This window comes from Gambusia affinis, linkage group LG21 (genome assembly GCF_019740435.1).
Source record: "Gambusia affinis linkage group LG21, SWU_Gaff_1.0, whole genome shotgun sequence".
NCBI lineage: Eukaryota > Metazoa > Chordata > Actinopteri > Cyprinodontiformes > Poeciliidae > Gambusia > Gambusia affinis.
This window is the reverse complement of record NC_057888.1, coordinates 21,681,455-21,825,633: the sequence shown is the minus strand read 5'-3', so window position 1 is coordinate 21,825,633 and position 144,179 is coordinate 21,681,455. Positions and strand designations below refer to the sequence as shown.

Below are 144,179 nucleotides of genomic sequence, written 5' to 3'. Positions count from 1 at the left end.
AACAGGCTGCTGTGAAGGGTTCTGTAACTGTTCTTGTTGGTTGGTTTGACGCAGTCCAGCGAAAGGAAATGACAGAAGCTGAAAATGTAACAAATGTTGCAACTTTAGTTCCCCATTGAGCCAAGTGTACAAGACTATGAGATGTGAAAACTCCCTTAAAGGTAATTCTACCAAATACTAATGCAATGTGTATAAACCCTGCATTTGATATTGAAAAAACATCCCTAAAAATTTATGTTATTACTTTGGTAATATGAAATTACCAAAAACTAGGGATGCACATGTAAAAAAAATACTGCAACAAATCTTCTTTCAAATGGTTTTCAAATGGTTCAGAAAGTGCAATTAGTGATTCTAAATAACATATAATAATAATAATAATAATAATAATAATAATAATAATAATAATAATAATAATAATAATAATAATAATAATAATAATAATAATAATAATAATAATAATAAAGCATGACACTGCTTTATTATTATTTTTAAAGAATTAAACCAATGGTCTAATTCTTTAACTAGACCATTGGGTAAGGTTGAAGACAGCTGGTAGAGCTCAAACCTTGTCCATGCAGCAGAACGGCTTTTAAAGGTGTAGTGCACCAGTTTGCATCATCCATACTAATTCACCTCACTCCCACTCAGCTACAGTAACTGTTGAATAACATCCTCAGTGGAATACTGTATGACGCAGATATAAGCTATACGGAACATCCGCCCACCCACCCACAGTTGTGTCCACTATATAGTGACTCAGCCACAGCAGTGCAAGAGCTCCCAACTCTGTACTAAAGCTCTAAATAAACATCAGAACATTCCTCAGTACATGCCTGATACTGCAAATATATGCTAAAAGTCAATGTCAATGTCAAATTTATTTATATAGCACTTTAAAAACAAGTTTAAAACTGCACCAAAATGCTGTACAAAAACAATAACAAAATAAGTTGATGACAAGAAAAAGAGAAATATTACAAAAAAAGTAGAAAATTAAACATAAATATTGGCTTTCTTATGTGGTATTTCCTGAGACACCTGAGATTTAGACCTCTACTGCCTGACCTTAAGGTAAAAAACAACTGTGATTCATATTAGGCTACTTATTAAAACCAATGACTTACTCTCATCAGATTTTTTTTTTTTTTTTTTTTTTTTTTTTTTTCATGTTTGTCACATTGGAGCCTGGTTATAGGTCAATAGTTACAGATTTAACTCTCTGTGTTTTTTTGGGGGGGAGAATATATGTAAAATATCTGAATGAAAATGCAGCTTGGTAAGCTGAAATGAGAACTGACACATTATTGGCTGGTGTTGGCTAAGTAGCCAATCCAGGAGCCTCATTCGAGTGCTTAAAGTTTATCACTTAAATGTCCTTTAATTTGGCGGGGGAGAGGCATTCATTCCTCTTCAGACAAATAATTTTACAGATATCCCACACAAGGAGAAGAGGGATTTGTGTTCTGTTGTCCATCCCTGTGCTTCCCTGCTGTTGTTCCTGGACCGAAGTGGCTTCCACTCAAATTATGTGCAGGTGCGCCCATACAGTCCTACTGCCAACGCTGAGTCAGCTCTGCTCTGGTGGCAACCTAATTCCTCAGCTCAGTCCTCTATTGGAGATTGTGTTGCTTTTTATTGCGCTTGAATGTCTTCAAGCCTTCTTCACTGCAACTGATCAGGAAACATCTCCTGGAACATTCTTACTATTTTTTGTGACAATAAATTGTCTCTTTTTAGACCGAGAAAGCTTTTTGGAATAAACTCACATGGGTCTGATCACTATGCAACATTTCTTTAAAATCAACAAAGCATCTGTCACTACAAAATGTCTTACCCTACTGTTAACCAATCACAGTCTGGACTACAAAACCTGAAGAAGCAGCATTAAAATCATCAGCTCTTTTTTTGTTTTCTATGACCTGTTTCGTTCAGCGTTCAGTGTTTTATTTTTTGGTGTTTTTTTTGGGGGTTGGCTTAGTAGCAATTACATTCTCAAAGAAGAAGTTAAAAAGCACCACCTGTTTCCTCCCTAATTCAGTGCCAGAGTAGAGCAGAGAGGAGAGCAAACTGTCCCAGTAGCCCATGTGCTTTTGACTCCAGGGATTTCTGCACATGGACAGAGGCTTTACTCTGACTCTTTAATGTGGTCTTAAATTTGTTCTTCTGTATGTTTTTCTACTTCCACAGAGACACCAGCCTTCTCACTGCAATATTATCAACTGTGTGGAATGTGGCAAGAGACAAAAATGCAGCACATGCTTTATAGGAAGCACTTGTCGAAGAGTTTAATTATTTGCCTGCTAAATGCACCTACATGATGTGTAGAAACTTGCCTGTGTTAAAGTGTGTATCCTGTACTGTTCAGTGTGCTGTTTGTATTCATCACCCCTCTGTCCACTGTATAGTAACACATTCCACACACCTCACCTTGGGATAATGTGTTCAGGTTGATATTCTGTGTTTGTTTTTCCCCACATGGGGCAAAATGTTTCATTTTCTTCTCATGTGATCAGAACATGATCTCCACATATTTTCTCAACTTCTTTGGTTTTTCTTTCAGTAATAGTTTTCTTCTCTTCAACAGTGATAGCCTGTTAGATGAGGTGGCTAACAGTCTGTTAGCCACCTCACAAATGGAAGGATCATAAAAATGATACTTCCATTTTTATACGGAATTTTATTTGGGTAAATCAGATTAAAGGGGACTGACTACATTTGTAAAGCAAGTTGTAAACCATAAATCATTTTCCTTCCACTTTACTATAAATATATATAATAATTCTAGCCCATCTTTTGCCTTCCTACGCTATGCTGGTTGATTCAAATCTCACTTCAAAAAACAGTCTGGGCTTTCTCCTATTGACATGGATTCCCTCCAGCAGAATTTCTACTTGCCCAATTAGCAAACAGAAGGAGGAGTGGTTAACAATGATGTTGATTTTCTGCTCTGCTTTATAAATTGTAGTCTGCCTTTAGTTTTATCAATGCCAGCGGAGGAAGTGAAGGACACCATTCAGTCCACATTGGTCACATTTCCAAATATTGAATTAACATTAACATCCATCTGTTTGGCTCTGCTCTTGTCTCTTTACAGTGGAGGATGGTTGTTTTCATAGCATCAAACTATCACATTACATATGTAACACCCAAATGTTAGCAATTAGGTAAAATTTTAAATGTCAGCATAGACCATGTCTCCAGGAAGCTTCTTGATAACAGAGGGTCCAGACCCTCTGGACAAAGTGAAGTATAGAACAAGGAGCAGGTTTTTCACAAGGTTGCCATAATTCACTACTTTTTTATGCTATCCATAATATCTACAAAAGAAAAAAAAGTAGAAATTTGTGTTTATGCCAAAAAGTGAAAAGGTTCAATAAGGGTAGGATTACTTTTACAAGGCACTGTAGAACATTACTGGCTTATTATGGGAACTTGCCATCATAGTTTAAGATTACAGTACAGAATGACAAAGTGAAAATAGTCTGTCTTCACAGTCTGCTTTTGTAAATACCAACTTCTCCGGTTAGAATATATTGTTTCCCTAAATAAAGATGTGGCACATTCATTGCAAAGTCGAGAGTGGAGGCAGCTGGAGTTGGGCGAGCTACAAACCCTATTATTATTATTTCTTTCACTGTGAGCTTTAAGCGACAATCTGGAAGTGGAATCACAAATAGCACAAGGGGGGGAAAGAGAAACAACACTCAAAAACAATTGTCTTTGAAATAATTACCAAACTAGAAGTGCTATGGCAAATTTAGGAATCATTTCTTCCATCTTGAAAGGAAAACAGACATCAAACCAGGCCGCCATTTGCTGTGCCTTATAAGAGAGCACTTGGAGGGCATGTAATTAATTTCATTTTCCAAGCAGCAATAAACTTACTGTTGAAGAAAAATAAATCTGGAAGCCATTGTGATAAATGCAAGTTATTGGTGGAGGACAAAAAGTAAACTACGCTACTGCTGCGTTTGTTTACATGTAGTTGCTGTAGGACCTATTTCAGTTAAAGATTGAATCCTTGATTTTCAGTTAAAACCAAGCTTTTGGATAAGGTATAGAGTTACAAGATCTCAGCTCTCAAGATCGACACTTTGCAGCTATATAGGGCTTTAGATAGTCAAACATAACAGAAAACAGATTAAAAGAATAAAAGTGGAAACAGACACACTGGGTATTTTAAGAAGAAAATAATATTACCTCACCACACAAAGTCTCTTAATATAGCCTTCAGTTCTCCATTATCAAGTCTCACTCTATTGTCTGGTTTGGTTCTAACCCAGTCGGGTGTTTCCCCATTGGCAGTGTGTTCCTTACTAAGTGGCCATGAGGAGTAGGAACGTGGATGGCATGTGACTACAGGAATTGTAGTCGAAGTTCTGATGATGCCATGTTAAAAGTTCTTCATTTACCACAATCTGAATGGATGGAGTGAGCAGGTTTGAAGAGTTAGTTGGGCACCAAGCCCAGTTTCTTCTCCACCAGGAAAGCCACCATTCACCTGTTAGTGTGGCTGCCACTCTTTGTGCCAGCCAGATTGATTGGTTGTACCAACTCTAAACCTAATCAGCCCAATGTCACATGCAAAATAGTTCCATGTGAACATAGTTTCTCACTGAGAAGTTCACTGTGTGACAGTGAGTATGGATAAAAAGCTATAAAATAGTAAGTGTGTGGACGGGTCCGACTGATGTCTGCCTTGAGTCCGCTTTGAGTATATGTGGACGTCCGTGGAGTGATAAATGGCTATCCATGTGGTGGTCTTTAGCCAACCAGTTTTACTGTAGATTTGTTCACTGCAGTTTGCCCCATCCAGTTGACACTGTATATGCTCTTCAACCACAAAAAAGATTTGGACCTCAATGACTGACCATGAAATTTTCAATGTGAAGCATGCCAACTACAAGCCTGCCCATTGCCCTCCTGTGACATCTTGCTCCATTAAAATATTGCTTCCCAGCAAGGTCTGGGCTTTTTTTCTATTGGCCAGGATTTCTCTGGTAGAATTTCTATCAGGCTAATCAGTGAACAAAAAGAAAATTTTCAAACACTAACTTTGATTTTCTGCGTTGTTTTAGAATTGTTGCCTGTAGTTTTAGCAACAGAAGGGGACAAAGTGAACAAAGCTGTTCAGTTTGTTGGTGGTTTGTTGGTGCTTTTAGATTATCCGAAAAGCAACCATTTCCCACCAGCCAAGGGTCCAGATTCTCTGTATGAAGCAAAGCGTAGAACAAGGGCTTGCTTTTTATCAGTCAAGTGGAGAAGGGGCTTCAGAGAGAATACTGTCTGGTCATTAGCTTTCAAAAACACTTAAAGAACAAATGCTTTACAAGGTGCGTGTTATGCACCTGAGGTAAGCAGGCTGTAACTTGCATTATAACTTGCTTTCCCTCCTAAATACAGGAGTCAAGTTTTCCTATATTTGGTTAAGTGTCTCCATCTCTGGGGAGCACATATAGATATTTGTTTGGTCCAGAATCTGCCCAGAAAATCTGAACAGGTTTAGTGAGGCCAATCAGACTATGTCCTCCATTCTAGCTGTCTTTCACATATTGAGTCACTATATATACAAGCCAGAGGAGGTGTCTCGTTTTTCATTTTGACTTGCCATTTTCAGGATTGAGCTTATTTTCTCCACAGACGGGTCATGCAGGTGTCTGACTGATTTTTATTGTTCGAGCTCTGCTGTCTATCAATGTACAGTTGCAGCTGTGCAGCCTGAGCAAGTATCAGTGAACGCTGCTTGAAGCATTGCCAATATAAGGAATTATTCATGTTCCAGCTGCCCCCTTTGCTCTCTGCAACCATCACTGCCTCGCCTCTCTGCTGCTACTGGAGAGAAGGAGTTGTCTTTTCAAGTCAAATTTCAAGACTGGCCTGAATAAACACTGAGGCTGATGAGAGGTGATAACAGCCCAAACTGTGGTTATGACATTTCTGATTCAAAATCTACAGAAAAATGACATTTGTGCAGTGGTGCTGGATCCACGTGTGGCTGCTCTCTTTCCACCTCTTGATGACATCTCTGACCCAGGTACTGACCCACTGTGACAGTTGTCATCATTTTAATCTTCTTCACTTGTGTTTGTGGTCCTTGGCAGCTGGTTTCAAGTTATTTGGTCTTTTTTCCCCTCTAAGGCAGCTGGCTTTTGATGGATGGTATTTGTCATTCTGATGTTCAGCCAATGTCAGTCAGTAGCAAGAACCAATCTCTGTCACACAGAAACTAAAACATGCAGCATGCATATCTTTAAAGGGGGAAAGAAATTAAGTTGGCTGGTGGAAACCCATGGTAGCACAATAGAACATCCAGATTCTAAAATGTGAAGCTAGAAGTAAACTTGAAGCAAAGAAGTAACTTGCTGTGAGACAGCAGGGCTACTGCTTCCTGAGGATAATCACAAAGAATTCCACTGGATGTTTATAGCTGTGTTTTCATTACAAATGAGTGCAAAACTGTCAGTATTCTGCTAATGTAAAAAAATATAAATAAATAAAATTAGCAAATGCAAAGTTTCCATTAAATAACAAGATCACATGTTCATGCAATAAGTCATTAAACACATGCCATCCCATGTTCCTCCAACTACATAATGTCTTTTACCAAAAAATGGCAAAACTAAATTTAGGTTTGTAGAAATTAATTCAACTCATTGGGAACCCAACTGTAATGCCAGATAAATACAGCTCTAGTATACAATGAACCAACAAAACAAGAACTCCTTTTTGTTTTGGGATTCTTACTAAAGACATAATTATCTGTATGACGGAAACATCCAGGCTTGTACTAACCAACAAATAAAAATTGTGTGCAAAAAAAGTAAGAACATGTTTGTTGCTCTGGAAGCATAATGAGTGGTGAATTGTCTAGAAGAAGTTCACTGATGTAAGAAGAAGAAGATGTACATTTAGGTTATTACAATACCAAGAAGGAGAGCCATCAGCCATAATCTTTAAACATATATTTCCTGGCAATTTGGGAAGGGTTGTAACGCCATTTTTCGAACTATTTGAAGTCGTTCTAAATCATTCTACACTAAGAGATTAATAACTATTGGGAAGTGTTTGTGTCAGTCAATCTTCCCTGGATTTCATATTTCAGTAAATTAACCCAGAGGTCAGGATGAACGATGCAAAAAGAAACAAGAGCTCCACCTCAGACCATCTCAGCCTGTTAGCTAATCGAGGCTAACAGGCCTCAATTAGCATGTTAAATGATAAATCTGACAGCCCAACTAGAAGATTACAAGAAGTCCTCTTCTTTCTAATAAGGAATATGGCTGCATAACCTATAGTACATATTTAAATGGAATAAAGTGGTTTGTGACATGTTCGGCTCTATGTTCTCCACATGCAGACTCAACAAGTCCAAGTCTAGAAAAAGGGATTTATTAACAAAAGATTGAACAACAATGACAGGTCCACATAGTGTCTCTGGATAATGGCAGTGATACATGAATGGCAGCACCTGGAACAGAGCTGTGTTATTGGTGGTTGTTGGTGAGTTGATCTAGATGCAAATAGAAACCGCTTACTTGTATGACGGTATGAACTGTGGTGGGTAGGTTGTCCTGGAACCCATGTGGAGTTCCAGTTTGATGGGTGGGGATGGACCGAACTGCATAAGGGAGCAGTGCTAACTTCTCAACCAAAGATTACTGAAGTTTTACGAAGGTGTCGATATGATTTCAGGAAAGGATGATGGGGGGGAAAAAAAACATGACGTCAATAAACACGGTTGACTTCAAAAGCTGCCGTAAGTTAAAGCACGTCAGGGAACAAAATTTTAACAATTCTTCAAGAATTCACATACGGTACTGCTGTGTGAATATCTGTTCATGGGAAATAAAGTTTTCACATTTATTTTTTTTATCTTTTACTTTTCCCTTCAGCCATCTAATATGTTTCTGTCTTGTTATATATATTTGTCTATTTTAATAACGTGTTCTGTTTATTCAGTCAATCTTTAATACAGGTGACACAAAATGTTAACATTACTAATTTATTTTAATTCAGCATATTATGAATTATGAAAAATGTATTTTTTTATGCTATGGAAAGACCGTTGCCTGTCTTGATAGAGGAGAGACCCCTGGTTTTTAAGAAAATTACTACTTAACAATTAATTGATAGTTGATATATGAGATCAGTCAACTTGCACCCCTAACAATGAGTAACAATGTGGATTTTGGATTTGTTAGGAACTTTTTGACCTAAGTCAACTAAATAAAAAAATATTCACGTTTACTAAGTTTGGTTTTAAGGCTGAAGTTTTTTTGAATGTATGAAATGAGAATTTTCTGGTTTTAAAAACAGAATATTTCTTTATGAGCGGTCCTTATTGCAAAGGGACGCAAAGGATTTTTACATTGTCGAGTTTCTGGCCACTTTTACAGCAATGTTAGCTGCTCCATCTATCTTTGTCGCAGGACTGGACTTGATGCACACTTCCTTCTCAAATACAGCCGTTCCATTTTTATATCTTTATCATAAAGCATTCTCCGCTGAGGCTGTGTTTGTCCTGTCCATGTCTGATGTGTGTTTAGACTGGTCTGTTCTCGACACTGAGATCTTCATGATGCTCACGCAAGCCATTCCCCGTTCTACCTAGGCTCAGTTGGTCACCACAACGCTCTCTGTTTCTCTCTCCCGTTCAGTCCCTTCCCACTTGTCAGATTTCATTTGCTGCTATTGGCTGCCTAAATGTCAATCACCATGGAAGTAAGGGACAACACACCAATTAGTAATAATTTTAAGAAAAGCATCTAATCCGTTTCCAATTGCTTCTTTCTTTAAATTTGCAGCTTGTGCAAGGATGCTAAGCCACATCAGTCTGCCCCCACTGCACTCCAAGTCACTCCAAGGCCGTCAAGGATACAGGACCTAATTTCTCATTACCTGTCCTCCTGTAACATCATCCCTGAATTGGCCATCCTTCACCAGGAACTTTGAGATCACTCCTTTGTTAACTTCTGTATTACTCATCAATCACAGAAAAACAGTTATTCTGGATATGTAATAAGTAATGGATCTGTAATAGGCACACACAGCTATGCCTCTCATTTTCCCTTACATAAATTGGTCGCTTAAAAGCTAAGTAGGCTTAGACGTTTCTCAGGTACTTGTCAAACTACTGTCACAAAGTCTAAATGTCTGGAAGACTGAAACAAATCAAATTTTTTCACATGAACCAATCCCACATTAATTAGAATTTTCCCTATCCTTGTATTTAGCACATCACTTCTCCCATTTGTCACTGAAACAGCAAATGTTCTTTTTCTTTACTTTTTAAACCTCTTCCTACATTGGTGGGAAAATGCTTACTGTTCTCAAGAGCTGAATGTAATTAACCAAACTGCTGTAGCAGCTCCCATTTAAGATTTGCTCATAAACTGCGAGAGGTCTCAGAAGTACTATATGTTTCCACCGCTGATACAAAAATGCAAACAAAAGTGCCTCTTGTTCACTAGCAAGTTTCAGAGGGAAGTCCTGTTGCATTAAAGTCAGATACAACATATCTGTAGTGGTCTTCTAAAGTGATCCAGTAAATGTGCTTGGTTATAATTTAGAATTGAACTGACCATAATTAGACATTCCTAGAGGCTCTGAGCAATCTAAAAAACATGAAAAATATATTCAATAAATGCCTATGTTTCTTTTAAAAGGATCATATAGTGTAAAACTTTTTTTTTCTGACTGAATAAATATACAAGATGAAGTGCAAAATTAGAGCAGTTAAGGGTTTGTTTAAGAATTTTTCCACAGCTTGGCCAGTGGTGACAACAAATTTTCCCATGTGTGTAAAGCTGCAGAGAAATGGTTGACTGAAGGATGTGATTTATTGCTTTGTTTTATATTTAACAGCTTGTCTTTCACTCAGGAAAAGACAGGTTTAATGTTTAAGTGTTGCTCAATGTCTTACTTCCTTACAATCCAGAAGGGAAATTCAGCAGATGCCTGAATCAAGCCTGGCAGTGTGTTTGGGGGGAAAATGGGGCTAACAGGTTCAGTAAAATGTGAATTGAAATAGTTCACATTACCTTCTTTTTAATGTTTTGTGTCCCAGTTTGACATGCGGAACAAAAGCAGTACATAACCATTCACACTTCTTATGTTTGAAACCACTATTCTGTCCTTGCATGGGTGTGCTGGAACATGCTAAACAGATAAGGTGACAAAAAAGACTTATAGCATTGAAAGCATTTGCATGTTTTATGTAAAACTGAAACGTAAACAACAAAGCAACAAGCAAGATATGCATCAACATTTTGCACACCTTACATGTATATTTATTCTTTAAAATAAACACAAGAATTGAAGAACAATGTGTGAGCCTGGCCAAAAAAGCATATTGCGGTTTTAACCAATTTCTATTCACAAAAACACCTACAGAAGCTTATTAGCAAACTGTATTTTAGCTAATGCATTAGCTTGCATGGATGGCGGTTAAGGCTAGAAACACATTAAGCTGGTTACAGCTAACACGCAAACATTATTAATAGCAGACATAAACTTAATTATTTGTCATCAAAATAATGTTCGGACAAATAATATTAGCTAACTTAGGGACAAAGATGTTCCAAGGCTAAAAAATGCTGATGGCAGCATCTCTGCCATGCTGTGTGGGACCGTGCTTGGCTTTTTGACAAAAAAACAAAACCTAGTTCAAATCCAGCCACAAGGGGGTAGAAAGTCAACAGAATACAAAGACAGGCTTTTCTATATGAACAATTCACAGTATTACAGTACCAACACAATGCAATGTGTAAATTATAACCTGTCGAGTGCATTTAGGATTTAGGAGATGTAAACTTGAAGAAGGAGTTCTGGTCAGAGTAGATACATGGCGCATCACCCTGAACACATATTTTCATGGTGAACCATGGTGGTAGTAGAGGAAGTCTTCAACAGGCATAGAGAAGCTGGTCAAAGTTGACTGGATGATGGGTGAAGCTAAATAAAGAAAGTACTTGGAAAAAGGGCTGTTACTCGAGAGTGAGGCAAAGGTTCACCTTCTAGCAACATAGAAACCCTAAACATACTGGCCTGGTTTAAATCAAAGCATTATCATTTGTTTGAATGATCTAGTCAAAGGACCAACCAGGGATAACCACAACTTTAAAAGTTGTCCCGCAGGCATGCTGTGGTGGCGTAGGGGATACCGCGACCCACATTTGGAGGCCTCGAGCCCTCGACACGGCCCCCACCTCTCTCTCCCTCTTTCCTGTCAGCCTACTGTCCTAAAAGGGACACTAGAGCCCACAAAAAGACCGCCTGGAGGGGAGGAAAGAAAAAAGTCTTTAAAAAAAAAAAAGAAAAAAAAGTTGTCCCACTGCCGTATAATCAATTCTGTCAACTTATTGAAGTTAAATATTATAAATAAATCTTCCTACTTTCATTTCCTGTGTCCCTCTGTTAATTTTGCAGGTCTGGAAAAATACCCTCGGACATTACATTGCATGCATCATATTGTCTGTAACTGAAAAAGTAGCCAACTATATAAATAATTATGGTGTAGTTATCAGAACAACGTGAAAGTGATCTCCAGTGAGTAATTATACGTCTCCTGCGTCTGTGTTGTTTTTCCCCCCTAAGACATGCAGGTTGGGTCCTTTTGAAAGCGACCATAGGCGTAGATGTTAGTGTGATTGTTTGTCTAGATGTGTTAACCCACATCTATCAACTATCTATCAGACTATCAACCTGTCTGGGGTCATATGTATGGGCAGGTGTGTGTGGATGGATAGTCCTTCTGTAAGGCTGTGCAGAATCATTCATTAAAAATTAATAGTTTAATCATTGGATAGGCTGTATTTTGTAGACAAAACAAATGTTCATTGGGTGTTCGGTTCAGAAGCTTATTTCTCAAAGCCACAATAATCCACAGCGGTACAGCGCAGAGATGCCTCGAGTGAAAATGAGTTTTTTATTTATAGGTTCACTCTGCGCAAAGTTATTATGACTACAACTAATGTTAGGTATGTAATGATTAAAAATATCAATGTATTAATTAATCATTAAATGCTGCAGAGGGCTGAGTACATGGCGTATAAAATGGGATGAAGACACAACTTAGCAGTCACTTTGAAATCCTGAAATGCTTTTCAAGGTATGATGTCAAAGGTCGCTTAATGTTTGGGTAACTTTGTTGGGCCGTTTCTTGTTTTTTCGCTGACAGTTTTAAAGAACCAAAACTGTTTTGGTCTGGTTTTAGGAAGATGTCTATTGGGTTTTAATTACTTTCCCACTGTTTTTCTGACAGATTTGTCATTTTACATGAAGAAAAGAAAGTCTCAGTAGCTATACCTCTTAGACCAACCATCGGAGGAACAAAAAGTACAGCGAACTAAAGACATGGGTAAAAATTACAGCACTCCATGCTCTTCCTGGTGGCTACACTAACCTAGTCTGCAAAATGGCAACAGCAAAAGTTGAGTGAAAAAAACAGAGCCAAATAGTTATTTAGTAATGACTGAAAAAGAATTTTTGATAAGGAAATTTTCTGTTGAGTATTTTATTTTGATTACACATTAATATATGTATAATCACAATAAGATACTTTGACCTTTATATAACCAGTTCCCAAGGACTTAAATATATATAATATAATTATATAAGTAGAAATATGAAAAAGCTAAAACTGCTACTATAACTAATAAAAACTGAATTAAAACAAACAATCAAAAAAATTAACTTACCATATTTTCCGGACTTCAGAGCACACCTCACTATAAGTTCTATCTACGAAGTTAAAAAAAAAAAAAAAAAAAAAAAACTAAACTGGAAATGTACATATATATGCTGCACTGGGTTACAAGTCGGTGGTATCTTGGCAGGTCTTGGCTTAATAAATCTGCTTTTAATGACGCAGCCCTCCATCTCCAATGACGAACCATAGACTTGTTCACTCTGAGCTTATGTGTAACTGTACTACCAAATTGATAGCCCTCAACAGAAAAGCTGCATCATATGACCTTCTTTGTATTGTTTCCATGATGTGCTGAAGAAATTTATCTGTCGTGCCTGCTGCTAGCACGTGCTTGATCTAATTGAAAATTAGCACTTTCTTCTTTGATTTTCAATTTTGACTTCCAATGATTTGCTTCTTGCTAAAGAGCCCCTTGGTGGTTGAAGAAAAATCCACTGAAAAGCCACACCAGGATATAAGCCATCTGGTACGTGTAGGAAAAAAAGTAGTCAAAAAAATACGGTATAAAACTAATAAAAACTGCCAAACACACTCTAAAAACTAATTAAACATACCTCAACAGGATTGAAATATTTCACTAAAACCTTAAGATAGATCTGCAGAAACAGAAAGCCACAATCAATACAATGAAGTGATGGTGTAGCATGGGCAATAATGTTTTTTCAATAAAAAATAAAAAGACAGCTGCTTCAAGTGATAGGTGCTCAGCAAGACTTTGCAAGCCACTGAATGATAAAATCTACTTCCTGTCAATTTTTCTGTGAGTACATTTAGCTATTGTACCTTTCTTTTTCCCATGACTGCTGTCTCTCATACTGCCTTTCTGAAAGAACCTGTGTTGTGAAAGTTCCCCACCAAAATAATAAAAAGAAACAAAAACTACTAAAACTAGCATGGTTTTCACATTCACATAATGTGAATCTCGTTTTTACTGTTGTAAAACTTTTGACTTAAAGTCAAAGACAGAGTAAAAGGCATGAATCTCAGATCCACTCTGAATAATCTAAGTTCAGAAACACGTACTCCATCAAGAATGAACGTAAGATCTTAAAATGGTTGTCCTTGACCCTAAAGTTTTCCATGTTCTCCAGAAATGTGGCTTGAGACTTGAATCATCATAATCTTATTTCCTGGGCAGTAAATGTTTGACAGGTTTAAGACGTTATACACTGGGGAATCAGGTCCATCAAAATACCTTTATTCATGCTGCAGATGACATTTTCCTTGGTAGGAAATCAAAGGGTGGCAGCAACAGAGAGGCTAACACTTGGTGTAATGAGTCTGTCCCAGATATGGCTCTGAGGATGCCCCCGAGTTAACAATATTTTGTGTTAATTAAAATGTTAATTAGACTACACCAATGGCGAGACCAAGAATGATTGCTCTCTTTTTTTCCGGTCACTCCATCTGACCTCGCCTCACCGTCACAAATGTCATGAAACAGCAGGGGGGAGGCTTTGAAGTCATCTCAAATTTAGAGATTCCAGTTTAAGCCATCACTGAGGAAACATGGCCATGCTCGGTTTTAAATATTCACAAGGAATCTGGTCCTTAGGAGGGGAGATGAAGCTGCACATATAGCTGTCATAAAAATACTGGATTTATGTCCAATATAATTTGCTGTATGTCATAGTTATTGTAAATAGTGTGTTTATTCATGACATCTATTCAAAATGCAGACAGATAAAACTAAGGCACGAAGGATTGGTGCCGTCTCCACTGGACCGCTGTCAGAGTTAACAGTTTATGGCCCTGCATGACTGTGTCTGTGGAGATGCTACACGTCAACACATGTTTAGAAGTTGCTGACCAATCATAGCCAAATAAATTATGACCATCAATGATGCTGTAATATTTGCAAATACTGTTTGTGGCATATTGTTGTGAATAGCATGTGAGTAGCACACATCTGAGTAGCACTCATAAAATCTGCTGTTTGTTTTATTTATTGCCTCTTCTGTGCAGAAATCGTGAGTCTGTCACATGGAATGACGCAAAAATCAGGTAAAATGCAAAGCGACTTGTCACAGGCAAGCAGCAGCATGTAAGGATGGAGGAGTGTCTTGCCCAAAGATACACTGAACCAGCAGGGATCGAACCAGCAACCCACCAATTATGGGACAAACTCCTACCACTATTATGCATATGTTAGTGCTGTCATTGGACCAAGGCGACAGTTGGTCACCAGCCTAGTGACAATCAGAATTAGTACAGGTGAAATTTTCAGCTCATACAACGCAACACAAGAAAGTTGAAAAATGTTAAACTTTTATTGCTTTGTTGTCTGCTGTCACAGAAAACGTTTGTCTCTTGTGTCCATCCCATAACCTGCTTCTACGAACTCAGTAACTCTTTACAGGAAAGAGGCTTTAGGTCACAACAGTTAGATTAATCTCCAGGTAATATTGACGCATAAAATGTTTCAGATTAATTCCATGCGTTACAGTCAGCAGAAATATAAAATCTCAAAAAGTATCGCCATTTTTCCTCCCTGCTCACACTTCCTTCTGTTGACTCAAAACTACATCTACAAATGTCCCTATAACTGGATCAAACACACTCATGTTAAAATTCCAATATACATGGAAAATCTGTATCTTTAAATATTGCAGAACTGAAGCCAACAGAGATAAGCGTAAGCAGAATAAGGCGGATTCAGGTGCAAAACTATATTACTGTCCTTTTCAGCCGAGCCATTCTGCCTGTCCTCCAGTCAGCTGGATGACATCCATTACAATGCCAGTTGATGAGAGCTGCAGAATGGCAATGGAAAGTTCCCCTAATGTCAGCTCTCCTCTCTGAAATGAAGTCAGTGATTAAAAGGAATGAAGACAAGAAGCAGGAGGCCATGCTGGAGGTGACAGACAGCCTGGAAGTGAGAGGGAGTTCTTCAAGTAGCCATTTGCCGCGCGACCACAAGATGATGGCCTCAATTACATGGCAGCAGGCTGTGTGCAGAGACAGCTCTGCAAAGCAGCACAGGGAGACGGATCCTCCTTGTTCTGCTGTAATTAAGTGTTACTAAGACATTTAGAGCTTTAACATCCAATCTGACATTTATCTGCTAAAAGCTTAGACTCTTTTGTGTCCCCTTCCTATTTTTGCTTGAAAAATGCTCCCCTTTTGTTCTTGGGAACTTGTTCTTTACAGTCAGATCACTGCTTTGTACAATTCCTCAGTGAGTTGGAGCTTGTTTGTTTAACCTGTTAAACACAGTGCATGCATGTGTTTTTTCCACATGCATTTTTAGTATGAGTAAGTTATTAAAACTTTCATGGCCCATTTTCTTATTTTTTTTTTCCACCTAGTTAGACTCTTGTTTGAAATAAAGTTATTGGGGGAAAATAGAAAGGCTGTGAGGACAGGAATCAGAACTGCTGTGTGAATAGTCCTCACCAAGGACTAAAGACCAATAACCAAAACTTCAATTCAACTACTTTTACTCAACTAAAAGTTTACAATGTAAAATAGCTCTTTAGAATTTATCTGAAAAGATGAAGTTAGGGCAAGCTAAGTTTACCAAATGTTTGAAAGTCGGCAACAAAAGATTTCATGGAAAGTGTGTTGGTAATACCAGGAGAACTGGTACATCACATGTAAACCTGCTGCTGTGCATAAAGGTGTGACTGTTTACTTCACAGACTGAACTACTGTGGAAAAGGCTTCATATGTTGTTTGTCTCCCAATCCTCAAGTTATGCAATAAGTTGGATGTCAGACTGTGCTGCTGATTTATATTATACACAATATTAACAGTTGTCTGCACCAGGAAATGCCCCCTTCACCTGCAGTGACACATCTCTAACCAATTACTATATAAAATAATTTTTATTTACTAAAGGAGTCCTGGTGAGTTTTCTAGTTAGATAAATATCTACTGTGTCGTAATGCTACCGGAAGTCTGTGTCAATATTCAGCAGTCCAGTTGAGAAGATAAAATATTTCCTAACAACTGCCAACTGGTAGTCTAGAATCTGATTTCATTTTTCCTCCCCAGCATGTGATTCAAGTTTATTTCTGAGGATTGAACACACATTTTTTTGAAGCAAAGTTTATGACAACTAAAACATTCCATCTGTTTTGTTTGTATTGATTAATGTTTCTTTCTATTGTTTCCATGCATTATATGGTAAGATTGAAAATTCCACACTGGGCTGAGAATACATCAAAGACATCATTCTTTTTATTGACTTAAATTGGGCAACACTTTTGTCTTTTGTGTTTTGGTGCATTTTCCTTACAGAGCTTTGGATTTAATTGTGAAATATTGACATGAAATATGAAATATTTTCCACATAATATTAACATAATCAACATCAATGAAACAAGGAATATTGCTGGTGTGTTTTGGATAAGTCTCCTATGGGAAAACCAAATCCAGTTGAACTGAAGAGTCATGACTTTGAGGTGACAGTCGAACAGAGAGCAGACTGCATGGTTCCGTCACCTGAAGCAGCAAAGATGGCTTCATCCTGTTTGTTCCACTGGTAGTATATTGTTTTGTTTTTGTTTTAATTTTATAAAAATGCAACACCATCCATAATATAATATTCCACTTCTGTTTTGCCAGTTCACAGAGTATTTTCTTAAGTCTTGGGCAGGTGAGGTTTGAGATACTTTTTTTATGACCTCTTGAATGGGGAGGTCATGGAAAGCTATTTCAGCATCTTACAAATGTCTCTGTTACTCTTCCCAATGACTTTGCTTTTGGTCTTTTCTTGAGTTTCTTTAAATAGGAGCCTGACATATTGGAAATTCATTATTTATATATATATAATTTTTTATCTGTATGCCAGAAGGCCTGTTTGCAACCCACATCAATAATATTTAGCTAAATATAATAATTTTGTAAAAATAAACTAGTCTAGCTGCCCTCAGTCTAATAATGACTCTCAGAGCCTCCATGTTGTTCAGACTTCGGTGAGGAGGAGGGGCCGGATCTGCGCCCTCTAACTATCAAATTATGGGCAAGTAGAATATATATATATATATATATATATATATATATAAATATATATATATATATATATATATATATATATATATATATATATATATATATATATATATATATATATATATATATATATATATATATATATATATATATATATATATATATATATATATATATCTATATATATACCATATTTGTGAATAAAAGCGTAGGTCTGATGTTGACGTTAGAAAAACTGTTTCTATTTCTATTTTTATAATCGTCTTAGTAATAGCGGGAAAAAAACCGCCTCACCCCTAAACACAGAAATGCTTCAGCTGCAGAGAAAACGTCTTTAGAGGGTTTTCTTTGTAGTATTGTTTTTTGGTTTTTTTTAAAGTAACTTTTGAGTTATCTTGTACTACAGGGTTTATTTTGAAGACCATTCCATTATGTTGATGAGTTTGTAAACTAGATTAATATTTTTGTTTTTGTTTAGACTTTGATTTTTTTTTTTGGGGGGGGGGTTTCCTGTTTAATTGTAGCTTGGTGCACTTGTGCAGGTATGTTGCCAATTCGCTTTTAAAACAGTGTTTTTGGAAGTTCAAGGGAGAGCGGTGGGTTGTCAGAGAGTTAAAAACCAAATAAAATTCAGAAACTAGTGGCTGGTGCTGTTTGTTTTCGTTCAACTTGTGGATCCTTGACCACACTATCTTACATTCTGATCTAAACCAAGATTTAGATTTTTACACTTTGCTCTTTACAGAGCATCACAAAAAAGAAGAGGGAATCTTTAATTTTTTTTTGCATGTTTCAACCACAGACCTCCATTTTATTGACCAATACAAAGACAGCATGTATCTGAAGTGGAAAGAAAATCCAATATAATTTTCAATGATCTTCACAAATGTAAATCTGAAAAGTGTGGCTTTGCATTCAGCCCACCATAATTTAATACCACAAAATAAGATGTAGTGGACTAAGTAGAAGTCACCTAATCTGCACACAAACGGCTCGCCCTGGCTTTAGTTGCACTTTACAGGGTATTGACTGAATATGAATGAACAGATTTTAAATATTTTATATAATATATCCATGTTTTAAAATAGAAATTGGCATAAATCACAACCTATTTAATGTAAAATACGTTGCGGTTTTGACAAAATGTGTAAAAATTACAGGTGTGTTCATACTTTTCCAAGGTACTTTGAATGCATGCTTGTTACAGATGCTTGTTTTTTATCAGGCTAATTAGATGTCATAGTAAATTGTGATTATTTGGTCTTATCTTCCTCCTCTGTTGATTTCTGGTGCTGCACCAATAAAAACACGGCTTTTATCAACTGCATCTTGTTTAATGTGAGCCAGTAAACTGCAGCAGCAGCTGGGATCCTGCTGTAACATTTTCAGAGCAAACCCACAAACAAGATAAGACTAAGATAATAAGTGCATATAGATTCACCTTGATATTGTTAGCCAAGCCCAACAATAGAACCATATTGTTATGCAGCTCACATATAAATAGTACTATGCATTAAATTTGTATATTTTTGTCTCCTATAATTTGCTCCTGAAGTGAACATTGTGTGTTTCTAGGAGGTTTGTCCTTGAAGTTAATCCTCAGCACCTCATTATGTTCTGCTGTTGCTGTAGGGAGCAGCAGAGATGAATAACGTTCCAGTTTGATTCCACCAAGTGAAACTAACTAAGGCAACCCATCCTGCTGCACCGAAGCCCCCCTTACTACTGGTCACTGCATGTCTTTACTTAAGTAAAGGATGCCCACAGGATTAATCCTTTGCTACCATCATATTTCCAACTCCAATTCCGCTTAAGCAGGGATGGAGCCAGAGGGAAGACAGGAGGTGGCATCTCATTGGATGCCCTTGCAGCCATGTGATTGGTTGTTCTTATGGAGTGGTAACTGTCAACAGAGCACCTTATGGAACAAGAAGTTCCCCTACAAAACAGTTGGTGGCAGCAGTGGTATATTGTATGATTACACAACATCCATCCATCTGTTATCATACAACCTATGTAACATGAACTACATCCCTAGTAGGGTCGCGAGAGATGCTGGTGTCTAACGCCAGAGGTAAATGGGCAAGAGGGGGTAGCAAAGTAACGCAGCTGGTGGCACTGCTACCTTGCAGCAAGAAGATACTGGGTTTGATTCCCGGCCCAGGGTTTTTCTGCATGGAGTGTGCGTGTTCTCCCTGTGCATGCGTGGGTTCTCTCCGGGTTCTCCGGCTTCCTCCCACAGTCCAAAAACATGACTGTTAGGTTAATTGGTTTCTCTAAATTCTCCCTATGTGTGTGTGTTTTTTTGTTTGTTTGCCCTTTGTCTGTCTCTGTTGGCCTGTGACAGACTGGTGACCTGTCCAGGGTGTACCCTGCCTTTCACCCGGAACGTTTGCTGGAGATAGGCACCAGCACCCCTCCCGACCCCACTAGGAACAATGGTCTTAGACAGTGGATGGATAGATGGATTATTGCTGAGGGGCACAAGCAGGCCTTCTGACATCTAGATTTAAAAAAAAAAAAAACATTGAAAAAAACATTTTTTGAAAAAAAAAATCAAAAAGGGTGCGGGCATCAAGGATAAAAGGGGTTCGCTGCATCACTGTGTGTAGATGCTCATGTTAATTTTTCTCCATCAGGTTATTGAGAGGTTCATAGGTGAGGGAAAAGCTAAGATGTTATACAAGGGTTAGCAAACAAAGCAGCAGAAATGTGGACGTTCATTCAACATTTAGCACTTTGTGGCTCTTGAGTAATTGAAAATATCTTTATGTTTAATTTGTTTGACGCAGCGTCATTAATCACTACCTCACTGAATAATGCTGTGTTCTGTAGACTGTAACCAGATTGGAAAGTGGCCTCTTTTTTCCTCAGGTTTTTCTGCTTTACTAAAATGAAACTATTTGACTGAGACTGTCCCGCAGTAAATGCAGACTGAAACTTCCAAAGGGATGTTATAGGCTGCAGATGCAATATCTCAGACCCACAAAATACCCTGCAGACAAAACATAGCAGACATATTTTACGGCGCTAAACCTATTTGAAAATAGGTACGTTGCATTACAATTGAAAAAAAGCCAATCAATTACAAATGCCCAGAGAACCTGGTAATTATTTGTGTCACTTTAGAGGTGCTTTATGGCTTGTTTGTAGCTTTAATTCTACCTGGCAAGCAATTTCCCTTCAGCCGGAGGCTATTCCTCCTGATAGTGATTATCAATGTGAAAATGGTGAAGTGCTGGGCCAGTTTGACTGAAAAGAGTCATGATGGAATTGCAACTGCTGAAAAAAAAAAAAAAGAAAAAAAAAAAAAAAGAAAAACAGTAAACAGTAAAAACTCAGTTTTACCAACTTGGTAAGTTGAAGCCATAAACAAACTGAGTAAACACTCTTCCAGAAGAATAAGGACTGTTATTCAAAGCACAACACAAAGTTTGTTGTTCATCAGGAAACATTGTTTGATTCCCTAAAGCTAAAGCATTGAATAAAACGGGAACAACAAAAACAAACACATCAAACTGCATATAAGAGTACCGGTAACTGTAGTTGGTACTACCAAGGCAGATTTGTGCTTGTCAAACTGGATATCTTGAGTTTTTTAGTTCTTAAGCTTCCTTTTTATAACCCACACACTTTATATGTTTGTGGAAAAAACGTTCCTTCATGGAGCAACCCACTCTTTGTTTTTATTGCGTTGGAAAGTGCAATAATGTGAGCATTTGGTGTCTCGCTGAAGCAGAGAGAGAAAAGGTAATAAATGAATAGAAGGTCACTTCTGGCCTCTGTCACTGAGATTGCTTCTATTTTTGTTGCTTGTGATACACTTTTTCATGTGCTTGAAGAGCTTACTATGCAAAAAAGCTGTTTTTCACAGTAATGTAAATAATTGTTTCTTTTCTGTTATTTTGGGTCATTTTTTTATCTGAATGTGTTAGACTGAAGCCTGTATGGTTGCAGAGGAGAAACATGCTGGGTGTTTTTGGTACCTTGCTACGTTTAACAGATACCAGGATGAAACTTGAGGAACAGGTGGAACAGCTAAAGGCGACGTCCACCAATGGCAGCACAGTTGGACCACTGCCTACTAACTATCTGGAATTTATCAAAGACCTTATCTAAAATGTCAGCTTGAAAGCTAAAAAACCTAGCCCAGTACTGGTTACTCTATTGGCCTGTGTTTGCAAAGCAACCAATCCAGGAAAGCTGTTTGTTCTCATTAGCCATGATTTGTTGAACCCCCGAGAGCAGGGCTGAAAGAGACTGAAGATATTCTTTTGTGGTAGCAATAATTTGACTTTCCCTGTAAAGTATATTCGGTGTTTAAACTATTAAAATTGGCAATTGCAGTTATTCTTAGATGGGTTCTCAAATATTTGTGGGCAGCTATCGTTCCCAATATCTATGAGTAAAGCATCCCAACCCACAATGCCACCTGAAAAAAAAAAAAGAAAAGATGAGAAAACAGGAATATACAACCAGTCACAAAGTCACTGTCTGGATCATCTCCAAGAGCGTGGTCAGGGTGGATCCAGATTCACATGGCAGTTTCACATTTGTTTTCCAACACATAAATGTGTTAGAAGTTCAGTAGAACAATTTTGCAACTTTATTTGAAATAAACTTTTACTTCCTTTTTTCAGCATCATTTCAGTAAGTAGTGGAACTTCTCCCCTGTTTTGGTTCTACTTACTGTAGTGTTTTCCAGCTCTGCGTGTGCTCTGTGGTATTGTCAGGGTATCAAAATGACACACTGCCTTCAGATAAAAAAACAAAAAAAAACAAATAAACAATAAGTAAGTAAGTAAGTAAGTAAGTAAGTAAGTAAGTAAGTAAGTAAGTAAGTAAGTAAGTAAGTAAGTAAGTAAGTAAATAAATAAATACATAAATAAATGGTCAAATGTGTAAATTATTCCATTACTGTGACCCCTGGTTGAGCATCAGATGAACTGAGCAAATAGACTAATTGTGTTAAGGTTTGGGTTTTATAAAAGCAGAAGCTGCTCTAGAGAAGAGTCTCCACCTGATTACTTCTCTTCTCTCTGATCCACCAACACTGAGTTCAGTTCATCTTTTAATCAACACGCCCATTCACTCACATCCCCATGTTGTTATGTTTCCCTAATAGAGCTTCATGTGTCTCATATGTTGGATTAAACTAAGAGCTTTGTGTGCTGCTGCTCTGAGGTGACACCACCATTGTTGTGTTCAGGTGAAACCACCCAAACCTGATGCGGTTTCTGTCTGAATGGCGTGCCAGTGTGAATTTCCCTCAGAGCCTTTGGGGTTCCTAAATCCTTCAGCTGGGAGCAACACTGAGCCCTGATTGGTACACAGTGACTCATTTTTATTCCTCAGGCTGGAGCCAAACAATCCGGCAGCGATAGAACGTCACGGCGAACATTACGGTGACAGGTTCAATAAAGGCCTTTACATCAATGCCACGTTCAATTGACTGGTTTTAATGAGCGGCAATAAATAATGCAGGAACATTAGCACAGGGTCGTAAAAAGCTGCATGCACACGTTCACGTCTCCTGAAGCTTAGCAAAGTTTTCACCTTCCATTTGCTTTGATTCTTAAAATGTCTTTGAGCAGAACTGCTCTGTAGTAGTTCACATTTTATTTTATAAATACAAAACACAGACAGGGTAAAGATGATCAATATACCCTCATATGAACACACCGCTTTGTAATAAGAGGAGTAAACGAGGCCAACTGATTCCAAAATTAATACAAAATTTGTTTCGGTTTATTACAAGGCATTCTGTTGGTTGAATGCACAGGATCCAGAACAGTATGGCTGGCCAGCAATGCTGCAGCAAATGATTGGATTTCTAAATGTTGTGTGAATGTGAGCAAAGAATTCCTCCATTCTGTCTGCTGCAGCCCCTTTGCTCTGTCTGTGTGCTTCTGGTTGGTTCAGTCCTGTAAAGCGGCCATTGTTTATCCACCTAGCATGGAGGGAATAGATGCATGGAAAACGTATAGGCTGACTTTCAGACTTCTGATTGTCAGGAAAAGTAAATATGACAAATAAAACAAGCTGCAGATAACAAGTAACAAGGAAGCTGCAAATACGTCTCAAAAATTTGAATATTGCAGAAATAGTTCCTTTTTTTTGTCAGGAAGTGAAACTCATAAACTCTATAGGTCCATTATACAGAGAGTGAAATACACTAAGCACCAATTTCTTTGTAATTTTGAAAGTTACAACTGAGAGAGGAAGAATACTAAACCAAAATTCAATATGTCAGAAAGTGTCAATGAAGTGCATCACCTCCAAGTTCCACCAGTCCTGGTTCTGATTCCACTTCCAAACTCACTTCTATACAGAAGCTGCAGTCAATCCACCACTAAACATTGTTGCTATTGTTGGGCTTTATTTTTTTATTCTTCCGTCTGGTTATGATCTCGTGACAATGCCATCTGCTCCCAACTAGATCCATCTGTTATTACTTAGGTAAATAGAGCGCTGCTATGTGACATCTACGTTGTTCTTCTGAATATGGGTTCCTTTGGAGTCATAAACCAGTCACACGGAAATCTGATTGCGTTCACTTTTAATTAATGGTGTGAACAGCCATGCAAAAAGATCAAACTTCTCAACTGAAAAAGTCAGATGCTTCACACTTGCTGTGTGAAGCATCTGACAAAGGTGCTTAAAGTATTGAGCAAACACTGTGAACACTTTTGTATGTGAGATTTCATTTTGTTTGTTTTGGTTTTAATTTTATCAATTTGCACTAATCTTAGACAACCAGTTCTTAGCAAATTCTAGATATCAATAATGCTTTGCCTTACCCTAAACTGCCTTGTTTTAGACACTCAGCCGAGCTGCAAAATTCTAGTTTGGTCAAAAGTTTTCTGGCAAAAGTCGCCATGTTTGTTCTTGGACAAAAGACACAGGTAGTAAAAAAGAGAAAAAGTGTATTTTAGAATGTTTTTTTTTTTTTCTAAAGTGCCATCAAACATCCTTAAGCCTTGGTTTGTTGTCGAGTCTTGCAGAGATGTTCAAAGATTGAACAACATGTTTAGTTCTCCACTTCTCTTTCAAAGAGATCTCTGAGGAAATCCACGTCTCCAACCTTTAGGCCGTTGCTTCCCCACTGTTCTGCCTTCCCTCTTACATTCATGTCGGATGTTGTGCTGGAGGCATGAGGAAGACGCCGATGAGAGCGCACCGGGGTTCACTGTGCAGCGCCACCAGCAGGGTGCTTTGCATCCATGGCTGGAGTCACCGTTCCTTCCGTCGCAGCATGGATCCGGTTGCTACTGTGTATGCATGTTTATTTCATGAGCACAAGAAAATGTTAACCTAAAAAGAAAGACACATGCACATTATTCAGGAAATTTCTGTGGAAGCAGAAAAAATGGAAGATCTTGGCAGTGTGTGATTTATCAGCAAGGAACACAATATTCTTCAGTATGCAAAACCAAGACAGAGATGGAAATACAACAAATTCTACTCGTTACTTTGGTATGCAGCTATAAAACTGGTTCTCGTGATTAAATTGCCAGAGGCTTACTCTCAGTTTGCCTCCTCATAAATAAATGTGTCATTGCTTGGTGAATTAAGAAACACAGGAAGGAGAGTTAATTTTATATTGTTGCTCGTCTTCCTCTCTTGCCTTCACTCAGTTCTGTTGCTTCGCCTGCTTTGCCTTCTTCGCTGATTAAGTAAAACTGATTAGCTCCACCACTGCCGCCAAATTCCCCTCTCAGTTTCAAAGTGGATCTCTTGCTCTTTGTCTCAACCCATTTCCATTTCTTCCATCTTGCCTTTCAAGCAGATGAGTGGCTGATGAGATATGACAGGCCAATTTTACCAACAGGAAGGTCGTTTCCTGTTTTTTAGGTGGATTTCGCTGACATGTGCTGCCGCGACGGGAAAAGCTGGTGTAATGCTGACAAATTGCTGCTCATTTTCCACCTCTGACCTCTATTAGCAGGTTACCTGGGACTCACCCAGGCTATTTTGTTTGTTGGAACTGAGAGTTTAAAGGTTTCATAGTTACAGTACTGTAATTCTTTCCCAATTTGTATTTACTGTTTGAGGAGATCTGAAGCAGCCATATCCCATGGTTCCCTTCTGTTGATACCACCAGAATATTGGGGGTGAGAGGGTGGTGTCAACAACATTTATGGGATTGGTTGTCTTCCATCAGCAGCTTCACACATACATACATGAACATGTGCTGATACAGAACCAAGGTCTAGGTAAGAAAAGCGGTATTGGTATTGGTATTAATATTGGTGATACTGGCCCTGTATTTACTTTGTGCCAGATTAATACCATAAATTGTAGTACTGCACATCTTTACTATGTGCACCATCAGGGATATAGTGCTAGACACATAGCAGATGAACAAAGCATCAGTCTGATCATGAAGAGAACGAGCGACAGCAAAGATCCACATTTCCAAATAATAAAAGCAGCATCGTTACAATGTTTTGGTGATGAATCAGTGCATACTTTTCTTGCAATACTTCTGTTTTTTCTCCTGTCTTGAGCAGATCATTTATAAACCATCACATTATCAGGATTCGTGAGAGCTGCACCAGTCTGCTAACTACAATAAAACCTAGTCTACCGGTCCTTCCTGCTGGGACCGTTAGTAATGGATCGAGACAGAAAGAACAAGATCTGTTTTGGGTGCTTAACTGTTTTTGTTAGTAATTGCATTTGTAAATTAAAATTTTGCTAAATTTCAATTCAATTACCATATTAGTTGGGTAAATCCAATGAAATTGAAACAACTTTTCTTCTAGTTACTTCATTCTCCTTAACAAATGCCAGGATGTGAGGTTTATTTCAGCCTGAATCAACCTATTTAAATTCATGATTCAAGAAGAATGCCCTCCCAACAGGTTTAGTTGGAGTTTATTGGGACTGTTATTTGTTTCTCAGCAGAGCAATGAGCCGGGATGCAGCTCCAGGCTCTCTTCAGGCTGCTTGATCAACAGTCATACTGATGGAGTGCTGCTTCACATAACCTGCCCTATGGAATTACCAGACCCAACTGAGGCGGCTTGGCGGGAGCTTCAGCCTCTGAGGTGTAAGGAGCCAATAAATGCTCACCATATGCGACAAGTCTTCGACTTTTGGAAAGCTGTAAAGTCCGAAACACAAAGAAGCAGTCAGCCACCGATAAAACTGCTAATAAAGAAACAACAGACGCAGATGAACTGTAACAGTTTTACAGTTAATTTAGATCACCAGACACATTTTAATATTAGACAAAAATACAGATTTTCAATAATGATTTCATTTATTAAAGGGAGAAAACTATCTGAATCTCCTAGCTTTATATGAAAAAGAATATTTGAAATATTTGAACTAGTAAACTGTTGTTGATCACATTTCTTTTTTTCATTTTCACTGGCCACATCTTATCGCTCCTTCTGAAGAATCGATAATAGACTTTAACAGTGCATGTCTGACAACATGAAGTAGGCTTAAAGATATCAAAAAGCAACGAGTCATGTTCAAATTGAAGTAATTTCAAGAACAGAAACCAACACAATGTTTATGAAAATCATTTTTCTGGTCTTGGATCTACAGGAACCCCTCAATTCTCTCTAAAGCAAACATAAAGAGAGCTCCAAAGAAAAATCTAAAGCAGCGCTGGCCAGATGTTAATGTCAAAGATTAAATAACTACTGACCAATATGAACACAAAGCTCTTACATTTGGAGAGAAAATGAACTTTATCACTAGTGTTCGGATAGTCAGACATGGTACTGGTAAACAGCAATCCACCCATAGACCTGGAAGACTTGCGGTAGTTAATGAAACAGTAACATTTCCATCAGTGTTTTTTATGTGCATTTGGCATAAGAAAGAGTTGTTGGAAACAGCTAAAGTTGACACAACTTCTTCATGTTTTTTAAAAAAAATCTTTAACAATTGCTTCAGGAGGTTTTTGGCTTTTCTGAATAAGACTTAATGCTCTAAAGGAGAAATGGGGACACAATAAGCTCTGACTTAGCGAATCCATCCCACTGATGGGTTTGTGCCTTATCAGAGGCATGAAGCTAAATAAATAAATTGCAAACCTCTTTCTTGGAGGGCAGGACTGTCAGAGGCCCTACAGGGGATGGGAGTGATGCTACCCTAACCCGAACCCTGACATCATCTGATGCCTTACTATCTTATTTTTCAGAGATGTGTGGTTCATACTAGGTTTCAACAAGTACCTCCTGTTTATTACAGTTAAACATAATGTTAACATGTGACAAAATTATGCTTTGCGTAGCCTGGATGATTTGCTTCAACCCAGTAGATGGAAACATACCTAATTTTCATTTTCTTTCTTTTTCCGTTTTTGCTGGCATTTTAAAAGTTTGCTCAAAATTTGCATGACAATCAGACAGAAACATAGCTAGTCATTTCTGCTCTGCATTACAAAATATTTCTCTGCAAGTTGCTCAAAGGCACTTTGGGTTAACCCCAACCCGAATTATCCCAACCACACCAGCAAGTTCACCTCAGAATGACTGGAAGAACTCCACCTGAAAGTTTTGGCTTCATCTTATCACCCAGCCTGCTGACATGTTGCAGCCTGACTCTGATTAGGCTGGAGTTACAGAGATGTAACCGACTCATTAGCAGTTCCAGCAAACTCTACATGACAGTTGTTGCCGCTAAGGCAGCAACCAGTTATTAGGCTGATAATCTGAAATGCTGAATGTTAAAAAAAAATCAAAAAGAGGAGAAATCTGTAAACAGATTCATTGTTCACAACACTGCTTTCTGCCAGCAGCTCATAAAGCCTTGTTTATAGATTGCAATTATAGTGAAAGTGTATTCTCATACACAAGACTTACTTGTTCTTGCATGTTGATCTGTGAATACACAATAGCAGATCCCTAATTAATCATTTACACATGAAATCATTGTTTACACCACGGCTAAGCAGACATTTTCCATCAAAGTGCAATTATGCCAGAGGGGAAAGTGAGACACTGAGAAAGAAAACTGTTTCATCTGGTGTCAGTTCTAGAGCGAGAAGTCAAATGAAATAGCATTAAAACATTCAGAGCAGTTGGGATCAAAACAGCCTTAAAAAGGTAAAGAAGAACTGAGAACTAGTTAGGATGCAAAAGACAAGATCAAGGCTGCTATCGAACCCAGTTTGTTTACATCCAGATCAAACACCATTGAAGGTGAATGAGTTAAGAATTAATTAATTTAATTAACATTTCTCACTTTTAAGATCTTATTGTGAGGGGGGATAATTCATACATAAAATTCTACTTAAAGTCATAAATCGGCAACTGCCATTTAAGCCTGTCTGAAAGGCTTAGATGGCTGCACAGTGATGCAGCACTGTTGCCTAGCATCAAGGAGGTCCTGGGTTCAAATCCAAGCCTGGGGTATTCTGCATTGAGCTTACATGTGCTCCCTGTGCATTTGCATTGATAATGTAAATCTCTGAAAATACAGAAATCTGACCACCTGATCCAAATCTGATCACATGATCCTCCAGCATCTCTTTAGGCTGAGTTTGGACTTTGAATGAACTATTGGTCTGAGTGTACCATTGCTAAACAGAACCCATTTATTATGCAAATGTTCTGCAACTTTTTGAAGTTTTATTAAGTCAAATCATTCTTTTCTGAGTCATCTGATGGTTTATGTGATCTGTCTGATATATTTTTTCAGAAGAGCGGTGACAGCACAATTGCTATTGTCGATGACACTACAACATAGAGTCAGCCTGGTGGCTCAGTTACGGGTTCATCCACCACTGTTGTTGTGTAGCTTACCACCAATGATGAGTGAATGTGTGAATGACTGAATAGGGTGAAGTGCTGTGGAGTCCTCTGACTTGATATACAAGAGCAGGTCATATGCATGTGAAAGGTTGAAATATTTCCTTTCTTGTTTACAATGAATCCAGAAAGAATAGATAAAGATCTGACGTCATTAATGTGCACATGTTAAAAATGATTGCTTTGTGCAAATCTTTGTGATAGCTATACAGCTCGTCTCACGTATAATTTTGTATATTATGTAAGAATATCACTGAAGGATTCAAGTGATAAACTTCAACATGAAAGAATGAAATTGATATTTATATTTTTTGTGTGTTTTTAGCTTCAGAATGATCTCAGAAGTGAAGTGAGTTAGTCCTCCTGCCCATTTTTAAAAGGCAAACTTTTACTTTCAGTATCTGCCACTTATCCAGTATTACTGTTGGTTATTGACAGCACAATAATAGCTAAAAGGGCAAAAGGAAAAAAAAAAGATGTTAAAAAATACTCAAACCAAATCTCATATGTGCTGATTCAGTGGTAAAAAAAGATTTAAAAATCTTTACAAACATCGTCTAAATGAGCCAATCAAAATTCTAGACTTTTCAGCTAGTTTATGGTAAGCTATGTAAACTCACAATGTTCAGATGGTAAACTATGAACATGAATGAATTCACTACAATCTGAACACACTGAATATAAAAGCTCTTGTTAAGAATGATGTAACACAGACCAAATGTTCCAGAAGCCCAACTGGTATCCTTGTCTTAAAGGCCTTTAGTGCCTTTAAGACAAGGGTACCAGTCTCTACACTACACCCAATGTCTTTCTTTGTATCTTTTGTGATAACCTTTCTCAGTAAAGATTATTTTTTTCTAAATATCAACCAACCAGTACACATTTAGAAATAGTAGTTTAATAGGAAGTTGAAACCTTTCTTACACAGTGACTCTCTATGATTGGTTGAAGCACATGGTTTACTAGTGGTTGGAAAAGTTTCTGACCTCTAGATTCAATATGGCTGCCCTGGTGTAGCTACTGCTAAGTAACAGCTACTTTGTTTTTGTGATAGTTTGTATGTAGAAATTAGTTCATTGCCTGATTTTACACCATTTTGTGGAGAGACAGCATCATCAGACTTCAGGTCATCAAGGATTAGGATTCTGGGGAACAGATGGTCTCATGTTGGAGTTATGTCTTACCTCCTCTAGGGTGCCACCTGGATACATTCCTCATAGCAAGATATATTCCCTTGCATCATCTTGAAATCAAACAGGAGTGAAAATTCCGCCAAGTCAACCCTAATCATATGGATCTGATGGGTCACTTCCACCAGTTGTGGGCTGACTCATGCTAGCACTCCCAGCCTGTTTTTTGTCCCAAGGGGGTTCCACATCATACAGAGATATAACGAGCTGCGTGCTCGCATTGGCAACTGATATCAGCTTAGTAACTATGGTGATGATTGCAGTCACATGAACCATATAATCACTTTTTCTTTCTAGTACTATATCTGTGTGCCTAACTGATTTTGTGTGTACTTTGAAACACTGTTTGAGTTGCTCTTTCTCTCCCTGTGCTCAGGGTTTCCATCCTCCGTCTATCGATCTGTTGACCAAGTCGGAAAGCGGGACTCGTTGTTTCAGCACTGTCAGCAGCCTCCCCCAGCCTATTTACTGCATCGCCGAGTGTGCAAACAGACGGGATCCCTTAGTGTTTGAATTTCATCTGTGAAAATGATTTATTTAAATATTATTCTGATACTGTCATTATAATACAAACGGTTGCAATGTTTCATTACAGAAGCCTCACACAATACCAAAGAAAAAGAGAACCAGAGTTCTTCAGAGTTCTGACAGCTTAACAGACAGACAGGACCGCATCAAAGATGGAGATACATTATTAGAAGAAACAAACACATTTAGAGTGGATGAAGAGCATGGCTTCAGAAGGATCATTGAGCTATATGTCTGAGAGAACATCCCTGGAAGAAGGACCTGCCGCCGGAGCGTGAGCTGGTAGAGACTGAGAAGCTAATCCACCTTTCCAGTAATGATACAATTTCAGTCAAAGCTCCAGTCTCTCCTTCTTTATTATTCAATGTTAAGTGGGGGGGCACCATCAAGCTAACCCCGCTAGATTAGGATAGAACCATGGAGATGTTTTTGATATATCTATTTATATATATATATAAATATACATGGATATAGAATCTTCTTTTTCTTCAAAAACACATTTTATGTAAGTTCATTTTCAAGAGATGGAAAATCCGCTTCGGACTTCTTAACACGTGAATATGAATACATGGTACTATTGTTACAAATACAGCACATCACTGGCCTCTGCCTTTTCAAATGGCTCTGAAAAAACTCCAACAGAAAATAAAACGTTAACATGCTTCTTAATTCATTTACAAGTTATACAGATCTTTAACGTTTTTTGTTAGTTTTTTTACACGGTGGTCTGGACAAACTGCCCACTCGGACTGTGCACACTCTCCAAAAGCATTCAGACAAACTTTCAGTGGAATCAGCATCACAATCCCATTCTCATCTCTAGAAAATAAATTGCCCTCCTATTATTATTATTATTATTATTATTATTATTATTATTATTATTATTATTATTATTATTTTTGTTTTTCTTCTTGCAAAATAAACTTTCTGAAGTATATTATGTAACAGGTTTCATTTAAAAACAATCAGTGCCCAGTCACGGCAGAATGGCGAAAATGAGACAGTGATGGTAGATTAGCTGTCCAAATGTGCCCTGCAGCGGTTTGGAATTAGGGGGATTAGAGCGGGTTGACCCTTCCCGCCCTGCGCGGAGCGGTGCAGTGCTGCACGGTGTGCCGTGTCTTGCTGGAACGTCTCGGGGTCTTGGGAAGCACGCTGTGCTCCATCAGCCTGTGGACCTCGCTGCTGAATCAACAAGTTCCCCCTAAACTGTTCTTTGGCAACGTGATAAACTATACAAGAGAGGGGATTCGGCTTCGTCTGTAAAGTGAAACACGAGTTTAAAGTGAGGTTTTGCATTTCGAGAACACACAGCAGAGGGATTATTGCATGTTGAGTTGTTTTGTTGCCTATGAGTTCTTAGCTTATGCCATACCACAAATATAGGGCTACATAGTCATGCTAATTTTGTTTGGCCACCTCATAGTTTGGGGTTTTGAATAAGCAAAAAAAAGATGTGCTATTGATCAGCATGTATTTATACAAACTGCTGATCTCTTTCATAGGATAACTGCGGCGCTATGGCAACACGGTACTCATGGAGGATAACTTTTACATATCTGCTGCTGTGTCATTCATAGCTGTTTTTGTTTGAATTAGAATCTAAGTTTCTGCTGGATGGTGCTGAAAAGTCAACAATAACAGATTCATTTTAGTTTCCGGATCATGTTAAAGATCTTGAAATCGCTGTGAAAGCCAGCCGCTGCTCTTTCAGTGTTCATGTCAGATTGTCAAAGCGTTTCATTCATAAATCCTTGGTGCACATTAAAAATATCCTGGGAAACATGAGCTTTATGTAAAGCTGTAAAATAAATATAGCAGTGTGAGATCCAAGAAAAGAAATTTCAACAAAACCAATACTCTTCTTTTGAAGGTTGTTGTGTATAATTCTGTCTAACTAGCTGTTATTTCATCACAGTCTTGCATATCTGTGAGAAATGTACAAATACAGCAAATCTAAAAACTCAACACAACCTTATTATAGTGCCTGCTCAGTGGTGTAGAAGATGAAGTTTTCCACATTCATACATCTATTGTCCTCCCGTTTTCTCTGCCAAAGATTGATGTATGATTAAGTTACATGCAGGAACTACCATAACTAAGACTATGTTCACACAGCAGCTCAATTCCAATTTTTTTTCTGAAATCCAATTTTTATTATTCTTTTGCATGAACGTTCCTCCTACTGAATGGGGTGATTGGTCTTCTGTGTAAATGGTTGACGACCCCAAAGTGACCTGAAAGCGCAGAAGAAAAATCTCGACATCACATAACAGTGATGTTTACTGAATTAATGATGCACACAGCTGTCTACTGATTTACAGTTTATTCAACAATGGGAGCTGGTGCGAGGTCACAAGATGAAGGCAGCTAACAAAAAAAAAAAAGCCCAGCTAATAGCAACAGCCCTTAGTGGAGCATTAAAAGCAACTTTTCTCCTGCTAGCGCTAGACAAGCATGTTTGTTTTGGTTGTTTTTAGTCCACTTCCTGCTTTTGGAGCAGTCTCTGGTCTGCCTGGTGTTCAGATAGTCATTCAAACCGCACCAGACTTGACTTCAGCTGAACTGAGACCGAGGTTATTCAGTGGACCAGAGTTCACTTTTTTTAAGTCCTCATGAGTGTTTGATTACACATCCACAAACAAAGGTGTGGAGGTGTGGATTTGCAAATCAACACAAATGTAGATTTGCCTAAATTTGACTTTCTAGGCAAATGTACTGGAGTTTGATAGAAGTGGACTAAACAGGGTGGAGTCAATGCACCATAGTGTATGTATTATACTTTGGAATACATCATGGCATTTCTCCTGCCCAATACTATTTCTTGTTTGCAGTCTGCTAATGATGGCCGTTTGTTTTGCAGTTAGACACTGTAGAATATGTCCCATTTAACATGGAAAAAGATTTCTATGTGTTTCATGATTTACCTTGTTTTCATTATACAACATTAGGAATACCTGGCATTTAAGCAAGTGTGTGTTCAGGGTTTTGATCCTCCATGTTTCTGCGTTGGCATTCCTCATCTACCGTTCATTAAATCCCCCCTTTGTGATTAGCCACTGAAATTTTTCTGAGAAGATTAATGCTAGTCAGAATCAATCATCCAGTTGTGAGGTATCAGGATTTACAATAACTCATAGTGACTTTCTGTTTTTTTTTTTTTTATTCCTACTAAGGATGCATTACAAATTAAAATGACAAGGGGACATTATTTTCACACCAAAGCTAGCACAGAAAAAGAAACTGCGGTTCAAAACATTGGAACATTAAACTCCAAATGTTGGCTCATGTAGGTCAGATATTTTCCTCATCTTCAAAACCTCCAGAACAAGCATGCACTTCTCATGATGAATCACCAACAGGATGTAAAATTATGCACACCTGAAATTTGGATGGATAATACGGCTGAAAGAGAAATGAAAAGAATGACCCTTTTAACTTAAAGGTTAACATCAATCGTCTAATTTAACACAGACTTATATTAGATTTATCTCATCTGGAGAAGGCTAGAGTGCCTATTCACAATGATCAATGGCCAATATCAGCAGCAGCTATGTATACAGCACATACATTAGTTCTGTGTTTCAAATAAAACAGACATATATCTAGGATCAAATATACTACACAAATATAGATTCTTCGATATTCTCGTTTACTTATGAGCAATGAACACAGAAACGTCAACAGCTAAACTTTAAGAAAGTCATTCTTCCATGAGCGTTATCCAACAAGATAGAGTCCAGGTGTTAGGCGGCGTCTCTGCTGGCGTCGACCAGGCATCTGTAGAAAAGGTGCTCCTTCTGCTGCCGTTGTGACTGGTGTTTATAGTGGCTAGTAATAATGTGCTAAGTGCAAGAGCAGAAGTGGCGAGAAAATGAGGAGCAAACTGTGCTGTCCGCATGGTGGAGTTCAGGGTTGTGGTAAGTGGGTGGCGAAGGGAGTAAAACAGGCAATTTTCTTTTTTCTTTTTACCTTTTTTTTTATCCTTTGTTTGCTTTTGAAGCACACAGTTGGACCAACATCTGGGAGCAAATCACGACTGTTCTTTAAATTATAACAAGGCATCCCTCACCAGGCCACACGCCAGAAGCAGGACAGCAAGTCCAGAGCTGGACAATATTCTTGTACCTGCAAAGAGACAAACAGAGGACAGAGGCAATCATTAACTGTGAGGTTAAACAGTAGCTAAAGCAACCTGTATTTTTATAAATAAGGATTCTGTAATAAATAGAGTTAAAAGTGTTACTCCAATAAAGAAGCAAATATAACCTTAGAAACCATGTCTTCATTTCATGTGTGTTTCCCAGCTAGGTGCTGTTACTTTAAGTAACATGACTCATATAAAACTCCTTGGATCTGTTGCTTCTTACATTCTGGAACTGTTTGTTGAGACGTTTGCCATGTGACAGCCAACATGACCGGCATGTTTTTAATGAGTGTGCCTTTAAATATATGAAAGAAATTAGTAGGACTCTGATCCCATACTTGATGGTTGGGATTTTACCCAGATAACTGTGTGTGCCAATAAGTAGTGTTCGTCAGAGTGGACAGATGTCACATGTGGTGTTTATTCCAGGGTTTAATCCTGGGACCCTCCTATTTCATATCTACATGTTCTGCCAGATGTTTTAAACCAACCATGTATCAATTCATACCCAATCATGAAGAGGCCTAATTGTCTATGTTTTGTTATCTACATGAGTAAAACCACCAAAACTGGCTCAAGCCCACATACTTTTAAACCCCTCATCCATCTATCAGACCTCTGTTTATTTAATTATGTATGCTCATTCAAGAATATTGATTATAACTTCATTGGATGAGTGAATTTGACTTTTATGTATTCTTTTTAAAACATGTTGTTGACCTGGACTTTAACTTAACTGCATTCTGTCTTTTTCAGATGCATCTGACCCCTTCGGTCTCTCTATATTCACATAAAGGAAGCGTGAGTAACTCTGATGGCACCACGCAATATTTGACAGTCTTGATCAAATAAGCACGGAAGATAAAAAAATATTGTTAAAATTATGTTTTATGTTTTTCTCTGGCACCCCAGTTGCTCTTAAGTTGACAATTGTGCTCCCCATGGTAAAAAGTCGATGGAATGTATAATAAATGGTCATAAATATGTAGATTTTTCTTCTCTCCGACTTAATTTTGCAGCTTCATCCTACATTGTATTCCAGGACAACACCTGAAGCTACATAATACTCAATCCAAATGTTCTGAACTATCTTGTTCTTTTGGTTATGTGAGAATATCCTCAACATAAAAACTCTACAGGAACCACTGGTGAATAATTGATGCTTTTTGCTGTTTCACCAAACAGACTGGTGCAGCTCTGTGTGTCATTCTTTTTTGGATTCAAATTTTTACACTAAAGTCTAGTCATTTCTAAAGATGTTGGATAAACAACACAAGCAGGCAGTCATGGTTTCATATGATTTTCTCCTTTGATCCAATAAGTACCTCTCAAGTACTTCACTGATGGCTCTATCTAGGGAGGTGACAAAACACCAGAGAAGTTCTTTTATTTTTCAAATAGAATGAAATTCTCAAAAGTTTTAAACAGTATTTTCAAGAATCTTTAATCTGAGTCAAATTATTTAGTCCAGGTATGATCCATCTATACACTGCAACTTTCATGCTTGTCTCGTTCATAGGAGGTCCTTATGCTAAAATATTTAAAAGCATTTTATTTGTGTTTCCATTGGTAATTTTTTCTAATTTATTCATGTAAATTTTGCCTATTAGCATTTTTTTTTTCTTAGATCATTTCTTAAATATTCAAAAGAAAATGCAGCTTGTAAAGCCAAGATATCTAGTCACAATGCTACTTGATACACTATTGGTTGGTCTTTGAAAAGCACCCAATCAAGGAGCACCATTTATTTGGTTGATATTAGCCTCTGTGGTATATCTATGATGGCTACTTGTATGCATTGATGTGTAGGGTATAATTAGTGTTTGATTTAATAAAATAAACAATTTTAAGCATTTGTTGAGGCAATTTGAAGAATTTGTGAGTTTCAGCCATTCACAGACAGTTGAGCTCCCTGACATTTAGAGTTTGAACCAGGGAAAGTCAAATGCAGTTGAGAGTTCCTTAAAAAAATATTAAAGGCCTTACTTGTATGTACCAACAGGAAGCTGCAAAGCAGATGCTAATTTGCAGTTAGCCAGTTGTGGTAGTCCTACTGGCGTTCCAGTCAATTTATTTTACTTTTAGTACTGAAAAACTTTCAGATAAATTATTCAATAAGTGGTTAAAGTCCTGATGTACTAGTAGCTACCCAAACTAGTAGTCTTGATTTTAGCTGTGAACAAGTCGAATTGGAAACAATACAACTTTCTTCCTTACTTCAAAATAAGGAATGATGAGAAAAATATTATCATGGTACTTGCTTGAGCAGAGAATCTGAGACAGCAAAGTAGTCCCATATCATCACAATGCCACCAACAATGCCAGAGTTGGTGGCATTAAAATAAACAATTTTAAGCATTTGTAAAGCTGTTCTAGCTGTTCCCTGTGCGTGTATTGGATGTCACCTATAAGTACGATGAAAACTTGTAACTACCTGGAAGTATCCAGGAAGTACCCCAACTATTTCCAATAACTACTTCAAACGAACCCTAAAAGGTTACTTTCAGAATATTCTGGAAGTATCCTGTGAGTAGCTCATGGCTACCCTAGTTATTCTGAACGTACCCTGTAAGGGTACTCGTGTGTATTATGGATTACACTGTTTTTAAGGATGTATGGTGAACATTTCTACATTATACCTGTAAAACCTTGAAAGTATTTTTTCTAGAAACCTGTCTCGGCTTTTTCTAATTTTTTCATTAAAAGCTTTTTCACATAATAGATGGGAAGAAGTCTGTTGCGTAACAACAGGGGTACTCATGTATTCTCTGAGTTGAAATTAACAGAGAGTGAGTGAACATTTAATACTTAATGTGTGTAATGACTGCAGCCGCACAGAGGTCCAAGGGTCAGCCATCCCGGGCCTGTTCCACTTGACTTGATTAAAGCGGCTGTTAACATGTTAGAGCATGAATCAGCTGACTATAAAGAGATGCAAAAATATCCAGGGGGGATTAGGACGGTCAACAGTACCAAGAAAGACAACTGACCCTCGAACAGACATAAAGAGCTCTAAATATATTCAAAGAGAGGCAACAGAACAAACTAAAGAGACATTCCAACAAGATTGTGACTTTAGATCCAGAATAGAACTGTTGTTTAATAATTTTCATCTGTTCTAATAGTTTGGTGTGGTCATAGACCTGCTGCTTCTACCTCAACACAACGCAAACAGTCCTGACTAAACTTTCTCACCAGGAGACTGCTCACATGGGCCAGAACAGTCTTAGAAAGGAAAGAGAGCAAAGATAAAAAGTGCATTTAGAACAAAGAACAAAAAGCATGTTGTGTCATTCCAGATAGGATCTTAAAAAAGAAGACATTTAATATTTATGAAAGTCATCTAGACATTTGCAACATTTCTGGGCAGTTGTTTTAAGAGGACGTCCATGGGGACACATTTCTCTCCGTGTTCCAGCTTTGGATTGTCTGGATTTGGGAAAAAAAGGAGTGGGGGGAGAAAGGAGGAGTGAAGTTCCTACAGAGACAGAAGGCTTTAATAGCATATTCCTCAAAATCACATCTCATTTGGTTTGAGGGGATCCAAGGAGCAGCAGCACCATGCTGGAGAGCCAGCTGGTCGACCAAACATAGCCTAACATCACATTTAGCTGTGAATCTGAGGACAGCAAAGAACAAACCCTAAATCTAAATTTGGGTTTCCTACAGTCAGTGGCAGTTTTTCAATGTATGACTCTGGATAAGCCCCTCCTTCTGCATAGTCAGCCATCAAAACATGACATTAGACTAAACAAATATAGATTTATATTTGTATAAATGTTCAGAGTGCTTGTGGCAACTTGCTAAGCTAAGGAACCCTGGGTGATCTGCTTTGTGTCATTAAAATCTTTGCTAAATGTTAATAATTATTCTTTGGAAGTCTACAGATATCTCATTATGTTCAAAGGGCAAAGCCTGATTGCTTGGAGCTATGTTCTTTGTCTCAGATCTCTATAACCTAAGTTGATATCGATCAGACTGTTAAAAACTGGAGTTTCCCTTCCACCTCTCAGAGCTTCTTCTGACACATAAATGCATGTAGATCTATTATCTATCTGTTCAGTATTATCAACTTTACTAGGAGAAAGCTGATAATACTTTCTCCTTGTATTATCAACTAGGAGAAAGATGAAGTCTTAGCACTTTAAAGTAAATTGACAAAATGTTACATCTAATCACTGTGTCACTGACTGAGAATGAAAGTGCAAGCTAACATGGTAAATAATGTAGCAGTGTGTGCTTTAGTTAAAATTTTTCAATCTATTTTTGATTACATAAATTTTAAGATTAACATTTTTGATATATATATATATATATATATATATATATATATATATATATATATATATATATATATATATATTTATTTAACTAAAATGACACTTTATGCATCTTAGCAGAATATTATGCATAATAGCAGATTATGGTTAGGAGATTAAGGTGGACCATAATCTGCAGCTCAATATCTGTGTTCGTCTACATGGAGCCTGAGAGTCTAAAGATGAAGTAAATAGGAAAGAGACTTCCATTGGATAAAAACTTCAACTGGCAACAAGTTATTTATCCCCGACTTCTCATTGGAAAGAGCCAACCTGTGCCATGGAGAAGATGTTAGTCTGTTTAAGAAGGGTCAACTTATCTGAATGCTTTAATCAAAGAAAACATCTGAGGAGAGTTCAGATTTACCCTCTTACAGAGTGATGCATCAAGGTGAGAAGAAAGAAAGATGAAGTGATGCACCCATGCTGGGAAGTGTCTACTGTATAAACCTGTAGGAGCAGTCATATGATCTGGGGTCAGTTGGTCAGTTTCAGCTTCAGCAACACTATGAGTCCAAAGCATCAAGTCAGCAGACTTCCTGAATGGCGTGAACGACCAGGTTATTCCATCAGTGTATTTTGTGTGTCCAGATCAGCCATATTCCAAAATAACAAAGCCAGAAATCCTTGAATTGGGCCAGAGTGCTTCAGAAAATTTGACTTCATTTTCATGCATGGGTCGCCCACAACACAGGGTCCGGGCTCTGTGCCTAATAAGACATTTTAGAATGTGGATAATAGTGTGGAGAGCATTATAACTGTACCATACTTTGAAGAAAAATTAATACTACTTTGGCAGGAAATGAATAAGCAAAAACCTTATTGAGACAATGTCACAGTGAATACATCCCATAGTCAAAGTCAAAGACAGGCCAGCAAAATATTGGAGTGTGTGAGTTTCTTGGCACAGACAGTGTAGCACAATCAAATACATCTTAGTGAGATACAATTAACACAATCGGTAATCTTTCATTTTGTAAGCCACACAGTCTACTATCAAACACTGTGCAAGATGTACAACCAATTAAGAGTCTTGGTATGACTGACAGTACACCACTTTTCTCCCCTCTCCTGATTAATTCACCAGAAGCTTTATCAACAGCTATAGAAGCAGAACAAAGATCTTTCATTCTGTTTTGCAGTGCTGTGAAGGGTCCTTATGGCCAATGGAATCTCTTTCAGCTTTCTTTTTGACTTTGCAGTCTTGGTTGTTATTCTTTCATCTTGACCTCCATGCCTCTGGCTCACTACTTTTACCAAACATTTTCAGAACTCAGCATTCTCTCTCAGAGAAAAGTTTGTTGCAGTTTAGAGCCTTGCATTTCCATAGACTTTCTGTCCATCGGCCAGCTCCTTTTAAGAATCTCTATGCTTTGAGAAGCACGTCCCAAAGCAATTTGGAATTATAAGCGGACTCTCTAAAGCACAAGCAGCTCCATTCTGTCAGTTTTTCAGCCTTTCCAGTTATGCTGTCCATATATTTTCCCAAAAGAAATGTCCTCCTTTTGTGAACTAAAGCACCTACCATAGACTGTGTTTCTGTAACAGAGGAACCAAATGATATATGTAAAATGGAAGGGCTTCTTGTCTTCAATCTCCAGTATTTCTAGAAATTCAGGAGAACTTTAGATCTTCTTTCCTACTTCATTCTTCCTTGTTGGTATTAAATATAAAAGCCAAAATCTTTAATTGAACTCGTACATTTTGTGTTGCAGTATTTACATTATTTTCTACTTTTGACCTGTAAAGGTAATGGCAGGCTTATTTGATCACAGTCACAGTCGTATCAATCAGAGTGATGGCATTGTTGTGTTTTTGTGATTTGTCCACATATTCATTCACAACACAGTGGAGTTCACTTCAACCAAACTGAGACCTATTTGTAGACGTACCAGAGCTTGCGGTTTTGATCAGCATCAGAGCTTAAATGAGTACAGAAATCAAAACTGCAATAACAATTCCAAGAGTGTGACATACCAGAGAAGTACGAGTTCTAATGTATATTGATAAATATGACAATCTGCTTTATTTATTTTTAATGATCATTTCTTTGACTTGCTAGTGACAAAAAATATATTGTGTTCCTGTGGACTTGTATTTAGCTTTGTACATCAGTTGATTATGTTGCAGTGATTGTTATTGATTCCTAAAGGTGGTCTGACTAAGTAATTAAAAATGCATTCTGATTTCTTCCAGCATGTACATTTGTTGGATAATTGTAAGAATGAATTCCATTTTTTTATGTACATTTACATGTTTAACAGGAAAAAAAAGAACAAGGAAATATTACTATTGTAGTTTTAGTTTTCCCTCAAAACACAAACAATCTACTAGTGATGCCATATTACAAGATTTCTATATAAAAATCATTTTCACATCCACTCTTGCAAAAACAGAATTACCTACCAGTGCACAAATCAATACTGGGTTGTATCAAGCCATGTTTCCATTTTGCTTTCCATGTCTCCTCTGGTGTGTTTTTCCTGTCAGTCTTCTAGCACGCTCCAAGGAACTGATCCTGCTGCCAATTACTCTGCAAATTTCTGCCTCATCAGACCTCTCTCTGTGTGTCTCTGCTGAAAATCTGCTCTGCTCTTCTCTCCACCAATTTCCAGGGTGTCTGTCACATGAAGATGCATGACTGTAAAGCATTTTTGTTTTAGTCCCTTCAAAATAAAAGCTCAGTTGTCAAGGGTTCTCTGGCCGAATGGGACGGCCGGGATGTCTAGAGAGTGATGCCGAACTGGTAGTGTCTTTACCTTGAAGCTTTTAAATTGTTTAAAATGGCTTCCCATACGTCCTTGCATCACAGTCCAAAGTGAAGATGTGTGACAGATAGAAGGTGTTTTCTCTCACAAGGTCAGTCATTGCTTTTCCTCAAGGCAAATTTACGAGTTCACTAAAAAGGTCATGAATGACTGTGAAAAAACAAAACATCCTCAGGATGAAAAAGAAAGCTCATGTCTCCCACATGCCTTTTGGCAAAATGTGATCTGACTTTTCTTCAACAGTGGTTTTCTCAATGCCTCTCTCCCATAAAGTTCTGACTGGTGAAGAACCGGCAGTTGTCATCTGCAGAGTCTCTCCATCTCAGCTGCTGAAGTATGGAACTCCTTTAGTGTAGTCATGGTAACATGGTGACCTCTTTCATTAGTCTCCTTCTTGTACAGGTTGTGAGGATGCCCTCATTTAGTCAGATTTACACAAGGACCACACTCCTCCCATGTCTTTATGGTGGTTTAACTCAACTCCATGAATGCTCAGAGCCTTAGAGAAGTTTTGTCTCCATGTCCTGACTGATACTTTTCAGTTACCTTTTATCTTATTGGTTGGAGTATTTCATCTTCATAATGATATTCAGGAATACTGATGAACCAATGAATGGACCCTCCAGACACCACTGTCTTTATAGAATCACTTGACACACAGTCAGTGCACTCTGGCCAAATTTAATTGATCATGAATACTTTTTGTAGACAGCATAAAATAATCCTTCATTGTGGAACCAAAGGCACAAAATGTGTCACCTTACATTTTTCTGTCAGGGGCAAACACAAAAATAAATAGTTTGCCTGGAACAATGAGTTGCTCCTCTGCAATTAACCCATTTAGCAACAAGTATACTAGAACTAAGCCCCTCCTCCTGGTTCTGATTGGTTATTCTTGGTCAGGAGTGGTGCATTTCTTCAGACAGCATCAGGGACAAGGTGGAAGAGATCAATCTTTTCACAGACTTATAAGAAGCCGTCATGACATGGTGACAGTTTTAACAAATAGATTAAATACATATTTTTAAATAAAAGTTGCATAATGCAACTTGTAGGCTCCCAAATTCAAGTGTAAAGAGAATTGCAGATGAAGGGAAGTCAAGTTACAAAGGTTCCAAAGGCAGATATGGAAAGAATACAAGTTAGATTGATTGATTGAACAGATTCATTGCCTAGAAATACATAAAAACACATAACAAAACAGTGTGTACTCAGACAAGTAGCCTATAACAAACAATAAAAATGGGAACAAACAAAACGCTCAACAGGTAAAAATAGAACCTGAGATTTATATCATGTTGGCAGGTGGTTCTTTATTACACTTATAAAAGAAGAAATCTAAAGAGCAACCATTCCTGGTCGGTTCTGTCTGTCCTCTGGGCTGTGGACTCCCCTCAGTATAATTACTTCTGGCTTTCCTCATCACTGTTTGGGGGAAAGTCTGAATGTTTTGCTGGTTTGGTTTAATTGCTTACAGAGCAATGAGTAGATTTCACTGTTAACTCAAACTCTTAGTTCATCTGCTGGTTGCGTTTAGATTCTTGTCTTCTCTCTGATCCTCCAGACATGTTAGGAAACAAAACCTTTAAAAATCAAATCCCGTTCTGGATTTGTTTGTCCTTTGCATGAGCTGTTTCTCATCTCCAAACAAACCGAACCAGTGATCATGCCCAAAAGGTAAAACTCCAGCTCCAAAACTATTTTTGGAAGAATATTAATGAGTTATTGTTGCACTTTGGTACACTGCTGTGCATTTTAATTAGAGAGCATGTGGAGGGGGAAAAAGGCAAGAGTAGTCCAGGAACACAGCCGTCAAAAAGCAAAAACTCCGTCTGAAGAGAGGTTTTTTTGTCCATTTGTCATTTATCCATAACAGCAGCTGAAAGCCTCCTCCTCCCACTCGTTCTCACAGTTTATTTGACAAGGTCACTCTCTTCAGAAGCCGTGGAAGAAATTCACGGCTCATTGTCAAAGAACCTGACAGGAAGCCGAACCCTGAAACGTTTCGCTTTTAAAAGACGCCTGCGCCCGGCGCTCTTTGAGTTTTCCTCCCACCCGTGCAGGAACTCTGCTCAGGAGTAATGAGGAAGAGCGTCCGCCTGATTCAGCGCTGTTGGTGCAAGCTGAACGGCCGTCTTCGTCAACCCAACGCACCACTCAGTGTTCTGCCAAAACGCTTTTTTGGCTATGGAAACGCCGATGCAAATATCGATTGCAGGGCCAGCCGAGACGGCTGGGGTTCAGCGAGCCAGAGAGGTGGAACACGGCAGCACCTCCACCGAGAGTTCCAACTGGCTCCATGCCACCTCCATCTACTGCTGCTGATCACCGGCTGGCTGGCTGCTCTGCTGACACTCTCACTGAATTGCTTATTTACTTGCCTGGCGGATCTTTCATAAAAGTTGCTGTCTGATTGGCTTGTCGAGTGATGCGGTCTCAAAGTGACTGAGTGCGCGCCCCAGCCATGTTTCTCAGGGTGTCTGAGTGCTTACTGTATATGAAAGTGGATGTTATTACTGAGCATCCAGGTAGTTCATCTGTGACAGGTTGTGACAGGTAGGCCTAAATGTAATGTCAGACCAGTGAGGAATAGAGCGGACCTAAAAATAATCACCAGCAGCTTGTGTGATACAGACAACATAACAATGATTTTTTTTGCAGCTTTAAAGCCAAGCCCTTAATAATCCATTGATCTTCACTTCATCTTCTCCATAGATTCATCCTTTGTGTATTTGTTCCCTTTTATGACCCCTTTTCATCACTCTCATCTCCATTCCTCTTACTGTCCAAATTCAGTTCATTTGTATTTGCACGCCAACACCTGATAGAGAAAATCCTTCTGCTTTTAAAACTTTTAAGACAGCCTGTGACAGAGAGTCTGTGTCTCTGCATGGCATACAGACACTGCCTATAAGCCAATTAAAGGAGAAAACAAACAGCTTCAGAAACAACAAAGGGTGGAACTATACATCCAGTTCACAGGATGAGACAGCAATGTTTTTAGCTAAAATAACAGCTCCAATTTTGGCAAGCTTTTTTATTAGATTTGATAAGAGAAAACAGAAATGAATGTTAACATTGTCAGCACCTAATTATACTTCCAGTACTAACAAATGATTCATAGCTTCGTGTCTTTCACTCTGAAAAGCAATTTCAAATTAATGCTAATACAACCAACTGTTTTTAGTCACTGTGACAAGGTCTCAACAGGGAGCTAAAGTAAGACAGTAAAGTATGTAAAACCATATTTATATAGCATCTTTCAAGATGTAGATCATAAGGTTCTGCAGGCCTATAGAGGAAGAATAAAACCAAACATCAGTACATTGAATCAGTTAATCAAAAGCAAATGTAAAAAGGCTACTTTAGTTGCTTTTAAAATCATAAATGACTTAGAGCAATGGTCCCCTACCTTGAGCCCATTGGCGTTCATGTAGGCTGCATTCACACCAGCCTTGTTTGGTCCACTTTAATCCAACTCTAGTTTTGGCTATAGAGTTCGGTTCATTTGGGGAAGTGTGAATGAGTAATTGAACTCTGATGCAGACCATAATAGTGAAGTCTGGTGTGCTTTGGATGCAAATGTGAATGCCAAATGGAGCAGCAACTGATCTAAAACCAAGAGCAGGTCTAAAGGGAAATCCGTACCCACTAGCTGACAGGATAAAAAAAAAATCTTCACTGCAACAAGAAACATTGTGTTGTTTCAATAGGTCAAGTTAAAATCATATATGACAATACTCTACTATTTGACCACTTATGGCCACTTTCATTTTCTTGTAAATTAAATTAGGTTACATACAGCGCCAATTTGCAACATACAACACAGGCACTTCACAAAAAAGATCCATTGTTATAGATTTGTCAAAAATATGCTACTAGGAATTAATTTAAATTTCATTATTGAAGATTACCACAACAACAAACTATTTATGCTTCCTGACCCAGTGACGGACTGGTGACCTGTAGGGTCAACCTGCCCATCGCCCAATGACAACTAGAGGAAAGCAGCAGCCCCTTTAAGGCAGCATTAACAACAGTCCTTCCTTAAGAAAAACAACAAAAAAGCAGCATTGCACCTTGAGGCACCAGTAAAAAAAAAAAAAAAAAAAGACAGATTACTACTTTTTAAAGATCAAGAAATTAGAAGGCAGTATATTAGCAATAGCCAAGCATGAACTGATAACCCTGAAGGAGCCGCAGAAGTCCTCAGCAGATATTAGATTGTTTGACCAGAAACACACTTTAATCTCTTCACTTCACAAAGTTCAGCTGTATGAAAGAATGACTACAGACAGAGGGAGAATGAATATATTGATTAAAGGCAAAACAAGAAACCACATTTGGATGGATTTTTAAAAGGCGGCTATTGAAATAAGCACTCTGGACAAATGAGACACTAATGACATTTTCAGGCCATCAAGGAGAGAGCTGCATAGTGCCAACTCATCTTTTATAATCAGTAGTAATAAAAGGAAAAGCACCCATTTCTCATCCATTTCATAATTATTTATATGTTGCAGCTACTAAGTGGTTACTTGACATTTAATAAAATTAAAAATTGTATACCCTGAGTTTTTTTATTCATAGCATATTTTTAACCAAATCAAAATGTACTTTTATGTTCATAAGCCTATTATCTGCAATATATATATATATATATATATATATATATATATATATATATATATATATATATATATATATATATATATATATATATATATATAGCTTTATCGTGAAAAAATGTCAGGAGACCTAACGCCATACAGTGGTTAAAACAGATGTTTTAATTTGCCATGAGAAGGGCCTAATAATTGTTTGGATTATTAGGAAATCCAAACAATATATATATATATATATATTTTTTTTTTCAGAGGATTTGGGGTTATTTCATTAACTTTATTAAGGACTTAATAAAGTCCAACAAGCCCTTTCAGAGGGCTTGTTGGACTCTTTCAATGCGCCATGCTGGATAGACGTGTAAAACTGTATCCAATGTGTTTGTAAGTGCTCAATTATTCCTGTTTGGAGAGGCTGTGGAGAGGCTTTTTTGTTTCTGTTTTGGTTATTTTAACTTTTCATTTTTATTTTCATTTCTCTGACCTGAGAAAAAAGAATTACTGTCATATAATAACTATAAAGGGAACTTAATCAGACTGATGCATGATTGTATTTTTAAAATCTCAATAAAAATATTTTGGTAAAAAATAAAATATAAAGTGGTGTACATGAAAAACATATTAAATGGTAAATAGCCTGTACTTGAATAGCGCTTTATCAAGTACATCAAGAAACCCATAGCGTTTCACACTAATCTCAATCATTCACCCATCACACACACACATTCACACACTGCTGGTGGTAAGCTACTGGGTAGTAGCCACAGCTGCCCTGGGTCAGTCTGACAGAGGCTGAGTTAGGGAACGGATAAACGGATAAAAATGACTTTTGTGGTGTTCGGGTCATTTGTGACCCGGTTAAAATTTCTGATTATATTGAATCATTCCAATCCAAACGTGGCAACATCCGTTGGAGTACAGTTCCTCCTGATGTGCATGGAAGGTCAGCTGCTGCAAACATCATCAAAATGACCCCTGGGGTCAGGAGGTTTGCTGTGAGAAGAGTAAGTGACATCAAGACGTGGTTTGATCTTTTTTGCCATTGTCACTAAAAAAACAGTCAAAATTGCTATGACAAACCTTGAGGGGAAAAAAGTCCATGGCAACACATGGAAAGACATTGATGAGACGTACCTGGATGCCTACATTGGTGTTCTCCTCCTTGCTGGAGTTTACAGATCCAGCAATGAGGTAACTGAGAGTCTCTGGGATGCATCAACGGGCAGAAATATTTTCAGGGCAACAATGTCTCTTCGGACCTTTCAGATGATCTCAAGAGTCCTCAGATTTGACAATCGAGACACCAGAGCAAAATCTGACAAGCTTGCTCCCATCAGGGATGTTTGGGAGAAATGGGTGCAACTCCTTCCACTGATGTTCAACCCAGGGCCAGAGGTGACAGTGGATGAACGTTTTCTCCCTTTCCGAGGAAGATGCACGTTCTGGCAATACATGCCCAGCAAGCCAGGCAAATATGGCATAAAAATCTGGGCAGCCTGTGATGCTAAAACAAGCTATGCATGGAACCTACAGATTTACACAGGCAAATCTGCAAGCGGCAACCCTGAAAAAAACCAAGGAAAACGTGTAGTCCTCGATTTGATAATATTAAAATCTTTTTTTTGTTGAACATTTAAGAAATGTGTTTTAATATCTCTCAGTTACACTCAGGTAACAGAACAACTGATTATTTTGTTGCCTTCTTCTCTTAAGGTTCATTTGACCACTTTTTAGACATTGAAAACGAGGGGTATGTATGTAAAAGGGTCCCTTCTGGTCAATGAAAGTCGGGTCCTTTAAATCAGTGGTCCCCAACCTTTTTCAGTAGAGCGGACCACGCACTGTAAGGATCAAGACCGATGCTGTTGTTTCTTACTCATTCTGCTGCATGTTGGCGCGCAAGACGTAACCGACAGCATCCGGTTTAGGATTTTCAAAATACAAGCCCCTCCAGACTCAATACATAGAACAAATATATTTAATTATTTCTTATGGGGCCCGGTACCAATTGGTCCAGGTAATTGAGTTGAGTCCAGGAACTCAGAGGAAAAGAAATATTGACTGTTTTACAAGTGAATTACAACACAAAGCCGTGACTATTGCTAAACTTTGAACTGAATATATGAAATTTAGGTTAATAGTAAAGAATTTCTTAGCTTTATTGTAAAATGAGAATGCTACAGTTTTATTCCAAAACATTATTGAAGGTATCAGAGGAGAGCTTTCATCCTGCTGCTCACTAATTGATGTTAGGCAGGTCTGCATGAACACAGGACATTGATGATGTGTTGGGAAGGATCCCTGTAAGACCCATGCGTTCTTATCCTTGATCAACATCAGTGTAACCATGAACATTTCAGCTGCTGCTCTCCATCTATTGAAATGACACACTGAAAAAAAGGTTGTTTTTTTTTTCTTTAAAACAAGGTCAGTATCTCTCTTTTTTTTTTTTTGCTATTCTGGAAACTTACTCCAAATTTGTTTTTCTTCCAAGCGGGGGATCAGGCTGGCCTCAGAGGTGGATAGACGAACATGACTTGGGGGACAGTTTTCGTTCCTCTTTTCCCCGCATTCATCTGAGGTCACCTCTGAGCTTTAGAGGGAACAACACTGCCAGGAACGATGGAGGCCAAACTGTGATCTAACAACAGCTGACACACTGGTGGGGAGTTAGCTGTGAACGAGCCGCTCTGCTGCTGCTGCAGGAGACGCTGTGGCGGCCACGCTCCCATTCCTCCCCATCCGGAAAACGCCTTGGTGTTTACAGATGCAGCAATGCGGAAAAAGAAAATATCTGCTCTCTCTCTCCTCGGTTTAATTTCATCTCAGGCCATTTACCTATTGTTGTTGGCCAGCTTCAAACGCGAGTGGGGCGCTAACAGAACCCTGTGCCCCTCAGCTGCAGCACCTTTCTGAAACTCCGAGGTGGTTGCTAGGGCTGCTTGAGCAGTCACAGAGAGGCATTTATCTCTGTCAGACACACTACGCCGAGGACTCACCGCAACACAGATGTCAGCATAATTTAGCTGCCTCATAATCTCCGGCTCTGCAGCCCTGGGGATTATTCAACTTTCTACTTCTATTCAGTGGCAAGTAATATCTTCCTGTGTTTTGCTGCAGGGTGCGCGCGGCTATCATGCCCCAGAGTAGGGCTGAATCAGTCCGAACCGTCTGACCCGTAGGGAGATGATTGGCAGTTAAAGCTGAGAAAGAGCTGCTCAATTACAACACAGGTGGATAGTCAGAGAAATGACAGGGCATTGAATTCAAATCCCCCTGAGGGTAAAATGTGAGCGGGCGTGCAGGGAATACGTGCTGCTAATGATTCAAAAAATAGATCTTCTCTTTCAAGGCATGAATGCAAACGTAGGAGAAAATCTGGAGCATCCAAAACATGTCGGCTCTGCAGTTTCCCATTTTACAAGCCACATAAAGTTAAACATGCATTTATGTTCAAAGAACAATTGTAGGACTAAGTTAAAACCCGCCAATGTCATCTCTTTAAATGATTCAAATGAAGAATTGCTTGTATTTGAAAAAGCAAAAGTGCATGTAATAATGCTAGCTTAGCAGCAAGAGAAGGTTAAGTTTGAGCGGCATCATGAAACAACAGTTTCCAAACTATCATGGCTAATAAATCAAATGCACCCTTCAACTGCTGATTATGTGCAACACATGTCAGAGCTGATTTCTGACTAGCAAAAAATAAAAACATACAAACTTTAAAGCCTTAATGAACTCAATTTACTGACAAATATTGCAGAAACCCAGACTTAGGTAGTAACTAGTTATTTTTACTCAATTACACCTTTTGGGGGAAAAAAAAAAAAAAAAAAAAAATGTACTTTTAGGAGTATTTTTGCACATTGCACTTTGTGCTTTTACTTGAGTTACTTTCTTATAATATTTCTGCTCTTACATGAGTAACATTTCTGGATTTTCTACCCACTGAATGAAAAACAAACATATTTTAACCAAAACCCCACCAGACACAGACACACCTACAACTTTTGATAAACTTTCAGAATTTTTTTTATTGAAAGAAACTGAGTTGGAAAAAAAATATATTTTGACTGATTTTGTTATTTATATAAATTATTCTAATTTTGGTCCAACATTAACAACATTTCCACTTGATGTTATATATTGGTCCATATGATGATGTAATTTTTAAATATTTAATGAGTAGAGTACCTGAGAAGACTTTTTACCAAATACTTTAATACTTACTAGAGTAGGTTTCTAAACCGCTACGCTTTGTCTTAGTTAGTGCCACAATTTTTGGATACTCTATCCATCTCTTCAGAGAGCCATGTGTTCTGTGTGCAACATTAACATAACCAGTCATTTGTTTACACTAGATTGACATTAATCATTTACTCAAATGTTTTCCACTCACTGAGTTATTTTCGGCTCATTACATGAAATTAAGTCTACTTATGAGACTTAAGTCGATCCTCAAGTCTAAGGAGACTCAGTGGAGCAAAGATGGGGTTGTAGTATACGTGGTGCATAGGGGCACTGCACTAAAGGGGTCGCTAAATGATGACAGAAAAATAATTTCTTCACAGCATTTTCTGTAACAGCTGTTTTTGGATGTGTAAATTATATGACCAACCACACTATAATGTGTCTTAATGCATCCCTGAAAATACGTAGCTGCTCCCCTGTTGAGGCCAAGTCCAAATCAAGGCTGAAGTGTTTCTGTGGCTTGAGTCCAAGTCAAGTCTAAATCACAGATTTACATCCTAACTCTTGGGGGCACATGGCGCTCTATCTCTATTTTCTGTGTAAATAATTATCTGCTCCCTTGTAAATAACTACCAAACATGCTGACAGTGTTAAAGCTCAAAATGAAGCTTTCGCATTAACCAGTCTGAGGTTTATGAGACTGGAGTTGTTATAAAAAAACAGAGTTCTGCTTTGCCCTTTGGCCAATCTGAACTAGTTATAACCTTTAAACAAACTAATCTGAATTTATCCAAAATCAAAAATAACAAAAGTTGTCTACTACAAGTAACATATTAACTGCTTAAAATCTTTAAAAAGTACCTTATTTAATTAAATTTAACCAATATTGAAAACTATTAGCCGAGTTATTCTGGCATAAAAAAATATCATTTAAACACAAAATTAGAAATAGCTATTTTTAGATAACAGACTTCCTCAAATCAATGTGAAAGGTCTCGTTTTCAAAGAAGACATACATCTGTAACCTTTAGTCAGTGGCTCAACTAAACAAAGAAAATGCTCATAAGCTTTTTTTTAAGGCTAGTGATATATATTTTTTTTTCACAATCTATTCATAAACAGGAGTTATAATGTATTCGAAAAAAAAGGCACAAACTGTACAATTAAATCACAAAAATGACTGCAGTTAGGGCTGTCTGGAGCAGATGTGTGCTTTTCACCTTTTTCAGTTTTAAGTGTTGACGCTTTTAGCCATTGCTGTATTATGCATCAAAAAGACTATTTAAAATGTACCTTTGAGAGTTAATTAATGGTTTATAATGCCTCTGAAACAGCCTACATTAGCTGAGTTTCCTAACAAGTGGATTCTATATAGTTGTAGCAGTATTTGTTTTCCTCATATTTTCCAACCATTTTTGTTACATGTAGGATCCACAAGGCTCCACAGGGGCGAAGTACTGACCTGATTATCTGTTTTTCCATTTTACAGACGTGAACATTTGCATTCATCATGTTCAATTATAATTTGTTGCATCATATACTACTAATAATAATTTGGACAAAGCTAACATTGATGTTGCAAGCAATGAAATTATACAGAGTATTGGAATGTTTGTGGATACATCTGCATGTAGAGAACATGAAGACCTTAAGGCTTCACAGGTTCTTTCATAGAACCCAATAACTGCAAATCAGTCAAAACTGTTTCATTCACTGTTCTTTACATAGTCCAGAGCTGAAACTCAGTAATTTTTATCCTTCCAGAATGCTATATTCCAGCATAAATATGATATAAAGCAATGAGGTAGGTAAGAGCAGCAATGAATGCAATCAGTCTGTGTTAAAAAGAACTGGGGGAAATTGTCATCTAATATTGAGGGTAAACATGTATTAATCACAGCTGGCCCAGCCATTTACTGCCTCAGACAGTAACAGTAAAGACTCTTCACCAGCATCAAGGGAGAGGAGGTGAAGTAGGCAATGAATTTAGAACAGGAACAGATACTACAAATTCATGGCATAATTGAGAGGGAGCAGATTAATTTAGAGCTGACCAATGCTCAAACCTGAATCCCATAGAGACTGAAGATGGAATGGAGGAGGAGGTTGGTTGGTTTCTTTGACCAGATCAGTTAAAACTTTAAATGGGCATGGATCTCAGATAGAACCATACATTTATGGAATGATGGTTGAATTTATCTGTTGCATTTTCAATACAACTTGTAGTAAATACAAACTAGAGCTTTGAAAAATGATAGTAATGATGAGTCTTTAAACTGAACGAAAGACAGCTCTTCCCCCCCTACATGGCCCAATGTTAAAAAGCAATCCGCTCTTGTTAAGCCATGAATTACCCAGGTCATGCAGGTCAGAGTGGAATTCATTCATGAGCTACAATCTAAAGAATTTGGGAATTCCTGAAAAGCAGTGAAAGCCATTATCCAAAAATGTGAAACACCTGTTCTGGAACCTTCCCAGGAGTTCATGGTCTCTGAAAGTTATTCCAAAGCCACCTTAACAAAATAAATAATTCCGAACCACATGGAACTCCTGGTAAAAACAAAAAAACAAAAGAGAAAACACTGCTCAGCAAAAAGAGTAAAAATGCAATCATAAATTTGATTTAAGAAAGAAAAAGCATCTCGACGATGCCCAAAGGTTTGGAGAATATATTGTTTGGACTAATGAAGCATAAGTGTAACTTTTTCTGCAGTCTCTTACATCCGGCATAAAACTAGCAAGGGATTTCAGAAAACGGTCCAGTGTGATGGTTTGGCTTCAGTAACTTGTACAACTCCATCATTGATGGAGCAACAATCTCTTTCTTTACAGGAGCAGATGTTAGAAGATAAACTCTAGGCACTGGGATTATGTAGCAGGCCAGTGGTCAAAAGCTCTCCAGCAAGGGACTATACAAAAAAAGATGATGAAGGCGACATAGTCAAAGTGTTAAAAAGACTCACTACTAGTTACTGGAAATGTTTGACTTGTCGCCACCAAAGGTGGAACAGTTGATGTCAGCGTTAATGGGCAGGTGTGTTTTAATATTAGGGCCTGGCTGATTTGGATAGCTCTCTTTGATACATGAAATAATTATTTTAAAAATGCAGTTTGTATTTACTGTTTAATTGATATTGACATTTGTCCAATGAGCCAAAAGACTAAAAAGTGACAAAAATAAATAAGTAGAATATATCTGTTCACAGCAATGTACATGTTAAAAAAGCAACTCTAGATGCAGCCAGGACTTTTCTTTGGTTACGTTTGTGTCGTCATGAGGATTTGGTACACATCTCTGAACAAGCACAATTAGCTAGAAAAGGTGCAACACAGGAGACATTGAACGAAAACAGATGTCAGATCCATACTCCACTGAGCAACAGTGACAAACTTAATGAACATGGATTTCTGCTCTGTGGGTTTGTGAGTCTTCAGCTGTGGCATTGGGTGGACATTTGGGTTCAGTCATTGAATAAACTGCTGTTCGGTGACTCTGCCATATGCTGACTGCTGCTTTAATACAAGAGGCACACTTCTAACACTGTACATGCCTGGGCATGTAAAACCAAGTTGTCTGTGCACTGATAGTCACACTAACACAAGAAGATAAACTACTCTATGCTACTAATAAGATCATATTTATCATTTGGGTTTAAGGGTTACTGCAACCAGAAACTACAGAACTGGAATTTCAGAGAGAAAGCACCTAACAAAGAAGAAACCTTTAGGCAACAGAATAAAGAAATTATAAGATGATAGATTTTGAAAAAAAAAAATCAACCTACGTTTCTCTAGCTCACAACTCTGTAAGACAAATTATTTTGTCTAAGAATGTCAGGCACTGAACTCTAGGCTACTGTATGTCCTGTTGGCATTTCTTTTATATTTCAGTTAGTTACTTAAACCAACCATAAATAATTTTTTTGTTGCTTAACCTTGAACACGTTTTTAACATTTTTTGCAGTCTTCATGCCTCATAGACTTACCCTTATTGGTAAAACTTTATTTGATGGGTTGTGAATAGGACTGTCATGACACATTCATAAACATGATATAACACCTGTCATGAACATGAGTAAGTCTTCAAGAATATTTATGAATGTTGTCATAAAGCATTATTCAGTAAATCAGAACACTTTTAATACAAAGTTGACATTATTCAAAATGTCTTCGTTATGACAACTTGACATTAACCAAGAAATCATGATCTGACATAAACTTATTATATTATTACTACTGACTAAACCTTAGCTTTAATAACATAAAGCTACATATTTTTTAAAGTTCATTGCTCTAAGGACTTATGAAGGACTGCCATGGTGATGGTGAAGTTGGTCCCCCTCCCTTAGACTCCTAACTCAAGCGGTTTAGTCAGCACTTTGCATCAGCTGGCTCACGTAGAGGTAAGCAGGCTTTGCAGGTGACGGGAGTGACAGGGTGATGACATGTTTTGTGCGATCAGTCAGGATTTAAAAGAGTAAACATGACTTAAAGAAAATCAAAAGTAAGAGGGTGAGATGTATATTTTAATTTGAAGCAACACCACAATTTCTGTGCCGTTGTTTTGATATGGGGAGATCTTCAGTACAGAGTTTATGTGCAGTCGGCTTTATATTGGAAAACAAAGACCTCTCCACTTAAGATTTATGAACGCCCAAACATGGCTGAGAGTCAGCTTATTTTTGTTGGTTTTGTGAAAGAGGCACAGAAAAGATGGTGTTGCCTTCTATATGATCAAAGTCCACAAAAAAATTGCCAATGGATGTCTGACTATCGATTGATCTACTGGGATAGCCAAGAATGACTTTCAGCATAACAGTTTTACATACATTTAGACAGTATAAAGAATTGATTCAATGTCTAATTTTCAACGTGTACTTTAAGGCTAACTGAAGGCAAAAGCTTGCAAGCCTTTATAAGCCATTTACATGAACCTCCAGCGTTTGATGCTTGAAAACACAATAATGTGATCTATGAAATGCATCAGATTGCAGAGTTGAACCAGGACTCCAACTAGGGTGGTCTTCACCAAGTGCTTACCTGAGCTGGGATAGCGTTTAGCTGTGTTGGAGGATGTGTGGGAGGAGGACGTGGAGGCCACCCTCTGGTCTGTACTCATGTTGTCTTGGCTCAGAGGTGAGGTGGACTTTCTTGGCTTCTTGTCTGTCAGATGCAGTGGGGAGCTCTTCTTGGCAGGTGGCAGTGGCCGTCGAGGTCTGGCTGTGGCATTGACCCTAAGCCAGGCTTGGGCTTTATACTCCACAATCTCTCCGTAGTTGGCTCGGGTCACCCGACACTCGTAGAGTCCTTCGTCGTTCTTGCTGACTCTGGAGATCTGTAGCTTGTGTGAGATGTCGTTGCCCTGGACCTTCACTGTCTGTTAGAGAGATTGAAAGAGACTAGTTTCATAACCTGGAGTGGAAAGATACTCCAATAGACCCCCAGTTTTCATATGCAATCAAACTACGTCAGAGTTCACTTCAACCGAACCAACACCTAGGTTTATAGGTGAAAGAGCATTTCCTATTTGGTCCAGGTCAGAGTTTGATTACACATTCACATCTCTCCAAGCAAACAGAACTTTCTTTCGAAATGAACTAGAGTTTGAAAAGACCAGAATAAACAGAGCTCGTCTGAATATGCCCTGCGATTATGATGCAATGGCCAATTCAATCCATTGCATAGGTGTCCTTTGCAGGTTTTTGGTCTTTCGTCAGGGGTGTCATACACCCATTGCTTTTAGGAAGCAATGGATAACCCATTACATTTGAGGGAGTTCCCTGAGAACATGACTTCTCACAAAACAACAAGCAATGGTCTTTTATTATTTTTGTTGCAGACTACAGTGGGCTGGACAGTCAGTCAGCAGAAATCCATGCTATTGGGGTCACATACCCTGCATGGACGGGTTGTCAAGGATTTGAAGTAGAAATACAAACATCACATAGCAAAATTTCACATTAGTGAGTTCTGCAAGTGTATGGACAAATGTTTCTCTTATTATCATGACCCTACACAGCATGATCATTGTATTGTGGGAACCCAGGAGAGCACACAAGTCATGGATCAAAATCTCAGAGAAACACCGATCAGCAAGTATTGGGAGCCTCGAGTTTGCTTGACAACCTGGCACGTTCCAGAGACATCCCAACAGGTTGTGGTCCACATTGTGAAGGCTCTTACAATCTCTGTAACCCTTTCCAAGGCAATTGCTGATGCCTTTACTCCTTGGCATTATGCAAACTGCCAACATCACTCCTTCAAACAGAGGTAGCCACTTTGGCTAATTATAAGTGAGAGAATAATTTTCAGGAAAGGATTATTTGGCTGCTACTTTCTCTCTTAATTAATGAAAGTGCCAGGAGTGGACTTAGTTTTATACACATTACTTCTGTTGAATACATTTTTTAATAAATAATGACACAGGTTGGTACATATTCTATTCTAAGATCTTAAGGCTTATTTGGAGTTATTATTCTGCTTTAGCTGTACTATATTATAAAAGGCTGAGGTTCTCCTAACATCACAGGAAACTATATTTTCTTTTAGTCTGTAAAGCCAATGAAAACAATAACTTTCTACTTATATTAGAAACTGGAGCTAAAATTATTGTAGATAGTTACAATTGCTTGTATGAAACAGAACTTTTTCTCCAGATTTCATACTGTCTACTTTTGGGGGCTGCACTTTGAACTCCATAGTTTAAGGTATCATTACCACACCTTAAACTAGTGTCTGAGGTCTGATTTGTCAGACATCAAACAAATTGTCTTAGACAGAGAGATTCATATTCAAGTGAAATGTAGCAGTGTTAAAAAGCTCCATTGAGGCTCTGTACAGGTGAATTAAAACAGAAGTCGTTTACATATCCTCCATACCATCAATCTTCATTAAGACAATGGTTTGAACCTTGCAAGCTTCACATGATGACTGTGAAAAGGCCTTCTTTCTGACAAAGCCGTCAGCTATTTTTATAATTCCTGTCTGGACAGGCGTGTGTGAATTCAGAGAATAAGAGCCCTGCACCCTTAAGGCTGCACAGAACAACCTTGGGTTCTACGCACAAACTCACTGTAGAAAACTGTGAAATGCAAAAGATCTGCTCAGCTCATGCACAGAACCACAAAGAGTATGTTTACCTTTCTGCCTCATTAAAACCTTATTTCAGTTAATGAAAGCTATTAAAAATAATCGGCAGAGCTGTGATGCTTTAAATCAAGCAAGTATGTGAAAAGCAATCTGGGTTTTAATGTTTGTCTTCAATAGAAGCATGAAAAATGATCCAGATTTTCAGTTGAATCACCTCATGGTGCTAAACAAATCAGGTTTAATGAGCAGAAGAAACTTTTAGAACGGAACCCTGGTTGTTATTCTTCAGATGAGATATATATATTTTTTTTCTTTTAGCCATGACACCTGGATGATTTATTGGTAATACAAACTAGAAAACTTTTGCTACAACAAGTAAATAATACATTTTCCCCTTTTAGCAATTTACACCCCCTGGCAAAAGACGTGGAGTTGCTGCTATTGAAAAAAAAACCTCAAACATCCCAATTAGCAGTTCACCTCCTCTGGCTTCTCTGACAGCTTCAACTCTTTGAGGCATGACTAATAAAAACACAGGTCAGTTTTGTGGTATGGAACCTTTTCATCCAGTTTTTCTTTCCACCATAAATTTTGAACTGGATTAAGATGTATGAAGTTCAATCTGAAAAAAGTCTATGGAAATGTGCTTCTATTCTTTATCATTTTATGGTTCATTGCTGTGGCACCAAATTAACGTCACAGCATCTTCTCCTTGACATGTTGCAGATTTCTTAATAACCTTTGGAAAACCACATATCCTCAGACTGTTTTGCCCACCATATCTTGAATATTCAGAAGAAAATGTAACTTAGAAAGCTGAGATTCTGAACGTTCAGCTGTTGAGAAATGATTGATTGCTGGAGGCCTGGACTCTGTTTAAGATTTAAATGCTCAGATTTGATATTACTCAACCACTAAAGTTTGGCCGTAACATATAATGCACCAGCTCGATGAAGATTACCAGAAATTGTCTGCACTGTAAACAACCCAGTAGGGAGTATGGCTACGCCATATTTATCAGCAATAAATATTTATCAGCTATGCCATATTTATCAGCAATAAAGATTGCTCGTAAAAGACTGTCTTCACCAGATCTTTTACCAGTAGATCAACATTCGAGGGACATTGTTCTCGGAGCAACATTCCTCTTGCTCCGACTTCAATTGCTCAATATTTGGAAGCGTGACCCAGACATATTTTGTTGACTTTCATTGCTGCTATAAGTTGCTGAGAGGGGACAGCCTATGTTCAGATGTCTATGCAAAACATTTATGGTTTTCCTTTAAGGTTACAATTATGTGATGTCTTCTGGTGCTCTGTTTCACTAACACACTGTGATTTTAGATTTTAAACATGACAAAAAGAATTTTTGCAAGACAATATTTCACAAAGCTGGAATGCTCAGCTGCTGAATAACATGATTATGTATGACCTTGGACAATGACTATGTTCTGGTTGTAATCACCAAAGAACTAAAGTTTGCTGCTAAAACAATCAAATTGGAAGGAAGAAGACCTCCAAAACACGAGTAGATGATGACATTTCCATATTAGCATCTGTAAACTGTCAAGCTGTAACACACACATCTGTGACGATCTTGTACTGGTTGGCTGTGTGCTGCTCTAGGCACCGAAGGCAGAGGAAAGAGGCGGAACTGTTGCTGGTGTGTGTGAGCGCAGGAAGGGAACCACTCTGACAGTAATAACACGTTGCCACTGATTTCGCTGATTAGCTCCATTCTATGGAGGAAGGTGTATTATTCAAGGAAATCAGCTGCTGTTGTGTTGGTTCAGAGTGGATCTCTGCCAACTCGGCTTACAATGGCAACGCATTGGGAAAGTGGGGAGTTTGCAAGGTGGCGTGAATGACGTGTTCTTCAACTCACACTTATTTTTGTCCCCTCGTCATCAGGATCGGGCTCTGGTATCATCTCCATCTGTGAACACAAAGAGGGAGAGAGCATTAGCAAAGCGACAGTGGTTGAGTACAGGCTGAGGATAGGTTTTATGCATGCCTAAAACCACTGAAGGGATTCCTACGACAGCGTTCTGAAAAGGCATCATATATCTGCCGAGACTTATAAATGTTGCAAAGCGACATCAGCACACAGTTCGCACACGGAGTGACTGCGTTGCCGCTGCCCTGCCTTTTAAAAGTAAATGCCACTCTTCCCACTGTTTTAGCTTTATTTTTAGTCTTTGAGTGCTTCTGTGGGGAAATTAAAAGCCAGCTCCCAAATGTTTTTGCAAATTGAAAGTTAAAAAAGGAATAGTTTAAACTAGGATAAAGTAGTAAAACAGACTGCTTTGTGTGAAGACTAAAATATGTTTATGCTGCTGGCAGGATCTTCTGGAACAATGAACCAAGGAAGCATGTGACAAAATGTCTGAAACAGGAAGGAGATGTTTATTGTGTGCAGTGATAGAGTAAAAGATACCACAGTTTGATCGTATCAGCACAAAAAAAATCAAAATCAAAAATATTTATTTTATTTTCCTTGCACTATTATGTTTTTAGTTATACAATTTATACCAAGTATAAATGGTATAATTTATAATTTTGAAAAAGGAAAAAAAAAAAAAAAAAAAAACTTTTATTTGAAGGTAACATTGTGGATTTCAGTAGCTACTAGTGGTCTCATGCAGTTCTCCAATAGTGTCATTGTTAGCAGGCTGTGCATCAGTAAATACAGAGAGCGAGAGAGAGAGAGAGAAAGAGAGAGACAGAGAGAGATGCAGAATGTGGAATAAATAACAAGGCTTAGACTCAGTATTCATTTACAAGGTTTCTGCTTAGGTTGTAGAAACAATCAGCCTGATCTTAGAAATTATAACTGGAAGTGGAAATGGCCAGTAAAATACATCACTGACATGTATTATGAGAAAAATAATTGCAGTGTACTAAATAACTGTGAAATTTGCAGTGTGGCAGTAACATTTTACAAGTAACATTTCAAGAAGAAAAATAAAAATTGTATTTATAGCTCTGATAAACTGTTCAATTTATATTTTCCTACAAGACAGAAAGAACCAGTTTGTATGCAAAGTTATATAATCAGATCATACTGGTTTTATCACCACATTGTTAATCAGTTATTGATCTGAGGAATCCTTGCTGATTGAATTAAGTAATGAGTTATGTCCCTCCCTCTTTGACATGAGCCTGGTCACAGTAGAGATAAATTACTCTGTTTTAACAAAATAAGACATCCAGCAGAACCAGAACCATGATAAAGCATCAGTACCCACAAACACATGGGGGTGCTCAACAAGAGTCACATTTCCCTTTGGAAATAGTTATTCCTCAGCACTACAAGGAATACATTTGAATCCCCCTCTTTTTCTGCCTCTGTCATTGTGTCCTTGCGCAAGACGCTTCCCTCATGTTGCCTGTTGTTGGTGGGCAGACACCATATTATGGATATAATGAGAAATATTTGCCAAAAGACAATGCAGTTTCTCAGGTATCCAGGATGTCTTGGGTTTTAAATGAAGGCACCTGGACTTCTGCTGTTATCGTAAAGACACTTCACTTCTCATCTAGGAGGCTTCTTTAGTTTTGAAAATTGAACTTGAAGTATGAGGCTCATAAGTTGTAACTAAAAACAATTAAACTGAGGTCACTAATGAGCAGTAATGGAAAAAAAACTGCAGCACACTATTAGAAGCCATTTTCATCTGACTGGGAGTTAAGGTGGTGAAAACCATGGCAGAAAGGCTGTTGATAGTTGCAAACCGATCAGAGGCAGACGGGGACAGGCTATCACACAGTGAGACACCCTGACAAGACAGAGATAGACATGGATAGCCCAGATAATCGGAGGTCGGTGCTCTGTTTAAGTGGATGCAAAAATGTTATTTTTGTCTTGAAGAGATAGGAGGGAGGACTCTATATATGGAATATAATTTATTTTACGGAAACAAAACTGGCCCTTATATCAGTCAGAAGCAACATCTTTCACTGTGGGAAGTTCTCTGTGCATAAGAGGACAGTGAATCATAGAAAACCTGGCCTCTATGTTGTTTGGAGAACCGTTCTACAAAAGAACAACTCAACATCAGGAACATCTAGCAAACCTTTTTAAAAACAGAGCGAAGCAGAAGCTGCTCAGCAGTTATTGCTAAAGACGATTCCTTCAGAGTACACAGGAACCGCTGGTTCCATGAGTGAGACTGAAAAGGGAAGGGCACAGGAGAAAGAAGATGGCTACCTATGAGCAATTGTTGCACTCGGCGCTCTTTCAAGAGCTGTAATTACTTTGAAAGAACTGCGGCACTTTTCTCCGGAGGATGTTAGGCAGACAGGTGATTAATGAGGAGAATTAGGAGCCGAAGCTCTTCTCCCGGCGAGCGCGCAGGACTCACAATGTGACTTCAACGGACGGAGCTGGCATCCTCTGTTAGACGAGATGGAGATTTTTACAGAGACGTCTTTAGGCAAGCCACGATTAATCGTCCTCAGTCTTGGGGTAAGACTGTATTAGGTCATCAATTTCAGACCTCCCCTTTGCGAAGCGCTCCAGCAGCGGTTACACAGGCCTGGTGTGGTCTATATCTGTCACTAGAAGGGGATGGAAATAGACTTCCACTGGAGGACACATGCTCTAATTTGGTCTGCACACTGGCTGCTGTCTTAAGGAAACACGCTGAATGTAATGGTTTCCCACATTTGCTTTGATAATTTTGTTTGGTTTTAGAAATTGCTTTTGAGTACAGCAATGTTTTGTACTTATAGTTGAAAGTAGAAAAGTAATCAGTGACATTTCGCCAGAGTTTTAACATAAAGCTCCTCTGATTTTTTGGTAATGAGCCATCATCACATATTTGATAAAAACTCTTCTTAAATTTATGAATTCCTCACAAGGAAATATGAGGACAATGTATTCCCAACTCATCAGTAGCTGTGTTTCTAGTAAAAATATGTGTCTAGTATTCTGCTGATGTTGAAAAAACACAATTTCACAATCACGGTGTTTCCATTAAATAAGAAATAACATTAAAATTATATGAGTAAACTTGCTGCTTTGCAAACGAGTAAATATGTTTCATTTTTGGTCCTGCAGCTTGGATGTGGTTTAAAAACCTTTTAAACCATATCTTATGTTACATTTCACCATAACTTTGCCAATCCCCCCAAAATTGCTCTTAAGAAATTTTACTGTTTGTGGTCCCCCAAATAATGAGATGGGATTCACACCCTTGCCAGCGATGGATGTAAATGGTTACATATTTCAGCCATGGCGCTAGCACTCATTGTATATTAGCCAATCAGTGGAGATCTCGGAGTCTTATTCAGGTGTTGGAGCGATAAGCCCCACCTACTTGGAAACAGCTGTGTATCCACCGTTTGGGGAAAATTATAGTTGATGATTTTAGAGAAGTTATGGATTTAATACGTTGGAATGACACACAACGTTTTATGAGCTGTGATATGAGAGCTCGGTTGAAGCCACCTACATATTGTCTGGAAAAAAAAACAAAAAACTATCATCCTCCTACTACTTCCTGTCCTCTTTTTCATTGTTTCCACCAGTAGTAGCATCCAGCTGTTAATCATGTGACTCCTGTGGTGTGGAAGAAGCGTTTCCATTGCAGTTTTGTGACATACATCTATTTAAATATGTACAAATGACCACTTCATCCTAGCACAAAAGCTTTTTCAAAATTGCTGTGTTTCCATTAAACAAATTTACTTTAGAAATTCAAATTTGCGCAATTTTATGGCTAGTGAAATCGCAGCTCATCTCTAATGTTCAGGGATCAGCCTAGATTCAGCAGTTTAAATCATTTTGTTGCTACTTTTTATTGTAGTTCATTTGGAAATGTTGCTGCTTCACTGTCAAAGTAAAGAAGCCATAAATCACTACAAGTCCTCATAAATATCTGAGCTGCCAGCTGCAAAGTGGCTTACAGAGTTAAATAGGGTGATGATGAGGATTACTGCCCTCTGCAGGCAAGAAACATGCAACAGGGAAATGTAGACTAATGAAGAATTGTCAGTTTTTGTATTTGCTGATTGCAATATAAAACAAGAGTAAAATCACTGCAAAATGCAAGCAAATGTTTAACTTGAAGAGTTTTTAAACAAACTTTAGCCCCCTCTCCTTTAAAGTATTAATTCAGCCAGGCTTAAAACAAATGCACATCTAGTCAGAATTTTATTAGTAAAATACTGTGAAAACCATATACTGCATCATTTGACATTTGGTTCACAGCTAGTAACCCTTGAGTTTATGATTGTTACATGAGAAATTAGGAAAATTAGGAAATTAGGAAAAGTGGTAAAATTAGCACAGCCATACCAACACAAGGGTAAGTCCTGTATGCGCTTAGTTGTTGTATGTATTCAGATTCTCTACTCAACAGAATTAATGTGATGTTTTGTAAGGTACTTGGCGCTTTAAGAGCGTGGAAGTTGAATGATGGTTTAAATAAAACTCCAAAACACTTACAGGACAATCAGGAGCACCAGGAACACTAGAGGACATGAAACCACAGAGGAAGAACAGACACAGAGGTAGAGATCCAATGGAGAAAAAGGACACAGATGAGAACACACACGCCCACCCACCAACACGCACACAGGGGTAATCAAGGGGATGAGGAACATCTGGGACTAATTACAGAGGAGGGAAGGTTGAAGAAAATCAAAAATACAAACGCAGATGAAACCCAAACACCAAAAAAACAACAACAGAAATCTGTGGCGAGCAGAAGGTCTTTGTGCAATTTACAGAGGACACCATAGATAAATAAAATAAGAAGATTTTTACTGAAGATGGAGCAGAAGTGGTTAGAGAGTGATAGAATAGTTCTACAGTTAGATTAAATGTAGCATACAAGACATTGTACTTACTGGCTTTAACTGTTAAGCAGAGAAAAAATAAAGTACACTGAACCTCAACATAATGGTGGTTCAGTGTTTGTGGAACTTTCAGTGGAATGTTACTCCAAATTATTTGTATAAAATTTCCCTTTTCTCAGTTTTTTTCCCCTGAGATAATCTAAAAGAAAAGGCAGTGAGGGACTGGTCCAGGGTGACCCTGCCTCTCGCCCATTGACCGCTGGAAATAGGCACCAGCAGTCCTCATGACCCCAATGGGATAAGGGTGGAAGAAGATGGATGGATGGATGGAAAAAGCAGTGAGGAAAGATGGAAATACCTATCTGCTACTTGACACAGGTGGATGGAAATCAGCCAATCTAGGAGCAGCGCATATTGGCTGATTCCACTAGAGTGGCGATGAGGAAGACTATGATTGTCAGCCTCTGCGCTAGACAGTTTCCACTGTGTGTAATATTAAATTGATGTACATTTGGTGTTTGAACTATTCAACTAAGCACCTCTAATATCTTACAGGGGGTCTCAGCTGTTCCACCCCAGTGGGTGAATGAAGCTCTACTCTGTTACTTTTCTGTAAACAAAAAGAAAAATGATAGAAATGTGCATTCAGTGACTACTAAGTAGTCAATATCACTGCATGTGAAAAGAGAATTCAGATAACAGACACTTTGCTATACCATGGCCCTATTTATATTAAAAAAAAGAAAATCAAATATTAAAAGAAAAATAGAAAGAAGTCAGACTAGAGTTGGACAATTTGATCATGATTCATAAATAACAGAAGCAATCAGAATTATTTCCCTCTGGCATTTTTCAGTCTGTTTATGGGCATAGTTATATGTGTCTTTTACATGTTTGCACAACTGACACTCTATGATGTGTTGGCTGTTGGTATTGTGATGAATAAAATAATTATTTGTAAAACTCATATAACCTGTTCAGATGTAATGTTATTTCTGACAGCTGAAAGCTCTGCTGTAATTCTTCTAACGCCTGATAATGAGTTGCTGTCTGCTGCCATCAGCTTGCTCTGCATTTATGTCACCGGTTTTGTCTTTGTGTTTGTTATTTTAAGCTCAGTGTGACATTGCTGCAAAGTGGGACTGGTGCTCGCATTAAATCACTTTATCTGAGTGTTCTTTTTCATTTCTTAATAATCCATATTTGGAGCATCTAAATATAAACATATTGAAGCAGTTGTGATGTCGATACAATCCCATGACGGAAAACAGAGGGGCCCTCCTTAGTCAGCCACTTATTTTGTTTTCACAAAAAAATGTTTAAACATTAAACATAGCCTAAATAAATAGAAAATGCAGTTTTAAACAGTTAATTACTAGTCCCATATTAAATTGTGATTTAATAAACCCACTGTCAGACACATAACATCAAAAAATCACCAAAGGAACCTTTCGGACAACATGAAGTAAGCCAAAAGACTTCAAAAAGTAACAGCATGCACAGATGAATACCTGAAGCCATTACAGCTGTGAAGGCTGAAAGACATCACATCAGGCTCAGTGGATTAATTATTGGTTGTAGCTGAAGCTCAATGTGCAAATCATATTCTGACCTAAATGGAAATTAGTTAATAGACGTTTTTTCAGTTCAACTCACAGTAACCTTTACAGGTCGATCATGTGCAGCAGAGAAAGCAGGTGGAACACATTCAACCTGGAGAACTTCAGTGAGAAAAAAATGACTTTTCTTTCCGTTGTTTTAGCCTTTGCTTGGCCTTATATTAAAAATAAAAGCTCATGTGGGCTAACCTCTACCTGTCAAATATTGTAAAATATTTCATTCAACCTGGCATGTTGAATCTACAAGTAGCTAGAACTACAGAAGTGTGTTTTCTCAGAGAGAACCCGTTAATCACCCTGCACCGCCTAAGTGCAATCAAGGTAATTGTGAGTTAATGAACGTCCAATTTCAATTAATAATCCTGACATTTATTACTTTCAGTTAAAATGTGTCTTTTACCTGCAACTAAGGTGTTACTTTTTGTCAGAAAATTCAAAAGGAAGATAAGAAACCCACAGTTCATCGTTTTACCCTACCCTAGCCTGGCAAGGGTAAGTAAGTTTCGACCCTGTGATAGCAATGTAGAAGTTTCCCTTGACAACATCAGAGTAAACCCCCATTATATTCCAAATTGTGTTTCATTTTTATTGCATGAGAGCCTTCTGAGCCAACGCTGCAGCCGCTCGCGACTATCTCAATTTCAATCGCTTGTCTCTTTATTGCAAAACCCTTCCACCATGACGCCCTGCCATTCTTCATGCAAATCTCAAATTGACTTCTTGTAAGAAAAAATGTGCTCTGCAATTACTGGGCCTCAAAAAAAAGAAAAAAAAAAGAAAAAAAAAGAGGCCTCATTGAGTCGCTGAAACTAAATTAATGTCACATGAAGAAAAATGATCATCGTTTAAAGTGAAAAATGGAGCGGGGCCACCCTGTGCGGGTCCCACTGTGATTGGATAAGATCTCCTGAGTGAGAGGCCCTGCATAAGCAGGGAAAACACATTAAAGTGACCAGATATGAAAAGTGAGTTCATCCAGCATTCATTGGCTAGAGAAACACAAAGAATTCGAAGAGTTCAAACTAAGGCTCTGGACTTGATATGACACGTTAAACCCAGTAATCTAAAATAGTGGTGGTGTATGAAATTGTTATTAGATACGACACAGTGGGGGGGAAGATTTGGATAAGCTTTCTGCATTATATAAAGGCAGCTTAAAAGATCACATTAGGAAGTGTATTAAAACTTACAACCCTTCAGAAGTGATCCATTCATCAAATAAGTCCCAGAACTGAGAAGGGGAAATGTGGTGCTGCTTTTTTAAATGTCAGATTTGGGGGATCCCCAGAACCAACATTCAGCTTCTACGCTTCACAAACATGGAGCGTAGAAGTTTGTTTTCCAGAACAAACTTCTGGAAAACTGGAAAAGCGCTGAAACACCGAGTTCATTTAAATCTATACCATAGACCTTCCTGATTAGAGCTGCTTTTGTATCATAATGAAATATTAACCAATATTTTGATGAGTAATGATGGCACCTGGAAAAATGTAATGTTTAAATTTTTGATTTTTGAGGTTTCATGATGTGAAGCACTTTGAACTACCTTGTTGAAATGTGTTATACAAATACATTTGATTTGATTTTAGTTGTAACTAAGTCAATTATTACATGGAGAATACCTGTCTGTAACCGAAGCATCAACGGGGTTTGTTCTCCAACCTGCTTTGGAAACTTTTCAATTTGCTTCTGTGATGTTTTCACTGGGAAGGATTCTTTACCTGTTTATAGAAGGTCATAACACCAAAGTGAAGTTGTTGAAATCCCACCATAATGTGGTGGAGGGCTTAAGGTTCCCACATACCCGGGTGTACTTCACTCTATGGAAGTCTGTGCCTGCTCAAACCGGACGACTGCTGGACATATCCATACAGAGCTCCATTTGTTCAACCAGGTAAAAACCTGAAGGGAGACAATGTTCCTACTGAGCTGCTCCGTATGCATCATTGAGCTGATAAGGATGAGAGTCTTGCAACCAGTTGCGAAAGACACGTAGAGTGACTACCAGTCACTGTGCCGCACCAGCAGCTGTGTAGTGGCTGTTCTGGTGGAGAAGAAATGAGGAAAGGTGCCCAACTGGTGAATCAAACTTGCTAGAACCCATTTCATGCATGCAGAGTCTGCGGCTGAGCATATGGCAGCCTTTAGAGTCCTCGTGCTTCACACTGTCCTCTCCAATTTCTCCTCCACTAAGCAGGCTCTAGGTTTTATTCTGTCACACTCTTCATGCTGTCTGGTCTGAGTGCTTCATGTTTGAGGTCCTGCTGGTGTTACATGTTAAGATTTGAACTCTAAGAGCCAGAGCCCAGGGCTGACTCATGACATAAAGCCATGGCTTCAAGTTGACCCTATATGAAGAGCATTGCCAAACTGTTAGGTGTTTCCTTGGAACACCCAACAGTTATTTATCATTTTCATTTTACTAAAGACCCTCTCACCTCCAGCCACAGGCAGAGACTGGAAAATACTGTCATCCTAAAGGTGTCATAACACTCCAGGGCGGGGAAGTACATCATTCTGAACTAAAAAAAACTGATATGTCTAACTCCTCTTTCTCACTGCAGCTGTTAGCTGAGCAACAGGCCTCAGCTTGTTCTCTTGACCCGCAGTCACCTGCAGATTGAATCTGGACTTTTATGTACCCTTGGCTCTGATGGAGTATCAAACTCCACTCTGTCACAGTCTTGCTGTATGTTTAAAGTAATGGAGTTTAAATTAGAGTGGGCCTGTTTTTACAAATCAGTCCTCCAACTTCAGCCGATCCAAAATGCTGCTGCTCACGTTCTCTCTAAAACCAGGAAGATAGAGCAAATAACCCAGTTCTAAAGTTCTTTAACTGAGAGTAAATCACATGTACATAAATTAACAAATACTGTTGTCCAAACATCCATAAAGCTGCAAAACAGCTGAAAAGTAAAGGTAATTTCGTATATATAGCACATTTTCAGCAACAAGGGAATAGAAACTGCTTTACAGGAATTAAATGGAAATATAAACAAAATAACAAACCAAATGAAAGAGCAAAAGAAGGAAAATAATCTAATGTTGATCTAAAGTATGTAAACTAGATACTCCTATTCAGGGTTGGTAGATGAGTATAAGTAAGTATTCTCTGGACTTTCTAAGTATGCTCTAAGTTTGTAAAAGTCATGAGTACTCCACAGTTTCTAAGTAATAGTAAAAACTAAATGTTTCTGTCCTGGAAGAATGTTCTGAATTCTAAGTTTGTTCTAAGCTGTAAAACTGAATTTCTTTGAATCTTGTCTAAAACCCCACCTGCTTAGAGTTGCCTTTGTCTTCTTCACAAATATTACTAACTGAAACATGAATAATGTTTGTCTACTTTCATTCCCTTATTTTCATCACTTGGAGCCATGTTGAATTGTGTTGTTGCTGATTATTGTTAGCTTATAAAAACAGCTTAAGTCTGCTTATAAAAGCAAACATAGACATCGGCCAGAAAATCCTTCATCAGTACATATTTATACAAAATATCCAATCTTGTATTTATTAAATCCCAGGAATATATATATAAAAACCAGAGAGACCTGAAATAATAGCTACTCTACTCACAGCAGTAAAAGGAAGTCTAGCATCCTTTGCTGCCTTATATTTTTTCTTATTACTTTGCATAAGATCACTAAAGTATGTTTCATAACTGAAGACAGAGATAAATATACAGAATTAGATTTCTTTCTGCTTCCTGTCAGTGAACATGTAGCCCCTTGTTGAACTGAAGTGGAGACAGATGAGGGAACCTCTGATGCATCAATCATTACAAATTGATGATATTTAACAATGAACAAATATCTGTCAGGAGCGAGCTTTGGCAAAAAGACAAGACAAAACATATGCACAGTCAAAGCCGAGGCTGCTGTCTGGTGCGATGAGCATAATAAAAAGACAGCTGTCGAAGGAAAAGAATCAACTGAATTCAGATGATAAGTGATTTTTTTTTTTTTTTTTTTTTCTGATGGTAGACACACACTGTGCACATGCAAACCACCGGGGATTCTTACATCATCTATTGAACGCTCTCCAGGTTGGAGTACAACAGATAAAAAAGGGAATGGAAACAAGATTCATCAGCAGTATAAAAAGTAATTACTCTGTGTAAGACGACAGACTCATTCCTCTGAGTGGATGTAACCTTCAACGTTTTAATGGACCCATCCTCAAAAGTCAACGTGCTACAACATTTTCTTCCTTTTTAAGCAGCCAAGTTCAAACCCAGAGCTTTGTTTTAATTATTCTGTTTTTGTTTGATTATGTGAAGCTCAATTGACCTTTTTTTTGTCATCAACAGTGGTAGAATTAAACACAAGCTGCTGTGATAAATGTGAAATAATTGATGCTGGACTGATTGGACAAAATTGGATTTTAATATCAAAGACTATTAATAAATAATAATAATAAAAAAAAAACAAAAAAAACAATCACACGAGCTGTTGGAAGTCATATTTCTACCATCTTCTAAAAGAAATCTGGTATTTTTGAATTAGATATCAGGATGGAGTATCTGACAAGCCGGGACATGAGCATGTTTGCCTCCCTGTTGCATCAGCTCTCCTTGTAACCAAATTCTGTACACTTTTGCAAACTGTGGATGTGGGGGGCTGTCACTTCTGTTGATGCTTCTTTACATCTTCATATCTTGGGAGCAGCTTTGCTCTTTGTCATGCTTCACATCTTTTTTAAGGATTCATCGATGGAGCAACGATAGTCAGGAGGATGTGTTTCCTCATCATGTCAGTGAATTATCAAATGCATTTTGTTTTAAAGTAAATCTTAAAATCTTAGAAGCAAATTATCCTGATTGTTTCTATATGCCTTTGCAAATTTCAGCACAGTAGAGCCCCTGAAAATACTGATAACTCACTACTTTAATATTGTACCAAATGTACCTTGACGTACATTAATACACACTAAAGAAACTGTCTTAGAACTACCACAGAAGCTAGCATCACTCGTCTTCCTAATCTGCTCTTATGGGGCTACACCAATCAGTGCCAAGAGATATTAACGGTGTTCCTGGATTGGCTAATTTGCACACACCAGCCAATAGAGTGTTGGCTAGCATTGTGCACATGCAGTTCAGATTCCTGAGCTGTATTTTCATTCAAATATTTTAGCTAGGCTCTATGAAAAAGTTTAATAATACAATAAGCTACATATGTTTAAAATGGTAGAGGGATAGAGAGAGAGAAAGATAAAAGAGAGAAAGGATAATCTATATTATAATTATGTACTATAATGATATATAAAGTCCATGGGTATCCCAAAGCAAAAAAAGAGAATAAGAAAAAGAGAAAATGATAAAGTTGAATTTTTCTGCTGAAAAATGGTAGGAGTCCACTGTCATTTCCTGGGTTCATCTAAAACAAACATCAGCTAACTAGACATTGTTTTCAGAAATTGTAAAAGTTGCTTATGAATCATACTTTTATCATGATAATCTTGGTGATATAAGATCTAGACTCTTACTTCAGCTTTAAGAGTTCAAGCGAAAATGTCTTTTTGCTTAGCTTTTAGAATTAAAAATATTTTTTTCTGCAGATGTTCTTTGTATTTTCTACTCTGAAGTCGCATTTTCTCCCATCTGCACCTATTTCATTATGCAAGATAGTTGCAGCATCTATAAACACAGAAGTTGATGTATTTACATGGTTCTGCAGCTTTCTTTTAGAACATGTTTCCTTTACTGCCTGGACTCTTAGAAAAAAGAAAAGCCCACTGTAATTTGCTATTTTTATTGATGATATCAACAAGTAGCTCAACCTCAATCCCAGATCTAGGCTCCTATTGCAAATCAGCAAATTGAAACCAACTTAATAATAAGAGAGACAGAAAATGTTTGGTCACTGGTTGCAAAGGTGTTTTCCACATTTTCTGAGCAAGAGAGGAAATGGAAAGCCCACAGTGTCACTTGTCAGACAAGCAATGAAGTAAATCTCAGACAAATAGTCACTGTTTGTGTAAATAAAAAGTTGAATAAACATGAGAATAAAATGAAACCAAGAGTATTTGAGATTGGATGTATGCTAGAATTATAAATCTAATGCTGTACAAGACAAGACAATAATGTCTACATCCGTTTAAAAGCTGTCGACATATAAATATGTCACAGAGTAGGTAACTATATTAAGCAGCAACATCACTCTATAGGTTGTATATTTTAAAGGAAAATTTGTGTAAATCAGGTGAAGTGAACAGTTCTCGGCAGTTCTAAATGTTAAAATTTTAGAAAGTATTTCTGCTTTGAAGTGTGTCTTAGGCATAGAGCTCTAATGAGGAATGGGTTTTTTCACCACCTAAATCCCATTGAGTTCTTTTAGATTTTGCTTTCTTTTGTGAATTTTGGAAAAATTCTACAAAGCTATAGTTTCAATATCAAGCCTGAAATCACAGCATTTCCAACTGAGCAGTAAGGGGTTTTTTGTATTTGGTTTGGATTTGTCCAACACTGTGGGAGGCTGAAGAAAATGAAAATCAAGATGGGAATGGCTGAATAGTAAGAAGTGTGGTCTGTCACATATGCATTGATACAGCAAAATACATGCATATGTGACAGGCATATGCAATGTCTGCATAATGAAGGCATAACACAAAGGAACAAAAATAATTGTAAAGTACTGTACTTTACTATCCCTTATAGAGTACCAGTATACCAATTAACTTCTTAAATTTCAAATAAAGACCAGAAGTTTTACATTAAAAGAAAGCTCTGTTGTTGGGAAGCAGTTGTGTTTCATCTGGTGATGTTGTTCTTATATGTGTAAAAGTCTCGAGACTAAAATACAAAAGAGCCATTTACCTTCTAGTGTTGTCCGTGTTATCTTTTCTTTTTTCTTATCTTTCTTGTTTTTCATATTTCATACTGCAATATTATCAAAGCCCTACATGCGTACTGTAGCTCAGACCAGTCAGTAATGGACCTGCATATTGTCTCCGAAGGCAACACACAGTGAAGTGTTTTTTTTTTTGTTTTGTTTTTTTTTCTTTTTAAACTGAAACTACAGGCAAGCATATACATTCCACAGATGTGTAAGGTAGTAATTATTTTCCTCCTGCTGTTTGTCACGCTCCTTGCTGGTGTTGATATTTTCTTCTCATTTTCATATCATTACCACAGGAGGAAAAATACATAGGAGGCTAAGAAAATGCTAGGCCTTCAGGATTAGTGCAAGGATAACTTGTCGTAGAGAAACAATGATTCTTGTGTCCTCCAATGTGAAACTCTGACATGATGTCAATTTTTTTCAGAAATTTTAACATTTAGTCAATAACATAGTAAATTATTGAATTAAATTTGCAAGAAATAGGAAAACAAATTGCTATTTTCCAGGCTTTACACACTTTTAAACTGTGTAATGACAACACAGTGTACTTACACAGGAAGTTCTTCTTACTTAGTAAGAAGAACTTCCTGTGTAAGTACACTGACAAGGCAACTTACCAGAATTTCAAGTAATTAGGCCTCTGAATAAAGCCTGTTATTATCAAACACTCCGGCCCGGTTGGTAGTCTTGGTGGAGACACCCCACCAACCACAGTAACACAGAGGACATGCCAAGGATTTTGGTCCAGTGTAAATTTATGTATATATATTTTTTAATTCTAACAAATGAAATTCATATTTGCAGCCTACATGGGGTAATTTGTAGGTCACTATTTTTATTCATTTATTTTCCAAGATGATTCATACTGTAAAAATAGAGCACAATAGACCCTTGAGGGAAACACATTCCTGGAACAAATGCAGCAAGTGTAAACCTCTTCAAAGTGACGCTGCATTGACACCCAATGGCACGTCTCCAATTATGACGGATATGTTTGATGTCTTCTGAATCCATTACAGCTTGGACAACTTCATCATACCCAATAATGAGTTATGGGTGTTGTATGCATTACAAATCTAATTCCTCTACTGGCTGAGGTCCCTTGGGAACAATCTGCCCCCTCCCACCCGGACCCCTTGAAGAACATAAGAAGTGAGGCCACTATGGGCGGGAAGCACATAAAATGCAGTGGCGCGCCCTGCAGAGTGTTCCCTAATTACAACGCTCACTGACACTTGCTTGAAGATGTTTTGGGTCTATGCTTAGTTGTTACCTCTAATTATTTCCCCCTCCTGACAGGGGTCCCATTCACATGCAAACACTAATCCATTCACAGCCCATTGGCTTATGACAAGAGCTACTTTAATTACCTGTAAAGCTGCAATTGTTGTGTTTAGACAACATGAAATAGCTTGAATTAAAAAAATAAAATAAATAAATTACCTCACAGTCCAATTCAGGCTGCATGTGTTGTAGGTTACGTCTCTATCAGCTTTGTTGATCTAGACAGATATTTGTTTTACAATAACTCAAACTCAGATTGGACGGGGTGTGTCTGTAAACATCAGGCAGTTTTTTGTGCCTGTTGAGGGGTTATTAGAACTTATCTCTAGGCCACTCTTTGGACAACAAAGAGACAAACAGGACAAACGGCCGGGCCTACAGCAGGGAGATATGCATGTGTTTGGACCTCTGGAGGAAACCAGAGAATAGGAGTACAAAGACAGGTAGGGTGCTACTAACGACACAACCTGCAGATAAATATCTGTCTGCCTTCATCTCTGGGCAGTTCTGCCAGCATTCTCTTCCCTTTAACCCAGACCAGCTTCCCTGTTCTTGCTGTGTTTTAGGTTTCCTCTATTTGACATTTCTCATATGTAAGCAAAACAATAGAATATCTGACTCATCTGACCTGACCAAGTTGCTTCTCATGGTTTCCACTACATGGGGTGTTAAAAACTGCAAACAACTCTTTTCATTTTTCTTTTCTACATTCTTTTGTAACAACAAAACCTGTTCAATGCAATCCCAGCATTTATTCCTAAATGCTCATTAGAGAGTCATCCCGGGGCAAGAAATTATCTCTGTGGCAACTGGGTTTTGCAAATAGCCTCTGTAATGCCAACCCGAATGTAAAGGTCCAAACCGTTTGTATCCAGAATGTGTGTGGTCTGCAGAGATGTCAGCTGCAGTTTCCAGACCTGTACACTTTTCGGATGGAGGGAAGGTCAGCCTTGGTTATTAGTTGCAGTCTAGATCTGTCTTGTTTCATTGATGAACCAAACCACACAGTGATGAACAAATACAGGACAAACTGAATAAATTCTATTTTTTTTTTTTCCACTTTTACTCTATCACCTTCCAATAAAGCACATTGAAATTTGTGGACGTATAGTGAAAAAGTGTGATAAAGTACTAGAGGAGTGCATGGTGTGTCCACGCACCATGATACAGATGTCAGAACATAACTTCTCAAGGTTACTTGAGTCAAACATGAAAGTATTATTTTACAGAACAATTAGATGTTTTTATTAAGCATTAAAAACATAAAGGGTCAGGCTATAGATGGGTCAGACAGCATAAAATGTTTTTTTTTTTTTTACTTTTTCCAGTCATGCCACACATAAGCAGTCACTCGTCATCTTCAGATATGTGTTTATCTCTCTTTGTATCCAAGCACAGATGCTGTAGATTACAAGAAGCCCTTAGGGTACTTTCAGCTCTCCTTGCATTTCAGCCAAATTGCTGCTCTTAGAAAAATAATTCTTCACTCAAACGTGCATCAGAATGTCAGTATGGGATGTTCTTGTAAAAGAAAGCTAAAAGGAGTACTTGAGTGGAGGACATGTTGCTGTTTGTTGCTGTAATCAACTGAGGATAAGGTAAAAACATTTTCATTTCACGGAGAAACAACAGGAATACCCTAAGCAGGACAATGAATGTTGTTACAGTGAGTGTCACAATCATACAGAATGATTAAATCTTTTATTATCAAAGTTACATTTTTGTGTATTGCAAAATGGAATGTTGTTCTTTATCATTTCTCGCACCATATTGTTTCATGTTTTAAGCAATTTTAAATGTTGAAACTTTGATTACTACTTTTTGTAGTTTGAGGTACAAAAAGTGGTACAACTGGTAGATATTTCTATTAGTCCCTGCAAGACAAACAAACAAACTGTATTTCATAAAATAACCAAAAAACATTTCATGTGTTGCTAAAAGAAGCAAGAAGAAAGATGAGATTATTACTGTATGTTGAAGAGATTACTAATATCAGCACAAATTCACATGCCAGTCCATTTCATTTCTGAGATATTTCAGTGTATACAAATAGATTTCAGTGGCTTTGTGTGAAAGCTGTGCTCATTTTTCATTGGGTGGGGATGAAAACCTGTAACTGTAAAATGCTTTTGAAGAACTGCACTGAAAGGCACCACAGACATTCAGACGTCTTCACAGGAAGCACTCTGGCGCTCTGTCGTAACCCTGCCAGTGCATCATCTCTTTAGAAGGGTTCTGCTTCTAAATTTCCACCTTTTCAGATTTTGACACATAGCAGCCAATAATCAAAGGATGGAACTAGACAAGAATAGAAAGGGGCAAGATGAACAAGCAGAAAAATGAATGAGCAGCTTTTGAAAGCTCCTAATTGATATGGTAGTTTAATTTTTGTCTTAGCGGGCTAATCCATTTCCAGGGAGACAAAAAAGGTGAAATGGCATGGATGAGAATGAGAGGGGAGAGGCACAGGCAGCCTCTGAGGAATACTGAGTGAAATGAGAGACACTGGGTGAAATGCCAATTTAAGTCAACAGCCAGCAGAATGACAAAGCGCTTGCTGCCCGCAAAGCGAAGGGCAAACAGGGAGCGGAGAAGTGGCATTTTCAGGAGAACCCCAACTCATGACACCTTTGGTTTGTAAAGGTCCGCTCGGCTATTTTTGTTCATTATCACCTGCTGTACTCAGTGGCACACTGTCCTCCTTTATCCAACCCATATGTTGCTCTTGGTGGTTCAGGACGCCCCTTTAGGGAATTTCTCACTTTGTGTGGACAGACTTTTTCATTAGCGACAACTCTAAGGATCACACTTCATTTGGAGGAAAGGAAGAAATTGCAAGGGGTAGATTAATGGGAAAGGCCTTCTCTCTTCCAAACCCATTACAGCTCGGTTTCAAGCTTTCCAACTTACAAATCAACTCTTCTCTTGGGGAATGTGGAAAATTCAGTGAGCTTTTCACTCTATTTTTGTATTCCTTCAAAACAACAAATACAATACTAAAACATACAAAATGCCAAACTCTTTTCCGATTATCCCAATGTACCAATGATCTTTTCACAATATAGTCAATATACAAATAAAGGAGGCATAATAGGTTCATAATGATATTATAGTCAGCTTCTTCACTTCTTGATGTGTACACTGAAAGACTTTAGACAGGCGAGGTGTCCGGTTAACAATTGTATATCTTTATTGTGTTTTAATTAAAGGTGCTGCATGTAATTATAAATATATATATATATATATATATATATATATATATATATATATATATATATATATATATATATATATATATATATATATATATATATATATATATATATATATATATATATATATATATATATATATATATATATATATATATATATATATGTTTTTTACATGTTTAAAACTATCACCATGTGATGCAGTTCGTTATGAAATAGATAATCTGGGAAGATCCATCTGCTGTTGTGATGTAGGGGTTAAGCACTGCCCAAATGAGGCCTTAGTCCTCGATATGGCCGCCGCAGGTTCGTTTCCTGGCCTGGTGACCTTTCTTCCCCTTTCTCTCATTACCCACTTTCCTGTCAATTCACTATCAAATAAAGGCCACTGGTGTCAATAAGGTGTAGAGGAGCAATACTAGCTCCTCCCTGAGCTAGTATTGTGGTCTAAGAAATACACTGCTCCTGACTAAAAACAACCAATCAGAGCAAGAAGGATGATCTTAGTGTTCTCAGTCAATCTCAAGTACTCTGTGCTAATGGCAAAGAAACAACTTACTATTAGAGGAAAACTGTTCATCTACTGTGATCAGTGGCCAAAGACAATTAGTGGGTTGTGTGTCAGGAATACACATATTTCAGCATTTGCTGCTATCATTCTGAAAGATGTCATGATCAGCAAGTGGCTCCATTAAGGAATAAATGGTGGCTAAGGAATATATGATGGCTAAGGCCTGCAATGTTGCCTCATTATTGAGAGTTTCTTGCTACACACAAGCCAGCAAATGGACTCTGGATTCAGCACTACACATTCATATTCATATTTTGTCACTTTACAACCAGAAAATAATTTCGAAGTCCGCTGAAACGGATTAGGCACAGCCAGTAAACTGGTCTGAAGGAAAAGTTGGAGTTTCTTAATAAGTTTCTGTCCTACAGCAATTTACAGCTTAGAGTCTTGTTAACAAAATGACTGAGAATGTTTTGGTGAGAACAATTTATCCAGCGTGTTTAGAATAAGGTACATCAGCTAACATCCTGTCTGCCAGTTTGGAGGACATACAGAACAGAGCAGTAACCACACTGCCACTGGAGAGACACCACAATGTTTCTTACTCGGCATAGAAAAAGGTTTTTGAGCAAACCGTGGAAGAGACAATTGCAAAAAATGAAACATTTGATCTTTTTATCACAGTACTATGAAAACATAATGCTGTAATGACCTGAATGTTCTATTTTGGAGTTTTTACGTGCTTTCTTTTGTGTGAATTGTTTTGTGTTTTCTGGTGTTGCTTCCTGATACATTAGAATGTAGGAGCCGACAAAGCAGAGATAATAACTTATAGCCACAAGATATTTCTGTGTGGATCAGATTGACTAAATAATGTAGGGACTTCATTATAACAAGTTGTGGACGTGGGTTATTAAATAGTGGCTACGATTTATTTATCTCTTTCTCCCATGTCAGCGGACGGACTCTGCAGTTTGCCAGTGCTTTGATGAAAGTGGAAGATTCTTGAAGCTGTGGTTTACTTTGCATAGGCCACCAACGCTACTCTTATGGTTGTAAAAAGCAACGCTGTAGATAGATTAAAGCAGAAATCATTATGAATAATTGTTTTGACACAAAGGGTACTATGAATCAAATTACGGCCCCAAAAATTTAATGTTGATAAAACACTGGATTCCCACCCCATAGTAAAGTCTACATTTATGCTTCAGGATCTAGTATGGGTTTTGAACATAAATTAAATCTCAATTTTTCATTCAAATCTGTACTTTTTTACTTTAAAACATGAGTTCAATTCTTTTTACCTCCAGCATTATTAATATTACCTAATTACAACTTGGATTTAAAAAATAAGTTTAAGAAAATATGCTAAGGTCAATTATATATTGGAAATATGAATACAGTGAAGTACAAGACCTTGCTCTTCTTATAACCTTGCTTTTGTAAAAGATCTTTATGTGACATAATTTCAAGGCTCAGTAAAAGCAAAAGGCATATATATATATATATATATATATATATATATATATATATATATATATATATATATATATATATATATATATATATATATATATATAGCTAATTTCTTAATTGCTGAAACTAACAACCAAGCGATCTTTTAAAAGTACAAAAGGCCTGAATACTTATGAGTCATGGTGAGAGATTAAGTCACAAACAATATTCATATAACGTGGCAAATTTATTTTGATACATAATCATACAGCCCTAAGAGGAAACATGGGTTCCCCCTCCCATGGGCCCACCACCTGTGAGAGGGGCCAAAGGGGTCGGGTGCATTGTGAGATGGGTGGCGGCCGAGGGAGGGTACCCTGGCGGTCCAACCCTCGGTTGCAGAAGCTGGCTCTTGGGACGTGGAATGTCACCTCTCTGGTGCGGAAGGAGCCGGAGCTAGTGTGTGAGGTTGAGTGGTTCTGGCTAGAAATAGTCGGCCTCACGGCTCTGGTTTACCTTGTCATCGTTTCATTGGATCTGCGGCCGTATGTCTTGGATACTCGGGTGGAGAGAGGTGCGGAGCTTTCCACTGACCACTACCTGGTGGTGAGTTGGCTTTGGTGGTGGGGAAGGATGCCGGTCAGACCTGGCAGGCTCAAACGTGTTGTGAGGGTCTGCTGGGAAAGTCTAGTGGAATCCCCTGTGAGGCGGAGCTTTAAGTCCCATCTCCGGCAGAACTTCAAACATGTTCAGTGGGAGGAGGGGGACATTGAGTCTGAGTGGACCGTGTTCCGTGCCTCCATTGTCGAAAGCGGCTCATCTGAGCTGTGGCCGCAAGGTTGTCGGTGCCTGTCGTGGCGGCAACCCTTGAATCCATTGGTGGAGGGATGCTGTCAGGCTGAAGAAGGAGTCCAATCAGGCTGTTTTGGCCTGTGGGACTCCGGAAGCAGCTGATGGGTAACAGCGGGCGAAGCGGCATGCAGCTTGGGTGGTTGCTGAGGCAAAAACTCGGGCATGGGAGGAGTTTGGAGAGGCCATGGAGAAAGACTTCTGTATGGCTTCGAGGCAATTCTGGTCCACCATCCGGCATCTCAGGAGGGGGAAGCAGTACAGCACCATCACGGTCTATAGTGGGTATGGTGTGCTGTTAACCTCAACTCGGGACATTGTGGGTAGGTGGGCAGAATACTTCGAAGACCTCCTCAATCCCATCAAGATGCCTTCCATTGAGGAAGCTGAGTCTGGGGACTCTGGGTTGGGCTCTCCAATTTTTGGGGATGGATTTACTGAAGTGGTTAAAAAGCTCCTTGGTGGCAGGAGCTTTTGAGATCCACTCGGAGTTCCTTAAGGCTCCGGATGTTGTAGGGTTGTCTTGGCTGACGTGGCTCTGCAATATCGCATGGACATCGGGGGCAGTTCCATTGGATTGGCAGACTGGGGTGGGTGTCCCCCTGTTCAAAAAGGGGGACCGGAGGGTGTGCTCCAATTACAAGGGGGTCACACTCTGAAGCCTCCCAGGCTTCAGAGTGGAACCCTGAATAGACGTATTCAGGGTTCCTGGAAAGGAGGGTCCGTCGGATAGTCGAACCTCGGATTCAGAAAGAGCAGTGTGTTCTTTTTTTTCCTGGTCATGGAACACTAGACCAGCTCTATACCCTCAGCAGGGTCCTGGAGGGTGCATGGGATTTCGCCCAACTGCTCTACATGTGTTTTGTGGACTTGGAGAAGGCGTTCAACCGTGTCCATGAGGGAGCCCGGTGGGGGGTTCTCCGGGAATATGGGGTACCGGGCCCTTTGATACGGACTGTCAGGTCCTTGTATGACCGGTGTTGGAGTCTGTTCTGCATTGCCAGCAGTAATTCGGGTTCATTAGACTCCACCATTAGACTCCACCATTAGACTCCACCATTAGACTCCACCAGGGCTGCCCTTTGTCACCTATTCTGTTCATTACTTTTATGGACAGAATTTCTAGGCACAGCCAAGGTGTTGAGGGGCCTTAGCTTAGGTTTTGGTGGCCTTAGGATTACATCTCTGCTTTTTGCGGATGATGTGGTCCTTTTGGCTTCATCAGGACGTGACCTGCAGCTCTCGCTGGAGTGGTTCGCAGCTGAGTGTGAAGCAGCTGGGATGGCAATCAGTGCCTCCAAATCCGAGGCCATGGTCTTAAGCCAGAAAAGGCTAGAGTGCTTTCTCCGGGTCAGGGGGGGATCTCCTGCCCAAAGTGGAGGAGTTCAACTATCTCGGGATCTTGTTCACAAATGGGGGAAGAAGGGAGCGGGAAATGGACAGGCGGATTGGCGCAGCATCTGCCGTCAAGTGGGAGCTGTACCGGTCCGTCGTGGCGAAGAGAGAGCTGAGCCAAAAAGCAAAGCTCTCAATTTACTGGTCGATCTACGTTCCCACCCTCATCTATGGTCATGAGCTTTGGGTCATGACCTAAAGAACGAGATTGCGGATACAAGCGGCCGAAATAGGTTTTCGCAGTAGGGTGTCTGGGCTCTCCCTTAGAGATAGGGTGAGAAGCTCAGTCATCCGGGAAGAACTCAGAGTAAAGTCGCTACTCCTTCATGCCGAGAGGAGTCAGTTGAGGTGGCTAGGGGATCTGGTTAGGATGTCTCCTGGACGCCTCCCTGGTGAGGTGTTCCAGGCACGTCCCACCGGGAGGAGGCCCCAGGGAAGACCCAGGACACACTGGAGGGACTATGTCTCTCAGCTGGCCTGGGAATGCCTTGGGATTCCCCTGGAGGAGCTGGAAGAAGTGATTGGGGAGACGGAAGACTGGGCCTCCCTTCTGAAGCTGTTACCCCGTGACCCGACCCTGGATAAATGGAAGAAGATGGATGGATGGATGGATGGATGGATGGGTGGATGGATGGATGGATGGATAGATGGACATAATCATACATTAAGGTCAATTTCAAAGGCACAAATGTTGTGTTCATACATTGGTGGAGCAGAAAACAAAAAGATCAAATTTGATGTGTCACATTTTGTTGTTCAGAAGAAAATAAATCTCATATGAACACCCTCTGCTTTTCTTAATAACTGTAAATACAGGAACCTTTTTGGTTTTGTTACATTTAAAAGCAGCTTGAAATGTTCAAAGAGAATGTTCACATTTCTTTGTGTTTGGGGTCTAGTGCAACACTCAGCAGTAGTCCCCAGTCACACTGTGAACCCTTTAAAATCATTTCTCACACATTAGGCAAGGTGAGAAGATTTGGGAGGCTGCCAATGGAGGGAGCCAAGGCTGCATTGTGAGTGTTAGATAGGTGATGCTGAGCATAGATGGTTTTATTTCTCTGTTAAACTATCTGTCTTCATGGTCCCAAATGTGCTGAAGTCTGACCTCAACTGACCTTTTCTTATCTTTTGTATGGACTGTGTGATTTAATCTGGCAAAGTGTTTTACCTCTGCAGAGCCATGAAAGTGTTCAGCACTTCGTCATATTCTCACACAGAGTTGGACTGGCATGTTGTACAGACCGCGAGTTCACACCACAGAAACTTATTTTCTAACTTTCATCCGGTTTAACGGTGTATCAGTCTGAGGATGGTTGGGTGGTTCTCTGAAAGTATCATGAAATGAACAACCCAACAATCTGTTCCAAATAGATCTTGCTCAAAATGAGTAGGTTCAGTGAGAAGCAAAGTAAAGAGAAGGGCATTCTGGGTAAATACAACCAAAACAAACATGATACATTACACTCTTACAGGAGTGCAGGGGTCTTTGGATGAAAAACATTCCCACATCATCACGGATCTTTCACTATGCTTAACTGCAGGTATGCGGTAGTTCTTCACATGTTCATAGTTTGTTTAATGCTACACTCAATTGGAGAATTGCTCTTAGTCAAACCTTGTTTTATATGACCAAAATACGCTTTTAGTAAAAGTCTCAGTAGGGTTTAGACATGATTTTCTTTGATAATGGAACAGAAAGGAAATTTTATGAGAATCCCTCCTCCAAAACTGGCGGTTAGCATAAAAGTTCCTTCAATTTCTGCTAAGGAAAGTAGGCAATGTGCCACTCTGCTGGTAGCTCCCTTACCATGCTGTTCAAACATTTTTTATTTTTATTTTTTTGTCATAGATCCAGTTCTTTTAAACATTTTAATTATTGTTGATAAATTTATGGATTCAGCTTTTCTTTGTGGTCTTCAAAATTTTGAAAAATAACTGCTTTTTAACTTCCTCCAACTACATTTTTACTAATCTTTCCTTTATTGAAGTGTAGCAAAAAAAAAGCTTCATCATACAGTACCTTACTCAACAAAAAAAAGAGTTATAGATTACTAATTAACAAAAATACACACTGGTGAAGTTCTGATAATATATATATAAAAATAAAGCTTTTGTTTAAAACATGCTTGTGAATTGCTGAGGATATTAAAACATTAAGTAAAGAAAAAAAAATCATGGATATTTTAACCTATGAATAAATGCACTCAACTTGAATCATTTTTGAAAATAAAAAAATAAAAAAATCCAGATGCCATTTTACTAATCAAATTTATGTTAAGATTTTACTTTATGCTTTTTCACAAGACTAAAAACAATGCTATGTGCTGAGCGTAGTGATTTCCTCAGAGACTCCGCCTTCTGGACGTTTGTCTCCTCATCAGCATTGGGCTCATGCGGTTCTGTAGAGATTATAGTTTGGCCCAGTGGGTTGGTGATTCTCCAAGAGTCAGCAGTTAATGGGAGCTACACAGGCTGTGTGCCGCTAATGGAGGCAAGTGAGGTACTTAAAATCCGTTAGCTTCTTACTGCTGCAATTTGTCTCCAAAACTGCACCTCTTCCATAAAATACCTTCAGAAAATATTAGCTTCTTCAGAACCATCATAAATCTACTTTAAATCCATAACAATAAATTAGTCGGGCACTTGTAGGGCCTGACATTCCTTGTGGCAACAGTGATCAAAGCTGTGAAGAGAAAATTATTCATGTCCATTCAAGTCATTTATGCAAAATATATAAAGATACAATTTCAGAATCTGATGATAGTGGAAGCCCTTTGATATACATAAGTCATTAAACCACGAGATTACAACTCAAAACCCAGTTGCTTGAATAAATTGTAATTTGGGGATGTTCAAAAACCTGACGTTAGAGGTAAGAAAAACAAAAACAAATAACATATTCATAAGTTTCAAAGACAAATAATAGAATATGTAAACAGATGTGAAAATTTGTTAGATCAAAAAAAAGCATCAGTCTGTTGCATAAATTTCTTTCTGAACTTTCTGACTTTAACTTTTAAATATCAGATGGTTTTGGAAGTTCAAACAGTAGAGGAAATGTATGACAGCCTGACAACTTAGAAAAAAAAAAAAAACTTAAACTGCATGAACTTGATTTTCATTTCTTTTTCTGAATGGTTATGTAGAACAGCTTTAGGTGACATTGTATTGGACTTGTTACAGACCCACAGGGACTCCAGGTCTGGCAGAAGACCGACACATTGGCTACTTCCTCAGCATTTATTTGCTATCCTGCAGAAGACAATAAAAACACATGTCAGCTGTCTTCTGGCTCCCTCACACTGCTTAACAATGATGTCCTTATATAATAATTCTACTGTATAACTATACAATAGAAGAATAAAGAAATAAGCAATAATTTGTCATCACCAACTTAAACAAGTAGTTATTTATGTGAATAATTTGTCTGAGGAGCTTAGAAATAGTAAGAAAATAATTTCTCATCTACTTTTCCCATCATTTTCATTTATTCATTCATTTTAAATACTGTTGAACGGGGGCATTTTAGACACAACACTGCCACCTGGTGGACAGAAAAGTGTAAAAAAACAAGCAACTTCCAGTTTTGAATAACAACATTGGATATGTTACACATAGATGCAGAAGACAATAAAAACACACATCAACTGTCTTATGTAAACTTATGGTTCCAGCAGATGCAACAAAGCGGCTGTTAAACAGGAACGGCTAACTGAGAAAGCACAATTACAGTAATTCGCCACAAGAGGGCATGAAACGGCACCCGTTGAACAAAAGAGGGTCTGGAAAACAGCAGAAAAAGACAAAAATATAATTTGTGTCTTGTTTTATCCTCAATGTCTTCCAATCCAAACCAAAACATAGAATGAAGTACAACCGTTGGTGTCTTCTAACCCCACCTTTTTCCCTTCAAAATAAAAGTATACATTCGGATGTAAAGTATATACCCTGTATACACCACAAGGGCACATTAAAGTTCTATTTACAGTCAAAATAACTGAGTGGGAAGTGTCACATTAAAAGTCTTCTAAAACTGATACTGGCATGTCAAAGAGTTCGTAAAAAACTGAAATAAGCACCTGGCCAAAAATACTTAAGAGTGCATGAAATGCATGTTATGACATTTTGTGGTCTTAAAGTCTTGAAATGATTCTGCAATGGTGCCTGTTTTAACCTCCCACAAAACCACACATTACCGACTCACCTCCTTTTTGTCCGTGGGTCGTTGAAGACTTTAGTGTGGCTGACCTGTTGGCTTTTACTGACCTGACAGCTCTGATCAGGTTTGATCTCAAATTTCAAAGCTGTAATGGTTGTGAAATTGTGACGGTAGAATCAAGGTTGCAATGTATTGGACATTCACAGTAAAGATCAAATGGAACGGGACATTTACTAAGATTAAGTCAGTCACTCCAACAATTCCATGGTATGATATAAGACTAGACTTTAACCTCTAGAACCCACCAGTGGGTCCGTCGGGTTCTAGAGGTTAAGGGAATGATTTTGTTTGTAAATGCTGGTTGTGATTGTGTTATATCTTCTAGAGCATCAAAGCATACATATGTTTGCATTTTATCTTAAAAATTACATGGTCAGTTAACCAGGCAGCATGTTAGCAGCTAATGATTATCCCGTATTTCCCAAAATAGTTCTGTACATGATCATATGGTTTCTCTAACACCTTTTTCCATGGAATTTGCATGGCTTACCTTTACTAGTATATAAATTTCTAAATCTGAAGTTTGCTTTTAAGAAACACAATTTATATTAAAGCAAATAATCATCAGTAATAAATTTCACACAAAGAAAGCTGAAAGCTATTTGTCTCTAAAATTATTCTAATATCTGTTCTTTTATTGGAATCTTTCAATCCTGACAATTATGATTAATTCTAAGTTTGCATTTTGTATCTGCTATTCAGCTGTACTATTCATGCACATACATAATTACTCGCATAATTATGTTATTGTTCCCATCTGCAGCCAGTGTCTGTTTATTGCTGTTGGGACTGCGACTGTAGAGTTGAACAAATATGGAAAGATAATTAGATAAATACTGTGCTTGAAAAACAAATATGCAAATGTGCCTCTAAAGTTAAAATAAAGACCTAATGTTGATTTGGTGACATGTTCTAATGGTTGTGTCCATTGTGAAGGTGTGACTGTGTTCTCATTAGGCTGAGTTCTCTAATTATATCCTTTTTTATTCCTAATTATATTTGCTCTTTAGTTACTCTACATTACACAATGGGATCGCTGAGAAGCGGCTGAATCAAGTGAAGTTTTTTTCTCCTGTAAGTTACTTAGATGTGGAGGAAAGCGGGCTTTAAAAGACTGCCGGTCATTTCCTTTCTTTGCTATTTTGTCATATCATGGATTTTCTATTATACAGTTGACCCACAAATAACTGAAATCTGTCTGAAAAGTTCAGAACTGCATATTTTTATTAGTTTAAACACCAAATATACCTTAACAAGACACAAAGTGGAAACCGTCTTAGCAGTACCACGGAAGGCCATATCTAAAGTCTTCCTTCTTTCCAAGTTAGGGGGAACAGCCAATCAGCACTGAGGAAAGTACATGGCACTCCTGGCTTGGCTGCTTTGCAAACACCAGCTAATAGAATGCCAGAAAGTCTAGCATCTAAAATATTTAAGCTTCTCAAGCTGCATTTCTTTCAAATGTTTTAGATAAGCTCTAAAAAAGAAAAATATTTAACAGGTAATTCAATTAATACTGAACTGTGAATATGTGGCAGTCTTCTGTATTCACCTTGTTGTACTGTTTCTTTTACCTCCAGGGGATGGTACTGAGAACAAGCAGCCAATGCTAAGGCATTAAGCTTTAATAGTGCATACTTTAGTCAACAACTCAACAAAAAGGCACAGGAAGTCAGTGTACTGGACATTTCTTCCACTTAATACCAGTCTGAAATGGAACCAAAGGCTAACACCTGGAGCTGTGTTTCCCAGACAATGCAGCTTTACATGGTCGCTTACCAACTGGTAATTAGCTTTGTGCTGCTTTTTGTTTGAGAAATAAAAAGTTAACACCTGTAAATTTTGTGTTCCTCTCATAATTAAGAATAGAGGGCAAATGATCACCACTATCTTCCTCCAATTAACTAATTATCTAATTAACCGATCACACTGTTCATTTGACCCGTTCTGTAAACCATGACAATAAAAGGTCATACCAAAATGCTGAATCATGTTAAAGCTAAAAAAGAGATGAAGTGATTTTCAGACAACCAGCAGTACGACTGGCTCTAATTTGATTACATTATCAGCATCAAACCAAGTTTGTTCTACATGACTCATGTCTCCTTCGTCATGGAGATGTCAGCAATCTGACTTTGATTGACACACTCAATTGCCCTCATTTACTCAGACAAAGTGGGTCTTTGTCAGTAACCGCATGAGAAAATTTAATCAGTTTTTTATTCAAAACAAACCAAACACAAACTAACTGGGATAGAAATGACTTTTCTTTTCATTATTCGTTTCTAATTTAAATTGTGTGATGGATTCCGTTTGTTAATGTCTGTAAAATCTGCAGTAGAGGAAAATATTTCTTCCCCTAAACCAGGAAGGATGTCTTCACCTCAACTAAGCTGGATCTAGGCAACGAGACAGTTTGAGCCTGTGTTATTCCCTGTGCAGTCGGTTTCATCTGATTAGTGTCATCTAAAGTTCTCTTGTAAAGTAACCCTGTGATGGTACGTGGCAGCGTTGTGGCAGCAGATGTTGTGAATGTCCAGACTTCAGATAAAAGCCCTGCAGCTTCATCTTTCCTGGCACTCTAAAAGATTGCCCCAATATTTACTCAGTAATTTTACGATGTTTTGGCAGCTTCGTCTCTCTTTTTTGCCTCCTTGTGTTTTATAATTAAGGAATTGATAAGTCATTAAAAAATGTAAACTTACAGTGCCTATAAAAATATTCACCCTGTTTTAGGTTTTATCCTTTTACAAATTAATTATGATCAACAACTTTTGACTTTTTTGGCAAACGATTTTACACATACAAACACAACCAATTACTACAAAATATGATAACAAGTGAAAATATATAGTATAAAATAAGTGATTGGATAAATATTTAACTCATGTACTCACTGCTGAATATAAAAATGGCAGAGCAATGACTTACTGTTACAGAAAAAACATTTATCTGCCGTTATCTGTGGCTATGCTAACTAGCCTGAGTGTTAATGACAGGATGTGCTAGCAGAGTATAGAAGAGAGCAAGGGGGGAAGTGTAGGAGAAATGAGCAGCACCAAACAAAGGGTGACTAACCCTTATTGGTTGTTTTCTAGTAAGCACTGGGAGAAGACAGAGGAACAAATTTTTTTTTGTATATATATCTTTTACTGTGGTGTTACGACATAGTGACAGTTTTAATAAATATATAAAAATTAATACTTTTTAAAATAAAAGTTACATACTGTAGTTTTAAAGTGACTGACCTGATTAAACAAAGGTCTAGTCAACTGGTGCTAGTAGTTTCATGTCTTCCATTGAGACAAGGACCCCGCCAGACTCCAGAATGTGTGCTGTGGTATGTGGTGTAAGCAGGAGATTATTTAAGTACTGAATGCTCTGAGGTGAAATTTCAAGCGATGCAAAATACTGGATTTTGAACTCCATTGTACACTGGCCATTTGTGGAAAAGCTACAGAGAAGGCAATAACTCTTTGCATCTATCAGTGATGGAATGAGGTTGATGCTCAGGATGCCAAGATGCAGCAGTGCAAGCCAAGTGTTTATTACTGTTGGAGCATTCTTCTGTCATTCTGTGCTACACAGTCTGAGATACAGTTGTATGTGCAGGATAGAAGACTACACAGTACTACTGATTGCCCCTACATTACATATAGTTGAAAATGAATTTAAAGTTGTGTGACACTGTGTATTCTATTTTATTTCATACATTTTATCATCCACTCATGTGCGTCAAACAAGACCGATGAAATGTTTTTCTGCTAGCAGAAATCATCGGAACAGACCTTCCGTTATTCCGTGGTCAACAACAGAAGAACTATATAGGTCTGTAATGACAATCCAGATAACCCGTTGCCAACCAAAGATGTTCCTTATTCAAAATTAACACTTTGAACCTTATCTGATTATTGCAGCTGCCCACTTTATACTCAGATGAGACAAAAAACGATTTATTTGCCAACATTGTCAATCTTTCAAGGTGTCAAAGTAAAGTCTTTCAAAGTAAAATTTCATCATCTTGTGAGTTTCAAATTTGACTGTAATTAACAGAAAACCACTTGAAACATTAGGCTTCAACGGGAAACTGATATTACCTGCTTTGGAATGGATAATCAGAGTAAAGGTAAACTTCTAGTACCTGATCCTGTCATGAAAACCCTTGTCCTAAAAGTAGTCTTCCACCTCTTCATCTTGCCTTCATTCTTCTTTATCATCTCCTCTATCCATTGCCTTGGATGGTTGACTCCAGGTTGCTGAACGCATCCAACTTTAAGACATTGATTTTTTTCATCATTCACACTATGGGATTCTGCCTTGCTTCAACTGACCTCCAGTCACCTCATCTCCATATTTTCAGGCTCTTGTATACCTATTGTAAACTCCCAAAACAATTCAATGCTAAACTTCAGAATCCAATGAATTTGCAATTTGATAGCTGGACATTGAGGAAAGTCTTAAAATACTGTAAGAGACTCAACAATTCAGCCCGATTACTTCTTTCAAATCAAATCACAGCTCTTGAGGATCATGTCCAGGCTAAGGTCAATATGAAATAGCCAACAATTAACGTAGCCTGCTATCCTACTTCACTTTGAAGGTTTAAGCAGTACAGCACATTGGGCAAACAAGCAAGTTCAAATGGAGCCACTGTGCAGCGGGTTTGTCTAATTAACCGATTAATTAGTGCGCCTTAAGAAAGACTCTCTCATGCAGTCTAACTGCAGATTCAGGCAAAACTGTGGAACAGCAGATTAAATAAACATCATCATAAAGTCCAGAATTAAGAGTGGCCACATTATCTGAAGAGGAAATAAGGTCTCTAAACAGTTATTGCTTTTGTTAACAATTAATAAGAGGATCTGCAAGTCTCTTTAAGCAAATGTCCAGAATGTATCACCATGCTCCAATCTCTGTTCCAGAATATTAAAAGAGAACATTCAATAACCTTTAAGAATCATAAAAAAATAAAAATAAAAAAATAAAAATAAATAAATAATAAAAAACAGTAGGTTCTATCCCCTACTGTCACGTGGAGAGGGAGACATTGCTATAATGCTGCTAAACTAAACTGTTTGACATCTTGCAGGATAAACATTGATCTCCATCTTATCCAGACTCAGATAAGGGATCAATATAATTTTCCCCTCAAAGGATTTATTCCAAACACATTTAAACCTGGTATTAAGCAGGGAAGTTCTCTTTATTGCTTTGTATTTTGCAGCCCAGATCAATAGATTGTAATCTAAGCGGCTGTGAACAGCAAGATTTATGATTGCTTCCAGCGCTTATTACAAAGAAAATAATCCTCTCTTACAGCAAAAACATCTCATTCTTTCCCAGTTTTTTTCTACATTAATGTTTAAAATTTTGTGTGATGTCTGAGATGCTGAGATGGCATCAGACCCCTCTCTAGTAGGGATGGTACATCTCCTATGAATCAGACTTGCAGCCTAAAAGCCAAAAGCAATCAACATACCAGGTTAACCAGGATTATTTCATTTAGCAGAATGCTAGAAATGTTCAGTTATACTCAACTGTAGCCACCACAGGAATGTCCAGTTACAGCACAGTTCAGTATGTCACAGAGATGGAAATGTTTTGCAAAGAAATGTGTCAAATTCAGAACAAAAGGAAACAATGTGACAGGGCTGAAGCTTGGAAGAGAGTGATTGTCAACAGTTAAGTAATTCTCGTAAAACCTTTGGGTATAACTTTGTACGACAGATGTCTTCAGAGTCTTCCGACGTCAAAATGGTTTATGTTTCTCTTTGTACCTGAGCTTGAGGTGCAGAGCATTTACTGCATTTTAAATATTTAGGTGTTGCTGCAGATGAAATCTGCACAGATTCACCAACTGGTAGCAGAGGAAGAGTCTGTGTTCATTCCTCATACAACTCTAACTCTGAGGCCTTTGAAGTGTTTTTTTTTTTTGTTTTTGTTTTTGCCATTTTTGAACATTTGTTAAAAAAATATATATATATTCTCTGTGTTTATATTCACTTGTGCTGATTCTTGTGAAACAAAACTGAAGCAACAGAGCAGAACTCTGACAGACAGTGTTGGTGTTTAAGTAGTGACAAACTGCCTGCATGAACCTGGTGTAACTCAGACCAGAAATTACTTTTTCATTGCATTGTATGTGAAAAATACACATATGGGTAAATCAGATTATTAATCTGATTAGGAGACCTTCAGTGAGAATGGTTTACAAGGGCCACTGCAACTCCAGAACAATGGTAAGCAATAGTCCGGTCAAATTGATCAACACACTTGGTAAACAGAAAAGTTAGGTAAATCCCTTAGTTTTATCTCAACGCAGACAATCAACAAATGTACGTGCATTTAGAAAATCAAGGTTATTTAATTGGCGTGCCCCACAGCGCCACCCGTTGAGGGTTTTCCTGCCAACCCCCACTGTAAAGAGATCCTGATGGATCCTGTTCAGGGTCACCAGTGGGACATTGTCCATCTCCAGCGGTCTTCAGGTTAAATGTCGGGTATGCCCTGGACACATTGCCAGTTCATTACAGGGTACAACAAAGACACAGACAGTGATCAACCACACACTCATACCTAGAGGAATTATGGGGAAATTGTGTTGGTGATTTTACATAACTATGGATTCAACACATTGGAATGGCACACAACTTCAAATAAACTGTGCAATGCTATGACAGATCTGGTAGAGTCAAAAACAAACTATCATCCTCGTACTACTTCCTGTCTTTATCATTGTTTTCACCAGTAGTAACATCATGTGACTTGTATGTCGCAAAAAAAAGTGCTTCATTGCAGTTTAGTGAAATATAGATATTCCGATACGGCTGAAAAAACTACTTCATTCTAGCACAAACACTTTTTATTGGTAAATTAGACTTTTTTTTTTTTTTAATTGCTGTTTCATTTAGTTGTGTAATTTTGACTTGCACAATTCTATGGTAATGGAAACACAGCTAATCATATTTTTTGGACTGTAGGAGGAACGAGAGAACCCACATGTAGGACATGCAAACCTGCAGAAAGACACCAGGCTGGGATTCAAACCCATCACCTTCTTGGTGGAAGGCACTAATAAGGTGGTTCATTATGTACGTCACAGCCACATGTTAGCAGTTGGGTAAAATCACATCCAACTGTTTGAAACTTCAAAGTCCAAGGAATCATTTTTCAGTAGTCGAGTGTCCAGATCCTCTGGACAAAGAAAAATGTAGAACAAGAACCTAGTTTCTACCAAGTTACTTTTTTTTTTCTCCAAAATTTGCACTTTCTAGGCCATAGAGACAAGGAAAACAAAACAATAATAAATACAAGTAAAAATGTTGATCAAATAAAAGAGTCTTTGGGTCAACTGTTTGTGATTTTCCCAAAGGGCTGACTCTGAAATTGTTGTTGGATTCTCAACGTATGGCCAACATCAGAGCAGGAAAGCGGCACACCTTTAATGTGGCCAGAGTTGTTTCCACACTGAATGAAAAGCTGCTCGCCGTTCTGTCTGCCCTGTTCTGCCACACAATTGCTTTAATTGCTTGTTGGCAGCTCTAATCGATAAAAGGATTATTGGCACTGACAACACATGAGTACATATCAGAGTGTAATCAGTGTCATAACTGCTTGAGTGCAACAATACATTGTGTTTAATATTCTTGGACTGCTATGCAGCCAGCGGAGGCCTAAAGCAATTAAAGAGAGAATCAATGCCCTAAGTCAAAACACTGTGACAGCTCTATTATCCCTGGATATAGAAAGGCCTAGTGGATTTCCATCCCCACACTTCTCTCTCTTCCTGTTGCATGCATACATATTCTCCATGATCAAGTTCTGAATATCTGCAGCATGTGCGTATCAGAGCCTTTCATATTTCCAGCTGGCATTTCTTTCTCAAAGATTCCTGTGGTGTTTTGATCCGCCAAAAATCCTTTCTTCTATTTTTCATACTTCTTCCTTCATCACTTACCATTCCTCGTCGTGTCACCCCGTCTGCTACCGTCATCACTCTTTTTGCTACTAAAATCCTCCCCATCACTGTCAGCTGTACATCAGCCATGACAGCGTTTTCATTTAATCACACACTTTTATTTCTCTCAGGTGTCTGAGGTAAAATGACTTTGGCTGCACCTGTTCATTTTGACAAAAAACTACTTTGCTCTGTTAAACTATTGTGGCAGCAGTAAGATTTAAATAATCCCCTGTGGTTTAGAAAAATAGTGGCGACAACAAAGAGCGCCGAGGAATGAATGAACCGGTGATGACATCCGACAGTTTCATCATTTGTTCTGTCTGTAATGTCCTCTTCAAGCTGATGCCAATATTTTCACACTGGGATCAGATTTTGTAACAGAATTTTATTAAAGCAGCTATTACAAGGCTGTAAAACTGAAAAAAGTGGCACTAATGACTATTCCTTTTTAAATTCCTGCCCGTAAAGATGTCCTTCACCCAGCGAATTAATGAGACATCCATCCCTTCAGGCCAGAGCAGCTGAAAACTCTGCTGTGTTTCAGCAAGAAGGTCCTGGGTCCGAATCTAAGCCCGGGGATTGAATTTGTAGAACATGGCTCACACATTACAGTACATTTTATTGAAATCTGATGTAACAGTGAGATATTCAGGGTCTACTCTGCCTGTTTCCCAATAACAGCTGGGCAGAGTGTGTATGTAGGGGTTTGGTAACCTTCGAAATGCTCCAGGGACAGCACTCACTTAAGAAGGTTTCATTTCAACCAGGCCCATATCAAAGAGTGCAGATTGGTGGAGGATTCTCATAATCGATGTCTCAAAAAACTATGAATACAACCCCATCATATATAAATGTTTCAGACTATGCATACTCCTCCTACATCTGGTTTCTGTTATCACTCAAAAGCAGCTCTTGGAAGATTGGGTGCCTCAGTTGGTTGTGCAAGCCGTGTCCAGAGGCTGCTATCCTTGATGTTATTGTCCTGGGCTTAGTTCCTGTTCTGGGGCCATTTTCTGCATGTCTTCCCCTACGCTCTCCTCCCTGTTTCCTTTCCAAGTACTGCTAAATAAAAGCCACTAGAGTTGCCAGTGTTCACAGGGCATACCTTTATGGAGGTTTGGGACCTCTGCTGTGAAAACTTGCTAAAATTTGTGACTACTTAAGACCCCCTATAAAACACTTAAAATTGCCTGTTTCAATAATTCAAACACCTTCTAAATCTTGATGTGCATTGAAAGACTCGGTGGAAACCATTTTAACACCCTTATTTCCACTCTTGGTGGTTTACCCAATCACTGGTAAGTGGAGCTCCTGCATTGGCTGCTTTGGAAACTCAAGCATTGGTTTTCCGGCTTCCTCAGCAGCATTTCATTCAAATATTTTAGATATAGTCTTGGAAAGAATAAATGATTTAGCAGGTTGTCAAATCGGTAATTTGTATTTCCGGTCCACAGAAAAATCAGTGAATCTGTGAATACGTGATTCTGCGAATAAAAGAGTAAATGACCTTAAGAGCTGTGTAGAAACAAATGTCTCAGCAAACTGAAAAAAAACATTTTTAAGAAGACTAAGCCAAACCTCTTCCATAATTTAAGGGAGTGATGAAGTCAAACCAAACAGCACAAATCTCCACTAGTATCGATTCATTAAACACCCTCTACTCGTAATGATTGGAAGCAGGAACCATCATCCATTGCCACCTTCATCTTTTACCAGATTTAAATATCAGTGCTGAAAGCCCAGTCAGTGTTCTGTCTGTGCTGCTGATTCCACATGACATGTTGCCTAAATAACCACAGATGTAAACTGAGTACAGCCAACAGACATAGCTGCCAAGGCTAAAGGTGGCCATCAGCCATGATTATTCAGCAAATGCCAGCAATGGCCACAACATGACATAGCAACACTCAGAAGTGATTGGTCGAAATCTTTTCAGTGTGTTGTACTCCTCTAAAAATAGAACTTGAGAATACTTTTGCAAGACATTGTATCCAGACTGCTGTGAAGATGTGCAATTGTGCTTTGATTTGGAAATTTTAAAACAATCGCCAGAAGTTATAGATAGAGTGACTGTCTAGGAAAATCTGTCTAAGACACGCTTGTCTGATTCACCTGAGCTAATTTGTCTCAACAGCTCCTCAACATACTGCAGCATCACAACTATTGTTGATCTTAATGCTTGTGACAGGTAGATCTGACTGATGAAGATGATGCCTGAGGACGTTGTACTTTAAGCACAGTCCTCACATGTGTTTTGTCACTTTGCTGTCACTGGGCTCCTTTGGTAAAAAAAAAAAAAAAAAAAACAGCAAATCCTGCAGCCCACAGGCTTAAAATTATAATTAAATTAAATAATTATAATTATTTGCTCATAATTAGCAAGCATCTTTATTCATACATTCAAGTTGTTTTCTGGATGAAACACAGAATGTGGTGTATTCTTATGAATCCAGAACTTAAAATGAAAGTGAACCCCAAACAGGTAAATAATAGCTTTTGGAAAAAAAAATAAAATAAAAATAATAATAAGATTTAGCTCGTAACCAGATTGTTTTATTTTTTAAAACAGATTAGTTATCAAACCAGATTACAAAGTTGACAGTGGTGGAGTATTTTAGTTGGGGTTTGGCACATGTTATTTAAATTTGTCCAAATCACCTAAAAGATATGGTGTGCAATAAACAGTGACATAGAGAAGATATTGGATATTAAATATTTTCATGTTTAACCTTTCAATGTTGCCAACTCAAAACAACATAAGTTGGAAAAGAGACACTGTTTTTTCAGCCAAACAAAATCACTGACGCAACTCAGAGTGTGTTAGATTGAGGCTGCCAGCTGTATCAATGACCTACCCGTCTCAGTCAGATGGACCACTGGGATCATTTCCAACAACTACACCACCTGGACAGTTGCATGAATGTGCAGTCGGATGCAAACAGCAGCTGATCAGGTGGATCAATACAACTGGCAGCTTCAAACAGCAGAACAACAGTATGTGGTCACTTAAAAGCCATTTTTCTGCAGACATTTTTATGACCACTGATAAAATGTAGATGTTTTGTCTACCGATTCAGTAGGTTTCGATGCAGCTAAATTCTGCATTTAAACTGTCTTCACGTTTTCACTATTGACTTCAGTCCTCCACTACCCTACAATGGTAGTTCTGAACAATATGCTCGTCATCTGTCACTTTAACGACTATCAAAGATGACAGAAAGGACAAACTAAATATTACATTTAAAGTTTTGTGCATAGAGTGAAATATATACAAATTTAACTGATTATTTATTCTTGCTATAAAAGGTAGAAATGCTTTCTAAGAGCAACTAAGTCAATACATTCCAGTTGGGCAGTTAAGCCTCCAGCAAAAAAATTATATTGAGTTAATATTCTGTTCTGATGAGGCTTCTCAGACTTGCAGTAGCTTTTGAAAATAACAACCTTTAATTATGTTTTAAACAAACTTCTCATTAAGTCTACATGACTGTAATAAAATAGATTTTTTATTGGCCTGCTGTAATGTTAATATTTTATTAGCTGTAAACAGAAAATTGTCATAATTAAGAGAAAGAAAGGCTTTTGTACATGTCAGTCTATGTGGGATTAATCTATATAATGTTTCACTGAGAGGACTGAATCACCAAAATAAATGATGTTTTTCTTACGGAGTCATTTGTTGAATGAGTCTGTCAGTAAGACATTTGTGTGTGGTTGATAATTTATATAATAATATAATAATTATTATAATAATAATTATATAATAATTCTTTATGGTGATAAATGTAGTGTTTTAAAGTCTGGTTATTATTATCCTTTAAATTGTGGGACATTTATAAGGAGCTCTGTATTTGTGAGTTTAGGCATACAATTTCTTACAAATCTTCTCCTCCAAAGCCAAACAACTTATTCTGCTTATTGAATTGGATCATTAAAGTGTAAACAATTAAGTTGTTTCAATGAAGAGATGTAATAATTTCTTCATTTTCTTTCATGAAGAAATTCATTCTAGAGTTATGAAACAGTTTTGAATTGAAGATTCAACATTATTGTGTTTCTACAAACAGCTTATTCTTACATATTGTTCTTTTAATATTGAATCTCCTGCTAATGTCTGCTTTATGTCTCTCTTCCTGCCATTGAAATAAAAGCATTCTATTTCAGCTGCTGTGATTGTATTTCTTCAACAAAAAACAATCAGAGCAAAACCTTTATAACAAACATTTTCGACTAAATATAAATCAGTACAGAAAATATTCTAATTCCTGTGGCTGGCACATAATTATCTTTATTCAACTGAAGGTGGGTGAGTAAAGAGACTCTAAGGCTTTAGAGAAATTTATTGTAATGGCCAATAAAAGTCCACTACACTAGATCTAAACTCCTCTGGGAGACTATTATGGGCCATGAGGCCTGTAAGCTGAAACAAATCTTCCTTGATTGCTCCTCTTGTAATAAGACACCAGCGATCTCCAGACTAAACCTAAGGGCATATGGTCATAGCTTTTTATCAAAAATTAGCATAGCTGCTGCGTTATTTGCAAATCAATTATTATTACTGGGAACTACACAACTTCAGTTATGCACTTTTTTGGAATTATGCTGGTGTAGATATGCTTAGAAAGAAATCAATAGCAATTTAAGCTAAGAACAAAAATTGCAATGAAGGTCAAAATGTGTAATTTAAAAGAAAATATCCTAAGCTGTTTGTAACAATATTTAAATGTGGATTAAGTGTGGAAGAGTTTACGTTTAGTTTTGTAAAATTGAATTTCCAGAACCTATAAGATGTATTCAGGGATGTTTCATCATGTTTATTGGTTTTACAAATCTGTTATGATAAACAGCATTTGGCTTTATCGACAAAAAAGCTAAATTTTGTTGTCTAAGATTAGACAATATTCAATAGAAATGCTTATAACTGCCCGTTATAATAGTTCTAGAAATACCTCAGTATGCATTAATACACGCAAGGATTTTGTTTTCTTGGCACTACTGGCCTCCTGGATCAGGTGTTGTGAAACCTCAGTCAGCAGCACAGCATGTAGTAATACAGGTGTTTAAGTTGCATTTTATTTCAAGTATTTCATATATATACTCTCTGAACAAATCATGGAACAGAAAAATTTTCCTTAGATAATTTGAAGTAATCTGCAGAAAAATATATGAATACTGAGTAGGCAGGGATCGATTCGAAATTCTGATAACATCGCTACCAAGTCAGCATCAGTATCAGTAGCAGATTAATACTTTAGTTCCAGGTTCCTTCTTGCAATTATATTTAACTTTTGCATTGTAGTTTCCGATCTCTTTCTCAAAAGGATTTTGAATACATTTTCCATCAAATTCAAATTTTTTATTTAAAATAAAAATGTATATAAATTATTTTATTTTTCTGTTGTTTCTGTGTATCATGTTAGTATAATGTAGTTAGTAATTACTTTTAGATACCTATAAACTTTGGCCAAATCCTTCCCAGGTTTTAACAAAATAATTCAAAGGAAAAACCACAAAAGTATCAGTATCATTATCAGTATCAGAATCAGTGCCAGTATTAGTATTTGCATTGGTTTCTGCATCAGGAATGGCGATGATGGCCACCGTATTTATTGATATCAGATTGACACTAAACTATGCATAATCAAGCATCTCTTCCAAAAAAGACTTTCCCGTTATCATTAGGGAGTACAAATTATTTTCAACATCTCATTTCAAAATGAAGAGACAAAATTCAGGATTGTTTTAAAGTATGTGAACCCACATCAATATTTTGTATTCAACCTAATATTGTTCAAGTTAGGGGTATAGGAGTTAACTGCAGCAAGTAAGATACTGTTTATAAGTGTGCCACAGATCACCAAGCAATCTTTTGTTAAAGAAACAAAATAGCTGATGTTGACATCTGTGAAAAGTATGTGAAAGTTCACTTAAAATGTGAAAGGTTAAAAGAAGCTAATGAAATGCTTGATGTCCACACGTATACAAGAAAGAATGGAATAACCCAACCTGACTTAAATGAATTTTACATTTCATCTTCTCACAGTGTCAGGTGAAGAGTGAATATATGTGCTCGTTCAAAGATTTAACATTGAAATAATGCATTTTTAACATCAGCTTCCATCATGTTAATAATCTGTCTGAACTGTAATTGAAACAAACTTTCTAAAACGATTTGTAATGTATTTCTCCGCCTGTGTGGAGAACCTGTCTTGAAATAACAGAACATCCTGAGTTCTTTCTGATCTAATTCTGTAAACTGTCAAAGCTGAAGAGCTATCATAAAACATGCTGACCTCACCCAAACTACATTACTGACCTATCAGAGCATCAAGGGAACAGCTTCACCTGATATAGGAGTTGTTGTTTTTTCTGTCACAATAGACATAATTTTAGGATACCTCACAAAAAATTTCTCAAGTACGTCTTCTAGCATTCAACTCATAAAAACACATAAAAGAACCTGGGAGGAATCAATATGTAATCACAGCTGAAGCATTTGAAGAATGGCAGATATATTGTTCAGTTTCTCTGTGTTGTCATTCTTGTGTCAATTCATACATCAAACCACATAACCTCGAAGACAGCAAGGAAAATGCTAAACAAAGAAAATGTTGGCATTCAAATTCTATCAAATCAAATTTGGTGTACATGAGTACAGTTAAAAAAAAAAATAATAATAAAAAAACTGTTAGCTTTTGATTATAACATCTGATGGTATTAAATGCTTTAAAAGTAGATTATTAAATTATAAATATACATAAATTGTAATAGGGAAAAGACAACAATGTCGTCTTAGCAATACCTCCAACAGGGCAATTTGCGTTTTCATCATCAAAGTCCTATTTTGAAGTGCAGACATCTTAAAGAACTGTCTGATTCAATTTGAAAAATCTTTCTCTCCACATGACAACTCCAGTTGGAGCGCCAAATGGATTCAGTTTCCTTTTTAGTGACAGTGGAACAGAGAGGTCAGGAGGATCAGTGACAGCAGAGGTTTCACTGATTGAATTATCTGTGGCTGCCGTTAGAAAAAGGCATGAGAGTCACCCCCCACCTCACCAACCCCAAAAGCAATAAAGACAGCTTACTGTTGGTGGCCATGTATCTGTGTCACTGAATCATCCACCCCTGTGTACGATAAGAGCAAATGTAATATGATGCTTCAGATGGAAGCGGAGTCATTGTCAAATCTAAGAGAACAAGGTGATATTGTGTACTCCTTGTTTTCCACGAGTAGGTTTGAAAAGCTGCTTCAAAATAAAAAAAACATCATTGTCTTTTAAATTACAGTAAAAAAAAACTGATAAGAATAAGATAGATGGCCCTGTTGGAGGTTGAAAAGAATGTAAATGTTAGGAGCTGACACACAGTGTCACACAGTGTCAGCTCCTAACATTGATGAGTCAAACAGCCGCGCCAACCTTGGATCTATTTTCAAAGTTATTCTCACTGCCATGTCAGCAGTAAAATACGAACCACAGCTTATGCATGCAGAGGAATGTTTGGGTATATAAGCTGATTTCTATAGTGCTGCAGTCATAGGCAACCCTAACACCTTCATCATAACCCATGTATTATAATCTGTCATCGCTATCAAACAGCAAGAATAAACCACCTTCCTAATCCGGGTTTAATTTCCTGTCCCTCTGTGGTGTGTTGTGAGTCTTCTTCAGTCCCATCGCTGGTCATTATCAGCTGCTGATTGCACAACCCAAAGAATACGATGGATTAAGGCGAAGCTGTCAGGAAATATATTGGCTGCTATGAATGTCTAGTGAGCGTGAGCACAGCCGTGATGGATGTTGGCACTGCATATTCTCATGAATAGGCTATATGTGCAAACACATTTATTTAAAGAGTAAAAAGAGGGAAGGAGGACGTTTGATGCTTTTAAAATACATTGTCTCTGAAAATGTTGAAAATAGTGTTCTTACCACAACAGTACTGGATTGGCATGTAGTGCAGTTAAAAATACGATTTAGCCTTACTTTAGAGTCACAAAAGAAAAAAGTCACAGAAATGTTGAATCATGGTGAAAGCTATAGCTTTAACTTTCTGTGCTAACAAACCAAAACCGGCTGTGCTTTTCTGTAGTAGCATGCTAGCTGTTAGCTGTTTTATAACCTAGAATTCACTCTAATATTTTGTTTTTGTAAAATGCAAAAACAGGCTAAAAAATCATTTTGTGCAATGGTTTAAAAAAAAAAAATAAATAAAAAAAATAAATAACTGGAGTCTTGTAACAGGATAAGCTGTTTGATGTGTAGGATGTGTAATTACTTCAGTGCTGCTAAATTTAGTTGGTATTTTCACTCAAAATTTTATTTATGTGTCTCATCACTGTTTGTATAATATTCTAATAAAAAACAGAAGAGTCAAGTAAGAACTCCTGAACTTTGGTGAATCTTAAACTAAAGGTGACTTTTAGTAATTATTGCTATACTGTGGTATTTTTACTTAAACCTTCTTATCACCAGAAACGTTTGTTACCAGAATTGTTCGTTAAAATCCCGTATCAACCCGTTCCTACTGCAAAGTAAACAAAACTGGGAGACTTTCTGCTCTTGATTGTAATTCCTGGTCGATGCATTCAGCACTGCTGCAGCTCATCTTTTTTTAATTTAGGTCACCATTTGTACTAAGCGACATTTAGCATTGAGCAGAATTTTCTGTAATTTCAATGTAGGCTATACAATCCTATGCAGCAAGTAAGCGTACCAGCACTAACTCAGCAGTGGTGTGCTGGAAGATTCCTCAGAGAGTTATGACGTTTTTCCTACTTAGGGAACTTGAATTGAGCGCAGATCTCTATGCCGACATTAAATGCCACTCTTGTTTGTTAGTGAACAGTTTCTGTAAATCCACCAAGGTGCATTTTTTCCCTTCAAGGGCTGAATCTAGTTGTAGGCGTTGAGTGTGTCACATAGCCGAGCTGTAATACACACACACACAAACGGAAAGCTAGTATAAATGGAATCAAAGAACAGCCTAATCCATGAGTAGAATTTCCTTTCCTGTAGAAAAGCACTCAGCACAATGAAGCAACAGGAAGGTAAAAGGACTGGGGAGATAATTGGAAATAACTTGTGGGTTTATTTGTTGTGTAATTGTCCATAAGCTGTGTATGGTATTAAACAAATCTCTAATCTAGCTAGCCGCTATTAACTCTACTTTTTTGCTTTTGCTGAGGAGGAATTGACTGCTTGCTTTAGTGGAGCATTAACTCTTCTCTATCTGTGTTCAGAAATCTGGCCAATACCCAGAGCTGTCGGGTTCCTTAGAACGAACTACATGAGAATCTTGTTTTGTATGCACAAAGAAAACCAATCAGGATATTTCCCAAGAGCCTCGTCTTGTGCAATATGTCCTTATTGCACAGGTTGCGGCACCTTCACTTCCTCCCTGCATTGTCTCTGTGCTCCACCGTACGCACAGGAATGGACGCAACTCAGCCTCCCAACATCAGAGCACCTTTAGAGGAACAAAGGTGGAAAGAAGTACAGATTTCAGATATAGCGGTGACCCATGAGATAACTCAAGAGATAGCTTGTGAAACTTTAGAAATGTTTTTCCACAACAGATTTCATGGTGCCATAATGTAATCAGTGACTGAAAAAAAGAGTCTCTGCATGACTCATTTATCTTGATTTTAATCAGCAGTCAATTTGACCCTGAACAGTGTGTGTGTCTAAAGTTCAATTAGTGTAATATAAAAAAAATAAATAAAAAATACCAAAGATCAATTTCAAGGAAATTCTACTTTTTTTTTCAGTGGACATAAAAAATGAAAATTAATTTTTTTATATCCAAGTTACTAAATGTGTAGGTTGTCGTCATTGATCCTTCATTTCTGAGAAATAAAAAAGCATCATGGCACAAATATTGATTGAAATGATTAGTATTGGAGTTAATAATCAGATACAAAAATGTTTTGGAGGAATTGTTTGGTTTCTGACACTACTGCATGATTTAACACTCCTCGGGTCAAATTGATCCATGAACAATATTGCTGTATCCCAGAAATGAACATAACAGGGGGGTTAAATAAAAACTGATCAAAAATAAATATTTAAATCACAATTTTTTGTTCTGCCCAGAGAAAAATGAAAGCATGAAACTTGAGGAAAGTCATAGGAATATATCTAAAAATAAATATTTCACAGCACATTCTCTTTACATTTCACAAGAAAGCAATTAGTGTTTGTAGTCTTTGGAACTCAGATTAAAAGCAGGCTGCAGTTTCTCTCAGGTGTAGGAGAGCCAACTGATGGGTCTGTTCCTGTCACACTCCAGGCACCTGAAAAGGCAGCCATGTTCCTCACACACACTGTGGAAGAAGAAATTGTCCACTGGAATGAGCTTTATGTCTGTTTGTTATCTGAACATTCTCCATTTTAAAAGTCCATGGAAAATGGAGAATAATAATAATAATAAAAGTGAATATTTGCTATTATGCAAGCCAGGGGATGAACTGTGAAGTCAAAAACTTATACGATCAACTACGTTGTTTTCTTTCAACTTTGATGTACAAAACCTAAGCTGAAGGTTGATCAACACCTGCATCCAGAGGAGCAGTCGCATGTCCTTGGTTTGCTTGAAGTACCACAACAGAAAATTAAGTCCAAAGCACGCCACACCAAATAAATGCAAGATGATGGCAAACAGGAGCTTCCAGAACTGCTGGATTTGTTTCACTCTGCAATGTGAAGAATTTCTGGGTTTTCAGTGGCCAACTAAGAAAGGATATATATTTTTTGTTTGTTTGTCTTTTTTTTTTTTTTTGCCAAAATTATTTTTTAATTATCTAAATCATTTTAGAATGATTGAAGTCATGTGCTGCATGACTTTAAAAAAAGCACAACCAGATCCTAAAGGAAAAACCACAGAAACCTTTACAAGCATTTACTTCATTTCCTCACTGGAATAAGTTATATGTGTTCTGCAAAGCCCTTCATTTTACCTGAATTAAACGTTTTCATTCCAGAATAGGAGTTAACTGCCAGTGGTGTTTCGATCAAAATGAATAGACACTTTATAAAGGATTGTAATGCTACAGACTTAATGTATGACCGTCTACCAAAACATGACCTGATCGATCCTCCTTCTTTACCATCTATAGACTCATTCACAATTGTTGGGTCAGAAAATTAAATCCCCTGATTCTTTGATCAGCTTTGTTTTGTGATAAGCAGGACAAAAACAAAAATCAGAACGCTATTTTTTGTCTGTATTGGTCATTAAGTGCATCAAATAGCAGCATGTTCATTTTTTGAGCTTAGTTAAATCTGATGAATGTTTGTTTTGATCCGGAAATGGGGATAATCCTGTAATTCCTTTATTTAATGCTGGATTAAAAACCTTTACCTGTATCAAAGAACAAGCAGCACGCTTTGTTCTCTCACAGTCGGCATTTGTTGTTTGATAGTTAACACAGATGCGTCTTTGGAAATAGAAAAAAACAGAATCAGGATCTAAAGGATCAGACTCTAAGGAAAATTAAATCAACACGCAGCAGAGAAACTGATTCCTGATTCTTTTCTTGTGTTCATAAAACGAATCATTAGCTGTGACTCATGAAGCATCAGACGGAGGTTCAGCTGAGACTGCTCTTGTTGTCTCACACAGTGATCAAGCAATAGATATAAATCATAAAACCACACGCATACAAGACCATAAATATGAATTTGTCTGAATATGAAGGCACACATTTCTGTTTTATGTATGTGCAGATAAATATTCAATTTCCTACTATCAACCACTTGATGAAAGCTCAGATTAGAGTGCAATAGTGAATAATGAGACAAAATAGTCTAGAATTGGAGAAACCAGAATATTTTATGTTTTATACACAAAGTGTAGTGATATTTTCCTCATCCAGTAACAACCTGCTATATAATCCACCAGTCATGTCTCATTAAAAAGCATGTTGGCACTAGTGTGAGCCTGGAGAGCAGACGAAGCAAACCGTTTTTACAGACAGTTATCAGCCTCAGACTGTTGGACGCAGAACTCCCTCCAACTCCATCCACTCAGCCTCCATCAGCTGTCAGTCTGACAGTCCACAGGAATCCTGACCTAAGCCTCGCTTTAGAACACTCTTGACTTTCGCTTTACCCTGAAAGTAAACACGGCTTGGTTAGTTTGATGTGGGAAACCCAGCGGAGCACACTGGGAGTCAGAGCAGCAGCTGCTTTGCAGACAAACAGTCTCTGGATGCCGCAAAGCTGGTGGAGAAATACCTGAAAAGACCTGCAGCTGCAACTGTAGTGAGTTCTACTAAAACACTGAATACTACAAACAAGCCACACCTTTCAGATTTCTGTTTGCAAAAAAAGTGTCAGACTTATATATTCCATGGTTCGTTCACTGATTTCTGTCTTGTGTTTCAGAATAAGTTTGAGGAAAAAACAAACGTATCAGTAAAAAGACTTTATTCATTATTATCTCTCCCTACTGTCATCTCTTTACTCTTCTGTCCATCATGTCCTTTCTTCTGTCTATGCTTCTCTTTATCCATTCTTTTGATTTTCTTTCCATCCTTTCCTTCCTTGTGTCCCCCAAATGTATTTTCTGTACTAACCTAACTCTGCTCTTCCTTCCATTTGTTTTTTCCTTCCTCCCTTATTTCTCCCTTCATGTCCTTTTTATTCCTTCTCATGTCTTTTCTTGAGAAAATGAGAAAGGTCATTGAGGGAATAACCTTTCCCGGGTAAAGGTGATTTCCTTTACCCGGGAAAGGGTCATTCCCGGGTAAAGGGAATGATCCTTTACCCGGGTCATTCCTTCTTTGCTTACTTCCTTGTGACCTTTTCTTTCCTTCCTGTCTAGTGTCCTTTCGTCTTTTCATTCAAAGTTGTCCAACCTGTCTTGTTTTCATTTATCCTATCTTGTCATTTTTCAAACTTAATTTACTTTTTTACTATTTTCCTTCCTTGTTTCTTTCTCTTTTTTCTATTAAAATTTTTTAAATGACCACAAGCAAGAATCCTGGACAGATAAGTCCTTTACTTTCCAGTTCTGCTGTACTTCATGTTTTCATACTTCCATTATAATCATTATTAATCTTCCACCTCAGTCAGGGACTCTTGTGCTTCAAGAAATTTTCCTTCTGACGTGTACTTTGGAACCTCTGGAGATGATGACGGTGAAAAGAAGGAAAATTCTGAACAATCCTGAACATCCTCTTCCTTTCCCTTTAGAATTAATAAACAATGTTGAATTGAGTCTAACTGAATTTCATAAACTGAAGTGAGAAGATGGCTCACTGACCAGTGACTGCAGCCGAGTCTGACAGAGTACTTCACCTTCACACACCAACCAGCCGCTTCCTGTGGAGACGATCTGGTCATTACAACCAACACAGATGTTCCAGATGTGTCCCTGCATGGTGCGGCTGGTCAGAGCTGGTTCTGGGCTCGGGCCCGGTCGGACCTGGTGACCTCAGCAGCAACTAGGAGAACCTGAGGAGAGCCTAGCTGCTGTAAAGAGACAAGAGGCTAAATGGATACTTTGTATTCACACAGCAGCCCTTGACTCCAGCTGCAAGGCCTGGAGAAAACTATTTTTCTTTTTTTATGTATAAAAAAAGAAAAAACCTCTCCTGGTTCTTGCAGGCCTGTCTTATCATACCCCAGGTCAGCTAAATCTGTCTTTCAGGCCGGGAGCAGCACAGCCATTCATGCACTCCAGGGAGTGTTTGAGGAACGAAACGCACCATGAATCTGTAAACTGCACCCGTCTGTGTTCAGACGTTGTCTCTGTCGATTTGAACCTCTGCCTGATCCACCTTTGAAATTCATATTGTTGAGTTTTAGGCTCTCTGAAACCCCACGTATGCAAAGGTGTTCCTCTTTTTCACCCAGTCACAGAGGAGATGCAATCGATTCTAAGCTGTTTTTATTTTTATGAATTTATTCAGAGGCTAGGCAGGACTGATAAATTAGTTATAAATGTTGCAGGGGCCTGCATGGGAGGATCAGAGCAGGTACAGACGGTTACCTCTGCAGATAGTGGCCAGAATAATCCACACATAATCCCATGCCAAACAGAATTAAAGGCGGATAGCAAGGCATGGATTCACTCTGTAAACTGATCTTACTGCACACAGCAGCATCCTGATGAGATGGATAAAGAGGATTGAAGTCCACCTCCTCAGAACACAAAGGGTTTAAAAGCAAAAGGGAAATTATCTGGTTAGACTGATTTCTAACAGGTTAACAAATAACAATAAGGCTTTAGGTCAGACATGTGCGTAAGGATCTAACTAGTGTTGCACCAAACCTAAAAATCTAATTAAATCGAGTGGACCCTCGACTAGTTCTGTTTGGGTTCACAGAATCAAACATGACTTGAAATTATTTACAAAAAATCTATTTATTTGCAGAATTTGTTTGTAGAGTATATCCAAAAGTATTTGAAAGAAAACTCAGCTTGGAAATCTGACATATACCATGACATGCTCGTGGTTGGCGATGGCAAATCTTCTCATTTTAAGTAATACAGTGTTAGCTTCTGCTAAATATTTGCGTAGAACTTTAGTATTAGTGTCTGTTAAATTCAAATTTAAAAATGCTTTATTGATCCCAATGTGAAATTAAATGTTGTTTCAACTCATATTAATTCAGATTCTTCAAATAGTTATTGTAGACAGACTGCATGCATTTAAAGAAGCTTTTATTGGAACTAATGTTTATGATTAATGCTTCAGGGTTAGAGGTGATGTGTTTGGTTTTCTTTTGAAAAAATGTTCTATGCCAATGTTTGCACCTATACAGATGACAGTGCACAAAAGAAGTAAAGCAGAGTTCCAATCTGCCATTGAATATCTTAACAATTACCTACTTTAGATTAGATTAGATTAGATTAGATTAGATTAGATTAGATTAGATTAGATTAGATTAGATTAGATTTGATTAGATTTGATTAGATTTGATTAGATTAGGGCTGCACAGTGGCGCAGTTGGTAGAGCTGTTGCCTTGCAGCAAGAAGGTCCTGGGTTCGATTCCCGGCCCGAGGTCTTTCTGCACGGAGTTTGCATGTTCTTCCTGTGCATGGTGAGTTCTCTCCGGGTTCTCCGGCTTCTTCCCACAGTCCAAAAACATGACTGTCAGGTTAATTGGTCTCTCTAAATTCTCCCTAGGTGTGAGTGTGTGTGTGTGAATGGTTGTTTGTCCTGTCTGTTTTCTGTGTTGCCCTGCGACAGACTGGCGACATGGCCGCTTTTCGCCCAGAACGTTAGCTGGGTATAGGCACCAGCAACCCTCCCGACCCCATTAGGGATAAAGGGTGTATAGAAAATGGATGGATGGATGGATGGATAGATTAGATTAGGTTAGTAGTGTCCAAAGTCAGTCCTCAAAGCCCCGCATGTTTTAGATATTTCCCTGGTTCACCTTAACTGTATCATTTAATGAGTCACTAGAATGTTCCTGCAGAACTTGATTACATGCTGAGAAACTGATTGAATCAGTTGTCAATTGAAACACGCTGGACACTGTCCCCTTGAGGACTGGGATTGTGCACAGCCGGATTAGGTTTGTTCATTCTAGCAGAGAAAATGTAAATCACAGCAGCATACAACATTGGATAGTGTGAACAACCTAATTAAACAGTATATGTAATGTTAAAAAACCTAAGAGATGTATAAAGATATAGAAATAAAGTTGAGGAACAATTGGGATAAAGACAAGCTATACTCAATTTCCTTTTAACAGTGAAGGAAGGGATGATGCCATGTGAAGATCACCTCCCATATCGCCTTGCTTCACATTTAACACTGCAGAATCTTTAGGATTGATCAAAAAATAAACCAGCCCGTAACAGATTTTGTAAAAATATTGTATTGCACTTGACATATACCAAGTGGATACCAAACATGCACCACTGCGACACAATCAATAAAATCAGTTAATCTCTCTCAATGCTATGCAGATTTTTACTTACCTCAGGACACAGGACGACAGAAACTGAAAAACAAAGCGGTGAGTTAATTTTTCATTCACTCGGCTGATGTAAACAGGAGATCACCTTGCAGAAAATCTCCTCTATTTGCCCATGTTTAGACCCATGTGACATCTACATTTCCAAACACCAGCACATAAAGCATCATGGAAAACGGTAAGGTTTGAATAATGAAATGAGACGTGGCATTTTAGAATGCATGAGAAAATGCCACCTTTTACAGCTGAGCTCCATTCCATCTAAAAACCTGGCCGTTCCAAATATGTCAAGTAAAACTACAGAAGAAACGTTTGGTGTCTACATTTTCAGAAAAATAAAGCTGGAGGCAGAGCCTGTAGTTATCAGTGTAGGGTTTGTTATTGTGTTTTTGAAACCATCTCTACATAAAGACTATAGGTCTAAAATATTCTTGGTGAGTAAATGTATGGTAATTATGATTTTCTGAGTGTTCGTTTTTTATTTAGGGTGCTTTAGGCTCAGGCAGCTGGGAAATTGTTTATTATATACTGAGCATTTCTTAATAATATTATGTCTTCGCTGTCTGCTGTTTGAAGAAGTTGGAGTAACCAGAAAGAGCTCATGTATTCACAGGGAGAACATCCAACCTCCATGCAGAAAGACCTCAGGTGAGGATTTGATCCCAGGACCTTCATGCTGCTAGGCAACAATGTTACCAATCGTGGAACTGATTTGAATCCTCTTTCTATAAAATAGACTAGAGTACATTTAAGATGTAATAAAAGTATAATCACTGGGAATGGCTTAGTCTATAATTTGAACTCAAACAGTTTGAGTGTAAAACACCCATAGATGACCTTTATTGTGTACTGGTATTATATAAATAAAGTGAAGGAAGTGTGCTGTTGAATAAACATGAGGAAACAGAGCAAAGAGGACATCTGAGGTATTGATGTATTACTGGCTGGGTGAGTTAGTCTCACCCAGCCAGAGAGGCATTTATAAAAGCAGCAGCTCCTTCAATAACAGCTCAACAATTATGTATATATTTTTAATGAAGTGGTCACACTTTACATTGTGTGCACAGAAATGTTACCCAAACTTGTGTGCTTCACTGTTCTTATGTCTCACCGTATGTAATAAGTTGAATTGTTGACTAAAACAATCAACAATAGATTCTCTGCATCGTCACAGCAAATCACAAAAACATTACTACCCATTGAACATAAACTTCTATGTATTTCAAGGAATTTTATGTGATGGACCAACATAAAGTAATGCAATAAAAATGATGCACAGTTTTCAATGTTTTTTCCTAAACAAAACAGAGAGCTATGCATCTGTGAGCTTCCCTCTTTACACTGATACTGGCAACAATTGGTTTCAGAGTTCATCTAATTATCAGTGGTGAGCACAGCTAACTAAAAAGATATGCTAACTCTAAAATACTAATCATAAACATTATTTAGACAAACGTTAAAGCACTATACCAACACTGTATTTGGTGGAAGCTAATGCTAAAGCGTAGCATTAATTCTTGAAGGATTCTTCTCAGTCAATAAACAAAGCTTCAACACAGATGTTTAACTATATTCTATTGAAAGTTTACAAAACAGTAAAGTAAATTAGTGCAATTAAATTTTTCCGGAAAAACAAAGTTAGAGGAAGTTAAATGCGCTATGCGTTATTTTTAAATTAGGGAATTAGCACATTAGCTGAAGCTAAACTAAAATTTCAGTATAAATCCAGCTGTTCTGTTTCTGGCCTCAGAGGTTTTTAGAGAACACTAGTGGACAAACACCAACATAAAGACCAAGTATCCCAGCAGACATTAGTTTATTAAATGATATCCAGAACTTGGATTGTCTCACCATCCTGTATAACAAGCTGAAACAGTAACCATGGCTCAGAGGTATTCTGAATTGTTGGAATCATCTTGTTTGTACCTTTGTGATTTTAACTGTCCTGTAACTTAAACCTCTCATTCTTTACATCCTTGAGGAACTTAACAAATCTTTGTGTCAGGAAGGAAGGCCCTCCCTGCCTCACTATAGTGCCACCTAGCTACAAGCTGGAGCACGTGAAGGTTAAAAAAAATAAATGTCATCCAACACCGGAGAACCATGGAGTAGAGTCGCTTTACAGATGTAGATGAGGTCTTTATGATACACCACACATCAAACTCCATATCATTAGTGTCAGCGTTGGACGGCTCATTTTAAATACGCACTTTGTATTCAAAGCTAAAATAAGATGGCTTTGTGTTGGCTTTCTCCTGTTTGAAATGACACAAGTGCTTTACGAGCCCTTTGAAATGCCGCTTCCCCTGCTCATTAAACGCTCACATCCTCATATCTATTCAAATATATGGGTGCAAAAATGATATTCCACGTCTGCTTTGACAGCCACACTTGAGCCTTTGTTGATGACACTCAACAACGGTGCATTATTATATGTTATTGCAGCCGTCTGAAGCTGGGAGAAAGCAGAGCCTAAAATGCCTCCCAGAGTGATGACCAGGCATTTCCCAGCACTCCGCTCATTTTCTTTAACTGCACTCTCCTCCCCCCTAAACCCACCCCACCCGCCTCCGCTCCGCATAGCATAGCTTCACTTTTTGACTAGAATCAACAACATCACAAGTGGAGCCAAATCGCAGCAGCAGCAACAGCAGCAGCAGCAGCAGCAGCAGAAGCAGCGTGTCATGGAGGTGCGACTCTTTCTGTCTGGGATGGTGTATAATTATGAAAGTGGCAGTGCGTTCGCCTCTGAAAATCTCAGGAAGAGATTCATTTATGTTTTTTGTTTTGAAAGTGAAGGCCAAGCCGCGGCGTTCCGTATTGATGTTTGTTTTGGCTTCCATCGTTCTAATCCAGGTCCGGGATAGTCTTTGTAGAGAAACGCCTCAACATGTTCTCCCCAGAGACTCTAACAAACAGCACTTCTTCATCTTCTCACCTCTCATATACGTTCTGAGGCAAACTAGAGATGCGCAATGGACAGACACAACTTCCCATCGGGTTTTAATCATTAAAGGAACCATTACTAGTTTAATGTTTCTGTACATGTTGAATGTGCATATTGAAAATGCATTTTTTTTCATGTAACAGGCAGAGGGTGGCATTTCCTTTACAGATACATTTTATTCCTCCTGGCAGAGATGGTTAAAATTGAAAGTTTGATGAAATATCAAACTGAGATAAAAGGTATCAGTTTTGGTATTGACGATACTGGCACTGCATTGGCTTGGTTTCTGATCAGAACAATGTGTGACATTATTTCAACCACATCTGATAAGTTTCATATGTTTATGGTGACACTACTGAATAGAGAACATTTAACTGGTGGATGTTTTCTGGAGGGAAAATTGAGGTTGATTCCCATATGTAGCTTAAGAATGTGGTTAAATTGGTTGTGTTTCAGTTTGAATTGGTGATTAAACAAAAATCATCTCCCAGAATTGCACAGCTGGTTTTGCGTTTTTTAATAAAAAAAATAAAAAAAATCCAGTTCATCTGTCTGTCAAATGGACTGTACTGTGTGTTTAGTACAGCCGGATTCCAGTTCATGTTATTTTACACACAGTCCAATTTAGTCAAACCATATCTGATATATGGTCATATATTAAAGAGCACTGATTGTTGGAATTTGTGAAATATTAACCCATACTGATGTCTGTTATGATGAAAAAAAACAAAAAAAAAACTGCTTCTTTTCTGCTTAACGGAAAGGTTACAAAATGTAATTTCATTAAGTTATATTCAAAACAACATGTAATGTATGCTGAACAATCCAGCTCATTTCAGTAAAGCCAGTAGTTTCAATACAGACTGTAACTCCATTAGTGATCACTAATAGATTTATTACTTAATAAACCTTTTCAGTTATTCTCAAATGCTAACTTGTGACAGACTTTTTTTCTGACCCTGGTGTTTTCTGTGAATTTAGTACAAATGTCTGCAACCTCTCCAGAAACAAACATTTAGATAGAATCCAGGTGGAAGATAAATTATGTTGAGTACAAATCATAACAAAACCCTGTGAGGGTCATTAACACATATAATGAGAGTGTTTATTCAAATTCAGTTCACTCTAATCCACAACAGTTGATATGAAATAATGCCAAATCATGAAAAATTAATTTGTTTTAATATGATGATAAAATGTGCAGCTTGTCTGATGGATATCCACCTCTCTTCCTTTGCATAATATTTATATTTAATATTATATTTACTTAATATTTAGTCATTATCGCAAGATGAAGGAATGATTCAACTATTTCAACATTTAATACAATTTGGTTCAATAAATAATTTATTTTGATGAACAGATAAGGAGAGTGAGGTCATGTTGTTAACTTCCACTACAGAGAAAACATATTTACTTTTCCAGCAAGCTCATGGATAAAAGATGTCTGTCTACAGGAGGTGAAAGAACTATTATAGATAATTTCTTCATCGGATTTCACTTCAAATGATCTGGACATTTAAGGTTGAAACTCTAATTCCGTTTGGCTTGTTGTGTTTTGCTAAAATACCACGGTATCAGATTGGTAGCTATCAGTTAGTTGGTTTAGAGAGAGGAGATACTGTGAGTTTGTATGCAAATTAAACAAATACTGGAACTTCATAGATATGTTTTTTTTTTTATTATTAATTTACATATTCAGTAAACCCACAACATTTTCTAAATAAAAAAATTTAAAAAGTCAGGTTTGGTTTGCCCATTTGATCAATGCTAACACATGTTTTTACATCTGAATATCATGGAATAGCATTTATATAATTAGGTGAAAGGCAAAGTGATCCATCAAACACAATAACTGCTATAGCTGGCTGCTAAATTTGGTTTCAAACCAGCTGCCTGGGTTCTAAAAAATTAAAATAAAAACATGGACTCCATTTTTGTTTTTGAAGAACATAGAGAGGAGTTCTCAAACTTTAACTGTCATACACAACTGACTGTCAGAACACAGCAACAAAGGAGCCATAGTCTAAAGACAACAAGATAATGTTTGGATTTAAATCCACTACCTAACTTTGCCTGATCTGTCCTGCAGTCTGCTCTGTTTACCCACAGTGAGATGGAGAACACAATGACACAAACTCACAGTCTGAATGGGGGTCCTGTGACAGAGGTAGAGATGTAGCAAAGGATTGTGGGTAGTTTTACTGAAGTAGGGAACAAGTCAGTGGTGAGGTTGTATTTTTCAAGATGAAGAAATCTGTATATTTGATATTGGTAAATATCGGCACATGTGGGTTCTTGGCCACAAGAGCAGTATTCATATTGAATATCGATATCAGCCCAAATTTTTATAGTGGTCCATAACTCAACAAAAGATTACAGTCTGTTAAAAGGACATGAAGTGCAATTAAATACAAATATGAACATTTGCATAAATTTATTAATATATGTTCTAGAACCATAAACTGATATGCAGGTTTACAACTATAATAAGAAGTGAAGAAATAAAAATGTCAAGATATGTAGTGCAGGAACGACTTGACAAAGTGGAGATCTCACTCTCTGGTCTCTACCACACAATGTTTGAATAAACTGTAACATAATTCTGATATATGCATATCACAGGGTGGAGAAATTATTTAAGATTTTGTGTTATCAAAACAATATTTCAAAAGTTTGAGGACAGGGCATGCTGTTGTGGCACAGGGGGTTAGCAGGCCCACATTTGGAGGCCTTAGTATTCCAAACGTCGCGGGTTCGACTCCCGGTCCCAACAACCTTTGCCGCATGTCTTCCACCCTCCTTCCTGTCTGCCTACTGTCGCAAAAATACAAGCCACTAGAAATGTATGCAAAAACTCTTTGGAGAAAAAAAAAGTCTGTATGGATAAGTGGTGGTCATTCAGAGCTGAAAATAGCACATCTACCCACTGATCTGCTTGGCTTCTGCTTTATTTCGTATGTGAAAAGCTTCCGTCTGAGTTTTTCATGTCATGCTTTCAAAGATCCAAACTTTTCAGCCTTTATTTGTGTAGATGTTTTCCCTCGAACTACCAGGATGGAGCGTCGCTTTCACACGGAGCGTCCAGTCATGTTCTCGTTTCAAACAGCCTGCTCCCAGATAAGAAACATGGCTAACAATGTGACGCGTGTCTGAATAGGCCACTTCATCCCAACGTCCAAGAGTCATGAGGGACCGAGCTCAGATCAAAGCCCAGCTGATGCCACTCGGAGAACCGGGCCACAAAAGAACAATAATTAAAAGCCACATGGATATCCAAGTCATCCTCACATCTCACACACGCACGCATGCATAGACACACACGTATCTTTTGTCAAGGAAATGGGGTGGGGAGAGAATAAAACCAGGCCTGTTTTGATGTCTGTCTGCAGAATACAGCAGCTCCTCCACATCCTGACTTGCAGCTACCTGGCTCACAATAAGCAGGCGATTCATTTCATCCATCTGACTGCAGTAAACACACACAGTCGCTCTCAGCCACCAAGCAGCCCGTCATTATTCTGGGTGGGAGGTTGTGGGGGCCAAGAGGGAGCTGTCAGAACCAGCAACAATACATTGGTGCAGCGTTTCCAGTTGTGCAGTTTAATGAGGCAGCGTAGAAGAATATGCTTCGGTCGTATCAGTTCAGCCATTTTCTCCATTCATCAACCGCAGGCCTCATTGGCTCCATTTATTATGGAGTTAACAGGCAGAACAAGACATTTTTTTCATTCCCACAAACTTGTGTTTAATTAATGTTCCTGTTTTTTTTTTGTTTGTTTTTTTTGTTGTTGTTTCTTTTTCCCTTGATGGGACTCTGCATTGGTTTGGGATTTTTAATACTGGGGGGAGGTAATTTATGACCAAATTTGGATTAAAATTGGAAGAAAATGAAAATTTGAGATCACATGTGGATGTTTTCTCTCCTCACCTCAAAACCTGACCGGCGATTTTTGTTCTAGTTTCTAGTTCTAAATATCTTCACTTGAAATAAGATTTTGTGTTATGACTGACAAACTGACTGACAAGTACCTTTCCAGTAAGATATAGGAGCTTGCTTTAACTAAATAATTCCTTAAAATTGACAAAGAAAAAATAAATAAATAAATAAATAGCTCCACTGGCAGATTATGTCATTTAGTAAAGTGGGGCTGCTGCCTTGCAGTGGCAGATTTTTGATCTGTTGTTGCTCCATACAGATTTTCAATTATTGTTAAACTCTCACATGCACATTCAGATTTTTATTATCATGACTATAAGACATGAAACAGAAAACATGTAGTTTCTGAAATATTTTCCACAGTTTGACCAGAGCCAATTCAGGGAAACTCAGCCAATTCTAATCTCTGGCTGGTCAGTTGATGCATCTTCAAAAATAAGATATGTCTGCATAACTGACTGTGCTGAATTAATGTCAATAGACTTGAGTTTTATTCAGGCAGAAACTTGGACATCCTAATTTTAAAGAGGTAAGAATCAAAAAATAATGTGGGTTAGCATGGAAAATAAACATTTAAATTAAACACATACATTTTATAGATTAATCACACTTTTTAACAACCAGACAAAACATCAATGAAATAAAATAATATATTTAATAATAATAATAATAATAATAATAATAATAATAATAATAATAATAATAATAATAATAATAATAATAATACTGGTAAAAAATGAACAGTGACCATGAATATTCATTTTGCTGTTTAATTAAATTGGTTGAACTGATGGGAATAAATGACTGATAACAAGGAGTCAACCATACAACAACAGCGGCAAAGAAAACATTCAAAATGTACACAGCTCCTTCTTCCTCCCTTGATATACGAAAGCAGGCATATCATTATGACCACTTCCAACATATTAGAAACAACAACTCCTTTAAGCCCTTCAAACCGGACTGAGATCAGAGGAACTTGGAGGAAAAGGCAACAACACAAACTGCTAAAACAACTAATAGTCATCAGGGAGTACAACCATCAGCAACAAGCAGAACTCCATGAATGCCTTGAGCCACAGAAGCCTGGACCATGACCTTGTCACCACCTGTTAACTATCGTCTCCCAGTCATCAGTCATCATACTCTGTTTTATTACAGTGAGTGAAATCTTCATCTGTATGCATTTTCCCGCTGCCAAGCTCATTCACTCTGAGGACAAATGGCATGCTGGTCATAATGTTCTGCTTCCTCGTGTACATGGCCTGTTTGCTACCAGTTCTAGATCACATTAAATCTACATAAGAGCCACAGCAAGAGCCGCTCGGAGCGGAGCAGGTCGGCACATCTGGGCGCTTGTGCGTAAAAGCGCGCAGATCTCTTTGGATGAAGCGCGTTTTCCTTTAATGATTGTGTGTGCTTCAAACCCAGCAGCCACTGCTCTCCATTGGAGGAAGAAGTGTGTTTGTGTGTGTGTGTGTGTGTGCGTGTACGTGCGGTGTTTGTGGGCGTGTGTGCGTGTGAGAGAGGGGAGTTTGTGAGGGGGGCGTAGGGGGTGCGGGGGGATAGTCAAAGCAGAAACAGAGGCTTCTTTGTACCTCTTGGGCGTCCACCTCCTCCTCGCTGTCTGTGGGCTCCGGAGCCTTCACGAACCACCACTGGATCTCCAGATACACAGACGCGGTTCCGCTCTGGAAGGCGCACGCCATTTCTATGTTTTGGCCCTCTTTAACCGTCATGTTGGAGGGCAGATCCGTAAAGCGACCTGCGGACCAGAAAAAAAAAAAAAAAAAAAAAAAGCGAGGACGGGTTATGACGGGCGGGGGATTTCAGACAGGTGCAAAGAAGCACTTGATACGTGCGCTCATGAACCAACTGAGTTAAATGCCCATCTGCCCCCCCCCCCCTGCCCCCCTCCCACCTTCCCTCCCTCCACCAACTCAGATAGACGAGACTTCGATGGGAAAAAGCCAGCATGGTTCAATTATTCAGATTCTTCATTGCGCACAGACTCCAATCCTTATTTCTGTGGAGCTGTTTTTCATATTTTTTATACGCTATGCGTTTAATAATCTAAAGCAAAGTGAATTAAAGGAGCAAAACTAAACTGAATTTAATTTTGGGTGATTTTTTTTACGTAGAATGAGTTGCGTTTTTATGTAATTATGGTATTTTCAGAATTCCCTCTCTCCACGTGAAGCGCCGTTTATTTCCCAATGTGTCCTAACACCGCTGTGGGCAGACTGAGCAGCTTTGAGCTGTTTCAAAGTGGGACCGAGTGGAGCTTTCAGTACGGCGGACAGCTCCAGCAGCAGGGCAGCTTTAAAACCAACAACTCCGTGTTTTCCCAGCAGCGGCAGAGCGAACTGCGGAAACACGCTCCGCATCTCCCCAAACACAACATAAGTGTCTCATATGGAGGGAGAGAGAAAGCACCAGTTGCTTATATTGTAAAAAAAATAGAAAAGTCAAATTTAAAAAGACGCAACCTTCATTTATCATCCCGTCTTCCCATTGCGCATTAGCATCCACTTAATAACAGTCATTTCTTCCGCAGTCCCCTTTGCGCTGCGCACTTTTAACACAGGGCAGCCCGTTAAAAAAAAAAAAGCCCCGACACGACCAGCGTCTTACCTTCAAAGGAGAATCCGAACTGTACACAGAATCCGGCTAGGAAAACAAATCCAACAGTATCATGAGAGGTCCACATCATTTCAGCTGTGCAAAGGTTCGGTTCTTCACATCAGAGGTTTGATCAAGAGAGACGGAGAGAGGGAAAAGCCAGCAGCAGCAACAGCAGCAGTAGCAGTCTGCGCTCCAGCGGAATCAAACAGTCGCTGGAGGAGCGTGCCTGAACGCAGCTTTCCGCAGGGTGAACATGCTGGGAAACTCCGGCTTCCTCCACCTGCTCCGCGGATTACTGCCTCACTCTGCGGGTTGAGGCTGAATGCTGCCTGACTGCGCTCAAGTGTGTGAAGGAGCTCGGCTGCGGTCTTCTTCTGCGCTACCGGAGAGACGTCAGTCTTAGAGGATCACTGTGGCATCCACACACACGCGCACACACACTCCACCATCTCAGAAAATGTGCTCCGTATGCTGCCCCTTCCCACACACTGACCGTTAGGATTCATGGAGGAGGACAGATGAACAGACAGAAGCTGCTGCGCCTTCAAAGGCTTCAATAACTACATATATAAGAGGGAATTTTATTTTGAAAATCCCTCCACCAACCCCCAACTGTTGTTCGCGGTTTATTTCTCCCGTTTTTCAGAGAGGGTAAAGTTGGGGCTTGGAGCAGGTGAGCCGCATCATGTGGATCCTGACGGGTGCTGCTGGTTCCGGGAGTCCGGTCAGAACTCCTGTTTGGGAAGTGGGATGTCTCCCACCTGGACCCCCACTCAAAACCCAAAACAGAAGCCATGCCCATTACAAGTAGTAAAAGTTTCAGTTAGAAATGGTTTATTTTGTATTCTGAGCAGAGGCGATCCAGACAGGAATGGGGCTCTGGGAAGCCCCCCAATGAGGGTCCCCTATCCACCACCAAAAAACATTCTGCCAAGATAAACCTATTATTAGCACATCACTTCTTTATAAATTGATGCCAAAGCAGTCCATTATGTTAGTTCTGATTTTAAATGTTTTGGTTGTTGTTAATTTGTTTGTGTTAACGTATTGTCCATTTCCATAATTATTCTCTCTGGAATTTTACCTCTTACTTTTGAACAATTGCTGTGATGCATAACTGTGGTATTGTTTTTAGAACTGGGAGCAGCTGAAGAAAAAACTGAACTTTGACCCCAAATCCAAGAGGAGCTGAAAATGAGGTTTTATGCCTGCAGAGCCAGACCAAAGAGAGAGAAGGAGGAAGTTCAAACCGTCGCTTCCATCCACTGTAATGAGCAAAGATCTGATCCCCTCTGTCTGCCCGGCTTTCTGACCAAACAGCCAGGCAGAGATTTACAGAAGAGCAGCAAAAGCAGACGAGGTGGATTGGCAATGTTTACCAACAACTGATAATGTCATCCAGGACATGTTGCTGTGGAATATAATCTCTGCTGCCTGGAAATTGATCTTTTGGCATTTTATTGGAGTCATGAGACTGCCATACAGCAACAGTCTTTCAGTTAGAAGCTTCTTCAGATTCGTTGACTGTGCCTGGGGATCCTTCCAGCCCACATCATCACCATCCACAACGACTTTTGGAAGGCATGTAGATGGTCTGAGTTATGGCAACATTCATTTTCCCTTTGGTATGAATAAAGTGTTTCAGAAGTGAATTGAACTGAAATGAAGTTGTTGTGCTTCATTAATTACATATCAGCTGTTCTTTCCTTCATCAGAATATCTAAATTCCAACTCTCTCTAGGTGACCTTGAATCATCCACTCATGGGTGAAGCTCAGGATAGAGGAGAGTAATATTTTTGCTGTGAGGTCTTCTAAGTCATAGTGTGGCATTAATATATTTGGGTTCATTAGTTTCATTTGGAAGGTAAGAACCAGATCCATGAATGACATCATCTTCTGGCCTTATCACCTTATTAATAATTATAACAGATGAGCAGTAAAACCAGAAGGTATGAATCTCAAGAGTAACTGGCATCAATGATCCATCTGTAGTTTGCTGTATGTATTTACCTTTTATAATAAGATGGATTGTGTTATTTATGCACAACAGTTATTGTTAAGCTCCAGGTGGAATTTCAAGACACAAATCAAACTAATTATTAAAGAAAATTCCAGACATTTCTTGCTAGAATCACAGTGTTTCAGCCATTTTCTTGTCAATTTTGTAATTTGTTGAGTTTTATTTGCTTGTTTTATTTGTATGTCTAAGCTGTTAAATCCAGTCATGTTAAATTAATATCCTCCTTATTCAATAAAGAAACATGCAACATTCCCACAGTTGTGTCAAAGTTGGAAATGTTATTGAATAAAAGAATGAACTATTCCAGAAAAAATGACATGATTAATATAAATAGGAATTTCCAGACAGTGAATTCATGCAAACAGAAATCATTGGAAGCGATTAAAATGAATGAAAAGATTTTTAAAAATTGAGGGTTTTGTTCACCATAAATATTCTGCAGTTATGGTTCAAATATTTAAACATTGTAAAGAAATGACATGGATAGCAAACATTGATGTGCAGCTATTATCAGTATTGTGATGAAGATTTGAATGGAATGTATAGCTAGATGTGAGGCTGTACAAAATTGTGACACATTTAAACATAACAATTAAACATGCTTTACTTTTCAACACAAGCCTGAATTAAAACATTTATCTGATACTCTACCTTCCTGGTTTACTTTCTGTCAAAATAGAAGTGAAACAAAATCTGGTTTTCAAAGTCATAAGCAGATAAACACTGAAAAGTCACAGTCTGTGAAGCTCTGAGAGGTTTTGTTAGAGAATATTAATGAACAAACAGAATCACGGAGATGCACATGACATTTTTGGCCCATGAAATTATTTTATGCAGCCTGTGATTGTAAAAAAAGTAGAAATGGGATGAGACATATAGTAGATGCAGACAACTTAAAATACTATCTAATCTAATCAAAATCTAATCCAATCTTAATGGCAGGCCTATCAGCTCCTGCTAATGATGTTAGCTCCTGTTAGTATTGTTACCTTCTGTTAAAGGGGCTAGCTCTAGCTAATAGTTTAGGTCTAGCTAAAGACATTAACTTATACTAATGGTGTTAGCTTCTGCTAATCACAATAGCTCTGGCTAATGGGGTGAACTCCTGCTAATGTTGTTATTCTAGCAATAGTGCTAGATAGCAGTAGCTCTAGCTAATGATGTTAGCTCTCTTGCTAATGGTGTAGCTCTTGCAAGTAGTTTAACTCTAGCTAATAGTGTAGCTCCTGCTAATGGTTTTAGATTTAGTTGATATAATAAAGAGTAGATCACAAACTGATACTCAGCAGCTGTATCATGTATAACTGCCTCCACCATTATTGACATCTTGTGTTTGTTCAGTTTCTAGAACTACTAGAAACTACCAAAAATACCAAAATTGTGACTTCCGTAGTTGAAAAGTTTAATAAAGACATCTAGTTTTTGAAATAGTTATAACCCCCACCCCTCCAAAAAGAAAAAAGAAAAATAGTAATAATAATTTTCAGTAATGAGAAAATTCCACCATATATTGGTTCAAATATTCACAGACAGTGAATTAATGCGCTGTTTGTCGATTAAGATGATGTGATGGACATGAGATGCCAAGATGTCAGTCCACACTTAAAGTAAAGTAGCCTCTGTTCAATTTATTTCACAACAAACTTATTTGTTGTGATTATTTTTTTCACAATCCTTGAGTCAGCTTGTTTGGCCAACATTTTCCAAAATAATTTTGTTATCTGGCTGAGAGGACCAGTTGAGTTTTTTCGCAACAGCATATTTAAGAGACATGAACAGAGAATGTGTTAATAACTGCTAAGCATATTGCTTTCTGTTTTCTCCTAGTTTATAATTCAGACAAAAGCAGAGGAGTGAATCCCTATCCAGTTAAAGCGCTGTATTTTTCTCAAATGAGAGAAGCTCTGTATTTAGCGAGGGCGTGTCCAATTTGTCTGTGCCTCTGCGGTCATAAAGGTTATAAAACTAGTTTCTAGCACCAGACAGGAGCAATCTGTGAAGGAGGCAGGGTGGGGGCGGGGTGGAGATTGACCAGCGACCCGACAGGAGCAGGGCAGGCACAGCTCGTCCTGAGTCATTAGGCCAGCAGAGACCCTGCTGGAATGTTATTAGTCTCTGGGGCAGACAGGGAACACTCTGCCCTTTGTTGCGACAAACACAAATCCTGTCACTCTTAAAATTTGCTCTTGATTGAACTGGAGCCCAATCAGGACTCCTCCTCTGTCCTGGTCCACGATTAGCTCGGGTCTTCAGCCTGATATGTTCAAGTGAAGACTGGATAATCTGTAACTCACTGGGTTTTACGGCACACTGAGTAATTAATGCTACAAACTGATTTGATTACCTGTGAAGCCCAAAGTTTTCTCTCATCGTTAGGAGAACAACATGACCCATGAACAGGATAAACTGCATTTAATACAAGCTGGAAGCTTAAAAAACCTTTGACTACATTTCTTCTTCAAATGGATAACGTCAGTCAGAACAACACACTGGATCCTTATGAAATGTGTCACATATTTTATATGACACATAAAAGATGTGTCACATCTTTTAAATTTTTCTGCTCCATTTTTTCTTGAGCAGAAAAAAAATTCTGCTCAAGTTTATTTCTTAAAAAACTTGAGCAGAATTAAAAAAAACCTGAGCAGAAGTGTTTTTAAAAAACCTGAGCAGAAGTGTTTTTAAAAAAACTTGAGCAGAAGCTTTTTAAGAAAATATTTTTCTAAGAAACACTTATTCAAAGTGTTTCACAAAGGAAAATGCAGAAAAGGAGTAAATGATTGACAGGGGAGGTGGGTCACGTTTCTTATATTTGATCATTAAAGCCAATTCAATCCAGTTAATTCATATAGCATCAAGTCATAATGAATGTCATCTTGAGGCACTTTACAAAAAATACAAATGATTCCAACCAATGAAAGGATTAAAAAAAAATATTGGTAACACTTTATTTGATGGGTTGTGAATAATACTGTCATGACACCATCATATACATGACATAACACCTGTCATGAACATGACTAAGTGTTCATGAATATTTATGACTGTCATAAAGTGCCATTCGGTAAATCATGACACTTTTAATACAAAGTTGAGATTATTCAAAATGTCTTTGATATGAAAACTTGTCATTAACCAAGAAATCATGATCTAACATAAATTTGTTATAGAAGTATTATTGATTAACCTCTAGAACCCGACGGACCCACCGGTGGGTCCAGCTGCCATGTGACCTCGGCTCGCTTAGGGTGTAAGAGGTTAAACTTTAAAAATTATGTAGCTTTACATTATTAAAGCTAATGTATTGTCTATATAAACTGACAATAAGTTAATTTCAGGTCTGTAAAATCTGGATTAATTCACTATCATTCAGTTCAATTCACAATTCAGTTCAGTTCAAATGTTTATTAAATCTGATTTTGTTCAGTTGAATCCAGTCTAATTCAATACCATTTTATTCACATTAATTCCATTCAAACAGAGTTCAGTGTAGGTCCTGCTTTTTTATGTTTATTACCTGAAAAAATAAAAATTTTAAAGGAAAAATATGAGAATGGCAGAATATTTAAAGTTAAAATATAAAAAATGAAATAAAAATTTACTTTTAATTTTATTAGATGTATGAACTGCATTCTAATTTAGACAAATCAATGAAATAAATGAAACTATTTTTAATGTGTAAATTAATTTAAACCAAGACAAAAATGTTCTATTATAGTGTCATCTGTAGCAAACATTGTTATTTTAAGACCACTGTTCAATAAAATAAAGGACATTAGGTGATAAAATAATATTTATTATTTTTTCCCAAATTGTTTTTTTTTATACATAATTATTTATTCATTTTTTTCATTTTATCTATATTTTCTCAATTGTCTACAAATATTTGCCCACTCTGAAAAGTTGCTACATGTTTAAAATATTCCAAAATGTTAATAGATTAGGAACATCATTTTAATTTATTAATCAGTTAGATTCATCCATCCATCCATCCATTTTCTGTGCACCCTTGTCCCTAGTAGGGTCTGGGGTTGTGCTGGTGCCCATCTCCAGCGAGACATTTCGGGCAATCCCTGAATTTTACATAAGCTGATTAAATAGACTGAATTTATGTGGCCTCTCACAACACTTTATAGCACTTCTACATTCACAAACACACACACCAATGCAGAGATTAGTAGGCATTGTGGGGTTAAGCGCCTTGCCCACAGGCACATTGACTTGTGACAGGAGGACGCTGGATTCAAACCCACAACTTTTGGATTGCAAGACAACTGTTCCACCCGTGTTAAGAGACTGAAAGCAGATCTTCAGCAGTTTTTCTTCACTCCTGCAGCTCAGTGTGTACATCATCTTCAGGAAGAAAGTGATTTCCAATGTGACAGACTTTAGAGAAAGTCTCTCTGTTTCAGTGGCAGCTCTGAGACTAACAAATGCCGTGCCATTTTCCTCTCAAAGTCATCTGTTTTAAGAGTCACATAATCTTCACAATAAACCTTCAGGAAAATTCCCGTTGACCTGATTTTTATCCTCCTAGAAGTAAATGCACCAGAGCTTAAGTGTGCCACTTCACTTCATGTCCCACTTTCCCTAAATGCAGCCTAGGCAGCACATGCCCCATTCAGTATAACATAGGTATGTTTGATATGGATGTCTTTTTTTTCCTGCTATACACAATACTGAGCTCCCAGCTCCATGTCTGAATTGAAAGAAAAAAGAACAAACAAGCCGTTTTGAGACTGTAACAGAATTTACAATTAGCTTTAAAACATGTTCCATGTGAACAAAAGGAGTCCTGGATCACGACTAACGTTTAATAAAACATTGCAACATGAATCCAGAGTAAGTTCAAAGACCTGGAGCTTTCGCTCTCTTAGAGCCTTAGACTTCTTAGAGTAGGTTATTATAGAAGAGCAAATGTGCAATTTCCCATGATAGACAAGCATACACAAAAAAAGCTAGCTAGCTAGCAACGATATATTAGCAGGTGGTTATCAGTCGGGTGACAGAATGAAGATGGCTGAACAGTCCAAACTTTTGCGTGACATGAAGTCAGTGTTCTGTGTACCTGTAGTTTTGCTCTGTGAGCCCAACTCAAACCTTTTCTCTGCCATTTCTGGAGCAGACCCATAGCTGGACTGTTTCAAACAGAGAATGCTCTAATTTTCATCACTAACTGACAGAAGAGCTATCTTATTCACAGTGTTGGGTAGTAACGGATTACATGTAACGACGTTACGTAATTTAATTACAAAAAAAGAGTAACTGTAATTCGTTACAGTTACATTGAGAAAATATGTAATCCAGTTACAGTTACTTCCGAAAATATTAAGAATTACAAATTTAGTTACATTTAAAAAAATATGTAAACAACAACCTTTGCGAAATATGTAATGATATTTGTATTGCTTTGCGCTCTTTATCGCCGTTTCCCGCTACGGCTCCTTGTCTCCATCATAGCCGTAATGCCACTCTGATGTTCCATCCTGTGCAGCACTAGAAATTAAAGGAGCATTTTATTTATGTAACCCAGGCTCTCCTCTTCAGACTTGCAGCTGGTGGAAGACACCCTATGGGCTCTAGGTTACTTGTCCCTGAAAGTGGGGTGTGGTGCAAAACAAGATGCAATCTGCAGCCAACTGGCACACTGAACAAACAGAAAAAAGATCGCATACAGCAGATTAGTAGTGCATTTTACTTGGGGCAGTAAGCAGCATGCCCACAGGCACATTGCACTTGGTGACAGGACAAACCTCTCGGAATTGTGGTAATACCAGCAATTACAGAAAACAATAGTACCCTCTTCTGTAACATTTATGCACTGCTTTACATTTACATCTGTGAATATAAAAATGTTTTACGAATATTTGACTGTTTGGTGTTGATGCATGACAAACGTTGGAATCTGTTCTTTCCCATGAGACATTGTATGCAATGTGCTAGTGTTATGATTTTCATGAACATAAAGTAAACTAGAAAATTCTTGAAGAAATTTAACTGGGGCCTGCCAAAGTGTGGCCGTCGGTTTGGACCCAGGGTTCTGATGCTAAAAATTAGCATCAATGCTAACTTAGCTGAATAGTAGTCATTAGCTTCTGAAAGTCACAAGTATGTTAAGCACCATTCAGTCTGTTAAAATGAGTCTATAAGCTGAAATTAGCCAAAATGCTAATGTAAGCCTAAATGCTTTCAGCAGCATGTGGGGTATCATTAGAATGTTCTCTATAATTTACTTACTCCATTCAGTATACTAACCATGGCTATTAAGTCAGAAAAATAGGTAATAGCTTATTTAAGCTAAAAGGCTAATGCTAGCAGTTCCCTAACCTGAGAGAAACAGATAATGGAGAATCATATTATTGCACTGCCTGTGGCGGTGCACTAACCTGCAGTGCACTAAGAAAAATAAAATGTTGAACATGGGTCAATACTTATTAAAACCTCAAAGTAATCAAAAAGTAATCAAAAGTAATTAGTTACATTACTTTTTAAAAGTAATCGAAAAAGTTACACTACAATTACATTTTAAACAAGGTAACTTGTAACTGTAACGGATTACATTTTTAAAGTAACTTACCCAACACTGCTTATTCATGTGGAAAGATTCAACTCCCCCTTCACACTCACGCTGGTTAAGGGATATTATGTTGTGAATGAACCTAGAAAAGATAATATTTTTTTTTTTTACTGACTCTGTCTCTAAAAGGTGGTGGCAGCATCATGTTGCTGGGACAAAGAGTTGGTTAGATAGGAAGACAATCCTGCAAGCAAACTTGTGAAAAAGATGGAGAAGACTTAGGACTTTAAATGAAATCATGTTCTAGAATTAGAATTCAAGTTAGAATACATGGCAACATTTAAAATGGGATTTTCTTTCACACAACTTTGTGTTTCTCAATGACATAAAATTCATATAAATGCATTGTGATTGTAACGTAGGTATATGTGAAAAAGTGTAAAAATACTTTCTCAAGGAACCATTAAAATCTTATTTGCCTGTGTTTGCCATTAAATGGTTCCCTGAACAAACTGTACTGGGAGTGCAGTCGGCCAAACGACACACAATTAGTTTGAGCCAGACTTGGAACTTTCCTCCTGCCTGCTGCTTCCTGCTGTTCGGCTGCATCGCATTTTATCTTCCTGTTTGTTGCACAGGTGTGCACTGTGTGAGACAATACAGCATGCAGCTGCAGAGCGGACTGCAGACCATTGATATTATAATACATGTTTGCAAACTGTCTCATGTGATTGCACACATTTTTCAACAGGTGTTCTCATAAAGCAACAAAATCTGTTTATATTATCTTGACTAAATCTAATCCGTTAGATAAGCAATAAATGGTAATTTAATACTAAACAACAATTTGTTTAATTTAAGCAAATCCTTATCCAGATAAATTGGCCAACTCTAAAACACATTTTTTGTTTTTTTAAATTATGAACATGAACCTAACCCAGAGACACAATGCATCTGCTTTACACCAGTGCGTTTCTATATTTCATATTAAGTAAATGTATTCAATGTATTGAATACAACACAATAGCTCATTCAAATTTAAGTAATTCACACACCAATCCCCAGGTTGAGTATGCACCAAATTACAATTAAATATGAGCATTCATTCTGGTTTCTTGACTTTCTCTTGACTTGGCTGAAAATGTAAAAAAAGAAGAACACCTGCTTGTATTGTCTAAAATAAAAAAAAAAAATAGATGTGTAAGCAGTCTGTGGGTGTTCCAGGTTTTCTAATAATTATTGTTACAATAAAACATTTTTTCTGGTGAGGAGAGAACTGAAGCAGAGGGGTATTTTCCATTTGACCTTTTAACTAGATCACACCTGCACCTCTTTCCTCAGAATGGAACGACTTTAATAAAAACACACATACATGTAGAACGAACCCCCACTGGTGTTTGATTCCCAGCAGTTCCTACAGACAAAAGAGTCACAGCAGAAAACAAACACAAAAGATGCTCACAGCTTTTAGTCCACTGCCAATACTTCTTCTGTCTTTCTCTGTGTTTTTAACTTCTTCTGCATCCATCACTTGATTGTATTGATTTGACCTCTGCACTTAAAATTCATCTTCCAGCAGAGTGGAGGCTGCATCCTGCTGTGCAGACACTGAAAAATTGTTTGTTGCAGCCAGACCACATTTTTTTATTTTTTGCCTTTCTATATATGGAAGGAGTTGCTTCATAAATCACGACCTCCCAAATTAAGACTCAAAACAACTAAAAACAGTGTCCTTTCTGTTTGTTGCATAACAGTTCATTAACTTTGCTAGTAAAGTCATCCAGGAAAGTCATTTACGCACACCATGAAGAAAACATCTCACAATCGAGATCCAAGAAACAATGCCAGATCTGAGCACCGTCACACAGAAACCTGGACTTGCTCTGAGGCCACATGTTTAATTAAATTGTCTGGCCGCTGTTGCATTATGAGCAAACATGCCATCAATGGAGCCAGTAGCCTCCTCCACATGAAGCAGATGATCCTGTTTGCCTTCTTCAATCATGCATATCAGCTAATACTCTTCTGTGCTCTGCTCAATAATTAAAGGAGAGAACAAGCCCATCAACTGTCTGTGCTAATGACAGAATGAAAATGTATTTATGAAGCTGCAGAAAATCTTGAGGATTCCTGACCACACTTTGTGGTGTTGTTACACACCCAGAGGCCAGACAACCTGCCTTATTTACCAAAAACTTTCCAACAAACATTCTGGCTGTTTTAATGAAGTTCCAGTTGATCCCTAAGTGGACCCAGGGACACTTTGTCATTTTCCCTTTTATCAATTTTCTAGTAAATTAGGCTATGTTGAATAAATGCAGCTCCAATTTGCCCAAGGATATTCTTTTACAAGGTTTATGAATATCATGTGGTTCTTGTTGAAATAATCAAGATTAAAGCTGCAGCATGTAACTTTTTATTTAAAAAAAAAATGATTTTTACGCATTTGTTAAAACTCTCATTATGTTGTGACAGTATAATATATAAGGAAGATAATCTGAAAAGAAATATCTCTCTGACTTCTCCTAGTGCTCCCAGTATAAACTGTAGAAATACACCACTCAGACAGAATCAACCAATCACAGCCAGGAGGAGGGTCTTAAAGCTGTAGTATTCTGTTTTCTTCTACTTCAAACAATTGTTTGTTAAAATAACTGAGACTGCAACTGCAATGTGCATATGATATAAAAAATAACAGTTATAATAAGTTATAAGATAAGACAAGATGAGATGAGATGAATTATTAGTTTTCCATGTAAGAAATTTGTCTAGGAAGCAGGTACAAAACAGCAGTATTGTAACAATAAGAAGATCCAAAAAGGACAATAGGCAAAACTAAACACATAAAAGCAAAAAATACATAAAAGTACAAATGTCAGATTTGTGCAAAATTTGATTGGCTAAAGTAGGAAGAGCATTATTTTTCCTAGTGTCATTTTTTTTTTTACACCTGTTATCAGTACTCCGTGATAAAGATGCTGTATAGAGCTGAAGAAGCGTCACCTCTGCTGCCTCTAAACTGTCATGGAAACACCATCTGCCTTGCCAGAACAATAGCCATTAACTGGTGGAACCACATTTTGGCTGGTTTGCTGCCAGCATCCATTTTGTCAGCCTGTGCACACTCCACAAGGTTTGCTGAGTGCAACGGAGTGCATCAAAAAATAATTAAACACTTTTTCCGGGGTGATGATGCAAGCTGTAATTAATTGCCTTTGCAGTCAGTAATGTTCATTAAAGTGACTGCCACAATGATGATGCTTTCCACCAAAACACTCTCATTCTTCACTATCTACCCTTTTTAAGGGGGTTTTGTGGTTTTTATCTGATGGTAACAAACTACTTACATATGAACAGAAACTGACCCTCCCAGCCCCCTCTGCCACATCCCTCTCCCGCTAACCTGTGGATTAGCCTACAGTGGCTGACGCAGCCTGAACCCAGCTTATTTTGTTCCTTTATTTTGCGACTGCGGAGAAGTCATACTGTCATCGTTGAGCTCTCAACAAAATGTGACATTTCTCCTGAGACAACTTGATACGATCACTGTGATGGGTTTAGAAAAACCTCTGGTGTCTTTGTACCTTTGATGCTGACAGAATGCCATTTATCAAAGCAATTGAGAGAGGTGTTAAGAGCAAATGAAATGGCTCTTAACACCCTCCCTCTAAGGGAACACTCACAGAGGGCAAAGTTAACTGCCTAAGCAAGGGCACTCAGCCACGATGGGGATGACATATGACTGGCCTGGGTCATCACCTTAATGTGCATAGACACAAAACCCCAAAAAACAGAGCAGGATTAGTTGGTGGAATTCAAGAAAGATGACAGACCCCATGGACAACTTTTCACAGCCATTAACTAAATGTAGTGTCACTCTTAGAAAGTGTTCCTATGAGAACACCTTCTGTCCGGAGGAACTTTGTGTGACTCTAATATGCAGATTTTCCAGTAGAGAGTATAAAATCCAGTTTCACAATCATATTTCATTCTAAATGTGATTTAGTGGACATGCAGACCAGAACTGGGTAGGCCCATGAAGCAATCTACAAGGGGCTGGACCATCTAGGCCGTACAAGTTCAGTAAAATTACATTTGACATGTTTGACTATAATGACCATTGTAACTTTTAATATGTAACAATGATACGTTTCAAAAACAATGTTGGTAAGTTTATGCAGTCAGTGGGTGGGGTACCAATTGGGAGCGATTGTCATTCCATCAGAGGGCAACATACAGAAAAGCATCCAGCAATATTCTTGCTTTTGGACTGTGAGAGGAAGACAGAGTACCAAGAAAGAACCCAGGAATGAAGAGGGAGACATGCAAACTCCAAAAACAACCAGCCAAGCTACAATTCAAACCTCACCATCAAAACAATAATGGATAAAAGAGTGGTACAACATCCCCACTTTGCAGCCGTCATTGTTTTAGTTTGAGTCTGTATTAAAAGTAATAGTATTACCTGGACAACTTCATTCTCTTGTATGTAATCTTCGCAACAAGTGAACAAAAAGTAAGGTCTGCAGCAAAGACATGAATTTGTGCATTCCAGATATTAAGATAAGATTAGTGTGACCATCTGATGAAAGAATGACATAGTAAAAGAAATCAACTTTAACTTTTTGTTTGTTTGCTTTGACACACTCAAATAATTTTTAATCAAAATGATAATAATATGAGGCATGTAAATTCAGAACATATTAGTTATTGTACTAAATTTCCAGTGATTTTATCTCTAATATTATTACGCTCATAGAAAGTTGGAGTTCTCCAAGCTTCATGTTAGCATTGTATAATTTGTGTCATCACCAATTTTATCATGTTTAAAGTCAGCAATATGAGCAACTGATGACCAACTACTTCATCCAGTGACCTAACTGCTTTCTAGCAGCTCTGATTGTGATTGGTCTTAACTTTGTGACTCAGAATTTCAATTTAAACATCTATCTTCAAGGTCAAGGCTTAGCTGTACCAGACAAACCCAGGCGTTGATTTATAGGACCTCTGGCAGTTCTACAAATCCATCACTAATCAGTGATCATGTGGGTCATCATTGTTAAGGTATGTGTGTGGAAATATGTTTTTCTTTTTGAGGTTTAAAAAAAAGGACAGAAGAACAGAGCATGAAAAATTCATGGACTTCTTTAGACGTGTTCTGCAACCCCAAAACTATTATGTCCCTGTCTGATGGTGGTTTTGGGTTTCAACAAGATCAAAGACAGTCAACCAGTCTTACACCACTCACTACACTGCTCACCACTCCTCCCAGCGTCTCTATGGGAAGTTTTAAATAATTAGCTTGAAGTGTTTGATCATACTCCATACTAGATTTACCATGTCTGCTGATATACCACTGGAAACCATGGTAGCAACCTGATCGTCTGGTAGACTTGGTTCAACTGGAGGCCAAAATTGCAACACTTGTAAATTTTTTGTTCTGTCAAATGAACCAACCTTGTCCCCCTGCTCAACTGTAGGGGTGCTGCACCAAGAACCACTACATGAAATCATCTGAAGAAGACACTAAGCGCACCTTCCTTCTTCACAAAATGGAAACAAAAATTGAGTGGCATCAGATTTCAGAGGCTGTAGGATTTATATTTTTTCTTTCTCTCACCAGCTCTACATTGCTGTGTTTGTTTTGATTGTATTTAGAATGCTCTGTGTTGTAGTACACCTGTGCTTTTAGAATAGTCTTCGCTCTGCTTGCATTCGCATATGCATTTGAACAGTGCCAGAATTCATTTTAACCGAACCGAGAACAAAGTTTGTTGGTTTAACAAAATTAGCTTTTTTGGTTCAATCATAGTTGGATTGCACATTCACACCTCCCCAAGCAAACCGGACTATTTAAGTAGACTTTTTCATTAAAGCAGACTAAACAAAGCTAGCGTGAATGCAACCTTAGTTATCCCTTATGCCAGCAACTTAATGTGTAAAAGAAACTGACAGCAGCGTGTATTGCTATGTGAGAATTCAAATCTATAACCCTTAATTATGTAGAATACTGACAATTATCCATAATAGTAGCATAGTCAAAGTCCACTACACAAAGCTGCTGTGAGTTAGTACTAAGGAGACATACTACATTCTGAAGAGAAACATTGTGGCAGGTAATATCGTGACATATGTTTGCATTTCCAGTAAGCATAACAGAGTCAAACTGGAGCATTTCAGATGTTCCAGCCAAATGTTAGCATTTAGGTCAAATTTAAACTTCAACAAAGTCCACCCCTCGAGGAAGTAATCGTTTCTCGACAGATGAGTGTCCAGACCCTCTGGATGAAGTGAAGCGTAGAACAACAGGCTGGTTTTTACCAGGCTAATGAGTGAAAAGAGTTCAACATGATCACGTACCTCTCGCTTAACTTCTCTGCTTCTATTCGGTTACAACTTTTACAGCATTTCCATCCACTCTAAAGTTGGAATTAGTTTGGCAACTTGACTGCCATTGTTTAATTTCTTAGTTGAAATTTTCTTCCATTAAATTGTTAGAAAAAAAAAATCAAACTGTTGTATTACTCACAGATGGTATTTGTTCATTTGCCTTTCAGAAATAAATTGACTTTGTTTGACACACAGCCTGGGCCCCGGCGAGACACACTGTTTTCTTCCAACGGCGGTGCATTAATGACCCTGGGGGGTTGTTTTGACGGAAAGCAGGGCTGTACGCAGTAATCGTTCACAACCTGCTTCACACAGCTGACCTTTGACAAATGAGGAGTGCGTGCAGGTCCAGTACGTGATGTAAAGCCCTCCTCCTGGATCCATGATCTTATCAGCTGTGATTGAGGCGAACACAGCCGGCGATGAGAGGAACCTGTGAGCCTTTCTCTGGCAATAACAGAAAGCTAGTCACACATCAGTGAAAACATCTCATCAAACATTTATGCTATCAGCTCCGCAGCAAATCCATTTGAAAGCGCCGAGCCCCGGGTATAATTACAACCCATGATGATAAATAATCTTCACGGCAAAGTTAGAGGGACGCAGTCAGGTATTATGTTTCTCCTAGCCAGTGCAAGCGACGAGGTAATTAATAGCAGCATGAAAATCATGACACAATTTCACAGTTAATCGTAATTACCTGCCTCGCCATAGTGATTTCAGCAAACCAGCAGTACTTCTGTTGGTCTCGTGCTGTAAGCCCTAAATCTTCAGCCCTGCGTGTGTTCAATGAAATAATTTGAAGCAATGTGTTGTGGGAAACAGGAAGATTTCCTGGAAGCTAGCCCACAGAGAGCGTCACATTTGTGTGATTGGGCTCTTCGACTGGGCAGCATACTGAGAGAAAGGCACTGAGGATTTCTGTTGAGGGACAAGTTCATATAGCGAGTGAACTAATATTGTAAATAAGAACAAGGCATTCTGCAAAATGTTCCTCATTAGAAAGGAAATATCTTCAGAGAATAAAAACCCATCTTTGCAGGATGGAACTGGTTGCCTTCCTGTGAGGAGAGGTCCTGTGCTGTTTCTGTTTTTCTGCCACACTTTGAATTTTTTAAGGTTATCCAAAAACACATCTTAGTAGGTGTGGGCAATACATTACTTATAAGAACTATTTATTACGTCTTATAATTGCTGTGACACACACCGCCATATTATTGCACTCGTAGCAGTAATTTTTCCATTGTTTAATAATCTGCCAGTGGAGCTAGTACTATTTCATTATTATTAAGAAAATAATTACGTAAAACAAGCTCTTATATCTTGCTGAAAAGTTACTTGTAAGGTTTTTTTGTCTAAGTTCATGTGAACTAAGATATTTTCCCTAGAAACTAGAGTAAAATACTTGATAAGATTTTGTGCTTTTGCAGTGCAGTCACATGCAGAAGTGAGATTTACATCATGGAATTGCACATTATATTAAATTGTCTTTTGAAATGTATTGTTTTTTATGTTTTCATTGATCAAACAGCAAAGAAAACAGTAAAACGAACAATCTGACAGTAAGAATAGTGTTTTTATTATTTAAACATCATTAACCGGAATGTATTATGACGACAAATGTAAATTCTTATAATGATGAATTTATAATGGTGATAAACAATACAATAAATACCTCCCCAAACATTCTATGTGAAAATATAATGCTATATCACAAACAAACATTTTAGGGAACATTTGAGTTCAACTTCACAACCAGTATCCAGACCTGCCTGCGGTCCTACCACGGGCAATGCTGCCACAACACTACAGTCAGACTCTAATATCAAACTGAAATCTATTGGAGACCACAGAATGGAGGCAAGCTCAGAAGTGATGTGTTTGTCGCTTGGTTTGGTAATGATTCTAGCTGCAATAACTGGCGATAAGGGAGAGAGCCATGAAAGATAAATGTGCAGCAAATTTTAAAACTACTATGAAAGTTATGTAAGAGTGACCCAGCAGTAAACATGCACAATCTCATGCTACGTTATGCAAATGCTGCGACTGATAGAGATTCTCTGTCTGTGGTCCACCAGACTCACATGCTTTGTGTCAGGAGACTGGGAATCATACTCCTCCTCCTGCAGGTTCTGGCTGTGACAGACAGTCAGATCAGATCTGGACTTTCAGTTTTGCTTTTCTTAAGGCAGTCTTAGGAATAAATCACAATAAAATGGAGCATAAAACTGATTTTGACCAGCGCCAAGAACCATCAATTCTGGTCACCCTTCAGTCAACTACATACGCAAAATATACAGTCAGGATACAACATAAATGCTATGCATCATATTCCTTGATGTATCACACATTGTGAATTAATTTGTTTAGGTTTTAATCAGCAAAATAAGCTTCAAAATATAACACTACTTTTACTGCTTGAACGTTTCAGCATTTTTTCCACATCACAACCACACATTATAGTATAGATGTATAAGATTTCTAACCTGTGTTTTTGCAGAGTTGAGTTGTATTTAGCACCCCAAGTTATGATGCTCAATGAGGCATATGCATGCTATCATGCAGCTTGGTTTTAATTTGAGGTTATTGCAGTCTTATCCAACCAGGCCCATCTTCTACATGTTTTTAAAATCAAACACAGGAGATTTCTTATGACTTTTTCTTTTTTAACAGATTTTCCTCTTTCAAGTCTTTTTTTTAATATAAAATCTAGAATTATGGAGTCTATGACTACTGGCTACCATGCAGCCAGATAAGGTTTCCAGTTTTTGCTTACTGTCCAATGTGTCTGTCTCCTTCAGACACATGACCTGATGTTATGTAATTTATTACATAATATTTTGATAAAATACATTGAAGTTTTGAGGCTAGATCTTCTCTTGTAAGTGTTAGGGCTAAGGTAATGAAGCTAAAATAATAATTAAAGCAGTAATGCCCCTCATGGTGTTCTGAAAGTCGCCTCTCTGCCCTCGTTTTCTGGTCAGCAGACTGGTAAGAATCGTGTTCTTGTTGCAGACAGGCAAACGCGAGTCCGGACCTCTGTGAGTCCAGAAACTGACAGGCAGTCCTCCTGCATCATTAACCCAGTTTGCTGTGAAGACCCGCTGCCATTGTGAGCTTGTGTTTTTTGGCGAGCTGCGTTATCAGCAGTGATGGGGAGAGTGATTGTAGCTTCACTGTTTGGGGTGGGTGAGGTGGGGCGGGGGGCTCTTCCACAGCCCATCTATCACAGCGGCAGATAAACAGATGGAAGAATGGATGTACCGGCTAAGTAGGCTGTCCATTAAAACCCGGGGCAGAAATGTTAAAGATGCCCTCCAGGCAGGATCCATTAAAGGAAGCTTAAATCTTTTCAGATCTAAAGTCAGTAGGATCCCTTATTACTGTTTATGTAGAATAGACCAATTATACTGCCATATTCCTTTAGACAAAAATGTTGCTCTCATTAGGGCCCAATAACATTTCAAACTATTGTTAAAATTCTGAAAAATACTTAGCTAATTATATAAATGCCATCCTCATTACATGGCATCTGTACAATAAATCCAAACTAGCCTGACAACTAGAGGAATTTATGTTTTTGTTGTCGCAAGCCCATGTTCTGATATCATACAACCCAAAAATAAAGTATCTGAATTCATAATGTGATTGTGGGAAAAAGACGATGGTGAAAGCGTCCCAAAAAGCAGTCAAATGGAAGATTGTTCAGTGTTTTCAGTTTTTAGGAAATAGCGTTTGACTCAGCTAATGCTTGATGTGAAGAACCAACAGTCAGGGTGGCAGCAAGCCCAAGGAGGAACCGGTCAGAAATGTGTCAGTTTTGAACCCAGAGACTGTCGTTCAAACCACAAACAAGTCCAGATGGAACCTCAGCATTCCTCAGAATCGTGAAATCTGCAACAACCAGATCAGACATTACCCAACATCTTCCATGGTTTGAAACAGTATTGTATAATAATTTTAATGTTAGAATTAACTTTTCAGTGGCTAATTAGTTGCTAGTTCTAGTTGCAGTGTATTCAGCAACCATCCTTGTTCTTATTTTCATTCTGTTTCTTTTTTTGTTTTGTTTTTTTCTGCTTCAGGTTGTTCATTTAGCCAAGCAAATAAAACCAACCCTAGTTATAATACAATGCTCATTGTGAAGGAAAGATGGTTGAGTGTCGTTCTTTCAGTTTAGATTATACAAACATATTGTTTTGACATCTAGAGATAAATAATAAGGTCAATGCTTTGAATCTTGCCCTTCCTGTTTCCTGTGCATGCATGGTGTCTCTAAAACTTATTCAAATCTTCAAATATTAGCATTGAATTAAAGGAGCTTCCTACATTTCATGTGGTTGTCTGTTTTGTGCTTCCAATCAAGTCCAAGGAATACCTTTTATTCAAGGCCACAGACCACTGGACACAGCATCCGGATCCCTGTAAAGATAAAGCACATGTAGAAAATGAATTCATAAATGTAACCAGGTGTGCTTTTATTTCACCGACTGGTTGTAATTCTTGTATTTGTCAGCATGTGGTGGTGTTGTTATAGAGAGGTCTAAAATTACAGAAAGTAGAAAAAAACCTCTTATTTATGTACCGTGTCACTCTAACTGATAAAACAGAAGAGAAGGACATTTTTTGAGCAGAGACTTGTTGGAGAAGACGACTCTATGGCCACATTAATGAAGAATCCAGGTGTTTGGTAATTAATGTTTGAACTGAATTTTATTACGTGGACAAAGCTACAGAGATGATGCTAATGTTATGTTTTTCTGTTTGTCCTCTTTTAGAGGTGCCACTGCCGTTTGTTATATGCTGTTGTTAGATTTCAGCTTTTATGTGGAGCTGCGTTGCTACTCTGTTGAGTACTAACAGTGTTGTTAGCCCGCCATTACACTGATGCTAAGGCTTCAACATGGGTATTACAAAACATGGGTAATTCATTTCTTCATATATTGAACCTCATTCTATTCATTTTTTGGAACTCAGAGGGAAAAGGTTTGTTTTTATTTGAAGCTCTATATGCTGCATTAATCCCAGCTTCATAAAAGTCATTATTTTAATTGAAATAGTATTTGTTTGGTGAAGATTATGGATTATTCTTTTCAGTCCACTATTTGGTCACCTTGGATAAGATATTCATCAATATAACTCATAGCGCTTCTAGACCTGTGTCAGTCCATGTTTGACCCAGAGCTTGATACACAAAATAAACCATGTTGGGTTTGTTTCTACTGTGCATTTTTGGACACTGTGTTTCTTTGAGTTTAGTCCAACTAGTAAATCATCAGGAAATCAAAGAAAGCTGGTACTGATGTGAACCATAAAACATCCCTTGATCATCTTAAGTATGATCAAGGGATCAAGTATGATCAAGTCCACAATATTAGTGTTACTAATATTGTGGACTTCCAGTTTTATTTTCTCAGAACCTGTGATGGATCTCCCACATTGACACATCTTTCATACAGTTGTTACTCTGCTTGTCAATGTCCATCCATCACTGTGTGTTTTGCCGTACCCAAAAGACAGAAAGGGTTCAAAGTATAAGGCTGTAGAGGATCAGCAGGGTTGAACTTCCCTTCATCCAGGACTTTTACAGATCAGGAGGAGGGCAGATAACATATCTGCACACCCCACACATCCTGGACACAAACTGTTTACATTTTTACCTTTTTCATTTTTGCAAAATCCAGACTGCACAGGATTGCTCTGATTGATACAATTCACATTTGCACTAATTCAATTATGTCTTCCTATTTTGTAAAAGCAATGTACTTATACATATAGCCAAGAAAGAAAACACTTTTGGTTGTATTTTAAATATAAGATGTCCTCATTAAAATCAACCAAATGCCAAATTCATTGTGTGTGTGTGTGTGTGGGGGTGGGTGCGTGTGTGTGTGTGTGCAAATCTTTCAAATACTGCTAAGTGATTAACACAATGTAGACAACTTTTGGCTTCAGTGACATGTGAGGACCAGGTGTGCTGTGAACAAGCTGGTCTGTGTCCAAGCTAATAGGGGGGAAATTGGGCTTTGATGTACTGTGAGACCAGCCTCTCAAAGCAGTTCATAGCAAACAACATGAATGCTATTGAGTGGCAGTCATTAAGACTGTCAGTAACTGATTATTCTGAAGTACAAGAATTGTGATTTCAGGAGTCAGGAATGGTAGGAGGAAAGCATATGTCATGGAGAGATAAAAAGTTTTTTAGAGCTGATCAGAACACACTATTAGCACTTTCACAGGTATTCAGTTGTGAAATACCTGTGAAAGTATTAAGTTACTTTCTTCTGGTTGACTGATTTGATTATCTGCTTTTGGTCTACCTGTAAAGTGTGTAGGCACTAGAAATTAGAGGTGAGTTGGGTGGTAGACACTTGTTTTTATTCACCTCCACTGCCAGTAAGTCGCCACTTTTTACAAAAACATTCTGTCATTGTTGTTCCCTTAGTTCTAATATAGCTGGTTTTCCAGTCGGTTTGTAGATGGCTTCATAATTTTTACAGTATGACATAGAAGTGGGAGACATGGCTGAAAACAGATCACACTATAATCATTTCATATCAGTTTAGTGATAATTGATAATTGTTTTTTTTTTTTATATCCAAAATTTGGCCAAACTACTGACTTGACCTTTCTTCTTTTATCCTCACTTTCCTTTTGAGATGTTGTACTCATTTTCTCATTTCACTCAACCCTGATATTTTTCTGTGTGATTTTTAAGCTGCTATGGCCCATGGTAGAAAAGCATATGTGGGTGTATGTGGGTGGCTCCCACTTGGACTTGGACGGATACAAGAGTTTGTGGAACTAACTGACCAAAGACTGTGTGAGTGAGTGCATGGCACGAACCTTGTTAAGATGGCCATGAGAGGTTAATTGGCTAGAGCCTTTATTCTGCCTACAGCCCCCAGAATGCTGTGTGATTCTGGATAGGAGTTTATTAACATTATCAAAATTTTACCATATTTTTATTGATATTGATCACTTGCCTATTGCAATAGATGTCATTATTGTTTTTTCGCTCAACACAGTGTGACATGAGAAGGTCTACTTGAACTGAACTTTACTACTGCTTTTATTTATCATCATAACTTCCCATCATTAAACTTTGGAACACCAAACAGATCACGGCTGCAGTCATACTGAATAACAAGAAATGCATCACCCGGTTGCTTAATGCTGTTCAAGGTCACATCACAACAGTCAACAAGTGAGATGTGAAAAGGTCTGTTTGGGTTCCCAGTTCATCACAGGGTCAAATATTGATCGTTCCAAGCCTGGGACGATTTAACAACCAGGCTGGGTTATGAGTTTGACTCATCTCACCTACCAACCTATGTGCGTGTGCGTGTGTGTGCTTGTGAATGTGGCACTGGTGTAACCCAAGTTGTCCGTCTGACCAGAAAACGCAAAATAAACTCTGACTATTACTATTAAAGTCATAATTGAATAAAATGATTTTTAAGTGTAATTTTATATTAAAACAATATATTATTATTTTGTTGAATTTGGATGATAAAATTAATACTCATTACATAAAACACATTATTCAGTGCATCTCTGTCTAAAACTCCAAAATTATATTCAGATTAGTCAAGATATAAAATATGTTGCATAAAAGAGAAATTAAAAGAGATAAATCATTCTCATACGTTTCAGAAATCATTGTAAATAGCACTTAAAGGATAACTTGGAACACTGAAAAAAAATACCTCTTTGGATGAACATAAAAAAAATCATGGAAAGGTTTCCCACCTGATTACTTTGCTTTATTTTAGCAACATGTAATTCTGTTACTCCTATTTAAAGCAAATGTGCTAGGCCAACTTAATTTATTAAGGTTATTCCAATGTAAAGCAATTGTGTTGGCTCAACGTATTTTATTATGGTTATTGTACTTTAAATAAAATGAGTTGGCTCAACTTAATTTATTATGGTTATTCCAATTTAAAGCAAATGTTGGCTCAATTTAATTTATTAAGGTTGATTCAACTCATTTACTATAGTTGGACCCAATGTAATTTAAAAGAGCCAGCCCAACTAATTTGCAATGATTTGGACCAAATAACTTACTTGACTAAGATTTATGGCAACTTAGTTGAAACCAACTTATTTTTTCCCCTCCAAAGAGTTTTTGCTGCGTTAGTTGCTCGTATTTTTTTGAGACAGTAGGTAGACAGGGTGAGGACATGCGGCAAAGGTCGCCGGGACTGGGAGTCGAACCAGCAACGTCTGCGTCGAGGACTAAGGACTCCAAACATGTAGTGCGCTAAACCCCTGCGCCACCACTGCACTCCTGAGAAACCAACTTATGTTACAGTGATACCTTCACACTACTTATTAAGTTGATCCAACTCATGAAAATTAAGTTAGCTCAACAAACATACTTTATGCTGAAAGAAAGCTATTTAATCTTGTGGAAATCCTTTCCATGATTTAATTACGTTAATTCAAAGACACTTTTTTAAAAAAGTCAAATACTTTTTTTTACAGTTCTTAAATGCACCGCGACAGTGCATTTAAGAACTGCACTGTTAGAGTGCAGTTCTTAAATGCCTATAGTTCCCTTCAGAGAAAAACAAATATCTATAGTTTAAAGTGTAACTAAAACCGCTTTGAAGTCTTCCCAGGCACAAAACAGTTATGTCGCGTGATCTTCCATAATGATCTTCAATTTGTGATTCCTTGATCTCGCTAGACCCTTTTCGGAGGGAAATGAATCTGACTATAATGAATCATATTATCTCAACTTGAATACATGTTGTTCAAGCTGAGACAAAAATGATTGTCTCGCTTGAACTCACGTGATATCCCGTGATCTCACTCGTTTCCTTCAGCACAAGATCAGTTGACTATAATGAATCATGTTATCTCAACATGATTAAATTTCATAATCATTTAGTTGTTGAATTTCTTGTTTATCCAACATGATTGTATCAAATTTTTGTTTGAAACATGAAATTATTTAGTTAAAAGTACTTGATATTCTTTTGTTAATGTGATAACTCCCTAAGTTCATTTTTTACAGTGAAATACAAAAAAAAGATTGTAAAATCTTTTACAATGAAACACTTATCTCTCCTTCAGCCTTTCCTGTCCTCCATCTGTCATTATCCAATAACTATTAAATATTTGGCATAATGAGTCATATTAAACAGTTTAACATGCAGCATGTCAGGGTTTTACAACTACTATATAGAGTTGTAGTCTGTCTAAATTATGTAGTGGATTTATTCTTTGAAATAAGCTGGGAAATATTTACAACTTCATAAAACTTTCCGGAGGAGGCTACTTGTTACGGGGAGCTTCATCTGCCGGTGGGATCAGCAGAAATCAGGCCTTAATGACCCTGAGCTG

The 144,179-nt window shown here is 38.0% G+C and overlaps 1 protein-coding gene across 1 annotated transcript; it reads right to left on the bottom strand.

The window, feature by feature from the left end:
• Positions 1 to 31,140: 31,140 nt before the first annotated feature.
• Positions 31,141 to 120,620, bottom strand: vstm2a (V-set and transmembrane domain containing 2A). Its single transcript, XM_044104369.1, has 5 exons — positions 119,907 to 120,620; positions 118,871 to 119,037; positions 60,182 to 60,232; positions 56,248 to 56,584; positions 31,141 to 35,288 (listed from the first exon to the last, which is right to left on the bottom strand). The coding sequence occupies exons 1-5, from the start codon at positions 119,983 to 119,985 to the stop codon at positions 35,212 to 35,214; spliced, it is 711 nt and encodes a 236-aa protein (XP_043960304.1). The 5' UTR covers positions 119,986 to 120,620; the 3' UTR covers positions 31,141 to 35,211.
• Between the last annotated feature and the right edge of the window lie 23,559 nt (positions 120,621 to 144,179).

What these genes read in the sequence shown, in the direction of transcription:
- vstm2a (XM_044104369.1), bottom strand. Translation starts at nt 119,985, where the DNA reads ATGATGTGGACCTCTCATGATACTGTTGGATTTGTTTTCCTAGCCGGA. An exon ending in ACGAGGGGACAAAAATAAGT is followed by an intron (nt 56,585 to 60,181) that starts GTGAGTTGAAGA and finishes TCTCTCTAACAG; the next exon opens with ACAGTGAAGGTCCAGGGCAA. An exon ending in TAAACGCTATCCCAGCTCAG is followed by an intron (nt 35,289 to 56,247) that starts GTAAGCACTTGG and finishes GTCTCTTTGCAG; the next exon opens with GTACAAGAATATTGTCCAGC.